The sequence below is a fragment of the Telmatherina bonti genome (assembly GCF_933228915.1).
Source record: "Telmatherina bonti genome assembly, chromosome: 3".
NCBI lineage: Eukaryota > Metazoa > Chordata > Actinopteri > Atheriniformes > Telmatherinidae > Telmatherina > Telmatherina bonti.
Window position 1 is genome coordinate 44,746,498 of NC_136621.1, and position 144,179 is coordinate 44,890,676.

The window sequence follows — 144,179 nt, forward strand, 5'->3', positions numbered from 1 at the left end:
AGCCGGAGGTCCAGCCACCATTCAGGTGGAGGTTGAGGGACGAGATGATACCGGAATCAGAACCGGTTCCGCTTCAGTTGAACATGAACAACGTGGTACCCCTCTGGAGGCGGAACCTCCAGGGATCCTGGTCTTTTAAAAACCGAACCCTGTCTGGACCCCGTTTCAGTCGAACCAGAACCAAATGGAACCAGGGGTCAGATCAAAGAAATAAACCCACGTGCATTAATCCAAAGTACATGACGTCACGTCTCAGCGACCTTCATGTAGAGGGAATGACGTCACTGGTTTATCTGACAAACACACACAGCGTGATGTAATGCTGCGCGTGCGTGTCTCCACCTGCTAATTACCATTTAACCCGCTACGACCTGACAGCGATGACGCCATCGGACCGATCCGAACCGACGGGACTGGATGGGACTCACCAGGTCGGTTCCGCTCCGGGGTCCGGTACAGTTCTGCTCCGGGTTCTGTTTGGTTCTGCAGCGGCTCCTCCGTCACAGAACGGCGCGTGTCGGATGCTGGAGGAGGGGGGTTCGGATTATTTCGCCGCTTGTCGGTAAATTCCGGCAGATTTCCTGCAGAAGTCCTCAGCTTCCTGGTTGTTTCCATGGAGACGGGTTCGCTTCCAGGACCGAGCAGCAGAGTTATGGTCTGGATGCTTTATAGACAGAATGTTCCCCTTCATGTTCTGGATTCTTCTTCTATTTTTCTATTTATTTTATTGTTTATTTTACAGAGTTTCTACTGCTGGACTGGACCGGATCGAGGAGGATAGAAGAGGGACAGAAAGAGAAGACAACAAACAGAGCAGAGAAAGGAGAAAACACCTTGTACGCACACACACACACACACACACACAAGCCAAACCAGGATCCATGCTCCCCTGCATGAGGATGAAACTATCAACTATCAGGAGAACCAGAAACTAACCAGTTAAACCAGAAAGAGAATGAAAAAGCTGTCGTTAGTAAATAAACCTGCAGACGACTCAGTGACTGTGTCACATGCAGAACATTCAGAGTGGAACGTGTTCAGAGAAGAGAGATCATACCGCCCACACGATGTAACCCCACCCAAATAGTCTGGTCTCTGCCTAGTCTCCGTCTAGTCTCCGTCTGGTTTCTGTCCAGTCTCCGTCTTGTTTCAGTCTAGTCTCCATCTAGTCATCGTCCAGTTTCTGTCTAGTCTAGTCTCCCATTGTCTCTGCATAGTCTCCGTCTAGTCTCCTTCTGCTTTCCTTCTAGTCACCATCTAGTCACCATCTAGTCACCATCTAGTCACCATCTAGTCTCCATCTAGTCACCATCTAGTCTCCATCTAGTCTCCATCTAGTCACCATCTAGTCTTCATCTGGTTTCAGTCTAGTGTCTGCAGAGTCTCTGTTTAGTCTCCAAATAGTCTCTGCATAGTTTCCGTCGAGTCTCCGTCTAGTCTCTGTCCAGTCTCGTCTAGTCTTTGTCTAGTCTCTGTCCAGTCCCCATCTGGTTTCCATCCAGTCTCCATCTAGACTCTGTCTAGTGTCCGTCTAGTCTCCGTCCAGTCTCGTCTAGTCTTTGTCTAGTCTCTGTCCAGTCTCGTCTAGTCTTTGTCTAGTCTCTGTCCAGTCTCCGTCCAGTCCCCATCTGGTTTCCATCCAGTCTCCATCTAGACTCTGTCTAGTGTCCGTCCAGTCTCGTCTAGTCTTTGTCTAGTCTCTGTCCAGTCTCCGTCCAGTCCCCGTCCGGTCTCCATCTGCTTTCTGTCCAGTCTCTATCTAGTCTAGTCTCCCATAGTCTCTGCATAGTCTCTGTGTAGTCTCTGTCTGCTTTCTGTCTAGTCTCCATCTAGTCACCATCTAGTCACCGTCTAGTCTTCATCTGGTTTCCATCTAGTGTCTGCCGAGTCTCCGTCTGGTCTTCACATAGTCTCTGCATAGTTTCCGTCTAGTCTCGGTCTAGTCTAGTCTCCCATAGTCTCCGTCTGGTCTCCGTCTGGTCTCTGTCTAGTCTCTGTCTAGTCTCTGTCTCGTCTCGGTGTAGTCTTTGTCTCATGTCCCTTTAGTCTCTGTCTCGTCTCGGTCTAGTCTCTGTCACATGTCCGTTTAGTCTCGTCTCGGACTAGTCTCTGTCTCATGTCCCTTTAGTCTCTGTCTCGTCTCGGTCTAGTCTCTGTCACATGTCCGTTTAGTCTCTGTCTCGTCTCGGTCTAGTCTCTGTCACATGTCCGTTTAGTCTCGTCTCGGTCTAGTCTCTGTCACATGTCCGTTTAGTCTCTGTCTCGTCTCGGTCTAGTCTCTGTCTCATGTCCCTTTAGTCTCTGTCACATGTCCGTTTAGTCTCTGTCTCGTCTCGGTCTAGTCTCTGTCTCGTCTCGGTCTAGTCTCTGTCACATGTCCGTTTAGTCTCTGTCTCGTCTCGGTCTAGTCTCTGTCACATGTCCGTTTAGTCTCTGTCTCGTCTCGGTCTAGTCTCTGTCACATGTCCGTTTAGTCTCTGTCTCGTCTCGGTCTAGTCTCTGTCACATGTCCGTTTAGTCTCTGTCTCGTCTCGGTCTAGTCTCTGTCTCATGTCCGTTTAGTCTCTGTCTCGTCTCGGTCTAGTCTCTGTCACATGTCCGTTTAGTCTCTGTCTCGTCTCGGTCTAGTCTGTCTCATGTCCGTTTAGTCTCTGTCTCGTCTCGGTCTAGTCTCTGTCTCATGTCCGTTTAGTCTCTGTCTCGTCTCGGTCTAGTCTCTGTCTCATGTCCGTTTAGTCTCTGTCTCGTCTCGGACTAGTCTCTGTCACATGTCCGTTTAGTCTCTGTCTCGTCTCGGTCTAGTCTGTCTCATGTCCGTTTAGTCTCTGTCTCGTCTCGGTCTAGTCTGTCTCATGTCCGTTTAGTCTCTGTCTCGTCTCGGTCTAGTCTCTGTCTCATGTCCGTTTAGTCTCTGTCTCGTCTCGGTCTAGTCTCTGTCACATGTCCGTTTAGTCTCTGTCTCGTCTCGGTCTAGTCTCTGTCTCATGTCCGTTTAGTCTCGTCTCGGTCTAGTCTCTGTCACATGTCCGTTTAGTCTCTGTCTCGTCTCGGTCTAGTCTGTCTCGTCTCGGTCTAGTCTCTGTCACATGTCCGTTTAGTCTCGTCTCGGTCTAGTCTCTGTCACATGTCCGTTTAGTCTCTGTCTCGTCTCGGACTAGTCTCTGTCTCATGTCCGTTTAGTCTCTGTCTCGTCTCGGTCTAGTCTCTGTCTCGTCTCGGACTAGTCTCTGTCTCATGTCCGTTTAGTCTCTGTCTCGTCTCGGTCTAGTCTCTGTCTCATGTCCGTTTAGTCTCTGTCTCGTCTCGGTCTAGTCTCTGTCTCATGTCCGTTTAGTCTCTGTCTCGTCTCGGTCTAGTCTCTGTCTCATGTCCGTTTAGTCTCGTCTCGGTCTAGTCTCTGTCACATGTCCGTTTAGTCTCGTCTCGGTCTAGTCTCTGTCACATGTCCGTTTAGTCTCTGTCTCGTCTCGGTCTAGTCTCTGTCTCATGTCCGTTTAGTCTCGTCTCGGTCTAGTCTCTGTCACATGTCCGTTTAGTCTCTGTCTCGTCTCGGTCTAGTCTCTGTCTCATGTCCGTTTAGTCTCTGTCTCGTCTCGGTCTAGTCTCTGTCTCATGTCCGTTTAGTCTCTGTCTCGTCTCGGTCTAGTCTCTGTCTCGTCTCGGACTAGTCTCTGTCTCATGTCCGTTTAGTCTCTGTCTCGTCTCGGTCTAGTCTCTGTCTCATGTCCGTTTAGTCTCTGTCTCGTCTCGGTCTAGTCTCTGTCTCATGTCCGTTTAGTCTCTGTCTCGTCTCGGTCTAGTCTCTGTCTCATGTCCGTTTAGTCTCTGTCTCGTCTCGGTCTAGTCTCATGTCCGTTTAGTCTCTGTCTCGTCTCGGTCTAGTCTCTGTCACATGTCCGTTTAGTCTCTGTCTCGTCTCGGACTAGTCTCTGTCTCATGTCCGTTTAGTCTCTGTCTCGTCTCGGACTAGTCTCTGTCTCATGTCCGTTTAGTCTCTGTCTCGTCTCGGTCTAGTCTCTGTCTCATGTCCGTTTAGTCTCTGTCTCGTCTCGGTCTAGTCTCTGTCTCATGTCCGTTTAGTCTCTGTCTCGTCTCGGTCTAGTCTCTGTCTCATGTCCGTTTAGTCTCTGTCTCGTCTCGGTCTAGTCTCTGTCTCATGTCCGTTTAGTCTCGTCTCGGTCTAGTCTCTGTCACATGTCCGTTTAGTCTCGTCTCGGTCTAGTCTCTGTCACATGTCCGTTTAGTCTCTGTCTCGTCTCGGTCTAGTCTCTGTCTCATGTCCGTTTAGTCTCGTCTCGGTCTAGTCTCTGTCACATGTCCGTTTAGTCTCTGTCTCGTCTCGGTCTAGTCTGTCTCGTCTCGGTCTAGTCTCTGTCACATGTCCGTTTAGTCTCGTCTCGGTCTAGTCTCTGTCACATGTCCGTTTAGTCTCTGTCTCGTCTCGGACTAGTCTCTGTCTCATGTCCGTTTAGTCTCTGTCTCGTCTCGGTCTAGTCTCTGTCTCGTCTCGGACTAGTCTCTGTCTCATGTCCGTTTAGTCTCTGTCTCGTCTCGGTCTAGTCTCTGTCTCATGTCCGTTTAGTCTCTGTCTCGTCTCGGTCTAGTCTCTGTCTCATGTCCGTTTAGTCTCTGTCTCGTCTCGGTCTAGTCTCTGTCTCGTCTCGGACTAGTCTCTGTCTCATGTCCGTTTAGTCTCTGTCTCGTCTCGGTCTAGTCTCTGTCTCATGTCCGTTTAGTCTCTGTCTCGTCTCGGTCTAGTCTCTGTCTCATGTCCGTTTAGTCTCTGTCTCGTCTCGGTCTAGTCTCTGTCACATGTCCGTTTAGTCTCGTCTCGGTCTAGTCTCTGTCACATGTCCGTTTAGTCTCGTCTCGGTCTAGTCTCTGTCACATGTCCGTTTAGTCTCTGTCTCGTCTCGGTCTAGTCTCTGTCTCATGTCCGTTTAGTCTCGTCTCGGTCTAGTCTCTGTCACATGTCCGTTTAGTCTCTGTCTCGTCTCGGTCTAGTCTCTGTCTCATGTCCGTTTAGTCTCGTCTCGGTCTAGTCTCTGTCTCATGTCCGTTTAGTCTCTGTCTCGTCTCGGTCTAGTCTCTGTCTCATGTCCGTTTAGTCTCTGTCTCGTCTCGGTCTAGTCTCTGTCTCATGTCCGTTTAGTCTCTGTCTCGTCTCGGTCTAGTCTCTGTCTCATGTCCGTTTAGTCTCTGTCTCGTCTCGGTCTAGTCTCTGTCTCATGTCCGTTTAGTCTCTGTCTCGTCTCGGTCTAGTCTCTGTCTCATGTCCGTTTAGTCTCTGTCTCGGTCTAGTCTCTGTCTCATGTCCGTTTAGTCTCTGTCTCGTCTCGGTCTAGTCTCTGTCTCATGTCCGTTTAGTCTCTGTCTCGTCTCGGTCTAGTCTCTGTCACATGTCCGTTTAGTCTCTGTCTCGTCTCGGACTAGTCTCTGTCTCATGTCCGTTTAGTCTCTGTCTCGTCTCGGACTAGTCTCTGTCTCATGTCCGTTTAGTCTCTGTCTCGTCTCGGTCTAGTCTCTGTCTCATGTCCGTTTAGTCTCTGTCTCGTCTCGGTCTAGTCTCTGTCTCATGTCCGTTTAGTCTCTGTCTCGTCTCGGTCTAGTCTCTGTCTCATGTCCGTTTAGTCTCTGTCTTGTCTCGGTCTAGTCTCTGTCTCATGTCCGTTTAGTCTCTGTCTCGTCTCGGTCTAGTCTCTGTCACATGTCCGTTTAGTCTCTGTCTTGTCTCGGTCTAGTCTCTGTCTCATGTCCGTTTAGTCTCTGTCTCGTCTCGGTCTAGTCTCTGTCACATGTCCGTTTAGTCTCTGTCTTGTCTCGGTCTAGTCTCTGTCTCATGTCCGTTTAGTCTCTGTCTCGTCTCGGTCTAGTCTCTGTCACATGTCCGTTTAGTCTCTGTCTCGTCTCGGACTAGTCTCTGTCTCATGTCCGTTTAGTCTCTGTCTCGTCTCGGACTAGTCTCTGTCTCATGTCCGTTTAGTCTCTGTCTCGTCTCGGACTAGTCTCTGTCTCATGTCCGTTTAGTCTCTGTCTCGTCTCGGTCTAGTCTCTGTCTCGTCTCGGTCTAGTCTCTGTCTCATGTCCGTTTAGTCTCTGTCTCGTCTCGGTCTAGTCTCTGTCACATGTCCGTTTAGTCTCTGTCTTGTCTCGGTCTAGTCTCTGTCTCATGTCCGTTTAGTCTCTGTCTCGTCTCGGACTAGTCTCTGTCTCATGTCCGTTTAGTCTCTGTCTCGTCTCGGACTAGTCTCTGTCTCATGTCCGTTTAGTCTCTGTCTCGTCTCGGTCTAGTCTCTGTCTCGTCTCGGTCTAGTCTCTGTCTCATGTCCGTTTAGTCTCTGTCTCGTCTCGGTCTAGTCTCTGTCTCATGTCCGTTTAGTCTCTGTCTCGTCTCGGACTAGTCTCTGTCTCATGTCCGTTTAGTCTCTGTCTCGTCTCGGACTAGTCTCTGTCTCATGTCCGTTTAGTCTCTGTCTCGTCTCGGACTAGTCTCTGTCTCATGTCCGTTTAGTCTCTGTCTCGTCTCGGACTAGTCTCTGTCTCATGTCCGTTTAGTCTCTGTCTCGTCTCGGTCTAGTCTCTGTCTCGTCTCGGACTAGTCTCTGTCTCATGTCCGTTTAGTCTCTGTCTCGTCTCGGACTAGTCTGTCTCATGTCCGTTTAGTCTCAGTCTCGTCTCGGTCTAGTCTCTGTCTCATGTCCGTTTAGTCTCTGTCTCGTCTCGGACTAGTCTGTCTCATGTCCGTTTAGTCTCTGTCTCGTCTCGGACTAGTCTCTGTCTCATGTCCGTTTAGTCTCTGTCTCGTCTCGGTCTAGTCTCTGTCTCGTCTCGGACTAGTCTCTGTCTCGTCTCGGACTAGTCTCTGTCTCGTCTCGGTCTAGTCTCTGTCTCGTCTCGGACTAGTCTCTGTCTCATGTCCGTTTAGTCTCAGTCTCGTCTCGGTCTAGTCTCTGTCTCATGTCCGTTTAGTCTCTGTCTCGTCTCGGACTAGTCTGTCTCATGTCCGTTTAGTCTCTGTCTCGTCTCGGACTAGTCTCTGTCTCATGTCCGTTTAGTCTCTGTCTCGTCTCGGACTAGTCTCTGTCTCATGTCCGTTTAGTCTCTGTCTCGTCTCGGTCTAGTCTCTGTCTCATGTCCGTTTAGTCTCTGTCTCGTCTCGGACTAGTCTCTGTCTCATGTCCGTTTAGTCTCTGTCTCGTCTCGGACTAGTCTGTCTCATGTCCGTTTAGTCTCTGTCTCGTCTCGGACTAGTCTCTGTCTCATGTCCGTTTAGTCTCTGTCTCGTCTCGGTCTAGTCTCTGTCTCATGTCCGTTTAGTCTCTGTCTCGTCTCGGACTAGTCTCTGTCTCATGTCCGTTTAGTCTCTGTCTCGTCTCGGTCTAGTCTCTGTCTCATGTCCGTTTAGTTTCTGTCTCGTCTCGGTCTAGTCTCTGTCTCATGTCCGTTTAGTCTCTGTCTCGTCTCGGTCTAGTCTCTGTCTCATGTCCGTTTAGTCTCTGTCTCATCTCGGTCTAGTCTCTGTCTCATCTCGGACTAGTCTCTGTCTCGTCTCGGTCTAGTCTCTGTCTCATGTCCGTTTAGTCTCTGTCTCGTCTCGGTCTAGTCTCTGTCTCATGTCCGTTTAGTCTCTGTCTCGTCTCGGTCTAGTCTCTGTCTCATGTCCGTTTAGTCTCTGTCTCGTCTCGGTCTAGTCTCTGTCTCATGTCCGTTTAGTCTCTGTCTCGTCTCGGTCTTGTCTCTGTCTCATGTCCGTTTAGTCTCTGTCTCGTCTCGGTCTAGTCTCTGTCTCATGTCCGTTTAGTCTCTGTCTCGTCTCGGACTAGTCTCTGTCTCATGTCCGTTTAGTCTCTGTCTCGTCTCGGTCTAGTCTCTGTCTCGTCTCGGACTAGTCTCTGTCTCATGTCCGTTTAGTCTCTGTCTCGTCTCGGTCTAGTCTCTGTCACATGTCCGTTTAGTCTCTGTCTTGTCTCGGTCTAGTCTCTGTCTCATGTCCGTTTAGTCTCTGTCTCGTCTCGGACTAGTCTCTGTCTCATGTCCGTTTAGTCTCTGTCTCGTCTCGGACTAGTCTCTGTCTCATGTCCGTTTAGTCTCTGTCTCGTCTCGGTCTAGTCTCTGTCTCATGTCCGTTTAGTCTCTGTCTCGTCTCGGTCTAGTCTGTCACATGTCCGTTTAGTCTCTGTCTCGTCTCGGTCTAGTCTCTGTCTCATGTCCGTTTAGTCTCTGTCTCGTCTCGGTCTAGTCTCTGTCTCATGTCCGTTTAGTTTCTGTCTCGTCTCGGTCTAGTCTCTGTCTCATGTCCGTTTAGTCTCTGTCTCATCTCGGTCTAGTCTCTGTCTCATCTCGGTCTAGTCTCTGTCACATGTCCGTTTAATCTCTGTCTCGTCTCGGACTAGTCTCTGTCACATGTCCGTTTAGTCTCTGTCTCATGTCCGTTTAGTCTCAGTCTCGTCTCGGACTAGTCTCTGTCTCATGTCCGTTTAGTCTCTGTCTCGTCTCGGTCTAGTCTCTGTCTCGTCTCGGACTAGTCTCTGTCTCGTCTCGGACTAGTCTCTGTCTCGTCTCGGACTAGTCTCTGTCTCGTCTCGGTCTAGTCTCTGTCTCGTCTCGGACTAGTCTCTGTCTCATGTCCGTTTAGTCTCTGTCTCGTCTCGGTCTAGTCTCTGTCTCATGTCCGTTTAGTCTCTGTCTCGTCTCGGTCTAGTCTCTGTCTCATGTCCGTTTAGTCTCTGTCTCGTCTCGGTCTAGTCTCTGTCTCGTCTCGGTCTAGTCTCTGTCTCGTCTCGGTCTAGTCTGTCACATGTCCGTTTTGTCTCGTCTCGGACTAGTCTCTGTCTCATGTCCGTTTAGTCTCTGTCTCGTCTCGGTCTAGTCTCTGTCTCATGTCCGTTTAGTCTCTGTCTCGTCTCGGTCTAGTCTCTGTCTCATGTCCGTTTAGTCTCAGTCTCGTCTCGGACTAGTCTCTGTCTCATGTCCGTTTAGTCTCTGTCTCGTCTCGGACTAGTCTCTGTCTCATGTCCGTTTAGTCTCTGTCTCGTCTCGGACTAGTCTCTGTCTCATGTCCGTTTAGTCTCTGTCTCGTCTCGGTCTAGTCTCTGTCTCATGTCCGTTTAGTCTCTGTCTCGTCTCGGACTAGTCTCTGTCTCATGTCCGTTTAGTCTCTGTCTCGTCTCGGACTAGTCTCTGTCTCATGTCCGTTTAGTCTCTGTCTCGTCTCGGACTAGTCTCTGTCTCATGTCCGTTTAGTCTCTGTCTCGTCTCGGACTAGTCTCTGTCTCATGTCCGTTTAGTCTCTGTCTCGTCTCGGACTAGTCTCTGTCTCATGTCCGTTTAGTCTCTGTCTCATGTCCGTTTAGTCTCTGTCTCGTCTCGGACTAGTCTCTGTCTCATGTCCGTTTAGTCTCTGTCTCGTCTCGGACTAGTCTCTGTCTCATGTCCGTTTAGTCTCTGTCTCGTCTCGGACTAGTCTCTGTCTCATGTCCGTTTAGTCTCTGTCTCGTCTCGGACTAGTCTCTGTCTCATGTCCGTTTAGTCTCTGTCTCGTCTCGGTCTAGTCTCTGTCTCATGTCCGTTTAGTCTCTGTCTCGTCTCGGACTAGTCTCTGTCTCATGTCCGTTTAGTCTCTGTCTCGTCTCGGACTAGTCTCTGTCTCATGTCCGTTTAGTCTCAGTCTCGTCTCGGACTAGTCTCTGTCTCATGTCCGTTTAGTCTCTGTCTCGTCTCGGACTAGTCTCTGTCTCATGTCCGTTTAGTCTCTGTCTCGTCTCGGACTAGTCTCTGTCTCATGTCCGTTTAGTCTCTGTCTCGTCTCGGTCTAGTCTGTCTCATGTCCGTTTAGTCTCTGTCTCGTCTCGGACTAGTCTCTGTCTCATGTCCGTTTAGTCTCTGTCTCGTCTCGGACTAGTCTCTGTCTCATGTCCGTTTAGTCTCTGTCTCGTCTCGGACTAGTCTCTGTCTCATGTCCGTTTAGTCTCTGTCTCGTCTCGGACTAGTCTCTGTCTCATGTCCGTTTAGTCTCTGTCTCGTCTCGGACTAGTCTCTGTCTCATGTCCGTTTAGTCTCTGTCTCATGTCCGTTTAGTCTCTGTCTCGTCTCGGTCTAGTCTCTGTCTCATGTCCGTTTAGTCTCTGTCTCGTCTCGGTCTAGTCTCTGTCTCATGTCCGTTTAGTCTCTGTCTCATCTCGGTCTAGTCTCTGTCTCGTCTCGGTCTAGTCTCTGTCTCATGTCGGTCTAGTCTCTGTCTCGTCTCGGTCTAGTCTGTCTCGTCTCGGTCTAGTCTCTGTCTCATGTCCGTTTAGTCTCTGTCTCGTCTCGGACTAGTCTGTCTCATGTCCGTTTAGTCTCTGTCTCGTCTCGGACTAGTCTCTGTCTCATGTCCGTTTAGTCTCTGTCTCGTCTCGGACTAGTCTCTGTCTCATGTCCGTTTAGTCTCTGTCTCGTCTCGGACTAGTCTCTGTCTCATGTCCGTTTAGTCTCTGTCTCATGTCCGTTTAGTCTCTGTCTCATGTCCGTTTAGTCTCTGTCTCATGTCCGTTTAGTCTCTGTCTCATGTCCGTTTAGTCTCTGTCTCATGTCCGTTTAGTCTCTGTCTCGTCTCGGTCTAGTCTCTGTCTCATGTCCGTTTAGTCTCTGTCTCGTCTCGGTCTAGTCTCTGTCTCATGTCCGTTTAGTCTCTGTCTCGTCTCGGTCTAGTCTGTCTCATGTCCGTTTAGTCTCTGTCTCGTCTCGGACTAGTCTCTGTCTCATGTCCGTTTAGTCTCTGTCTCGTCTCGGACTAGTCTCTGTCTCATGTCCGTTTAGTCTCTGTCTCGTCTCGGACTAGTCTCTGTCTCATGTCCGTTTAGTCTCTGTCTCGTCTCGGTCTAGTCTGTCTCATGTCCGTTTAGTCTCTGTCTCGTCTCGGACTAGTCTCTGTCTCATGTCCGTTTAGTCTCTGTCTCGTCTCGGACTAGTCTCTGTCTCATGTCCGTTTAGTCTCTGTCTCGTCTCGGACTAGTCTCTGTCTCATGTCCGTTTAGTCTCTGTCTCGTCTCGGACTAGTCTCTGTCTCATGTCCGTTTAGTCTCTGTCTCGTCTCGGACTAGTCTCTGTCTCATGTCCGTTTAGTCTCTGTCTCATGTCCGTTTAGTCTCTGTCTCGTCTCGGTCTAGTCTCTGTCTCATGTCCGTTTAGTCTCTGTCTCGTCTCGGTCTAGTCTCTGTCTCATGTCCGTTTAGTCTCTGTCTCATCTCGGTCTAGTCTCTGTCTCGTCTCGGTCTAGTCTCTGTCTCATGTCGGTCTAGTCTCTGTCTCGTCTCGGTCTAGTCTGTCTCGTCTCGGTCTAGTCTCTGTCTCATGTCCGTTTAGTCTCTGTCTCGTCTCGGACTAGTCTGTCTCATGTCCGTTTAGTCTCTGTCTCGTCTCGGACTAGTCTCTGTCTCATGTCCGTTTAGTCTCTGTCTCGTCTCGGACTAGTCTCTGTCTCATGTCCGTTTAGTCTCTGTCTCGTCTCGGACTAGTCTCTGTCTCATGTCCGTTTAGTCTCTGTCTCATGTCCGTTTAGTCTCTGTCTCATGTCCGTTTAGTCTCTGTCTCATGTCCGTTTAGTCTCTGTCTCATGTCCGTTTAGTCTCTGTCTCATGTCCGTTTAGTCTCTGTCTCATGTCCGTTTAGTCTCTGTCTCGTCTCGGTCTAGTCTCTGTCTCATGTCCGTTTAGTCTCTGTCTCGTCTCGGACTAGTCTCTGTCTCATGTCCGTTTAGTCTCTGTCTCGTCTCGGTCTAGTCTCTGTCTCATGTCCGTTTAGTCTCTGTCTCGTCTCGGTCTAGTCTGTCACATGTCCGTTTAGTCTCTGTCTCGTCTCGGTCTAGTCTCTGTCTCATGTCCGTTTAGTCTCTGTCTCGTCTCGGTCTAGTCTCTGTCTCATGTCCGTTTAGTTTCTGTCTCGTCTCGGTCTAGTCTCTGTCTCATGTCCGTTTAGTCTCTGTCTCATCTCGGTCTAGTCTCTGTCTCATCTCGGTCTAGTCTCTGTCACATGTCCGTTTAGTCTCTGTCTCGTCTCGGACTAGTCTCTGTCTCATGTCCGTTTAGTCTCTGTCTCATGTCCGTTTAGTCTCTGTCTCATGTCCGTTTAGTCTCTGTCACATGTCCGTTTAGTCTCTGTCTCATGTCCGTTTAGTCTCAGTCTCGTCTCGGACTAGTCTCTGTCTCATGTCCGTTTAGTCTCTGTCTCATGTCCGTTTAGTCTCTGTCTCATCTCGGTCTAGTCTCTGTCTCATCTCGGTCTAGTCTCTGTCTCGTCTCGGTCTAGTCTCTGTCACATGTCCGTTTAGTCTCTGTCTCATGTCCGTTTAGTCTCAGTCTCGTCTCGGTCTAGTCTCTGTCTCATGTCCGTTTAGTCTCTGTCTCATGTCCGTTTAGTCTCTGTCTCATGTCCGTTTAGTCTCTGTCTCGTCTCGGTCTAGTCTCTGTCACATGTCCGTTTAGTCTCTGTCTCGTCTCGGACTAGTCTCTGTCTCATGTCCGTTTAGTCTCAGTCTCGTCTCGGTCTAGTCTCTGTCTCATGTCCGTTTAGTCTCTGTCTCATCTCGGTCTAGTCTCTGTCTCATGTCCGTTTAGTCTCTGTCTCATGTCCGTTTAGTCTCTGTCTCATGTCCGTTTAGTCTCTGTCTCGTCTCGGACTAGTCTCTGTCTCATGTCCGTTTAGTCTCAGTCTCGTCTCGGACTAGTCTCTGTCTCATGTCCGTTTAGTCTCAGTCTCGTCTCGGTCTAGTCTCTGTCTCATGTCCGTTTAGTCTCTGTCTCGTCTCGGACTAGTCTCTGTCTCATGTCCGTTTAGTCTCTGTCTCATCTCGGTCTAGTCTCTGTCTCATGTCCGTTTAGTCTCTGTCTCGTCTCGGTCTAGTCTCTGTCTCATGTCCGTTTAGTCTCTGTCTCGTCTCGGTCTAGTCTCTGTCTCATCTCGGTCTAGTCTCTGTCTCATGTCCGTTTAGTCTCAGTCTCGTCTCGGACTAGTCTCTGTCTCATGTCCGTTTAGTCTCTGTCTCGTCTCGGACTAGTCTCTGTCTCATGTCCGTTTAGTCTCTGTCTCGTCTCGGACTAGTCTCTGTCTCATGTCCGTTTAGTCTCTGTCTCGTCTCGGTCTAGTCTCTGTCTCATGTCCGTTTAGTCTCTGTCTCGTCTCGGACTAGTCTCTGTCTCATGTCCGTTTAGTCTCTGTCTCGTCTCGGACTAGTCTCTGTCTCATGTCCGTTTAGTCTCTGTCTCGTCTCGGACTAGTCTCTGTCTCATGTCCGTTTAGTCTCAGTCTCGTCTCGGACTAGTCTCTGTCTCATGTCCGTTTAGTCTCTGTCTCGTCTCGGACTAGTCTCTGTCTCATGTCCGTTTAGTCTCTGTCTCGTCTCGGTCTAGTCTGTCTCATGTCCGTTTAGTCTCTGTCTCGTCTCGGACTAGTCTCTGTCTCATGTCCGTTTAGTCTCTGTCTCGTCTCGGACTAGTCTCTGTCTCATGTCCGTTTAGTCTCTGTCTCGTCTCGGACTAGTCTCTGTCTCATGTCCGTTTAGTCTCTGTCTCGTCTCGGACTAGTCTCTGTCTCATGTCCGTTTAGTCTCTGTCTCATGTCCGTTTAGTCTCTGTCTCGTCTCGGTCTAGTCTCTGTCTCATGTCCGTTTAGTCTCTGTCTCGTCTCGGTCTAGTCTCTGTCTCATGTCGGTCTAGTCTCTGTCTCGTCTCGGTCTAGTCTCTGTCTCGTCTCGGTCTAGTCTCTGTCTCATATCCGTTTAGTCTCTGTCTCGTCTCGGACTAGTCTCTGTCTCATGTCCGTTTAGTCTCTGTCTCGTCTCGGACTAGTCTCTGTCTCATGTCCGTTTAGTCTCTGTCTCGTCTCGGACTAGTCTCTGTCTCATGTCCGTTTAGTCTCTGTCTCGTCTCGGACTAGTCTCTGTCTCATGTCCGTTTAGTCTCTGTCTCATGTCCGTTTAGTCTCTGTCTCATGTCCGTTTAGTCTCTGTCTCATGTCCGTTTAGTCTCTGTCTCGTCTCGGACTAGTCTCTGTCTCATGTCCGTTTAGTCTCTGTCTCATGTCCGTTTAGTCTCTGTCTCGTCTCGGTCTAGTCTCTGTCTCATGTCCGTTTAGTCTCTGTCTCATCTCGGTCTAGTCTCTGTCTCGTCTCGGTCTAGTCTCTGTCTCATGTCCGTTTAGTCTCTGTCTCGTCTCGGTCTAGTCTCTGTCTCGTCTCGGTCTAGTCTCTGTCTCATGTCCGTTTAGTCTCTGTCTCGTCTCGGTCTAGTCTCTGTCTCGTCTCGGTCTAGTCTGTCACATGTCCGTTTTGTCTCGTCTCGGACTAGTCTCTGTCTCATGTCCGTTTAGTCTCTGTCTCGTCTCGGCTTTATCTCCAACCATCACTTCATGTTCTGTATCTGCAGGTGGAGGAAACACCTGAGCAGCCTGATGAAAATTGTGTGAAATTTGTTACATTTGTTCAAAATCAAATATAAACTTTCAAGCAGAATGTTGTACTCCATGTAAAACATCAACCACTGAAATCTGTTCTGAAACCAGCAGTTCTACATGTTAGAAAAGCCACATCACACAGTTAATAAGTCGTACAGAAGCTGCCGTACTAATAAAGCTCTACATGAAGACCTGCAGGTAAAAGGAGGCGGTCGCCATGACAACAGCCCATCATCAGGCTGCTCAGGTGTTCTGGGAAACCGGTCTGGCTCCAGGAACTAGAACCAGGTCCCAGTCTGACTTAAGGAAGCAGACCTCCTGTCTACCTTCAGATTATCTTCAAACTTACCTCCCTGATTCTGGTTCTAATGTTGGGTCTAGTGGTCCATGCTATGGATCAGCTGGTGACGAGGTAACATATAACAACACAGAACCTGCACACCCGGTCCCCTTCAGACACCCAATGCTTCATATCAGAGTCATGATGAAACCAGTCCAGGTTTAATTTCAGTCTGGGTTAGGAACTGGTCTGGGTTTAGAAATAGGTTTAAACCTGGTCCAGAGATTTAATCATCTGAGGTTGTTGAAATGAAGAATAATTTTTTTTTAAATTGTCAAGAATGAAAGAAACTTTCTCCAGTTTTACATCAGAACCTGGTCTACTGGGTCCACTACAGTCTCACACCACGCTCCTCCCCTGCTCCATGTTCCCGAGGGGGTCCCAGGACGGGACGCTCCTCCCCTGCTCCATGTTCCCGAGGGGGTCCCAGGACGGGACGCTCCTCCCCTGCTCCATGTTCCCGAGGGGGTCCCAGGACGGGACGCTCCTCCCCTTCTCCATGTTCCCGAGGGGGTCCCAGGACGGGACGCTCCTCCCCTGCTCCATGTTCCCGAGGGGGTCCCAGGACGGGACGCTCCTCCCCTGCTCCATGTTCCCGAGGGGGTCCCAGGACGGGACGCTCCTCCCCTGCTCCATGTTCCCGAGGGGGTCCCAGGACGGGACGCTCCTCCCCTGCTCCATGTTCCCGAGGGGGTCCCAGGACGGGACGCTCCTCCCCTGCTCCATGTTCCCGAGGGGGTCCCAGGACGGGACGCTCCTCCCCTGCTCCATGTTCCCGAGGGGGTCCCAGGACGGGACGCTCCTCCCCTGCTCCATGTTCCCGAGGGGGTCCCAGGACGGGACGCTCCTCCCCTGCTCCATGTTCCCGAGGGGGTCCCAGGACGGGACGCTCCTCCCCTGCTCCATGTTCCCGAGGGGGTCCCAGGTCGGGACGCTCCTCCCTTGCTCCATGTTCCCGAGGGGGTCCCGGGTCGGGACGCTCCTCCCTTGCTCCATGTTCCCGAGGGGGTCCCGGGTCGGGACGCTCCTCCTCCGTCTCCAGTGTGCGGCGAGGAGGTCGCTCCTTCTCCCCCGTCTCCAGTGTCCGGCGGGAGGTCCGGCGAGAGGTCCAGCCGGAGGTCCAGCCACCATTCAGGTGGAGGTTGAGGGACGAGATGATACCGGAATCAGAACCGGTTCCGCTTCAGTTGAACATGAACAACGTGGTACCCCTCTGGAGGCGGAACCTCCAGGGATCCTGGTCTTTTAAAAACCGAACCCTGTCTGGACCCCGTTTCAGTCGAACCAGAACCAAATGGAACCAGGGGTCAGATCAAAGAAATAAACCCACGTGCATTAATCCAAAGTACATGACGTCACGTCTCAGCGACCTTCATGTAGAGGGAATGACGTCACTGGTTTATCTGACAAACACACACAGCGTGATGTAATGCTGCGCGTGCGTGTCTCCACCTGCTAATTACCATTTAACCCGCTACGACCTGACAGCGATGACGCCATCGGACCGATCCGAACCGACGGGACTGGATGGGACTCACCAGGTCGGTTCCGCTCCGGGGTCCGGTACAGTTCTGCTCCGGGTTCTGTTTGGTTCTGCAGCGGCTCCTCCGTCACAGAACGGCGCGTGTCGGATGCTGGAGGAGGGGGGTTCGGATTATTTCGCCGCTTGTCGGTAAATTCCGGCAGATTTCCTGCAGAAGTCCTCAGCTTCCTGGTTGTTTCCATGGAGACGGGTTCGCTTCCAGGACCGAGCAGCAGAGTTATGGTCTGGATGCTTTATAGACAGAATGTTCCCCTTCATGTTCTGGATTCTTCTTCTATTTTTCTATTTATTTTATTGTTTATTTTACAGAGTTTCTACTGCTGGACTGGACCGGATCGAGGAGGATAGAAGAGGGACAGAAAGAGAAGACAACAAACAGAGCAGAGAAAGGAGAAAACACCTTGTACGCACACACACACACACACACACACACACACACAAGCCAAACCAGGATCCATGCTCCCCTGCATGAGGATGAAACTATCAACTATCAGGAGAACCAGAAACTAACCAGTTAAACCAGAAAGAGAATGAAAAAGCTGTCGTTAGTAAATAAACCTGCAGACGACTCAGTGACTGTGTCACATGCAGAACATTCAGAGTGGAACGTGTTCAGAGAAGAGAGATCATACCGCCCACACGATGTAACCCCACCCAAATAGTCTGGTCTCTGCCTAGTCTCCGTCTAGTCTCCGTCTGGTTTCTGTCCAGTCTCCGTCTTGTTTCAGTCTAGTCTCCATCTAGTCATCGTCCAGTTTCTGTCTAGTCTAGTCTCCCATTGTCTCTGCATAGTCTCCGTCTAGTCTCCTTCTGCTTTCCTTCTAGTCACCATCTAGTCACCATCTAGTCACCATCTAGTCACCATCTAGTCTCCATCTAGTCTCCATCTAGTCTCCATCTAGTCTCCATCTAGTCTCCATCTAGTCTCCATCTAGTCACCATCTAGTCTTCATCTGGTTTCAGTCTAGTGTCTGCAGAGTCTCTGTTTAGTCTCCAAATAGTCTCTGCATAGTTTCCGTCGAGTCTCCGTCTAGTCTCTGTCCAGTCTCGTCTAGTCTTTGTCTAGTCTCTGTCCAGTCCCCATCTGGTTTCCATCCAGTCTCCATCTAGACTCTGTCTAGTGTCCGTCTAGTCTCCATCTAGACTCTGTCTAGTCTTTGTCTAGTCTCTGTCCAGTCTCGTCTAGTCTTTGTCTAGTCTCTGTCCAGTCTCGTCTAGTCTTTGTCTAGTCTCTGTCCAGTCTCCGTCCAGTCCCCATCTGGTTTCCATCCAGTCTCCATCTAGACTCTGTCTAGTGTCCGTCTAGTCTCCGTCCAGTCTCGTCTAGTCTTTGTCTAGTCTCTGTCCAGTCTCCGTCCAGTCCCCGTCCGGTCTCCATCTGCTTTCTGTCCAGTCTCTATCTAGTCTAGTCTCCCATAGTCTCTGCATAGTCTCTGTGTAGTCTGTCTGGTTTCTGTCTAGTCTCCATCTAGTCACCATCTAGTCACCGTCTAGTCTTCATCTGGTTTCCATCTAGTGTCTGCCGAGTCTCCGTCTGGTCTTCACATAGTCTCTGCATAGTTTCCGTCTAGTCTCCGTCTAGTCTAGTCTCCCATAGTCTCCGTCTGGTCTCCGTCTGGTCTCTGTCTAGTCTCTGTCTAGTCTCTGTCTCGTCTCGGTGTAGTCTTTGTCTCATGTCCCTTTAGTCTCTGTCTCGTCTCGGTCTAGTCTCTGTCACATGTCCGTTTAGTCTCGTCTCGGTCTAGTCTTTGTCTCATGTCCCTTTAGTCTCTGTCTCGTCTCGGTCTAGTCTCTGTCTCATGTCCCTTTAGTCTCTGTCTCGTCTCGGTCTAGTCTCTGTCACATGTCCGTTTAGTCTCTGTCTCGTCTCGGTCTAGTCTCTGTCACATGTCCGTTTAGTCTCGTCTCGGTCTAGTCTTTGTCTCATGTCCCTTTAGTCTCTGTCTCGTCTCGGTCTAGTCTCTGTCACATGTCCGTTTAGTCTCTGTCTCGTCTCGGTCTAGTCTCTGTCTCATGTCCCTTTAGTCTCTGTCACATGTCTGTTTAGTCTCTGTCTCGTCTCGGTCTAGTCTCTGTCACATGTCCGTTTAGTCTCTGTCTCGTCTCGGTCTAGTCTCTGTCACATGTCCGTTTAGTCTCTGTCTCGTCTCGGTCTAGTCTTTGTCTCATGTCCCTTTAGTCTCTGTCTCGTCTCGGTCTAGTCTCTGTCTCATGTCCCTTTAGTCTCTGTCTCGTCTCGGTCTAGTCTCTGTCACATGTCCGTTTAGTCTCTGTCTCGTCTCGGTCTAGTCTCTGTCACATGTCCGTTTAGTCTCGTCTCGGTCTAGTCTTTGTCTCATGTCCCTTTAGTCTCTGTCTCGTCTCGGTCTAGTCTCTGTCACATGTCCGTTTAGTCTCTGTCTCGTCTCGGTCTAGTCTCTGTCTCATGTCCCTTTAGTCTCTGTCACATGTCCGTTTAGTCTCTGTCTCGTCTCGGTCTAGTCTTTGTCTCATGTCCGTTTAGTCTCTGTCTCGTCTCGGTCTAGTCTCTGTCACATGTCCGTTTAGTCTCTGTCTCGTCTTGGTCTAGTCTCTGTCACATGTCCGTTTAGTCTCTGTCTCGTCTCGGTCTAGTCTCTGTCTCATGTCCGTTTAGTCTCTGTCTCGTCTCGGTCTAGTCTCTGTCACATGTCCGTTTAGTCTCTGTCTCGTCTCGGTCTAGTCTCTGTCACATGTCCGTTTAGTCTCTGTCTCGTCTCGGTCTAGTCTCTGTCTCATGTCCGTTTAGTCTCTGTCTCGTCTCGGTCTAGTCTCTGTCACATGTCCGTTTAGTCTCTGTCTCGTCTCGGTCTAGTCTCTGTCTCATGTCCGTTTAGTCTCTGTCTCGTCTCGGACTAGTCTCTGTCTCATGTCCGTTTAGTCTCTGTCTCGTCTCGGTCTAGTCTCTGTCTCATGTCCGTTTAGTCTCTGTCTCGTCTCGGTCTAGTCTCTGTCTCATGTCCGTTTAGTCTCTGTCTCGTCTCGGACTAGTCTCTGTCACATGTCCGTTTAGTCTCGTCTCGGTCTAGTCTCTGTCACATGTCCGTTTAGTCTCTGTCTCGTCTCGGTCTAGTCTGTCTCGTCTCGGTCTAGTCTCTGTCACATGTCCGTTTAGTCTCGTCTCGGTCTAGTCTCTGTCACATGTCCGTTTAGTCTCTGTCTCGTCTCGGACTAGTCTCTGTCTCATGTCCGTTTAGTCTCTGTCTCGTCTCGGTCTAGTCTCTGTCTCATGTCCGTTTAGTCTCTGTCTCGTCTCGGTCTAGTCTCTGTCTCATGTCCGTTTAGTCTCGTCTCGGTCTAGTCTCTGTCACATGTCCGTTTAGTCTCGTCTCGGTCTAGTCTCTGTCACATGTCCGTTTAGTCTCTGTCTCGTCTCGGTCTAGTCTCTGTCTCATGTCCGTTTAGTCTCGTCTCGGTCTAGTCTCTGTCACATGTCCGTTTAGTCTCTGTCTCGTCTCGGTCTAGTCTCTGTCTCATGTCCGTTTAGTCTCGTCTCGGTCTAGTCTCTGTCACATGTCCGTTTAGTCTCTGTCTCGTCTCGGTCTAGTCTCTGTCTCATGTCCGTTTAGTCTCTGTCTCGTCTCGGACTAGTCTCTGTCACATGTCCGTTTAGTCTCTGTCTCGTCTCGGACTAGTCTCTGTCACATGTCCGTTTAGTCTCTGTCTCGTCTCGGTCTAGTCTCTGTCTCATGTCCGTTTAGTCTCTGTCTCGTCTCGGTCTAGTCTCTGTCTCATGTCCGTTTAGTCTCTGTCTCGTCTCGGACTAGTCTCTGTCTCATGTCCGTTTAGTCTCTGTCTCGTCTCGGTCTAGTCTCTGTCACATGTCCGTTTAGTCTCTGTCTCGTCTCGGACTAGTCTCTGTCTCATGTCCGTTTAGTCTCTGTCTCGTCTCGGACTAGTCTCTGTCTCATGTCCGTTTAGTCTCTGTCTCGTCTCGGTCTAGTCTCTGTCTCATGTCCGTTTAGTCTCTGTCTCGTCTCGGTCTAGTCTCTGTCACATGTCCGTTTAGTCTCTGTCTTGTCTCGGTCTAGTCTCTGTCTCATGTCCGTTTAGTCTCTGTCTCGTCTCGGTCTAGTCTCTGTCACATGTCCGTTTAGTCTCTGTCTCGTCTCGGACTAGTCTCTGTCTCATGTCCGTTTAGTCTCTGTCTCATCTCGGTCTAGTCTCTGTCTCATGTCCGTTTAGTCTCTGTCTCGTCTCGGACTAGTCTCTGTCTCATGTCCGTTTAGTCTCTGTCTCGTCTCGGACTAGTCTCTGTCTCATGTCCGTTTAGTCTCTGTCTCGTCTCGGACTAGTCTCTGTCTCATGTCCGTTTAGTCTCTGTCTCGTCTCGGACTAGTCTCTGTCTCATGTCCGTTTAGTCTCTGTCTCGTCTCGGTCTAGTCTCTGTCTCGTCTCGGTTTAGTCTCTGTCTCATGTCCGTTTAGTCTCTGTCTCGTCTCGGTCTAGTCTCTGTCACATGTCCGTTTAGTCTCTGTCTCGTCTCGGTCTAGTCTCTGTCACATGTCCGTTTAGTCTCTGTCTCGTCTCGGACTAGTCTCTGTCTCATGTCCGTTTAGTCTCTGTCTCGTCTCGGACTAGTCTCTGTCTCATGTCCGTTTAGTCTCTGTCTCGTCTCGGACTAGTCTCTGTCTCATGTCCGTTTAGTCTCTGTCTCATCTCGGTCTAGTCTCTGTCTCATGTCCGTTTAGTCTCTGTCTCGTCTCGGACTAGTCTCTGTCTCATGTCCGTTTAGTCTCTGTCTCGTCTCGGACTAGTCTCTGTCTCATGTCCGTTTAGTCTCTGTCTCGTCTCGGACTAGTCTCTGTCTCATGTCCGTTTAGTCTCTGTCTCGTCTCGGACTAGTCTCTGTCTCATGTCCGTTTAGTCTCTGTCTCGTCTCGGTCTAGTCTCTGTCTCGTCTCGGTCTAGTCTCTGTCTCATGTCCGTTTAGTCTCTGTCTCGTCTCGGTCTAGTCTCTGTCACATGTCCGTTTAGTCTCTGTCTTGTCTCGGTCTAGTCTCTGTCTCATGTCCGTTTAGTCTCTGTCTCGTCTCGGACTAGTCTCTGTCTCATGTCCGTTTAGTCTCTGTCTCGTCTCGGACTAGTCTCTGTCTCATGTCCGTTTAGTCTCTGTCTCGTCTCGGACTAGTCTCTGTCTCGTCTCGGTCTAGTCTCTGTCTCATGTCCGTTTAGTCTCTGTCTCGTCTCGGTCTAGTCTCTGTCTCGTCTCGGTCTAGTCTCTGTCTCATGTCCGTTTAGTCTCTGTCTCGTCTCGGACTAGTCTCTGTCTCATGTCCGTTTAGTCTGTCTCGTCTCGGACTAGTCTGTCTCATGTCCGTTTAGTCTCTGTCTCGTCTCGGACTAGTCTCTGTCTCATGTCCGTTTAGTCTCTGTCTCGTCTCGGTCTAGTCTCTGTCTTTTCTCGGACTAGTCTCTGTCTCATGTCCGTTTAGTCTCTGTCTCGTCTCGGACTAGTCTCTGTCTCATGTCCGTTTAGTCTCAGTCTCGTCTCGGTCTAGTCTCTGTCTCATGTCCGTTTAGTCTCTGTCTCGTCTCGGACTAGTCTGTCTCATGTCCGTTTAGTCTCTGTCTCGTCTCGGACTAGTCTCTGTCTCATGTCCGTTTAGTCTCTGTCTCGTCTCGGTCTAGTCTCTGTCTCGTCTCGGACTAGTCTCTGTCTCGTCTCGGTCTAGTCTCTGTCTCGTCTCGGACTAGTCTCTGTCTCATGTCCGTTTAGTCTCAGTCTCGTCTCGGTCTAGTCTCTGTCTCATGTCCGTTTAGTCCCTGTCTCGTCTCGGACTAGTCTGTCTCATGTCCGTTTAGTCTCTGTCTCGTCTCGGACTAGTCTCTGTCTCATGTCCGTTTAGTCTCTGTCTCGTCTCGGTCTAGTCTCTGTCTCGTCTCGGTCTAGTCTCTGTCTCATGTCCGTTTAGTCTCTGTCTCGTCTCGGTCTAGTCTCTGTCTCGTCTCGGACTAGTCTCTGTCTCATGTCCGTTTAGTCTCTGTCTCGTCTCGGTCTAGTCTCTGTCTCATGTCCGTTTAGTCTCTGTCTCGTCTCGGTCTAGTCTCTGTCTCATGTCCGTTTAGTCTCTGTCTCGTCTCGGACTAGTCTCTGTCTCATGTCCGTTTAGTCTCTGTCTCGTCTCGGTCTAGTCTCTGTCTCGTCTCGGTCTAGTCTCTGTCTCATGTCCGTTTAGTCTCTGTCTCGTCTCGGACTAGTCTCTGTCTCATGTCCGTTTAGTCTCTGTCTCGTCTCGGTTTAGTCTCTGTCTCATGTCCGTTTAGTCTCTGTCTCGTCTCGGACTAGTCTGTCTCATGTCCGTTTAGTCTCTGTCTCGTCTCGGACTAGTCTCTGTCTCATGTCCGTTTAGTCTCTGTCTCGTCTCGGTCTAGTCTCTGTCTCATGTCCGTTTAGTCTCTCTCGTCTCGGACTAGTCTCTGTCTCATGTCCGTTTAGTCTCTGTCTCATGTCCGTTTAGTCTCTGTCTCATCTCGGTCTAGTCTCTGTCTCGTCTCGGTCTAGTCTCTGTCACATGTCCGTTTAGTCTCTGTCTCGTCTCGGACTAGTCTCTGTCTCATGTCCGTTTAGTCTCAGTCTCGTCTCGGTCTAGTCTCTGTCTCATGTCCGTTTAGTCTCTGTCTCATGTCCGTTTAGTCTCTGTCTCATGTCCGTTTAGTCTCTGTCTCATCTCGGTCTAGTCTCTGTCTCGTCTCGGTCTAGTCTCTGTCACATGTCCGTTTAGTCTCTGTCTCGTCTCGGACTAGTCTCTGTCTCATGTCCGTTTAGTCTCAGTCTCGTCTCGGTCTAGTCTCTGTCTCATGTCCGTTTAGTCTCAGTCTCGTCTCGGACTAGTCTCTGTCTCATGTCCGTTTAGTCTCAGTCTCGTCTCGGTCTAGTCTCTGTCACATGTCCGTTTAGTCTCTGTCTCGTCTCGGTCTAGTCTCTGTCTCATGTCCGTTTAGTCTCTGTCTCATCTCGGTCTAGTCTCTGTCTCATGTCCGTTTAGTCTCTGTCTCGTCTCGGACTAGTCTCTGTCTCATGTCCGTTTAGTCTCAGTCTCGTCTCGGTCTAGTCTCTGTCTCATGTCCGTTTAGTCTCTGTCTCGTCTCGGTCTAGTCTCTGTCTCATGTCCGTTTAGTCTCTGTCTCATCTCGGTCTAGTCTCTGTCTCATGTCCGTTTAGTCTCAGTCTCGTCTCGGACTAGTCTCTGTCTCATGTCCGTTTAGTCTCTGTCTCGTCTCGGACTAGTCTCTGTCTCATGTCCGTTTAGTCTCTGTCTCGTCTCGGACTAGTCTCTGTCTCATGTCCGTTTAGTCTCAGTCTCGTCTCGGACTAGTCTCTGTCTCATGTCCGTTTAGTCTCTGTCTCGTCTCGGACTAGTCTCTGTCTCATGTCCGTTTAGTCTCTGTCTCGTCTCGGTCTAGTCTCTGTCTCATGTCCGTTTAGTCTCTGTCTCGTCTCGGACTAGTCTCTGTCTCATGTCCGTTTAGTCTCTGTCTCGTCTCGGACTAGTCTCTGTCTCATGTCCGTTTAGTCTCTGTCTCGTCTCGGACTAGTCTCTGTCTCATGTCCGTTTAGTCTCTGTCTCATGTCCGTTTAGTCTCTGTCTCATCTCGGTCTAGTCTCTGTCTCGTCTCGGTCTAGTCTCTGTCACATGTCCGTTTAGTCTCTGTCTCGTCTCGGACTAGTCTCTGTCTCATGTCCGTTTAGTCTCAGTCTCGTCTCGGTCTAGTCTCTGTCTCATGTCCGTTTAGTCTCTGTCTCATGTCCGTTTAGTCTCTGTCTCATGTCCGTTTAGTCTCTGTCTCATCTCGGTCTAGTCTCTGTCTCGTCTCGGTCTAGTCTCTGTCACATGTCCGTTTAGTCTCTGTCTCGTCTCGGACTAGTCTCTGTCTCATGTCCGTTTAGTCTCAGTCTCGTCTCGGTCTAGTCTCTGTCTCATGTCCGTTTAGTCTCTGTCTCATCTCGGTCTAGTCTCTGTCTCATGTCCGTTTAGTCTCAGTCTCGTCTCGGACTAGTCTCTGTCTCATGTCCGTTTAGTCTCAGTCTCGTCTCGGTCTAGTCTCTGTCACATGTCCGTTTAGTCTCTGTCTCGTCTCGGTCTAGTCTCTGTCTCATGTCCGTTTAGTCTCTGTCTCATCTCGGTCTAGTCTCTGTCTCATGTCCGTTTAGTCTCTGTCTCGTCTCGGACTAGTCTCTGTCTCATGTCCGTTTAGTCTCAGTCTCGTCTCGGTCTAGTCTCTGTCTCATGTCCGTTTAGTCTCTGTCTCGTCTCGGTCTAGTCTCTGTCTCATGTCCGTTTAGTCTCTGTCTCGTCTCGGTCTAGTCTCTGTCTCGTCTCGGTCTAGTCTGTCTCGTCTCGGTCTAGTCTGTCACATGTCCGTTTTGTCTCTGTCTCGTCTCGGTCTAGTCTCTGTCTCATGTCCGTTTAGTCTCTGTCTCATCTCGGTCTAGTCTCTGTCTCATGTCCGTTTAGTCTCAGTCTCGTCTCGGACTAGTCTCTGTCTCATGTCCGTTTAGTCTCTGTCTCGTCTCGGACTAGTCTCTGTCTCATGTCCGTTTAGTCTCTGTCTCGTCTCGGACTAGTCTCTGTCTCATGTCCGTTTAGTCTCAGTCTCGTCTCGGACTAGTCTCTGTCTCATGTCCGTTTAGTCTCTGTCTCGTCTCGGACTAGTCTCTGTCACATGTCCGTTTAGTCTCTGTCTCGTCTCGGACTAGTCTCTGTCTCATGTCCGTTTAGTCTCTGTCTCGTCTCGGTCTAGTCTCTGTCTCATGTCCGTTTAGTCTCTGTCTCGTCTCGGACTAGTCTCTGTCTCATGTCCGTTTAGTCTCTGTCTCGTCTCGGACTAGTCTCTGTCTCATGTCCGTTTAGTCTCAGTCTCGTCTCGGACTAGTCTCTGTCTCATGTCCGTTTAGTCTCTGTCTCGTCTCGGACTAGTCTCTGTCTCATGTCCGTTTAGTCTCTGTCTCATGTCCGTTTAGTCTCTGTCTCATGTCCGTTTAGTCTCTGTCTCGTCTCGGACTAGTCTCTGTCTCATGTCCGTTTAGTCTCAGTCTCGTCTCGGACTAGTCTCTGTCTCATGTCCGTTTAGTCTCTGTCTCGTCTCGGTCTAGTCTCTGTCACATGTCCGTTTAGTCTCTGTCTCGTCTCGGTCTAGTCTCTGTCACATGTCCGTTTAGTCTCTGTCTCGTCTCGGACTAGTCTCTGTCTCATGTCCGTTTAGTCTCTGTCTCGTCTCGGACTAGTCTCTGTCTCATGTCCGTTTAGTCTCTGTCTCGTCTCGGACTAGTCTCTGTCTCATGTCCGTTTAGTCTCTGTCTCGTCTCGGTCTAGTCTCTGTCTCATGTCCGTTTAGTCTCTGTCTCGTCTCGGTCTAGTCTCTGTCTCATGTCCGTTTAGTCTCTGTCTCGTCTCGGACTAGTCTCTGTCTCATGTCCGTTTAGTCTCTGTCTCGTCTCGGTCTAGTCTCTGTCTCATGTCCGTTTAGTCTCTGTCTCGTCTCGGACTAGTCTCTGTCTCATGTCCGTTTAGTCTCTGTCTCATGTCCGTTTAGTCTCTGTCTCATGTCCGTTTAGTCTCTGTCTCATCTCGGTCTAGTCTCTGTCTCGTCTCGGTCTAGTCTGTCACATGTCCGTTTTGTCTCTGTCTCGTCTCGGTCTAGTCTCTGTCTCATGTCCGTTTAGTCTCTGTCTCGTCTCGGTCTAGTCTCTGTCTCGTCTCGGTCTAGTCTGTCACATGTCCGTTTTGTCTCGTCTCGGACTAGTCTCTGTCTCATGTCCGTTTAGTCTCTGTCTCGTCTCGGCTTTATCTCCAACCATCACTTCATGTTCTGTATCTGCAGGTGGAGGAAACACCTGAGCAGCCTGATGAAAATTGTGTGAAATTTGTTACATTTGTTCAAAATCAAATATAAACTTTCAAGCAGAATGTTGTACTCCATGTAAAACATCAACCACTGAAATCTGTTCTGAAACCAAGCAGTTCTACATGTTAGAAAAGCCACATCACACAGTTAATAAGTCGTACAGAAGCTGCCGTACTAATAAAGCTCTACATGAAGACCTGCAGGTAAAAGGAGGCGGTCGCCATGACAACAGCCCATCATCAGGCTGCTCAGGTGTTCTGGGAAACCGGTCTGGCTCCAGGAACTAGAACCAGGTCCCAGTCTGACTTAAGGAAGCAGACCTCCTGTCTACCTTCAGATTATCTTCAAACTTACCTCCCTGATTCTGGTTCTAATGTTGGGTCTAGTGGTCCATGCTATGGATCAGCTGGTGACGAGGTAACATATAACAACACAGAACCTGCACACCCGGTCCCCTTCAGACACCCAATGCTTCATATCAGAGTCATGATGAAACCAGTCCAGGTTTAATTTCAGTCTGGGTTAGGAACTGGTCTGGGTTTAGAAATAGGTTTAAACCTGGTCCAGAGATTTAATCATCTGAGGTTGTTGAAATGAAGAATAATTTTTTTTTAAATTGTCAAGAATGAAAGAAACTTTCTCCAGTTTTACATCAGAACCTGGTCTACTGGGTCCACTACAGTCTCACACATTCAAACTCAGAGGTGGTCTCTGATTGGCCGGGCACATTAATATAGAACACCTCTTTGTTGATGTGCGGCGGCGTGTTGGGCGGACTCCCCATGCCCGAGTCTGGCGTTGTGGCCAAGGGGGGCCGACAGATGGGGGAGTACTTCTTCTCGGGCCGCTTCAGAGACACTTTGAGTCTGGCTCCGCCTCCTGTGGCAAGCCGGCCGTCAGCCTTTGGCTTGAACCGCCTCAGTCTAACAGAGTCTCTGGCGTCACCGGCACAGGGCAGCAGGATCGCCACGTCCTTCCTGAACTTTGAGCTGAGACCAAAGTAGATCAGTGGGTTGTAGAAGCTGGCAGACTTGGCAAAAAGGCGGGTGAAGATGCTCGTGAGGTTGGGAACGTGGAACCCCCAGGCAGACCACATGGAAACCACAGCATACGGAGACCAGGCCAGGATGAAGGCCGTGCAGATCACTATGGAGACCTGAATGACACACAGGGACAAAGACAGTTCTGATTACAACTGTAAAAGATGGAGAGCCTTGAGAACCTGCGCCTGCAGAGCCCTAACTTGGAGAAATTAAACCCATTGAATCTGAACCTGTAGAACTCATGGAACTTATAGAACCTAAAGAACATAGGAACTTCAGTATAAAACCTGTGGAATTTATAGAACACATAGAACCCTGGGAGTTATAAAATCTGTAGAAAAGTGGAAGTCATAGAACCTGTAGAACACTGGAACTTATAAAACACACAAAAAAAGTGCAAGGTCCAAACGTGTTGTGAGGGTCTGCTGGGAACGTCTGGCTGAGTCCCCCGTCAGAGCGAGCTTCAACTCCCACCTTCAGCAGAGCTTCAACCATGTCCCGAGTGAGGCGGGGGACGTTGAGTCTGAATGGGCTGTGTTCCGTGCCTCTATTGCTGAGGCGGCCGGCCGGAGCTGTGGCTGTAAGGTCGTTGGTGCCTGTCGTGGCGGTAATCCCAGGACTCGTTGGTGGACACCAGCAGTGAGGGATGCCATCAAGCTGAAGAAGGAGTCCTATCGGGCCTTCTTGGCCTGTGGGACTCTGGAGGCAGCTGATGGGTACCGACAGGCTAAGCGGCATGCGGCTTCGGCTGTCGCCAAGGCAAAAACTTGGGCATGGGAGGAGTTCGGCGAGGCCATGGAGAAAGACTTCCGGACGGCTTCGAGGAGATTCTGGTCCACTATCCGGCGTCTCAGGAGGGGGAAGCAGTGCTCCATCAACACTGTGTACAGTGGAGGTGGGGAGCTGCTGACCTCAACTCGGGACGTTGTGGGTCGGTGAAAGGAATACTTCGAAGACCTCCTCAATCCTACCAACACGTCTTCCGATGAGGAAGCAGAGCTGGTGGACTCAGGGGTGGACTCTCCTATCTCTGGGGCTGAAGTCGCTGAGGTGGTCAAAAAGCTCCTTGGCGGCAAGGCCCCGGGGGTGGATGAGATCCGCCCGGAGTTCCTTAAGGCTCTGGATGCTGTGGGGCTGTCCTGGCTGACACGCCTCTGCAGCATCGCGTGGACATCGGGGACAGTACCGCTGGATTGGCAGACTGGGGTGGTGGTCCCCCTTTTCAAGAAGGGGGACCGGAGGGTGTGTTCCAATTACAGGGGAATCACACTCCTCAGCCTCCCTGGTAAGGTCTATTCAGGGGTCCTGGAGAGGAGGGTTCGCCGGATAGTCGAATCCCGGATTGAGGAGGAGCAGTGTGGTTTTTGTCCTGGTCGTGGAACAGTGGACCAGCTCTATACCCTCTCTGGGGTCCTGGGGGGGGCATGGGAGTTTGCCCAACCAGTCTACATGTGCTTTGTGGACCTGGAGAAGGCATTCGACCGTGTCTAACCTCAGGAGTAGTTCCTGCTAATTTTAAGCATGCTGTAGTGGAGCCCCTTATGAAAAAACCCGGTCTAGATGCCAGTAACCTTAATAACTTCAGACCAATCTCCAAGCTGCTGTTATTATCTAAAAATTTAGAGAAAATTATTCTCACACAGTTGACCACATTTTTAAATAAGAACAATCTGCTGGAGGTCTTCCAATCTGGTTTTAAAGCTATGCACAGCACAGAATCTGCACTTTTAAAAGTTTTTAATGACATTTTCTTAGCTTGTGATGCTGGTGATTGTGTGGCCCTTGTATAGCTGGACCTAACCGCTGCATTCGATACAGTGGAACACAATATTTTAATCTCCCGGTTAGAGCACCTTGTGGGCATTAAGGGCGTAGCCCTTGAGTGGTTTAGGTCCTACTTAAAGGGTAGAACTTTCTCTGTCCGTCTGGGAGACTGTGAGTCGTCCTCTGCCCCCTTGTCCTATGGGGGTTCCACAGGGTTCAATTTTGGCCCCCACCCTTTTTTCTTTATATCTGCTTCCCCTGGGCTTTATTTTAAGGAAACATGGCATTGCTTTTCATTGTTATGCAGATGATTGTCAAAGTTGTGTCCCACTTAAAAAGAAAGGCAATTTCTCTGTCAGTACACTACAAAAATGCCTGCGTGACATTAAAGATTGGATGGCGTTAAACTTCCTCCATTTCAATAATTCAAAGACTGAGGTTTTGGTTGTTGGTCCCAGTAATGGAGTTGCGACTGTGGGCCTAGAAACACTAACTAAATATTCAAAAACTGAAATCAGGAACCTTGGTTTTAAAATGGACAGTGACTTTAAGTTGGACAGTCAGATTCGCTTTGTGGTCAAGTCCAGTTTCTACCACCTAAGGCAGCTAGCCAAAGTAAAGCACTTTTTATCACGACAGCACCTTGAAACAGTGATCCACGCCTTTGTCACCACACGGCTGGATTACTGCAATGCACTTTACTTTGGTGGAAGCCAGTCCGCACTTACTCGCCTGCAGCTTGTACAAAATGCTGCTGCACGTCTTTTAACTGGCACTCGTAAATATGAGCACATCACCCCAGTTTTATCGTCTCTTCACTGGCTGTCCGTGCATTTTAGGATCCATTTTAAACTTCTTTTATTTGTTTTTAAATGTTTGAATGATGTTGCCCCCCTCTACCTCTCTGAGTTGTTGTGCCCTTACTCTCCGATGCGGTCACTCAGGTCGGCTGACCAGCACCTCCTGAGTGTACCAAACGCCCACCGTAAACTCAGAGGGGACAGAGCCGTCTCAGTTGCAGCTCCAAAACTATGGAACAAGCTGCCTTTGCACATCCGACAGGCCTCTTCTGTACCTGTTTTTAAATCACGTCTTAAAACCCACCTGTTCTCACTGGCTTTTAACACCACCTGAGATGTTGACATTATTAATCTGACTGTTTTTATCATGATTCTACCAGTTTTAGAAATTTTATATGTTTTTGCACTCTGTATTATGATCATTATCTCTGTTTTATTCTGTACAGCACTTTGGTCGACTGTGGTTGTGTTAAAAGTGCTATATAAATAAAGTTGTAGTTGCAGTGTCCCCCGGGGGCTCCTGTGGGGGGTACTCCGGGAGTATGGGGTACTGGACCCCCTTGTACGAGCTGTCCGGTCCCTGTACGACAGGTGTCAGAGCTTGGTCCACATTGCCGGTAGTAAGTCGGATTCGTTTCCGGTGAGGGTTGGACTCCGCCAAGGCTGCCCTTTATCACCGATTCTGTTCATAACTTATATGGACAGAATTTCTAGGTGCAGCCGAGGTGTTGAGGGGATCCGACTTGGTGGCCTCAGGATTGGGTCCCTGCTTTTTGCGGATAACGTGGTCCTGTTGGCTTCATCTGGTCGTGATCTCCAGCTCTCGTTTGAGCGATTCGCGGCCGAGTGTGAAGCGGCTGGGATGAGAATCAGCATCGAGAGGAACCAGTTGAGGTGGCTCGGGCATCTGGTCAGGATGCCTCCTGGACCTCCCTGGTGAGGTGTTCCAGGCACGTCCCTCTGGGAGGAGACCCCGGGGAAGACCCAGGACACGCTGGAGGGATTATATCTCTCGGCTGGCCTGGGAACGCCTCGAGATCCCCCCCGCAGAGTTGGCAAATGTGGCTGGGGAGAGGGAAGTCTGGGCTTCCCTGCTTACGCTGCTGCCCTCGCAGCTAAATTTTGGAAGAGCAGCATAAAATAGTTTGGATGGAGAGCATGTGGAACCTATAGAACCTTTAGAAACGCATAAAATCTTATGTCTACATATGATAGAAACCTTTAAATTCTGTCAAACACTGGAACCTGCAAAGACTTACAATGGTGACATCTCTCTCAATCTTCCTCTGGCGGTCGGTCAGGTCACCCTCCGCCGTCAGGGCGTTACCCCTCTTCACCGTGTTGATGATGGACACATAGCAGAACAGCATGATGAGGACGGGGACGAAGAAGCAAAAGATGAAGATGGAGACGATGTAGGACCGGTACAGACTGGAGTAGTTGGCTTTGGCCCAGTCAATCTCACAGGTACCATACCCCCGATCTGTAGGAGAACCACAAAGATTGACAGGGTAAGGGTGGGTGGGACTGAATAAGACCAGAATATGGAGTGAGAGTGGGAGGGGGAGGCACCTGCCTGTGTAGCTTCCCCAGCCCAGCAGCGGTGCTCCAGACCAGAATCCGGCTGTGACCCAGATGAAGAGCAGACACACAAACACACCAGTTCTGGTGATACGGTGAGCTGAAACCAAAAGACAAGACCCAGTTCAGGTTCACACAAGTGGAGGGGGGGTGAGGGGTAGACATCATGTCACATGACAACACTGAGACGTTTTAATATCTGATGGAAAATAAGACCCATGAAGGACCTTTTTCTGGTTTGACTTCTTTGGGATGACTAAATATAAACAAAGCATTTAAGTGTCTCAGATTGACAGAAGGACAGAAGGGTTGATGGATAGAAGGACTGATGAGCTGATAGACAGATGGACAGATGGACTCATGGACAGATGGACAGATGAACTGATGGAAAGATGGACTCATGGACTGATGGACTAATGGACAGATGGATTGATGGACAGATGGACTCATGGACAGATGGATTGATGGACAGATGGACTCATGGACAGATGGACAGTCTAACAGATGGACTGATGGACTCATGGACAGTCTAACAGATGGACTGATGGACTAATGGACAGATGGATTGATGGACAGATGGACTCATGGACAGATGGATTGATGGACAGATGGACTCATGGACAGATGGACAGATAGACTGATGGACAGATGGACTCATGGACAGATGAACAGATGGACTGATGGACTCATGGACAGTCTAACAGATGGACTGATGGACTCATGGACAGTCTAACAGATGGACTGATGGACTCATGGGCAGACGGACAGATGGACTGATGGACTCATGGACAGATGGACAGATGGACTCATGGTTTGATAGACAGATGAACTGATGGACAGATAGACCGATGGACAGATGAACTCATAGAATGATGGACAGTTGGACCGATAGACTGATGGACAGATGGACTCATGGACAGATGGACCGATGGACAGATGGACAGATGGACAGATGGACTCATGGTTTGATAGACAGATGAACTGATGGACAGATAGACCGAGGGAGAGATGGACTCATAGACTGATGGACAGATGAACTGATAGACTGAGTGACAGATGGACTCATGGACTGATGGACTCATGGACTGATGGACAGATGGACAGATGGAATGATGGACAGATGGAATGATGGACTCATGGACTGATGGACAGATGGACAGATGGAATGATGGACAGATGGAATGATGGACTCATGGACAGTCTAACAGATGGACTGATGGACTCATGGGCAGACGGACAGATGGACTGATGGACTCATGGGCAGACGGACAGATGGACTGATGGACTCATGGGCAGACGGACAGATGGACAGATGGACAGATGGACTGATGGACAGATGGACTGATGGGATTTATTGTGTCCAATGAATGAAGCTGCTGGACGTCCAGCAGTCCACCCAGGCATCGCAGCACGATGACATGCTGTACTCGGTGACCCGACTGATACCCGGCTGTAAGGATACAGTTGCCATGGAAACGCTCCAGAATCAGGAATAACAACCAAGCCATCGTGACTCGAACCTGCTGGTGGAAACAAGGTTCTAAAGATCCACAATCATGGAGGTTTCAGAGCACCTTCTGTTTGAAAGACCATGCTGACTCACATCCTGCATCCATCACTCCATCCACAGCATGGTGGAGCAGGAGGGATGCTAAACATCTATTTGGACCAGCTTTTGGACTTGGTTCTGATTCTGGTGATAAGGATAGGGTGTGTGGGGTTCTGTTGGACCTTGGCCTGGGTGACATCCTTTGAAGTAGCGGGTGATGCTGATCACTGTCAGCGTGTAGATGCTGCTCAGGCCAAACAGCAGTGTAAAGAACCCGTCCACCTGCAGAACAGAACCCGTCAGAACCACAGAGACTCTGGACACCGACCCACAACAGAACAGAACCTTGCCATACCTGGCAGGTCCAGATGGAGGAGATAAAGAAGCTGCTGTCCTGAAAGACGTTGAAGATCTCAATTATTCCTCTGGAGTAGCCAAAGACGGAGATGCTGGCATCAGAGACGGCCAGGTTGAAGGTCAGGTAGTCGCTGGGCTGCAGGGACGTCCTCTGTCTGTAGAGGACAAAGAGGACTATGCTGTTCCCGAACCAGGACATCCAGCCTGGATGGGGACAGAGAGGACGCACAGGACCGAGAGGAGAGGGAAGACGAAGAAGACAGAGAGGACAGAAGACGGAGAAGACAGAGAGGACAGAAGACGGAGAGGACGGAGAGGACAGGAGACAGAGAGGACAGAAGACGGAGAGGACGGAGAGGACAGGAGACAGAGAGGACAGAAGACGGAGAAGACGGAGAGGACAGAAGACGGAGAAGACGGAGAGGAAAGAAGACGGAGAGGACAGAAGACGGAGAGGACGGAGAGGACAGAAGACGGAGAGGACAGAAGACGGAGAGGACGGAGAGGACAGAAGACGGAGAGGACGGAGAGGACAGAAGACGGAGAGGACAGAAGACGGAGAGGACGGAGAGGACAGAAGACGGAGAAGACAGAGAGGACAGGAGACAGAGAGGACAGAAGACGGAGAGGACGGAGAGGACAGGAGACAGAGAGGACAGAAGACGGAGAAGACAGAGAGGACAGGAGACAGAGAGGACAGAAGACGGAGAAGACAGAGAGGACAGAAGACGGAGAAGACAGAGAGGACAGGAGACAGAGAGGACAGAAGACGGAGAGGACGGAGAGGACAGGAGACAGAGAGGACAGAAGACGGAGAAGACAGAGAGGACAGAAGACGGAGAGGACGGAGAGGACAGGAGACAGAGAGGAAAGAAGACGGAGAAGACGGAGAGGACAGAAGACGGAGAAGACGGAGAGGAAAGAAGACGGAGAGGACAGAAGACGGAGAGGACGGAGAGGACAGAAGACGGAGAGGACAGAAGACGGAGAGGACGGAGAGGACAGAAGACGGAGAGGACGGAGAGGACAGAAGACGGAGAGGACAGAAGACGGAGAGGACAGAAGACGGAGAGGACAGAAGACGGAGAGGACAGAAGACGGAGAGGATGGAGAGGACAGAAGACGGAGAGGACAGAAGACGGAGAGGATGGAGAGGACAGAAGACGGAGAGGACAGAAGACGGAGAGGATGGAGAGGACAGAAGATGGAGAGGACAGAAGACGGAGAGGACGGAGAGGACGGAGAGGACAGGAGACAGAGAGGACAGAAGACGGAGAAGACAGAGAGGACAGAAGACGGAGAGGACGGAGAGGACAGGAGACAGAGAGGAAAGAAGACGGAGAAGACGGAGAGGACAGAAGACGGAGAGGAAAGAAGACGGAGAGGACAGAAGACGGAGAAGACGGAGAGGAAAGAAGACGGAGAGGACAGAAGACGGAGAGGATGGAGAGGACAGAAGACGGAGAGGACAGAAGACGGAGAGGACGGAGAGGACAGAAGACGGAGAGGACGGAGAGGACAGAAGACAGAGAGGACAGAAGACGGAGAAGACGGAGAGGACAGAAGACGGAGAGGATGGAGAGGACAGAAGATGGAGAGGACAGAAGACGGAGAGGACGGAGAGGACAGAAGACGGAGAAGACGGAGAGGACAGAAGACGGAGAGGACGGAGAGGACAGAAGACGGAGAGGACGGAGAGGACAGAAGACGGAGAAGACAGAGAGGACAGAAGACAGAGAGGAAAGAAGACGGAGAAGACGGAGAGGACAGAAGACGGAGAAGACGGAGAGGAAAGAAGACGGAGAGGACAGAAGACGGAGAAGACGGAGAGGAAAGAAGACGGAGAGGACAGAAGACGGAGAGGATGGAGAGGACAGAAGACGGAGAGGACAGAAGACGGAGAGGACGGAGAGGACAGAAGACGGAGAGGACGGAGAGGACAGAAGACGGAGAGGACAGAAGACAGAGAGGACAGAAGACGGAGAGGACGGAGAGGACAGAAGACGGAGAGGACAGAAGACGGAGAGGATGGAGAGGACAGAAGATGGAGAGGACAGAAGACGGAGAGGACGGAGAGGACAGAAGACGGAGAAGACGGAGAGGACAGAAGATGGAGAGGACAGAAGACGGAGAGGACGGAGAGGACAGAAGACGGAGAAGACGGAGAGGACAGAAGATGGAGAGGACAGAAGACGGAGAGGACGGAGAGGACGGAGAGGACAGAAGACGGAGAGGACGGAGAGGACAGAAGACGGAGAGGACGGAGAGGACAGAAGATGGAGAGGACGGAGAGGACGGAGAGGACAGAAGACGAAGAGGACAGAAGACGGAGAGGACGGAGAGGACAGAAGACGGAGAAGACGGAGAGGACAGAAGATGGAGAGGACAGAAGACGGAGAGGACGGAGAGGACAGAAGACGGAGAGGACAGAAGACGGAGAGGATGGAGAGGACAGAAGACGGAGAGGACGGAGAGGACAGAAGACGGAGAGGACAGAAGACGGAGAGGACAGAAGATGGAGAGGACAGAAGATGGAGAGGACGGAGAGGACAGAAGATGGAGAGGACGGAGAGGACAGAAGACGGAGAGGACGGAGAGGACAGAAGACGGAGAGGACAGAAGACGGAGAGGACAGAAGATGGAGAGGACGGAGAGGACAGAAGACGGAGAGGACAGAAGACGGAGAAGACGGAGAGGACAGAAGACGGAGAGGACAGAAGACGGAGAAGACGGAGAGGACAGAAGACGGAGAAGACGGAGAGGAAAGAAGACGGAGAGGACAGAAGACGGAGAAGACGGAGAGGACAGAAGACGGAGAGGACAGAAGACGGAGAAGACGGAGAGGAAAGAAGACGGAGAGGACAGAAGACGGAGAAGACGGAGAGGACAGAAGACGGAGAGGACGGAGAGGACAGAAGATGGAGAGGACAGAAGACGGAGAGGATGGAGAGGACAGAAGACGGAGAGGACAGAAGACGGAGAGGATGGAGAGGACAGAAGACGGAGAGGACAGAAGATGGAGAGGACAGAAGACGGAGAGGACGGAGAGGACAGAAGACGGAGAAGACGGAGAGGACAGAAGATGGAGAGGACAGAAGACGGAGAGGATGGAGAGGACAGAAGATGGAGAGGACAGAAGACGGAGAGGATGGAGAGGACAGAAGACGGAGAAGACGGAGAGGACAGAAGATGGAGAGGACAGAAGACGGAGAGGACGGAGAGGACAGAAGATGGAGAGGACGGAGAGGACAGAAGACGGAGAGGACAGAAGATGGAGAGGACGGAGAGGACAGAAGACGGAGAAGACGGAGAGGACAGAAGACGGAGAAGACGGAGAGGACAAAAGACGGAGAGGACAGAAGACGGCGAGGACGGAGAGGACAGAAGACGGAGAGGACAGAAGACGGAGAGGACAGAAGACGGAGAAGACGGAGAGGACGGAGAGGACAGAAGACGGAGAAGACAGAGAGGAAAGAAGACGGAGAGGAAAGAAGACGGAGAGGACAGAAGACGGAGAGGACAGAAGATGGAGAGGACAGAAGACGGACAGGACAGAAGACGGCGAGGACGGAGAGGACAGAAGATGGAGAAGACGAAGAGGACAGAAGTCGGAGAGGACAGAAGACGGAGAGGACAGAAGACGGAGAGGACAGAAGACGGAGAAGACGGAGAGGAAAGAAGACGGAGAGGACAGAAGACGGAGAAGACGGAGAGGACAGAAGACGGAGAAGACGGAGAGGACAGAAGACGGAGAGGACAGAAGACGGAGAGGACAGAAGACGGAGAGGACAGAAGATGGAGAGGACGGAGAGGACAGAAGACGAAGAGGACAGAAGACGAAGAGGACAGAAGACGGAGAGGACAGAAGACGGAGAGGACGGAGAGGACAGAAGACGGAGAGGACGGAGAGGACAGAAGACGAAGAGGACAGAAGACGAAGAGGAAAGAAAACGAAGAGGACAGAAGACGGAGAGGACGAAGAGGACAGAAGACGGAGAGGACGGAGAGGACAGAAGATGGAGAGGACGGAGAGGACGGAGAGGACAGAAGACGGAGAGGACGGAGAGGACAGAAGACGGAGAGGACGGAGAGGACAGAAGATGGAGAGGACGGAGAGGACGGAGAGGACAGAAGACGAAGAGGACAGAAGACGGAGAGGACAGAAGACGGAGAGGACAGAAGATGGAGAGGACGGAGAGGACAGAAAACGAAGAGGACAGAAGACGGAGAGGACGAAGAGGACAGAGGACGGAGAGGACAGAAGACGGAGAGGACAGAAGACGGAGAGGACAGAAGATGGAGAGGACAGAAGATGGAGAGGACAGAAGACGGAGAGGACAGAAGATGGAGAGGACGAAGAGGACAGAAGACGGAGAGGACAGAAGACGGAGAGGACAGAAGACGGAGAGGACAGAAGATGGAGAGGACAGAGAGGACAGAAGATGGAGAGGACAGAGAGGACAGAAGATGGAGAAGACGGAGAGGACAGAAGACGGAGAGGACAGAAGACGGAGAGGACAGAAGACGGCGAAGACAGAAGATGGAGAAGACGGAGAGGACGGAGAGGACAGAAGACGGAGAGGACGGAGAGGACGGCGAAGACAGAAGATGGAGAGGACAGAAAACGAAGAGGACAGAAGACGGAGAGGACGGAGAGGACAGAAGACGGAGAGGACGGAGAGGACAGAAGATGGAGAGGACAGAAGACGGAGAGGACGGAGAGGATGGAGAGGACAGAAGACGGAGAGGACAGAAGATGGAGAGGACAGAAGATGGAGAGGACGGAGAGGACAGAAGACGGAGAGGACAGAAGATGGAGAGGACGGAGAGGACAGAAGATGGAGAGGATGGAGAGGACAGAAGACGGAGAGGACAGAAGATGGAGAGGACGGAGAGGACAGAGGACGGAGAGGACAGAAGATGGAGAGGACAGAAGACGGAGAGGACGGAGAGGACAGAAGATGGAGAGGACAGAAGATGGAGAGGACGGAGAGGACAGAAGATGGAGAGGACGGAGAGGACAGAAGACGGAGAGGACAGAAGATGGAGAGGACGGAGAGGACAGAAGACGGAGAGGACAGAAGATGGAGAGGACAGAAGACGGAGAGGACAGAAGATGGAGAGGACGGAGAGGACAGAAGATGGAGAGGACGGAGAGGACAGAAGATGGAGAGGATGGAGAGGACGGAGAGGACAGAAGATGGAGAGGACAGAAGACGGAGAGGACAGAAGATGGAGAGGACGGAGAGGACAGAGGACGGAGGGGACAGAAGATGGAGAGGACGGAGAGGACAGAAGATGGAGAGGACGGAGAGGACAGAAGACGGAGAGGACAGAAGACGGAGAGGACAGAAGATGGAGAGGACGGAGAGGACAGAAGACGGAGAGGACAGAAGACGGAGAGGACAGAAGATGGAGAGGACAGGAGAGGACAGAAGACGGAGAGGACAGAAGATGGAGAGGACAGAAGATGGAGAGGACGGAGAGGACAGAAGATGGAGAGGACAGAAGACGGAGAGGACAGAAGATGGAGAGGACGGAGAGGACAGAGGACGGAGAGGACAGAAGATGGAGAGGACAGAGGACGGAGAGGACAGAAGATGGAGAGGATGGAGAGGACAGAAGACGGAGAGGACAGAAGATGGAGAGGACGGAGAGGACAGAAGATGGAGAGGACAGAAGACGGAGAGGACGGAGAGGACAGAAGATGGAGAGGACGGAGAGGACAGAAGACGGAGAGGACAGAAGATGGAGAGGACAGAAGACGGAGAGGACAGAAGATGGAGAGGACGGAGAGGACAGAAGATGGAGAGGACAGAAGATGGAGAGGACGGAGAGGACAGAAGACGGAGAGGACAGAAGATGGAGAGGACGGAGAGGACAGAGGACGGAGAGGACGGAGAGGACAGAAGATGGAGAGGAAAGAAGATGGAGAGGACAGAAGATGGAGAGGACGGAGAGGACAGAAGATGGAGAGGACAGAAGATGGAGAGGACGGAGAGGACAGAAGATGGAGAGGACGGAGAGGACAGAAGACGGAGAGGACAGAAGATGGAGAGGACGGAGAGGACAGAAGATGGAGAGGACAGAAGACGGAGAGGACAGAAGATGGAGAGGACGGAGAGGACAGAAGATGGAGAGGACAGAAGATGGAGAGGACAGAAGATGGAGAGGATGGAGAGGACAGAAGATGGAGAGGACGGAGAGGACAGAAGACGGAGAGGACAGAAGATGGAGAGGACGGAGAGGACAGAAGATGGAGAGGACAGAAGACGGAGAGGACAGAAGACGGAGAGGACAGAAGATGGAGAGGACGGAGAGGACAGAAGATGGAGAGGACAGAAGACGGAGAGGACAGAAGATGGAGAGGACGGAGAGGACAGAAGATGGAGAGGACGGAGAGGACAGAAGACGGAGAGGACAGAAGATGGAGAGGACGGAGAGGACAGAAGATGGAGAGGACAGAAGACGGAGAGGACAGAAGACGGAGAGGACAGAAGATGGAGAGGACGGAGAGGACAGAAGATGGAGAGGACAGAAGATGGAGAGGACGGAGAGGACAGAAGATGGAGAGGACAGAAGATGGAGAGGACAGAAGACGGAGAGGACAGAAGATGGAGAGGACAGAAGACGGAGAGGACAGAAGATGGAGAGGACGGAGAGGACAGAAGATGGAGAGGACAGAAAACGGAGAGGACAGAAGACAGAGAGGACAGAAGATGGAGAGGACGGAGAGGACAGAAGACGGAGAGGACAGAAGATGGAGAGGACGGAGAGGACAGAAGATGGAGAGGACAGAAGATGGAGAGGACAGAAGACGGAGAGGACAGAAGACGGAGAGGACGGAGAGGACAGAAGATGGAGAGGACGGAGAGGACAGAAGACGGAGAGGACAGAAGATGGAGAGGACGGAGAGGACAGAAGATGGAGAGGACGGAGAGGACAGAAGATGGAGAGGATGGAGAGGACGGAGAGGACAGAAGATGGAGAGGACAGAAGATGGAGAGGACAGAAGATGGAGAGGACGGAGAGGACAGAAGATGGAGAGGACGGAGAGGACAGAAGATGGAGAGGACAGAAGATGGAGAGGACGGAGAGGACAGACGATGGAGAGGACGGAGAGGACAGAAGACGGAGAGGACAGAAGACGGAGAGGACAGAAGATGGAGAGGACGGAGAGGACAGAAGACGGAGAGGACAGAAGATGGAGAGGACGGAGAGGACAGAAGACGGAGAGGACAGAAGACGGAGAGGACAGAAGACGGAGAGGACAGGAGAGGACAGAAGACGGAGAGGACAGAAGATGGAGAGGACAGAAGACGGAGAGGACAGAAGATGGAGAGGACAGGAGAGGACAGAAGACGGAGAGGACAGAAGATGGAGAGGACGGAGAGGACAGAAGACGGAGAGGACAGAAGATGGAGAGGACAGGAGAGGACAGAAGACGGAGAGGACAGAAGATGGAGAGGACGGAGAGGACAGAAGACGGAGAGGACAGAAGATGGAGAGGACAGAAGACGGAGAGGACAGAAGATGGAGAGGACGGAGAGGACAGAAGACGGAGAGGACAGAAGATGGAGAGGACGGAGAGGACAGAAGACGGAGAGGACAGAAGATGGAGAGGACGGAGAGGACAGAAGACGGAGAGGACAGAAGATGGAGAGGACAGAAGACGGAGAGGACAGAAGATGGAGAGGACGGAGAGGACAGAAGACGGAGAGGACAGAAGACGGAGAGGACGGAGAGGACAGAAGACGGAGAGGACAGAAGACGGAGAGGACGGAGAGGACAGAAGATGGAGAGGACGGAGAGGACAGAAGATGGAGAGGACGGAGAGGACAGAAGATGGAGAGGACAGAAGACGGAGAGGACAGAAGATGGAGAGGACGGAGAGGACAGAAGACGGAGAGGACAGAAGATGGAGAGGACGGAGAGGACAGAAGATGGAGAGGACGGAGAGGACAGAAGATGGAGAGGACAGAAGATGGAGAGGACAGAAGACGGAGAGGACAGAAGATGGAGAGGACAGAAGACGGAGAGGACAGAAGATGGAGAGGACGGAGAGGACAGAAGACGGAGAGGACAGAAGATGGAGAGGACGGAGAGGACAGAAGATGGAGAGGACAGAAGATGGAGAGGACGGAGAGGACAGAAGATGGAGAGGACAGAAGATGGAGAGGACGGAGAGGACAGAAGATGGAGAGGACAGAAGACGGAGAGGACAGAAGATGGAGAGGACAGAAGACGGAGAAGACGGAGAGGACAGAAGACGGAGAGGACAGAAGATGGAGAGGACAGAAGACGGAGAGGACAGAAGACGGAGAAGACGGAGAGGACAGAAGATGGAGAGGACAGAAGATGGAGAGGACGGAGAGGACAGAAGACGGAGAGGACAGAAGATGGAGAGGACGGAGAGGACAGAAGATGGAGAGGACAGAAGATGGAGAGGACGGAGAGGACAGAAGACGGAGAGGACAGAAAATGGAGAGGACGGAGAGGACAGAAGATGGAGAGGACAGAAGACGGAGAGGACAGAAGACGGAGAGGACAGAAGATGGAGAGGACGGAGAGGACAGAAGACGGAGAAGACGGAGAGGACAGAAGATGGAGAGGACAGAAGACGGAGAGGACAGAAGATGGAGAGGACAGAAGACGGAGAGGACAGAAGATGGAGAGGACAGAAGACGGAGAGGACAGAAGACGGAGAAGACGGAGAGGACAGAAGACGGCGAGGACAGAAGATGGAGAGGACAGAAGACGGAGAGGACAGAAGATGGAGAGGACAGAAGACGGAGAAGACGGAGAGGACAGAAGATGGAGAGGACAGAAGACGGAGAAGACGGAGAGGACAGAAGACGGAGAGGACAGAAGACGGAGAGGACGGAGAGGACAGAAGATGGAGAGGACAGAAGACGGAGAGGACAGAAGATGGAGAGGACGGAGAGGACATAAAATAAAATCACCTTTAGTAAAATTCAAAGATCAAAAAGAAGAAAAAACATGAATAAAGAAAAAGATCAGAACCTTGTCCAAACCCGACACGGTTCTGATCCAAAACGACTTTGATGATGACAATGATGAAGATGCAGCATGCACCTTCGTGTGTGTGTGTGTGTGTTCTCACCCAGCAGCAGCAGGTAAACCCCGATGATGGTTTCTCCCTGGTCAGACAGGGGGGGGTCTCGTCCCCCCAGGCTGAAGTTGTGGTTTTTCCAAGATGGTCCACTTGGACCGGCACCGATCAGAGACATGTCCTGGTGCTGGATGCTGTGTCGTACAGGTCTGGCTCTAGTCCTGGTCCTGGTCCAGGTGACACGCTGTCTGAGGCGTCTCTTGTTGATCTGAGATAAATTTAGCAGCTGATCCAGGTTCAGATTCTCTGCAGGAAGTCTGGCCCCAGCAGCTCAGGTCTCCATGGAAACGGCTCTCTGATTGGCCGAGTGATTATCAGGTGAACAGATTGGGACTTGCTCATCTGACTGATCACGCCTGAGTTCTGCTTCTGGCAACGTTCCGGATCTTTCTGCATGCAGTTTCTGTCACCGACATTCTGATCCTGGTTCCGCTTGGACTTGGATCTGGTTCTGAAGCAGGTCGGCTCTGGTAATGGTCTGGTTCTAAAATATGAGCCAATCAGATTATTATGATTATGATAGTTTGAACTAGATTTGACTGTGGTACCAATGTATAAAGAACCAGTACAAACTAGTCTTAAGTACCCATGTTGAAGGTCAGACCCCTGATCAGCTGATCCGTGATCACACTGAATATCCTCTATAACTGAGTGACCTTTGACCCCTCAGATTATTGGGCCTCTTTAGGGGGCGTGGCTTCTTTTCACGGTTTACAGCTTTCATTTAATTATCGTCTTAAATAAGACTCAGACAAGACCGGATGAAACAAGTAAAAACAGAGAAGACCAGGTGAAACCAGATTAAACCAGTTTTTTTTTTTTTTTTTTTTTTTTTTTTTTTTTTTTTTGTCTTGTCCAGCATTTAGGCAGCAGAATGATGGTCTGGATGTTCTGCTGAGCAAATTTTCTCTGCCAAGGGAAGCTTTATAGATATAATGATCCCCTTGACTTTCTGAATTTTTATTTTATTTCTATGTTTATTTTGTATTGTTGTTTGAATTGTAGAGTTTGTACTGCTGGACCAGAGAGGACAGACAAAAGACAGAAAGAGAAAGGAGAAGAAACACCTCATAAGAAAAGTGAAAGAGATAAAGGGAGAGAAAAGGGAGAGAAAAAAACAACTAAAAAATAACCCAAAAACAAAAAGAAAGAAAACAACCTACAGATGTATACATACACACATACATATACACACACATACACACGCATACATACACATACATATACACACACGTATACACACATAATATATATATATATACACAAATATATACATATGTACACATATACATATACACACACACCTCTATGCACACACATACACACACATACATACGTACAAACATATACGCCCTCGCCAGTATTAACACATATACATACACATACAAGCCAACTTTAGATCATAGTAACTAAACTATGAATGTAAAAAGTTAAATATAAATGAGAAACAAAGAGAAATGAGAAAACCAGCTGCTGTTAGTGAATAAACCTGCAGACGACTCGGTGACTGTGTCACATGCAGAACATGCAGAGTGGAACGTGTTCAGAGAAGATCATGCCAGTGTGACCCCTCCCACACAAAGGCAAGAGGCACGCCAGGAGGACCCCCGAGACCCGGGCCATCGGCAGCCACCCCCAGGTGCAGACCCCAACCGCCCCCCCCCCCCCCGGAGCCAGCCATGCGCCGACCCAGGAGGAGGCAGAGGGGGGTCCCAGCCAGAGTCCCCCGCAGTCAGGGGGAACAGGCCCCAGCAGGCCCGGACCAGCGAGGACCGGCCCCGCCGGGCACCGGCCACCCAGGGCAGACAGAGCGCGGGCCCCACGGCCCCAAGAGCCCAGAAGCAACCCCCCACCCCCGCAGGCAGAGGGCCCAGCCCACACCGACGGAGGGCCGGGATCCCCAGACCGCCACCGAGCGGCAGCCAGGCCGCACCCCAGTGGACCAGCAGCGCTCCCCGAGCACCAAGACCCTCCACGCACCCACACACACACACACACACATACGCACACACGCACACACATGTGCACACACACACACATACACACACACACACACACACACACACACAAACACACACACACACATTTGCACACACACACACACACACACACACACACACACACACACACACACACATACGCACACACACACACACACACACACATTTGCACACACACACACACACACACACACACCCCACTCTACACACACACACACACCTCCCTACACCCCTCTATCCACATTCACACTCCTCATTGTACACCCACCCCATCACTCCCCCCTACCACCAACATAACCCCACATACACACCCCCACCCATCTGCATACACCCCCCCTTCCTCCTATCCCAGCGGCCATCCACTTTCCTAAATTCTTTCACCCTGATCCCCCCCCCCCCCCCCCCCCCCCCCCTCTACCCTAACATTCAGTCACCACTTCATCCATCGGCTCCTGCACGCCCTCACCTTTCTTTCCCAACGTGTCCCCTGTGAGATACCCCCGGGGGAGCAGGGGATAGGAGGGCCCCGATCAGGGCCCCACAACTACCCCCCACCCCTGTCAACGCCCCCCCACCACTCCACACATGCAGCCGATCCAGCACCACCCAGGGCCAGCAGCAGTCCCACCCCCGCCAGGCCAGCCCAGACCCAGGCCCCCTGAACAGCACCACTCCCCCGCCCAACCCCCCCCGGCACAGCCCCGGAAATAGGGGCGTGGCAGGACCCCATTGTCACCCCCTCCCTCCCAGCTTATGAATGATTGTGAAGTGTGTGTTGTTTGCAATTAAAATTGGGAAGAAGTAACCACATCATGTTGGGAGCGGGACCACCAAAGCAGCCCCGCCCACCGCACACTGCATGCCCCCCCCCCAAAACATGTCCATGTGTTGTCAGTGTGTGTTTTTTGTGTTATGTTGACTAAGTGTAATTAAAACTGGGAGGTGAACCGATGCTGGGTGCAGCGATGGAGACCACCTTGATGGCCTCTCTCACCATCCAGATCAACGTGTCCACCTCCCAACGCCCTGCCTGTGTGGTGGAAGAAGGGAAGGAGGGGGGTCCGGGGATTTAGGTCCCGAGGGAAGCGCCCCTCCCTCAAGAAGATGAGCCACCTGCGGCACGAGGCACGTCCCCCATTCCCGGGGCCCCCGAAGGCCAGGACAGGCCAAGGGCAGCTGCCCCAACAACCAGGGCCCTCAGCAACCCCAATAAAGGAGCCGCCACCGGCCCCAGAAGGCACCAACGAACCACATGCAGAAGTGGGGGGGGGCAAAGAAGAGGAGGGGCAGGAGAAGGAGAGACAGACCAAGGGCCCACCGCCCCCACACCCCTAGGAGACGCCCCCACCCAGAGACACGTTGCATTCCCTTCTCCTTTACACACCAACACATTCACACCCCCTCACCATCAGCCTGGTATACACACACATCTACACACACACACACCTACACACACACACACACCTACACACACACACACACCTACAGACCCACACATCTACACACACACACACACCTACAGACCCACACATCTACACACACACACACACACACACACATCTACACACACACACACACCTACACACACACGCACACACACACACACACACACAGACACACACACGCACACACACACGCAGACAGACACACAGACACACACACACATCAGTACAGGATATGTACCACAATCATTTAAAACTGTTGTAATCAAGCCTTTACTTAAAAAGCAATCTCTGGATCCAGAGGTGATAGCAAATTATAGACCTATATCTAACCTCCCGTTTATGTCCAAAATTCTGGAGAAAATAGTTTCAGCTCAGCTACATGCCCACCTGAGCAGAAATAATTTATGCGAGGAGTTTCAGTCAGGATTTAGAGCTCATCATAGTACTGAGACAGCATTGGTGAAAGTTACTAATGACCTTCTTATGGCCTCAGACAAAGGACTTGTGTCCGTACTTATCTTGCTTGATCTTAGTGCTGCATTTGATACAGTCGATCATAACATTCTGTTACAAAGACTAGAACAGGTGGTTGGAATTACAGGTACAGCGTTAAGCTGGTTTAAATCATATTTATCTGATAGACTTCAGTTTGTTCATGTAAATGACAAGTCCTCCTCCCAAACTACAGTAAGTCATGGAGTTCCTCAAGGTTCTGTACTTGGACCAATACTCTTCACGCTATATATGCTCCCTTTAGGCAAAATTATTAGACAGCATGGAATAAACTTTCATTGTTATGCAGATGATACTCAGATATACTTATCCTTTAAACCAGATGAAACAAATCAGCCCAATAGGCTACAAAATTGTCTCAGACATAAAGACTTGGATATCTAGAAATTTTCTCCTCTTAAACTCAGATAAGACTGAAGTAATTCTCGTTGGATCTGAAAAACTCAGAGCTAAATTTTCCGGTTTTGTAATGAACCTGGATGGCATTACTTTAGCTTCCAGTGCTACAGTGAGAAACCTTGGAGTAATATTTGACCCTGACCTGTCCTTTGGCCCACATATTAAGCAGGTTACTAAAACAGCCTTCTTTCATTTACGTAATATAGCCAAAATTAGGGACATTCTGTCTCAGAGTGATGCAGAAAAACTGGTTCACGCTTTTGTTACTTCGAGACTAGATTACTGTAACTCTCTATTACTGGGCTGTCCTAAATATGCCCTGAAAAGCCTTCAGCTGATCCAGAATTCTGCAGCCAGAGTCCTGACCAGAACCAGCAGGAGAGATCATATTTCTCCAGTTTTAGCCTCTCTTCACTGGCTGCCTGTTGAATCTAGAATAGAATTTAAAATCCTTCTCCTTACATATAAAGCCCTCCACAACCAGGCACCACTATATATCAAAGACCTCATAGTTCCTTATATACCAAGCAGAGTACTTCGTTCGCAGACTGCAGGCTTACTTGTGGTTCCTAGAGTCTCAAAGAGCCGAGCAGGAGGCAGAGCCTTTGGTTATCAGGCCCCTCTCTTATGGAATAAGCTCCCAGTTAGTGTTAGGGAAGCAGACACCCTCCCCACCTTTAAGACTAGGCTGAAGACTTATCTTTTTGATAAGTCCTATAGCTAGGGATGGTTAGCATCCCTTAGTTATGCTGCTATAGGTTTAGACTGCTGAGGGACATTTCCTGATACACTGAGCTTCTTTCTTTCTCTCTTTATCTCTTTCTTTTACCCCCCCCCCCCCATAACAGTGTAGCATCATTAACATGTATGTCTCCTGTCTCAGCAGGTCTCCCTGGCCGGGAGTAGCAGTTCCTGTTGTCTGTTGTCTTTCTGTCCTCTTCCCCCCACACAGCAGAGGCAGATGGCTGCCTGTCCTGAGCCGGGTTCTGCCGGAGGTTTCCTTCCTGTTAAAAGGGAGTTTTTTCCTTCCCACTGTCGCCAGTGTGCTTGTTCAGGATGGGAGATTGAGTTGGACTCAACTCAATCTGTTGGTTTCCATATATAGGCTGTTATGAATTGGCCTTCATTATGTTTTCCCCTCTGTCTGTAAAGCGTCTTGAGATGGCATTGCCGTGATTTGACGCGATATAAATAAAGTTGAATTGAATTTAATTGAACAAGACCAGGTAAAACCAGTTTAAACAGACAAGACAAGGTGAAACCAGTTTAAACCAGACAAAACCAGGTTAAACCAGTTTAAACCAGACGAGAACAGGTGAAACCCCTTTAAACCAGACAAGACCGGATTAAACCAGTAAAAACAGACAAGACCAGGATGAACCCAGTTTAAACTACACAAGACCGGATGAAGAAGTTTATACCAGACAAGACCAGGTGAAACCAGTTTAAACCAGACAAAACCAGATGAAACCAGTAAAAACAGACAAGACCGGATGAAACCAGTTTATACCAGACAAGACAAGGTGAAACCAGTTTAAACCAGGCAAGACCAGGTGAAACCAGTTTAAACCAGACAAGACCAGGTGAAACCAGTTTAGACCAGACAAGACCAGGTGAAACCAGTTTAAACCAGACAAGACCAGGTGAAACCAGATTAAACCAGTTTAAAACAGACAAAACTGGATAAAACCAGTTTAAACCAGTCAAGACCAGGTGGAAACAGTAAAAACCGACATGACCAGGATGAACCCAGTTGAAACTAGACAAGACCGGATGAAACCAGTTTATACCAGACAAGACCGGATGCAACCAGTAAAAACAGACAAGATCAGGATGAACCCAGATTAAACTAGACAAGACCGGATGAAACCAGTTTAAACCAGACAAGACCATTTGATACCAGTGTAAACCAGAAAAGACCGGATGAAACCAGTTTAAACCAGATCAAACTAGACAAGACCGGATGAAACCAGTTTAAACCAGAAAAAACTAGGTTAGACCAGTTCAGTCAGACAAGACCAGGTTAACCAATTTAAACCAGACAAGACCAGGTGAAACCAGTTTAAACCAGACAAGACCAGGTGAAACCAGTTTAAACCAGACAAAACCAGGTTAAACCAGTTAAATCAGACAAGACCAGGTTAACCAGTTTAAACCAGATAAGACCAGGTGAAACCAGTTTAAACTAGACAAGACCAGGTGAAACATGTTTAAACTAGTTTAGACCAGAGAAGACCAGGTCAAACCAGTTTAAACCAGACAAGACCAGGTGAAACCAGTTTAAACCAGTTTAAATCAGACAAGACCAGGTAAAACCAGTTTAAACTAGACAAGACAAGGTGAAACCAGTTTAAACCAGACAAAACCAGGTTAAACCAGTTTAAACCATACGAGAACAGGTGAAACCCCTTTAAACCAGACAAGACCGGATTAAACCAGTAAAAACAGACAAGACCAGGATGAACCCAGTTTAAACTAGACAAGACTGGATGAAGAAGTTTATACCAGACAAGACCAGGTGAAACCAGTTTAGACCAGACAAGACCAGGTGAAACCAGTTTAAACCAGACAAGACCAGGTGAAACCAGATTAAACCAGTTTAAAACAGACAAAACTGGATAAAACCAGTTTAAACCAGTCAAGACCAGGTGGAAACAGTAAAAACCGACATGACCAGGATGAACCCAGATTAAACTAGACAAGACCGGATGAAACCAGTTTAAACCAGACAAGACCATTTGATACCAGTGTAAACCAGAAAAGACCGGATGAAACCAGTTTAAACCAGATCAAACTAGACAAGACCGGATGAAACCAGTTTAAACCAGAAAAAACTAGGTTAGACCAGTTCAGTCAGACAAGACCAGGTTAACCAGTTTAAACCAGACAAGACCAGGTGAAACCAGTTTAAACCAGACAAGACCAGGTGAAACCAGTTAAAACCAGACAAAACCAGGTTAAACCAGTTAAATCAGACAAGACCAGGTTAACCAGTTTAAACCAGATAAGACCAGGTGAAACCAGTTTAAACTAGACAAGACCAGGTGAAACATGTTTAAACTAGTTTAGACCAGAGAAGACCAGGTCAAACCAGTTTAAACCAGACAAGACCAGGTGAAACCAGTTTAAACCAGTTTAAATCAGACAAGACCAGGTAAAACCAGTTTAAACTAGACAAGACAAGGTGAAACCAGTTTAAACCAGACAAAACCAGGTTAAACCAGTTTAAACCATACGAGAACAGGTGAAACCCCTTTAAACCAGACAAGACCGGATTAAACCAGTAAAAACAGACAAGACCAGGATTAAACCAGTAAAAACAGACAAGACCAGGATGAACCCAGTTTAAACTAGACAAGACTGGATGAAGAAGTTTATACCAGACAAGACCAGGTGAAACCAGTTTAAACCAGACAAGACCAGATGAAACCAGTAAAAACAGACAAGACCAGAATGAACCCAGTTTAAACTAGACAAGACCGGATGAAACCAGTTTATACCAGACAAGACAAGGTGAAACCAGTTTAAACCAGGCAGGACCAGGTGAAACCAGTTTAAACTAGACAAGACCATTTGATACCAGTGTAAACCAGAAAAGACCGGATGAAACCAGTTTAAACCAGATCAAACTAGACAAGACCGGATGAAACCAGTTTAAACCAGAAAAAACTAGGTTAGACCAGTTCAGTCAGACAAGACCAGGTTAACCAGTTTAAACCAGACAAGACCAGGTGAAACCAGTTTAAACCAGACAAGACCAGGTGAAACCAGTTTAAACCAGACAAAACCAGGTTAAACCAGTTAAATCAGACAAGACCAGGTTAACCAGTTTAAACCAGATAAGACCAGGTGAAACCAGTTTAAACTAGACAAGACCAGGTGAAACATGTTTAAACTAGTTTAGACCAGAGAAGACCAGGTCAAACCAGTTTAAACCAGACAAGACCAGGTGAAACCAGTTTAAACCAGTTTAAATCAGACAAGACCAGGTAAAACCAGTTTAAACTAGACAAGACAAGGTGAAACCAGTTTAAACCAGACAAAACCAGGTTAAACCAGTTTAAACCAGAACAGGTGAAACCCCTTTAAACCAGACAAGACCGGATTAAACCAGTAAAAACAGACAAGACCAGGATGAACCCAGTTTAAACTAGACAAGACCGGATGAAGAAGTTTATACCAGACAAGACCAGGTGAAACCAGTTTAAACCAGACAAGACCGGATTAAACCAGTAAAAACAGACAAGACCAGGATGAACCCAGTTTAAACTACACAAGACCGGATGAAGAAGTTTATACCAGACAAGACCAGGTGAAACCAGTTTAAACCAGACAAAACCAGATGAAACCAGTAAAAACAGACAAGACCGGATGAAACCAGTTTATACCAGACAAGACAAGGTGAAACCAGTTTAAACCAGGCAAGACCAGGTGAAACCAGTTTAAACCAGACAAGACCAGGTGAAACCAGTTTAGACCAGACAAGACCAGGTGAAACCAGTTTAAACCAGACAAGACCAGGTGAAACCAGATTAAACCAGTTTAAAACAGACAAAACTGGATAAAACCAGTTTAAACCAGTCAAGACCAGGTGGAAACAGTAAAAACCGACATGACCAGGATGAACCCAGTTGAAACTAGACAAGACCGGATGAAACCAGTTTATACCAGACAAGACCGGATGCAACCAGTAAAAACAGACAAGATCAGGATGAACCCAGATTAAACTAGACAAGACCGGATGAAACCAGTTTAAACCAGACAAGACCATTTGATACCAGTGTAAACCAGAAAAGACCGGATGAAACCAGTTTAAACCAGATCAAACTAGACAAGACCGGATGAAACCAGTTTAAACCAGAAAAAACTAGGTTAGACCAGTTCAGTCAGACAAGACCAGGTTAACCAGTTTAAACCAGACAAGACCAGGTGAAACCAGTTTAAACCAGACAAGACCAGGTGAAACCAGTTTAAACCAGACAAAACCAGGTTAAACCAGTTAAATCAGACAAGACCAGGTTAACCAGTTTAAACCAGATAAGACCAGGTGAAACCAGTTTAAACTAGACAAGACCAGGTGAAACATGTTTAAACTAGTTTAGACCAGAGAAGACCAGGTCAAACCAGTTTAAACCAGACAAGACCAGGTGAAACCAGTTTAAACCAGTTTAAATCAGACAAGACCAGGTAAAACCAGTTTAAACAGACAAGACAAGGTGAAACCAGTTTAAACCAGACAAAACCAGGTTAAACCAGTTTAAACCATACGAGAACAGGTGAAACCCCTTTCAACCAGACAAGACCGGATTAAACCAGTAAAAACAGACAAGACCAGGATGAACCCAGTTTAAACTAGACAAGACTGGATGAAGAAGTTTATACCAGACAAGACCAGGTGAAACCAGTTTAGACCAGACAAGACCAGGTGAAACCAGTTTAAACCAGACAAGACCAGGTGAAACCAGATTAAACCAGTTTAAAACAGACAAAACTGGATAAAACCAGTTTAAACCAGTCAAGACCAGGTGGAAACAGTAAAAACCGACATGACCAGGATGAACCCAGATTAAACTAGACAAGACCGGATGAAACCAGTTTAAACCAGACAAGACCATTTGATACCAGTGTAAACCAGAAAAGACCGGATGAAACCAGTTTAAACCAGAAAAAACTAGGTTAGACCAGTTCAGTCAGACAAGACCAGGTTAAACAGTTTAAACCAGACAAGACCAGGTGAAACCAGTTTAAACCAGACAAGACCAGGTGAAACCAGTTTAAACCAGACAAAACCAGGTTAAACCAGTTAAATCAGACAAGACCAGGTTAACCAGTTTAAACCAGATAAGACCAGGTGAAACCAGTTTAAACTAGACAAGACCAGGTGAAACATGTTTAAACTAGTTTAGACCAGAGAAGACCAGGTCAAACCAGTTTAAACCAGACAAGACCAGGTGAAACCAGTTTAAACCAGTTTAAATCAGACAAGACCAGGTAAAACCAGTTTAAACTAGACAAGACAAGGTGAAACCAGTTTAAACCAGACAAAACCAGGTTAAACCAGTTTAAACCATACGAGAACAGGTGAAACCCCTTTAAACCAGACAAGACCAGGATTAAACCAGTAAAAACAGACAAGACCAGGATGAACCCAGTTTAAACTAGACAAGACTGGATGAAGAAGTTTATACCAGACAAGACCAGGTGAAACCAGTTTAAACCAGACAAGACCAGATGAAACCAGTAAAAACAGACAAGACCAGAATGAACCCAGTTTAAACTAGACAAGACCGGATGAAACCAGTTTATACCAGACAAGACCAGGTGAAACCAGTTTAAACCAGGCAGGACCAGGTGAAACCAGTTTAAACTAGACAAGACCATTTGATACCAGTGTAAACCAGAAAAGACCGGATGAAACCAGTTTAAACCAGATCAAACTAGACAAGACCGGATGAAACCAGTTTAAACCAGAAAAAACTAGGTTAGACCAGTTCAGTCAGACAAGACCAGGTTAACCAGTTTAAACCAGACAAGACCAGGTGAAACCAGTTTAAACCAGACAAGACCAGGTGAAACCAGTTTAAACCAGACAAAACCAGGTTAAACCAGTTAAATCAGACAAGACCAGGTTAACCAGTTTAAACCAGATAAGACCAGGTGAAACCAGTTTAAACTAGACAAGACCAGGTGAAACATGTTTAAACTAGTTTAGACCAGAGAAGACCAGGTCAAACCAGTTTAAACCTGACAAGACCAGGTGAAACCAGTTTAAACCAGTTTAAATCAGACAAGACCAGGTAAAACCAGTTTAAACTAGACAAGACAAGGTGAAACCAGTTTAAACCAGACAAAACCAGGTTAAACCAGTTTAAACCAGAACAGGTGAAACCCCTTTATACCAGACAAGACCGGATTAAACCAGTAAAAACAGACAAGACCAGGATGAACCCAGTTTAAACTAGACAAGACCGGATGAAGAAGTTTATACCAGACAAGACCAGGTGAAACATGTTTAAACTAGTTTAGACCAGAGAAGACCAGGTCAAACCAGTTTAAACCAGTTTAAATCAGACAAGACCAGGTAAAACCAGTTTAAACTAGACAAGACAAGGTGAAACCAGTTTAAACCAGACAAAACCAGGTTAAACCAGTTTAAACCAGAACAGGTGAAACCCCTTTAAACCAGACAAGACCGGATTAAACCAGTAAAAACAGACAAGACCAGGATGAACCCAGTTTAAACTAGACAAGACCGGATGAAGAAGTTTATACCAGACAAGACCAGGTGAAACCAGTTTAAACCAGACAAGACCAGATGAAACCAGTAAAAACAGACAAGACCAGGATGAACCCAGTTTAAACTAGACAAGACCGGATGAAACCAGTTTATACCAGACAAGACAAGGTGAAACCAGTTTAAACCAGGCAGGACCAGGTGAAACCAGTTTAAACTAGACAAGACCAGGTGAAACCAGATTAAACCAGTTTAAAACAGACAAAACCGGATAAAACCAGTTTAAACCAGTCAAGACCAGGTGGAAACAGTAAAAACCGACAAGACCAGGATGAACCCAGTTGAAACTAGACAAGACCGGATGAAACCAGTTTATACCAGACAAGACCGGATGCAACCAGTAAAAAGAGACAAGATCAGGATGAACCCAGATTGAACTAGACAAGACCGGATGAAACCAGTTTAAACCAGACAAGACCGGATGAAACCAGTTTATACCAGACAAGACAAGGTGAAACCAGTTTAAACCAGGCAGGACCAGGTGAAACCAGTTTAAACTAGACAAGACCATTTGATACCAGTGTAAACCAGAAAAGACCAGATGAAACCAGTTTAAACCAGAAAAAACTAGGTTAGACCAGTTCAGTCAGACAAGACCAGGTTAACCAGTTTAAACCAGACAAGACCAGGTGAAACCAGTTTAAACCAGACAAGACCAGGTGAAACCAGTTTAAACCAGACAAAACCAGGTTAAACCAGTTAAATCAGACAAGACCAGGTTAACCAGTTTAAACCAGATAAGACCAGGTGAAACCAGTTTAAACTAGACAAGACCAGGTGAAACATGTTTAAACTAGTTTAGACCAGAGAAGACCAGGTCAAACCAGTTTAAACCAGACAAGACCAGGTGAAACCAGTTTAAACCAGTTTAAATCAGACAAGACCAGGTAAAACCAGTTTAAACTAGACAAGACAAGGTGAAACCAGTTTAAACCAGACAAAACCAGGTTAAACCAGTTTAAACCATACGAGAACAGGTGAAACCCCTTTAAACCAGACAAGACCGGATTAAACCAGTAAAAACAGACAAGACCAGGATGAACCCAGTTTAAACTAGACAAGACTGGATGAAGAAGTTTATACCAGACAAGACCAGGTGAAACCAGTTTAGACCAGACAAGACCAGGTGAAACCAGTTTAAACCAGACAAGACCAGGTGAAACCAGATTAAACCAGTTTAAAACAGACAAAACTGGATAAAACCAGTTTAAACCAGTCAAGACCAGGTGGAAACAGTAAAAACCGACATGACCAGGATGAACCCAGATTAAACTAGACAAGACCGGATGAAACCAGTTTAAACCAGACAAGACCATTTGATACCAGTGTAAACCAGAAAAGACCGGATGAAACCAGTTTAAACCAGAAAAAACTAGGTTAGACCAGTTCAGTCAGACAAGACCAGGTTAAACAGTTTAAACCAGACAAGACCAGGTGAAACCAGTTTAAACCAGACAAGACCAGGTGAAACCAGTTTAAACCAGACAAAACCAGGTTAAACCAGTTAAATCAGACAAGACCAGGTTAACCAGTTTAAACCAGACAAGACCAGGTGAAACCAGTTTAGACCAGACAAGACCAGGTGAAACCAGTTTAAACCAGACAAGACCAGGTGAAACCAGATTAAACCAGTTTAAAACAGACAAAACTGGATAAAACCAGTTTAAACCAGTCAAGACCAGGTGGAAACAGTAAAAACCGACATGACCAGGATGAACCCAGATTAAACTAGACAAGACCGGATGAAACCAGTTTAAACCAGACAAGACCATTTGATACCAGTGTAAACCAGAAAAGACCGGATGAAACCAGTTTAAACCAGAAAAAACTAGGTTAGACCAGTTCAGTCAGACAAGACCAGGTTAAACAGTTTAAACCAGACAAGACCAGGTGAAACCAGTTTAAACCAGACAAGACCAGGTGAAACCAGTTTAAACCAGACAAAACCAGGTTAAACCAGTTAAATCAGACAAGACCAGGTTAACCAGTTTAAACCAGATAAGACCAGGTGAAACCAGTTTAAACTAGACAAGACCAGGTGAAACATGTTTAAACTAGTTTAGACCAGAGAAGACCAGGTCAAACCAGTTTAAACCAGACAAGACCAGGTGAAACCAGTTTAAACCAGTTTAAATCAGACAAGACCAGGTAAAACCAGTTTAAACTAGACAAGACAAGGTGAAACCAGTTTAAACCAGACAAAACCAGGTTAAACCAGTTTAAACCATACGAGAACAGGTGAAACCCCTTTAAACCAGACAAGACCAGGATTAAACCAGTAAAAACAGACAAGACCAGGATGAACCCAGTTTAAACTAGACAAGACTGGATGAAGAAGTTTATACCAGACAAGACCAGGTGAAACCAGTTTAAACCAGACAAGACCAGATGAAACCAGTAAAAACAGACAAGACCAGAATGAACCCAGTTTAAACTAGACAAGACCGGATGAAACCAGTTTATACCAGACAAGACCAGGTGAAACCAGTTTAAACCAGGCAGGACCAGGTGAAACCAGTTTAAACTAGACAAGACCATTTGATACCAGTGTAAACCAGAAAAGACCGGATGAAACCAGTTTAAACCAGATCAAACTAGACAAGACCGGATGAAACCAGTTTAAACCAGAAAAAACTAGGTTAGACCAGTTCAGTCAGACAAGACCAGGTTAACCAGTTTAAACCAGACAAGACCAGGTGAAACCAGTTTAAACCAGACAAGACCAGGTGAAACCAGTTTAAACCAGACAAAACCAGGTTAAACCAGTTAAATCAGACAAGACCAGGTTAACCAGTTTAAACCAGATAAGACCAGGTGAAACCAGTTTAAACTAGACAAGACCAGGTGAAACATGTTTAAACTAGTTTAGACCAGAGAAGACCAGGTCAAACCAGTTTAAACCAGACAAGACCAGGTGAAACCAGTTTAAACCAGTTTAAATCAGACAAGACCAGGTAAAACCAGTTTAAACTAGACAAGACAAGGTGAAACCAGTTTAAACCAGACAAAACCAGGTTAAACCAGTTTAAACCAGAACAGGTGAAACCCCTTTAAACCAGACAAGACCGGATTAAACCAGTAAAAACAGACAAGACCAGGATGAACCCAGTTTAAACTAGACAAGACCGGATGAAGAAGTTTATACCAGACAAGACCAGGTGAAACCAGTTTAAACCAGACAAGACCAGATGAAACCAGTAAAAACAGACAAGACCAGGATGAACCCAGTTTAAACTAGACAAGACCGGATGAAACCAGTTTATACCAGACAAGACAAGGTGAAACCAGTTTAAACCAGGCAGGACCAGGTGAAACCAGTTTAAACTAGACAAGACCAGGTGAAACCAGATTAAACCAGTTTAAAACAGACAAAACCGGATAAAACCAGTTTAAACCAGTCAAGACCAGGTGGAAACAGTAAAAACCGACAAGACCAGGATGAACCCAGTTGAAACTAGACAAGACCGGATGAAACCAGTTTATACCAGACAAGACCGGATGCAACCAGTAAAAAGAGACAAGATCAGGATGAACCCAGATTGAACTAGACAAGACCGGATGAAACCAGTTTAAACCAGACAAGACCATTTGATACCATTGTAAACCAGAAAAGACCGGATGAAACCAGTTTAAACCAGATCAAACTAGACAAGACCGGATGAAACCAGTTTAAACCAGAAAAAACTAGGTTAGACCAGTTCAGTCAGACAAGACCAGGTTAACCAGTTTAAACCAGACAAGACCAGGTGAAACCAGTTTAAACCAGACAAGACCAGGTGAAACCAGTTTAAACCAGACAAAACCAGGTTAAACCAGTTAAATCAGACAAGACCAGGTTAACCAGTTTAAACCAGATAAGACCAGGTGAAACCAGTTTAAACTAGACAAGACCAGGTGAAACATGTTTAAACTAGTTTAGACCAGAGAAGACCAGGTCAAACCAGTTTAAACCAGACAAGACCAGGTGAAACCAGTTTAAACCAGTTTAAATCAGACAAGACCAGGTAAAACCAGTTTAAACTAGACAAGACAAGGTGAAACCAGTTTAAACCAGACAAAACCAGGTTAAACCAGTTTAAACCAGACGAGAACAGGTGAAACCCCTTTAAACCAGACAAGACCGGATTAAACCAGTAAAAACAGACAAGACCAGGATGAACCCAGTTTAAACTAGACAAGACCGGATGAATAAGTTTATATCAGACAAGACCAGGAGAAACCAGTTTAAACCAGACAAGACCAGATGAAACCAGTAAAAACAGACAAGACCAGGATGAACCCAGTTTAAACTAGACAAGACCGGATGAAACCAGTTTATACCAGACAAGACAAGGTGAAACCAGTTTAAACCAGGCAGGACCAGGTGAAACCAGTTTAAACTAGACAAGACCAGGATGAACCCAGTTTATACCAGACAAGACCATTTGATACCAGTGTAAACCAGAAAAGACCGGATGAAACCTGTTTACACCAGTTTAAACCAGACAAGATCGGATGAAACCACATTAAACCAATTTAAACCAGACAAGACCCGGTGAAACCAGTTTAAACCAGACAAGACCATTTGATACCAGTGTAAACCAGAAAAGACCGGATGAACCCAGTTTAAACCATACAAGACGAGGTGAAACCAGTTTAAACCAGACAAGACTAGGTGACACCAGTTTAAACCAGACAAGATCGGATGAAACCACATTAAACCAATTTAAACCAGACAAGACCCGGTGAAACCAGTTTAAACCAGACAAGACCAGGTGAAACCAGATTAAACCAGTTTAAAACAGACAATACCAGGTGAAACCAGTTTAAACCAGACAAGACCAGGTGAAACCTGTTTAAACCAGACAAGAGTAGGTGAAACCAGATGAAACCAGTTTAAAACAGACAATACCAGGTGAAACCAGTTTAAACTAGACAAGACCAGGTGAAACCAGGTTAAACCAGACAAGACCGGGTGAAACCAGTTTAAACCATAAAAGACCAGGTGAAACCAGTTTAAACCAGTTTAAACCAGAAAAGACCGTATAAAACCAGTTTCAACCAGACAAGACCAGGTGAAACCAGTTTAAACCAGACAAGACTAGGTGAAACCAGTTTAAACTAGACAAGACCAGGTGAAACCAGTTCAAACTAGTTTAGACCAGAGAAGACCAGGTGAAACCAGTAAAAAAAAAGACAAGACCAGGATGAACCCAGTTTAAACTAGACAAGACCGGATGAAACCAGATTAAACCAGTTTAAAACAGACAAGACCAGGTGAAACCAGTTTAAACCAGACAAGAACAGGTGAAACCAGTTTATACCAGACAAGACCAGGTGAAATCAGTTTAAACCAGACAAGAACAGGTGAAACCAGTTTATACCAGACAAGACCAGGTGAAACCAGTTTAAACCAGACAAGACCGGATGAAACCAGTAAAAACAGACAAGATCAGGATGAACCCAGGTTAAACTAGGCAAGAACGGATGAAACCAGTTTAAACCAGACAAGACCATTTGAAACCAGTGTAAACCAGATAAGACTGGATGAAACCAGTTTAAACCAATTTAAACCAGACAAGACCCGATGAAACCAGTTTAAGCCAGACAAGACCAGGTGAAACCAGTTTAAACCAGTTTAAAGCTAGACAAGACCGGATGAAACCAGTTTAAATAAGACAAGACCAGGTTAACCAGTTTAAACCAGACAAGACCAGGTGAAACCAGTTTAAACCATAAAAGACCAGATGAAACCAGTTTAAAGTAGTTTAAACCAGACAAGATCGGATGAAACCACATTAAACCAATTTAAACCAGACAAGACCCGATGAAACCAGTTTAAGCCACACAAGACCAGGTGAAACCAGTTTAAACCAGACAAGACCAGGTGAAACCAGTTTAAACCAGTTTAAATCAGACAAGACCAGGTAAAACCAGTTTAAACTAGACAAGACAAGGTGAAACCAGTTTAAACCAGACAAAACCAGGTTAAACCAGTTTAAACCAGAACAGGTGAAACCCCTTTAAACCAGACAAGACCGGATTAAACCAGTAAAAACAGACAAGACCAGGATGAACCCAGTTTAAACTAGACAAGACCGGATGAAGAAGTTTATACCAGACAAGACCAGGTGAAACCAGTTTAAACCAGACAAGACCAGATGAAACCAGTAAAAACAGACAAGACCAGGATGAACCCAGTTTAAACTAGACAAGACCGGATGAAACCAGTTTATACCAGACAAGACAAGGTGAAACCAGTTTAAACCAGGCAGGACCAGGTGAAACCAGTTTAAACTAGACAAGACCAGGTGAAACCAGATTAAACCAGTTTAAAACAGACAAAACCGGATAAAACCAGTTTAAACCAGTCAAGACCAGGTGGAAACAGTAAAAACCGACAAGACCAGGATGAACCCAGTTGAAACTAGACAAGACCGGATGAAACCAGTTTATACCAGACAAGACCGGATGCAACCAGTAAAAAGAGACAAGATCAGGATGAACCCAGATTGAACTAGACAAGACCGGATGAAACCAGTTTAAACCAGACAAGACCGGATGAAACCAGTTTATACCAGACAAGACAAGGTGAAACCAGTTTAAACCAGGCAGGACCAGGTGAAACCAGTTTAAACTAGACAAGACCATTTGATACCAGTGTAAACCAGAAAAGACCGGATGAAACCAGTTTAAACCAGATCAAACTAGACAAGACCGGATGAAACCAGTTTAAACCAGAAAAAACTAGGTTAGACCAGTTCAGTCAGACAAGACCAGGTTAACCAGTTTAAACCAGACAAGACCAGGTGAAACCAGTTTAAACCAGACAAGACCAGGTGAAACCAGTTTAAACCAGACAAAACCAGGTTAAACCAGTTAAATCAGACAAGACCAGGTTAACCAGTTTAAACCAGATAAGACCAGGTGAAACCAGTTTAAACTAGACAAGACCAGGTGAAACATGTTTAAACTAGTTTAGACCAGAGAAGACCAGGTCAAACCAGTTTAAACCAGACAAGACCAGGTGAAACCAGTTTAAACCAGTTTAAATCAGACAAGACCAGGTAAAACCAGTTTAAACTAGACAAGACAAGGTGAAACCAGTTTAAACCAGACAAAACCAGGTTAAACCAGTTTAAACCATACGAGAACAGGTGAAACCCCTTTAAACCAGACAAGACCGGATTAAACCAGTAAAAACAGACAAGACCAGGATGAACCCAGTTTAAACTAGACAAGACTGGATGAAGAAGTTTATACCAGACAAGACCAGGTGAAACCAGTTTAGACCAGACAAGACCAGGTGAAACCAGTTTAAACCAGACAAGACCAGGTGAAACCAGATTAAACCAGTTTAAAACAGACAAAACTGGATAAAACCAGTTTAAACCAGTCAAGACCAGGTGGAAACAGTAAAAACCGACATGACCAGGATGAACCCAGATTAAACTAGACAAGACCGGATGAAACCAGTTTAAACCAGACAAGACCATTTGATACCAGTGTAAACCAGAAAAGACCGGATGAAACCAGTTTAAACCAGAAAAAACTAGGTTAGACCAGTTCAGTCAGACAAGACCAGGTTAAACAGTTTAAACCAGACAAGACCAGGTGAAACCAGTTTAAACCAGACAAGACCAGGTGAAACCAGTTTAAACCAGACAAAACCAGGTTAAACCAGTTAAATCAGACAAGACCAGGTTAACCAGTTTAAACCAGACAAGACCAGGTGAAACCAGTTTAGACCAGACAAGACCAGGTGAAACCAGTTTAAACCAGACAAGACCAGGTGAAACCAGATTAAACCAGTTTAAAACAGACAAAACTGGATAAAACCAGTTTAAACCAGTCAAGACCAGGTGGAAACAGTAAAAACCGACATGACCAGGATGAACCCAGATTAAACTAGACAAGACCGGATGAAACCAGTTTAAACCAGACAAGACCATTTGATACCAGTGTAAACCAGAAAAGACCGGATGAAACCAGTTTAAACCAGAAAAAACTAGGTTAGACCAGTTCAGTCAGACAAGACCAGGTTAAACAGTTTAAACCAGACAAGACCAGGTGAAACCAGTTTAAACCAGACAAGACCAGGTGAAACCAGTTTAAACCAGACAAAACCAGGTTAAACCAGTTAAATCAGACAAGACCAGGTTAACCAGTTTAAACCAGATAAGACCAGGTGAAACCAGTTTAAACTAGACAAGACCAGGTGAAACATGTTTAAACTAGTTTAGACCAGAGAAGACCAGGTCAAACCAGTTTAAACCAGACAAGACCAGGTGAAACCAGTTTAAACCAGTTTAAATCAGACAAGACCAGGTAAAACCAGTTTAAACTAGACAAGACAAGGTGAAACCAGTTTAAACCAGACAAAACCAGGTTAAACCAGTTTAAACCATACGAGAACAGGTGAAACCCCTTTAAACCAGACAAGACCAGGATTAAACCAGTAAAAACAGACAAGACCAGGATGAACCCAGTTTAAACTAGACAAGACTGGATGAAGAAGTTTATACCAGACAAGACCAGGTGAAACCAGTTTAAACCAGACAAGACCAGATGAAACCAGTAAAAACAGACAAGACCAGAATGAACCCAGTTGAAACTAGACAAGACCGGATGAAACCAGTTTATACCAGACAAGACCGGATGCAACCAGTAAAAAGAGACAAGATCAGGATGAACCCAGATTGAACTAGACAAGACCGGATGAAACCAGTTTAAACCAGACAAGACCGGATGAAACCAGTTTATACCAGACAAGACAAGGTGAAACCAGTTTAAACCAGGCAGGACCAGGTGAAACCAGTTTAAACTAGACAAGACCATTTGATACCAGTGTAAACCAGAAAAGACCGGATGAAACCAGTTTAAACCAGAAAAAACTAGGTTAGACCAGTTCAGTCAGACAAGACCAGGTTAACCAGTTTAAACCAGACAAGACCAGGTGAAACCAGTTTAAACCAGACAAGACCAGGTGAAACCAGTTTAAACCAGACAAAACCAGGTTAAACCAGTTAAATCAGACAAGACCAGGTTAACCAGTTTAAACCAGATAAGACCAGGTGAAACCAGTTTAAACTAGACAAGACCAGGTGAAACATGTTTAAACTAGTTTAGACCAGAGAAGACCAGGTCAAACCAGTTTAAACCAGACAAGACCAGGTGAAACCAGTTTAAACCAGTTTAAATCAGACAAGACCAGGTAAAACCAGTTTAAACTAGACAAGACAAGGTGAAACCAGTTTAAACCAGACAAAACCAGGTTAAACCAGTTTAAACCATACGAGAACAGGTGAAACCCCTTTAAACCAGACAAGACCGGATTAAACCAGTAAAAACAGACAAGACCAGGATGAACCCAGTTTAAACTAGACAAGACTGGATGAAGAAGTTTATACCAGACAAGACCAGGTGAAACCAGTTTAGACCAGACAAGACCAGGTGAAACCAGTTTAAACCAGACAAGACCAGGTGAAACCAGATTAAACCAGTTTAAAACAGACAAAACTGGATAAAACCAGTTTAAACCAGTCAAGACCAGGTGGAAACAGTAAAAACCGACATGACCAGGATGAACCCAGATTAAACTAGACAAGACCGGATGAAACCAGTTTAAACCAGACAAGACCATTTGATACCAGTGTAAACCAGAAAAGACCGGATGAAACCAGTTTAAACCAGAAAAAACTAGGTTAGACCAGTTCAGTCAGACAAGACCAGGTTAAACAGTTTAAACCAGACAAGACCAGGTGAAACCAGTTTAAACCAGACAAGACCAGGTGAAACCAGTTTAAACCAGACAAAACCAGGTTAAACCAGTTAAATCAGACAAGACCAGGTTAACCAGTTTAAACCAGACAAGACCAGGTGAAACCAGTTTAGACCAGACAAGACCAGGTGAAACCAGTTTAAACCAGACAAGACCAGGTGAAACCAGATTAAACCAGTTTAAAACAGACAAAACTGGATAAAACCAGTTTAAACCAGTCAAGACCAGGTGGAAACAGTAAAAACCGACATGACCAGGATGAACCCAGATTAAACTAGACAAGACCGGATGAAACCAGTTTAAACCAGACAAGACCATTTGATACCAGTGTAAACCAGAAAAGACCGGATGAAACCAGTTTAAACCAGAAAAAACTAGGTTAGACCAGTTCAGTCAGACAAGACCAGGTTAAACAGTTTAAACCAGACAAGACCAGGTGAAACCAGTTTAAACCAGACAAGACCAGGTGAAACCAGTTTAAACCAGACAAAACCAGGTTAAACCAGTTAAATCAGACAAGACCAGGTTAACCAGTTTAAACCAGATAAGACCAGGTGAAACCAGTTTAAACTAGACAAGACCAGGTGAAACATGTTTAAACTAGTTTAGACCAGAGAAGACCAGGTCAAACCAGTTTAAACCAGACAAGACCAGGTGAAACCAGTTTAAACCAGTTTAAATCAGACAAGACCAGGTAAAACCAGTTTAAACTAGACAAGACAAGGTGAAACCAGTTTAAACCAGACAAAACCAGGTTAAACCAGTTTAAACCATACGAGAACAGGTGAAACCCCTTTAAACCAGACAAGACCAGGATTAAACCAGTAAAAACAGACAAGACCAGGATGAACCCAGTTTAAACTAGACAAGACTGGATGAAGAAGTTTATACCAGACAAGACCAGGTGAAACCAGTTTAAACCAGACAAGACCAGATGAAACCAGTAAAAACAGACAAGACCAGAATGAACCCAGTTTAAACTAGACAAGACTGGATGAAGAAGTTTATACCAGACAAGACCAGGTGAAACCAGTTTAGACCAGACAAGACCAGGTGAAACCAGTTTAAACCAGACAAGACCAGGTGAAACCAGATTAAACCAGTTTAAAACAGACAAAACTGGATAAAACCAGTTTAAACCAGTCAAGACCAGGTGGAAACAGTAAAAACCGACATGACCAGGATGAACCCAGATTAAACTAGACAAGACCGGATGAAACCAGTTTAAACCAGACAAGACCATTTGATACCAGTGTAAACCAGAAAAGACCGGATGAAACCAGTTTAAACCAGAAAAAACTAGGTTAGACCAGTTCAGTCAGACAAGACCAGGTTAAACAGTTTAAACCAGACAAGACCAGGTGAAACCAGTTTAAACCAGACAAGACCAGGTGAAACCAGTTTAAACCAGACAAAACCAGGTTAAACCAGTTAAATCAGACAAGACCAGGTTAACCAGTTTAAACCAGACAAGACCAGGTGAAACCAGTTTAGACCAGACAAGACCAGGTGAAACCAGTTTAAACCAGACAAGACCAGGTGAAACCAGATTAAACCAGTTTAAAACAGACAAAACTGGATAAAACCAGTTTAAACCAGTCAAGACCAGGTGGAAACAGTAAAAACCGACATGACCAGGATGAACCCAGATTAAACTAGACAAGACCGGATGAAACCAGTTTAAACCAGACAAGACCATTTGATACCAGTGTAAACCAGAAAAGACCGGATGAAACCAGTTTAAACCAGAAAAAACTAGGTTAGACCAGTTCAGTCAGACAAGACCAGGTTAAACAGTTTAAACCAGACAAGACCAGGTGAAACCAGTTTAAACCAGACAAGACCAGGTGAAACCAGTTTAAACCAGACAAAACCAGGTTAAACCAGTTAAATCAGACAAGACCAGGTTAACCAGTTTAAACCAGATAAGACCAGGTGAAACCAGTTTAAACTAGACAAGACCAGGTGAAACATGTTTAAACTAGTTTAGACCAGAGAAGACCAGGTCAAACCAGTTTAAACCAGACAAGACCAGGTGAAACCAGTTTAAACCAGTTTAAATCAGACAAGACCAGGTAAAACCAGTTTAAACTAGACAAGACAAGGTGAAACCAGTTTAAACCAGACAAAACCAGGTTAAACCAGTTTAAACCATACGAGAACAGGTGAAACCCCTTTAAACCAGACAAGACCAGGATTAAACCAGTAAAAACAGACAAGACCAGGATGAACCCAGTTTAAACTAGACAAGACTGGATGAAGAAGTTTATACCAGACAAGACCAGGTGAAACCAGTTTAAACCAGACAAGACCAGATGAAACCAGTAAAAACAGACAAGACCAGAATGAACCCAGTTTAAACTAGACAAGACCGGATGAAACCAGTTTATACCAGACAAGACCAGGTGAAACCAGTTTAAACCAGGCAGGACCAGGTGAAACCAGTTTAAACTAGACAAGACCATTTGATACCAGTGTAAACCAGAAAAGACCGGATGAAACCAGTTTAAACCAGATCAAACTAGACAAGACCGGATGAAACCAGTTTAAACCAGAAAAAACTAGGTTAGACCAGTTCAGTCAGACAAGACCAGGTTAACCAGTTTAAACCAGACAAGACCAGGTGAAACCAGTTTAAACCAGACAAGACCAGGTGAAACCAGTTTAAACCAGACAAAACCAGGTTAAACCAGTTAAATCAGACAAGACCAGGTTAACCAGTTTAAACCAGATAAGACCAGGTGAAACCAGTTTAAACTAGACAAGACCAGGTGAAACATGTTTAAACTAGTTTAGACCAGAGAAGACCAGGTCAAACCAGTTTAAACCTGACAAGACCAGGTGAAACCAGTTTAAACCAGTTTAAATCAGACAAGACCAGGTAAAACCAGTTTAAACTAGACAAGACAAGGTGAAACCAGTTTAAACCAGACAAAACCAGGTTAAACCAGTTTAAACCAGAACAGGTGAAACCCCTTTATACCAGACAAGACCGGATTAAACCAGTAAAAACAGACAAGACCAGGATGAACCCAGTTTAAACTAGACAAGACCGGATGAAGAAGTTTATACCAGACAAGACCAGGTGAAACATGTTTAAACTAGTTTAGACCAGAGAAGACCAGGTCAAACCAGTTTAAACCAGTTTAAATCAGACAAGACCAGGTAAAACCAGTTTAAACTAGACAAGACAAGGTGAAACCAGTTTAAACCAGACAAAACCAGGTTAAACCAGTTTAAACCAGAACAGGTGAAACCCCTTTAAACCAGACAAGACCGGATTAAACCAGTAAAAACAGACAAGACCAGGATGAACCCAGTTTAAACTAGACAAGACCGGATGAAGAAGTTTATACCAGACAAGACCAGGTGAAACCAGTTTAAACCAGACAAGACCAGATGAAACCAGTAAAAACAGACAAGACCAGGATGAACCCAGTTTAAACTAGACAAGACCGGATGAAACCAGTTTATACCAGACAAGACAAGGTGAAACCAGTTTAAACCAGGCAGGACCAGGTGAAACCAGTTTAAACTAGACAAGACCAGGTGAAACCAGATTAAACCAGTTTAAAACAGACAAAACCGGATAAAACCAGTTTAAACCAGTCAAGACCAGGTGGAAACAGTAAAAACCGACAAGACCAGGATGAACCCAGTTGAAACTAGACAAGACCGGATGAAACCAGTTTATACCAGACAAGACCGGATGCAACCAGTAAAAAGAGACAAGATCAGGATGAACCCAGATTGAACTAGACAAGACCGGATGAAACCAGTTTAAACCAGACAAGACCGGATGAAACCAGTTTATACCAGACAAGACAAGGTGAAACCAGTTTAAACCAGGCAGGACCAGGTGAAACCAGTTTAAACTAGACAAGACCATTTGATACCAGTGTAAACCAGAAAAGACCGGATGAAACCAGTTTAAACCAGAAAAAACTAGGTTAGACCAGTTCAGTCAGACAAGACCAGGTTAACCAGTTTAAACCAGACAAGACCAGGTGAAACCAGTTTAAACCAGACAAGACCAGGTGAAACCAGTTTAAACCAGACAAAACCAGGTTAAACCAGTTAAATCAGACAAGACCAGGTTAACCAGTTTAAACCAGATAAGACCAGGTGAAACCAGTTTAAACTAGACAAGACCAGGTGAAACATGTTTAAACTAGTTTAGACCAGAGAAGACCAGGTCAAACCAGTTTAAACCAGACAAGACCAGGTGAAACCAGTTTAAACCAGTTTAAATCAGACAAGACCAGGTAAAACCAGTTTAAACTAGACAAGACAAGGTGAAACCAGTTTAAACCAGACAAAACCAGGTTAAACCAGTTTAAACCATACGAGAACAGGTGAAACCCCTTTAAACCAGACAAGACCGGATTAAACCAGTAAAAACAGACAAGACCAGGATGAACCCAGTTTAAACTAGACAAGACTGGATGAAGAAGTTTATACCAGACAAGACCAGGTGAAACCAGTTTAGACCAGACAAGACCAGGTGAAACCAGTTTAAACCAGACAAGACCAGGTGAAACCAGATTAAACCAGTTTAAAACAGACAAAACTGGATAAAACCAGTTTAAACCAGTCAAGACCAGGTGGAAACAGTAAAAACCGACATGACCAGGATGAACCCAGATTAAACTAGACAAGACCGGATGAAACCAGTTTAAACCAGACAAGACCATTTGATACCAGTGTAAACCAGAAAAGACCGGATGAAACCAGTTTAAACCAGAAAAAACTAGGTTAGACCAGTTCAGTCAGACAAGACCAGGTTAAACAGTTTAAACCAGACAAGACCAGGTGAAACCAGTTTAAACCAGACAAGACCAGGTGAAACCAGTTTAAACCAGACAAAACCAGGTTAAACCAGTTAAATCAGACAAGACCAGGTTAACCAGTTTAAACCAGACAAGACCAGGTGAAACCAGTTTAGACCAGACAAGACCAGGTGAAACCAGTTTAAACCAGACAAGACCAGGTGAAACCAGATTAAACCAGTTTAAAACAGACAAAACTGGATAAAACCAGTTTAAACCAGTCAAGACCAGGTGGAAACAGTAAAAACCGACATGACCAGGATGAACCCAGATTAAACTAGACAAGACCGGATGAAACCAGTTTAAACCAGACAAGACCATTTGATACCAGTGTAAACCAGAAAAGACCGGATGAAACCAGTTTAAACCAGAAAAAACTAGGTTAGACCAGTTCAGTCAGACAAGACCAGGTTAAACAGTTTAAACCAGACAAGACCAGGTGAAACCAGTTTAAACCAGACAAGACCAGGTGAAACCAGTTTAAACCAGACAAAACCAGGTTAAACCAGTTAAATCAGACAAGACCAGGTTAACCAGTTTAAACCAGATAAGACCAGGTGAAACCAGTTTAAACTAGACAAGACCAGGTGAAACATGTTTAAACTAGTTTAGACCAGAGAAGACCAGGTCAAACCAGTTTAAACCAGACAAGACCAGGTGAAACCAGTTTAAACCAGTTTAAATCAGACAAGACCAGGTAAAACCAGTTTAAACTAGACAAGACAAGGTGAAACCAGTTTAAACCAGACAAAACCAGGTTAAACCAGTTTAAACCATACGAGAACAGGTGAAACCCCTTTAAACCAGACAAGACCAGGATTAAACCAGTAAAAACAGACAAGACCAGGATGAACCCAGTTTAAACTAGACAAGACTGGATGAAGAAGTTTATACCAGACAAGACCAGGTGAAACCAGTTTAAACCAGACAAGACCAGATGAAACCAGTAAAAACAGACAAGACCAGAATGAACCCAGTTTAAACTAGACAAGACCGGATGAAACCAGTTTATACCAGACAAGACCAGGTGAAACCAGTTTAAACCAGGCAGGACCAGGTGAAACCAGTTTAAACTAGACAAGACCATTTGATACCAGTGTAAACCAGAAAAGACCGGATGAAACCAGTTTAAACCAGATCAAACTAGACAAGACCGGATGAAACCAGTTTAAACCAGAAAAAACTAGGTTAGACCAGTTCAGTCAGACAAGACCAGGTTAACCAGTTTAAACCAGACAAGACCAGGTGAAACCAGTTTAAACCAGACAAGACCAGGTGAAACCAGTTTAAACCAGACAAAACCAGGTTAAACCAGTTAAATCAGACAAGACCAGGTTAACCAGTTTAAACCAGATAAGACCAGGTGAAACCAGTTTAAACTAGACAAGACCAGGTGAAACATGTTTAAACTAGTTTAGACCAGAGAAGACCAGGTCAAACCAGTTTAAACCAGACAAGACCAGGTGAAACCAGTTTAAACCAGTTTAAATCAGACAAGACCAGGTAAAACCAGTTTAAACTAGACAAGACAAGGTGAAACCAGTTTAAACCAGACAAAACCAGGTTAAACCAGTTTAAACCAGAACAGGTGAAACCCCTTTAAACCAGACAAGACCGGATTAAACCAGTAAAAACAGACAAGACCAGGATGAACCCAGTTTAAACTAGACAAGACCGGATGAAGAAGTTTATACCAGACAAGACCAGGTGAAACCAGTTTAAACCAGACAAGACCAGATGAAACCAGTAAAAACAGACAAGACCAGGATGAACCCAGTTTAAACTAGACAAGACCGGATGAAACCAGTTTATACCAGACAAGACAAGGTGAAACCAGTTTAAACCAGGCAGGACCAGGTGAAACCAGTTTAAACTAGACAAGACCAGGTGAAACCAGATTAAACCAGTTTAAAACAGACAAAACCGGATAAAACCAGTTTAAACCAGTCAAGACCAGGTGGAAACAGTAAAAACCGACAAGACCAGGATGAACCCAGTTGAAACTAGACAAGACCGGATGAAACCAGTTTATACCAGACAAGACCGGATGCAACCAGTAAAAAGAGACAAGATCAGGATGAACCCAGATTGAACTAGACAAGACCGGATGAAACCAGTTTAAACCAGACAAGACCATTTGATACCATTGTAAACCAGAAAAGACCGGATGAAACCAGTTTAAACCAGATCAAACTAGACAAGACCGGATGAAACCAGTTTAAACCAGAAAAAACTAGGTTAGACCAGTTCAGTCAGACAAGACCAGGTTAACCAGTTTAAACCAGACAAGACCAGGTGAAACCAGTTTAAACCAGACAAGACCAGGTGAAACCAGTTTAAACCAGACAAAACCAGGTTAAACCAGTTAAATCAGACAAGACCAGGTTAACCAGTTTAAACCAGATAAGACCAGGTGAAACCAGTTTAAACTAGACAAGACCAGGTGAAACATGTTTAAACTAGTTTAGACCAGAGAAGACCAGGTCAAACCAGTTTAAACCAGACAAGACCAGGTGAAACCAGTTTAAACCAGTTTAAATCAGACAAGACCAGGTAAAACCAGTTTAAACTAGACAAGACAAGGTGAAACCAGTTTAAACCAGACAAAACCAGGTTAAACCAGTTTAAACCAGACGAGAACAGGTGAAACCCCTTTAAACCAGACAAGACCGGATTAAACCAGTAAAAACAGACAAGACCAGGATGAACCCAGTTTAAACTAGACAAGACCGGATGAATAAGTTTATATCAGACAAGACCAGGAGAAACCAGTTTAAACCAGACAAGACCAGATGAAACCAGTAAAAACAGACAAGACCAGGATGAACCCAGTTTAAACTAGACAAGACCGGATGAAACCAGTTTATACCAGACAAGACAAGGTGAAACCAGTTTAAACCAGGCAGGACCAGGTGAAACCAGTTTAAACTAGACAAGACCAGGATGAACCCAGTTTATACCAGACAAGACCATTTGATACCAGTGTAAACCAGAAAAGACCGGATGAAACCTGTTTACACCAGTTTAAACCAGACAAGATCGGATGAAACCACATTAAACCAATTTAAACCAGACAAGACCCGGTGAAACCAGTTTAAACCAGACAAGACCATTTGATACCAGTGTAAACCAGAAAAGACCGGATGAACCCAGTTTAAACCATACAAGACGAGGTGAAACCAGTTTAAACCAGACAAGACTAGGTGACACCAGTTTAAACCAGACAAGATCGGATGAAACCACATTAAACCAATTTAAACCAGACAAGACCCGGTGAAACCAGTTTAAACCAGACAAGACCAGGTGAAACCAGATTAAACCAGTTTAAAACAGACAATACCAGGTGAAACCAGTTTAAACCAGACAAGACCAGGTGAAACCTGTTTAAACCAGACAAGAGTAGGTGAAACCAGATGAAACCAGTTTAAAACAGACAATACCAGGTGAAACCAGTTTAAACTAGACAAGACCAGGTGAAACCAGGTTAAACCAGACAAGACCGGGTGAAACCAGTTTAAACCATAAAAGACCAGGTGAAACCAGTTTAAACCAGTTTAAACCAGAAAAGACCGTATAAAACCAGTTTCAACCAGACAAGACCAGGTGAAACCAGTTTAAACCAGACAAGACTAGGTGAAACCAGTTTAAACTAGACAAGACCAGGTGAAACCAGTTCAAACTAGTTTAGACCAGAGAAGACCAGGTGAAACCAGTAAAAAAAAAGACAAGACCAGGATGAACCCAGTTTAAACTAGACAAGACCGGATGAAACCAGATTAAACCAGTTTAAAACAGACAAGACCAGGTGAAACCAGTTTAAACCAGACAAGAACAGGTGAAACCAGTTTATACCAGACAAGACCAGGTGAAATCAGTTTAAACCAGACAAGAACAGGTGAAACCAGTTTATACCAGACAAGACCAGGTGAAACCAGTTTAAACCAGACAAGACCGGATGAAACCAGTAAAAACAGACAAGATCAGGATGAACCCAGGTTAAACTAGGCAAGAACGGATGAAACCAGTTTAAACCAGACAAGACCATTTGAAACCAGTGTAAACCAGATAAGACTGGATGAAACCAGTTTAAACCAATTTAAACCAGACAAGACCCGATGAAACCAGTTTAAGCCAGACAAGACCAGGTGAAACCAGTTTAAACCAGTTTAAAGCTAGACAAGACCGGATGAAACCAGTTTAAATAAGACAAGACCAGGTTAACCAGTTTAAACCAGACAAGACCAGGTGAAACCAGTTTAAACCATAAAAGACCAGATGAAACCAGTTTAAAGTAGTTTAAACCAGACAAGATCGGATGAAACCACATTAAACCAATTTAAACCAGACAAGACCCGATGAAACCAGTTTAAGCCACACAAGACCAGGTGAAACCAGTTTAAACCAGTTTAAAGCTAGACAAGACCGGATGAAACCAGTTTAAATAAGACAAGACCAGGTTAACCAGTTTAAACCAGACAAGACCAGGTGAAACCAGTTTAAACCATAAAAGACCAGATGAAACCAGTTTAAACCATACAAGACGAGGTGAAACCAGTTTAAACCAGACAAGACTAGGTGACACCAGTTTAAACCAGTTTAGACGAGAGAAGACCAGGTGAAGCCAGTTTAAACCTGACAAGACCAGGTGAAACCAGTTTAAACCATACAAGACGAGGTGAAACCAGTTTAAACCAGACAAGAACAGGTGAAACCAGTTTAAACCAGTTTAGACGAGAGAAGACCAGGTGAAGCCAGTTTAAACCTGACAAGACCAGGTGAAACCAGTTTAAACCAGACAAGACCAGGTGAAACCAGTTTAAACCAGACAAGACCAGTTAAACCAGATTAAACCAGTTTGAAACAGACGATACCAGGTGAAACCAGTTTAAACCAGACAAGACCAGTTTAACCAGATTAAACCAGTTTGAAACAGACAATACCAGGTGAAACCAGTTTAAACCAGACAAGACCAGTTTAAACCAGACAAGAGTAGGTGACACCAGATTAAAACAGTTTAAAACAAAAAAAACCGGATGAAACCAGTTTAAACCAGACAAGACCAGGTGAAACCAGTTTAAACCAGACAAGACCAGTTAAACCAGATTAAACCAGTTTGAAACAGATGATACCAGGTGAAACCAGTTTAAACCAGACAAGACCAGTTTAACCAGATTAAACCAGTTTGAAACAGACGATACCAGGTGAAACCAGTTTAAACCAGACAAGACCAGTTTAAACCAGACAAGAGTAGGTGACACCAGTTTAAACCAGACAAGACCAGTTAAACCAGATTAAACCAGTTTGAAACAGATGATACCAGGTGAAACCAGTTTAAACCAGACAAGACCAGTTTAAACCAGACAAGAGTAGGTGAAACCAGATTAAACCAGTTTAAAACAGAGAAAACTGGATGAAACCAGTTTTTTTTTTTTTTTTTTGTCTTGTCCAGCATTTAAGCAGCAGACTGATGTTCTGGATGCTGTGTTCTGCTGAGCACATTTATTTTGCCAAGGGGAACTTTTATAGATGTAATGATCCCCTTGTATTTCTTGATTCTTATTTTATTTTTCTATTTGCTTTGGATAATAGTTAACTATTATTAACTATTATTATTAACTAACTATTAAATAGTTAATAGTTAGTTACAGAGTTTATGCTGCTGGACCTGACCGGAAAGGACAGGAAAGGGGCAAAAAGAGAACAGAAAAGAGAACATAAAAAACAAAAAGAGATCATACCCACCTACATATATATGTATATACACTCGCACATACAGTATATACATACATACATATATATAGATAGATATACATACATACATACATATATATACACACAAACATACATACATATACATACATATACACATACATATCCATGCACATACATACAGACATATACATACATACATATGTACACACACATACCCACCCACACACATAAATATATACACCCACACAAGCCAACTCTAGATTCGTGGAGAACAGAACCATGACAATCATGAGGACCAGAAACTAGCAAGTTAAGTCAGAAAGACAGAAAGAGAGCTTCCTGCTGTTAATGAATAAACTTGCTGGATGACTCAGTGACTGTGACACATGCAGAACATTCATGCAGAACATTCAGAGTGGAACGTGTTTAGAGAAGAGTGATCATGCCAATGTGACCCCGCCCGCCTACAGCTAGAGGAAGGCCAGGAGAACCCAGAGACCCGGGTAACCGACAGTCACCCCCAGGTACAGATCCCAACCCCCCCCACTCCAGAGCCAGCCATGCATCCGCCCAGGAGGTGGCGAAGGAGGTGCCCAACCAGAGTCCCCCGCAGTCAGGGGGAACAGGCCCCAGCAGGCCCAGGCCGGCAAGGGCCGATCCCGCCGGGCACCGGCCACCTAGGGCAGACAGAGCGCAGGCCCCAGGGCCCCAAGAGCCCGAGAGCAGCCCCCCACCCCCGCAGGCAGAGGGCCCAGCCCACACCGACGGAGGACCAGGATCCCCAGACCGCCACCTAGTGGCAGCCAGGTCGCACCCCAGTGCACCAGCTGCGCCCCCGGGTACAGGACACCCCCCCCCCCCCCCCCCCCACCAAACCACACACACATATACATGCATACCCTCCCTCCCCCAACACGCACTCCCCTCTCAGCCCCCATCCACACACCCCTCCGCAATCCACACACATCTCCCATCACATACACAACCCCACCCCACCTCTACTCACTCACCCATACCAAGTCACACAAACCCCAACCCACCCCTCCCCCCCTCCCCACCCCCACACACGCTCACCCCCCCCCCACACACGCTCACACCCCGCCACCCCATCCCTCTACTTCTACCCAACCACACATGCCCCACCAAACACCCCTCCACCACCCACAGCCCCCCCACAGACACCCTCACCCCCTCCAACACAGGCACACCCCATTACATACAACCCACCCACCAACATACCCCTCCACACACACACACACACACACACACACACACACACCTACTCATCCGCACACATCCCTATCCCCTCACCCCCCTACCCACCTATATCCCCAACCCTAATCCCCCCCCAGCCATCCCACCATCCATCTGTAACCCCATACACCCACTCCCACACATCCTCACCTCACCCCTCCATCATGTCCCATGTGAGATACCTAAGAGGGGGCAGAGGACAGGATGGCCCCGATCAGGGCCCCCATAATTACCGCCCACCACTCCCAGCGTCCCCCCCACCACTCCACAGATGCAGCCGACCCAGCACCCCCCCAGTAAAGCCCTGAGAATAGGGGCATGAGAGGACCCCTGCCTCCCCCCCCCCCGCTTATGACTGATTGTGAAGTATGTATTAGTTGCAATTAAAATTGAGGGAAGTGCCACGCGGTGTTGGGAGAGGGACCACCTAAGCAGCCCCGCCCACCATACACCGCATGCCCCCCCCCCTAATCATGTGAGTCGTCAGTGTTTTGGTGTTTGGTGTCTAAGTGTAATTAAAACTGGGGGTGAGTCGAGGCTGGGTGCAGCGATCAAGACCACCTTGATGGCCTTTCTCACCACCCAGCGCCACGTGCACACCTCCCAATACCCTGCCTGTGTGTGATGGGGGGCGGGGAGGAAGAGGGGTTGAGGGATTTAAGTCTGGAGGAAAGTGAGCTGCCAGCAGCACTAGGCATGCCCCCCCTCCCAGGGCCCCCCAAGGACCAGGACAAGCCGGGGACAGCCATCCCCGTAACCAGAGCCTTCGGCGACTCTAACCAGAGAGTCATCACCGACCCAAGAGGGGACCAACTCACCACATGCAGAAGGGGGGCATGAGGGCAGAGAAGAGGAGGGGCGGCAGAAGGGGGGCATGAGGACAGAGAAGAGGAGGGGCGGCAGAAGGGGGGCACGAGGACAGAGAAGAGGAGGGGCGGCAGAAGGGGGGCACGAGGACAGAGAAGAGGAGGGGCGGCAGAAGGGGGGCACGAGGACAGAGAAGAGGAGGGGCGACAGAAGGGGGGCATGAGGACAGAGAAGAGGAGGGGCGGCAGAAGGGGGGGGCATGAGGACAGAGAAGAGGAGGGGCGGCAGAAGGGGGGCATGAGGACAGAGAAGAGGAGGGGCGGCAGAAGGGGGGCATGAGGACAGAGAAGAGGAGGGGCGGCAGAAGGGGGGCATGAGGACAGAGAAGAGGAGGGGCGGCAGAAGGGGGGCATGAGGACAGAGAAGAGGAGGGGCGGCAGAAGGGGAATCGGCACTTTCACACACATCCGCCACTGTCTCAGCACACACACCTACACCCACACACACACACACACACACACTTCCCGACACATTCAGGTCCACCCAGCCACACATTCAGCCCACCCTTAAAACCCTCCTCCTGACCCCCACGTCACATCCAAATCTCCCCCCCCATCCATCACATCTACACTTATCCACCAACCCATCACACACATGCACCACCCACTCCCCCATACATACACCCCTGCCCATCGCCCCCCCACACCCACACACACACACAGACCCCCCCCCCACACCCACACACCTGTATACATGCACCACCGCCACTCCCCCCCACACACGCATCATCACACTTCCCCACCCACACACATCCACACACCTATGTACCGCCACCAGTCCTCAACACACACCCCTCCACACACACACATCCCATCCATACTATCAAACACCCCCCCCTCCCCAAGTCCCAGGGTCGCAACCAGGCACCAGAGCACGTACCTGCCCGCCGCCGCAGCGGCAGGTCCAGGTCAGCCCAGCCCCCCCCCCGGCACAAGCCGACCCCCCACCCCCAAGAGACAGGGGACAACCCCGGGCACCGGAGCCCGGGACCCCGCCCAGCCCACCCCGCGGCGGCACAGGCGCCCGTTACGGAGTCACGCCCGCCAACCCATCCCCCGCCAGCGACCTCGCCCCACCGCCGCGCGGCAACTCCAGCCGCTGGCCCATCCAGGTCCACCGTAGGGCTAGAAACCTAGCAACCCCAGCAGTGGAGCAGTCAAAATCCCCCCCCAGGAGCCCACCACAGACCCACAGCCCCCAGAGAACCCCAACCGGCCACCAACCCCGAGCAATAAGGTCACATTCTCCCCCCATACTAAGTGATGGAGCTGATCACAGGGGACCAGAGAGAGTGAAATCCAGCTGACTGATCCCTTGAGGAGGCAGACATCATCTCGACACTGATGTGATCTAATAAGAGATTTCTAAACTGCTGGATACACAGATTCTGTTTGCTTTTCCAGTTCACAAGGATAGTTTTCTTTGCAATGCACAGGCTGCTGAGGATTGGTTTTGCTAAATTAAACCCTGTAATTTTCACCTAAGTGACTCAAGAGGCCCAGTTTGGGGTTTGCAGGGATATTACATATAAACCAGTCTGACAGATCTTTACATACCTGGAGCCAGAATCTCTGGACAGGTGGACAAGACCATAAGGCATGGTAGTAGCTGTCAATCATGTTGTCAGTACAGTGTGAACAGATATGTGAGTGTAACAGACCCATCTTGAACATCCTGTGTCCCGTATAATGAGTTCTGTGTAGAATTTTGAATTGTATTAATTGCATGTTGGAATTCTTAGTCATTCTGAATGTGTTTGAGCAGATTTGTGACCATTCATTTTGATTGAAGTTACTGGATAAGTCTGCTTCCCATTTAGAAGTTGGGAGAGAGATGGAATCTTCTAGCTTCAATAGTAATCTGTATATTTTGGATAGAAGCTTCGGGGCCTTAAGATTTAAGAATTCTGCAACCCTGATAGGTAACTGTAAGTTTAGTTGATCAGTGGTGTATTTCTTACTTATAATAGATTTAAGTTGGTGGTATTCTAAGAATTTGGTGCTGCTGAATTCATACCGTGAAGAAATTGCATCAAATGGCAGAAAGTTTCCATTTTCTACTATATGTTCTAACTGCTTTACTCAGCTGATGGAGGCTGCAGTCAGATAATGAGGTGCTGTTTGGAAAGGCCAGCAGTATTCTGTTGGTTTTTCACTCCCGCCCCTTCATGTACCCCGCCCCTTCATGTACCCCGCCCCTTCATGTACCCCGCCCCTTCATGTACCCCACCCCTTCATGTACCCCGCCCCTTCATGTACCCACCCCTTCATGTACCCACCCCTTCATGTACCCGCCCCTTCATGTACCCCGCCCCTTCATGTACCCCGCCCCTTCATGTACCCCACCCCTTCATGTACCCACCCCTTCATGTACCCCGCCCCTTCATGTACCCACCCCTTCATGTACCCACCCCTTCATGTACCCCGCCCCTTCATGTACCCACCCCTTCATGTACCCCACCCCTTCATGTACCCACCCCTTCATGTACCCACCCCTTCATGTACCCCACCCCTTCATGTACCCACCCCTTCATGTACCCACCCCTTCATGTACCCACCCCTTCATGTACCCCGCCCCTTCATGTACCCCGCCCCTTCATGTACCCACCCCTTCATGTACCCCGCCCCTTCATGTACCCACCCCTTCATGTACCCCACCCCTTCATGTACCCACCCCTTCATGTACCCCACCCCTTCATGTACCCACCCCTTCATGTACCCCACCCCTTCATGTACCCACCCCTTCATGTACCCCACCCCTTCATGTACCCACCCCTTCATGTACCCACCCCTTCATGTACCCACCCCTTCATGTACCCACCCCTTCATGTACCCGTCCCTTCATGTACCCCACCCCTTCATGTACCCACCCCTTCATGTACCCCACCCCTTCATGTACCCCACCCCTTCATGTACCCACCCCTTCATGTACCCCGCCTCTTCATGTACCCCGCCCCTTCATGTACCCCGCCCCTTCATGTACCCCGCCCCTTCATGTACCCCGCCCCTTCATGTACCCACCCCTTCATGTACCCCGCCCCTTCATGTACCCACCCCTTCATGTACCCACCCCTTCATGTACCCCACCCCTTCATGTACCCACCCCTTCATGTACCCCACCCCTTCATGTACCCCACCCCTTCATGTACCCCGCCTCTTCATGTACCCCACCCCTTCATGTACCCCGCCCCTTCATGTACCCCGCCCCTTCATGTACCCACCCCTTCATGTACCCCGCCCCTTCATGTACCCACCCCTTCATGTACCCACCCCTTCATGTACCCCGCCCTTTTAATACACTGCTCAAAAGTAAAGGGAACACTAAAGTAACATGTTGTAGATCTAAATAAATGAAATATTTTAATTAAATACTTTTTTTTTTTTTTTTGCAACTTGGCGTTGGTGGATGGAGTGAGACATGATGTCCCAGATGTCCTCAGAAGTGACCAAAACATCAGCCAGAAAGCATCGGAACTGAGAAGTGGTCTGTGGTCACCACCTGCAGAACCACTCCTTTATTGGGTGTGTCTTGCCAGTTGTCTATAATTTCCACCTGTTGTCTATTAGATTTGCACAACAGCATGTGGAACTGATTGTCAATCAGTGTTGCTTCCAAAGTGGACAGTTCCATTTCACAGAAGTCTGGTTGACTTGGAGTTACATCGTGTTGTTTAAGTGTTCCCTTTATTTATTTTTTTTTAACCCTTCCCTTAATGTGTCCAGCCTCTAGTATATCCACCTTTTCATATGCTCCGCCCCTAAAGATGCCACGCCCGTTTAATATGATTACATGTTCAGATGCCCGCCCCTTTAATATAACTGCCCCTTGACATGCACCGCCTTTTCAACATGCCCCGCCCCCAGTACCTTACTCCCCTCCACCTAGGGCCTCTGTGTTTGCTGTTTGGTGACTGTCGAGTTCATCCCGCTGTAGGAAACAACCAATTACAATCAAGATCAGCTGACCGGTTTAACATGGTTATTTAGTATTACCAGTTCTACCAGTTACATGGGTTCCACCATTATCTATATATGTATAATAGTTAGGAATAGATATTTAGACAGAACCTGACCGCATATGCAGTCATGAACTGGTTTGGATTGAACATTTATGCCAGTTGAAAGACAAATGTGGACCTGATTTATTTAGACCAGTTTGGACCAGATATATTTAGACCAGTTTGGAACAGATATAGTTAGACCAGTTTGGAACAGATATAGTTAGACCAGTTTGGAACAGATATAGTTAGACCAGTTTGGAACAGATATAGTTAGACCAGTATGGACCTGATTTATTTAGACCACTTTGGACCTGATTTTAGACCAGTTTGGACCACATATATTTAGACCAGTTTGGAACCGATATATTTAGACCAGTTTGGACCAGATATATTTAGACCAGTTTGGAACAGATATAGTTAGACCAGTATGGACCTGATTTATTTAGACCACTTTGGAACCGATATATTTAGACCAGTTTGGACCAGATATATTTAGACCAGTTTGGAACAGATATATTTAGACCAGTTTGGAACAGATATAGTTAGACCAGTTTGGAACAGATATAGTTAGACCAGTTTGGAACAGATATAGTTAGACCAGTATGGACCTGATTTATTTAGACCACTTTGGAACCGATATATTTAGACCAGTTTGGACCAGATATATTTAGACCAGTTTGGAACAGATATATTTAGACCAGTTTGGAACAGATATAGTTAGACCAGTATGGACCTGATTTATTTAGACCACTTTGGACCTGATTTTAGACCAGTTTGGACCACATATATTTAGACCAGTTTGGACCTGATTTATTTAGACCACTTTGGACCTGATTTATTTAGACCAGTTCGGACCTGATTTTAGACCAGTTTAGGCCAGATTTATTTAGAACAGTTTGGACCAGATATGTTTAGACCAATTTGGACCAGCTATATTTAGACCAGTTTAGACTGGAAATATTTAGACCACTTTGGACCAGATATATTTAGACCACTTTGGAACCGATATATTTGGACCAGTTTGGACCAGATATATTTAGGACACTTTGGACCAGATATATTTAGACCAGTTTGGCACAGACATGTTTAGACCAGTTTGGACCTGATTAATTCAGACCAGTTTGGACCTGATTTATTCAGACCAGTTTGGACCTGATTTATTTAGACCAGTTTGGACCTGATTTATTTAGACCAGTTTGGACCAGATATATTTAGACCAGTTTGGCACAGACATGTTTAGACCAGTTTGGACCTGATTAATTCAGACCAGTTTGGACCTGATTTATTTAGACCAGTTTGGACCAGATATATTTAGACCAGTTTGGACCAGATATATTTAGACCAGTTTGGACCAGATATATTTAGACCAGTTTGGACCAGATATATTTAGACCAGTTTGGACCAGATATATTTAGACCAGTTTGGACCAGATATATTTAGACCAGTTTGGACCAGATATATTTAGGACACTTTGGACCAGATATATTTAGGACACTTTGGACCAGATATATTTAGACCAGTTTGGCACTGGACATGTTTAGACCAGTTTGGACCTGATTAATTCAGACCAGTTTGGACCTGATTAATTCAGACCAATTTGGACCTGATTTATTTAGACCAGTTTGGAACAGATATAGTTAGACCAGTATGGACCTGATTTATTTAGACCAGTTCGGACCTGATTTTAGACCAGTTCAGGCCAGATTTATTTAGAACAGTTTGGACCAGATATGTTTAGACCAATTTGGACCAGCTATATTTAGACCAGTTTAGACTGGATATATTTAGACCACTTTGGACCTGATTTATTTAGACCAGTTTGGACCAGATATATTTAGACCAGTTTGGACCTGATTTATTTAGACCACTTTGGACCTGATTTATTTAGACCAGTTCGGACGTGATTTTAGACCAGTTTTGGCCAGATTTATTTAGAACAGTTTGGACCAGATATATTTAGACCAGTTTAGACTGGATATATTTAGACCACTTTGGACCTGATTTATTTAGACCACTTTGGAACCGATATTTTTAGACCAGTTTGGACTGGATATATTTAGACCACTTTGGACCTGATTTATTTAGACCAGTTTGGACCAGATATATTTAGACTAGTTTGGACCTGATTTCTTTAGACCAGTTCGGAGGTGATTTTAGACCAGTTTTGGCCAGATTTATTTAGAACAGTTTGGACCAGATATATTTAGACCAGTTTAGACTGGATATATTTAGACCACTTTGGACCTGATTTATTTAGACCACTTTGGAACCGATATTTTTAGACCAGTTTGGACTGGATTTATTTAGACCACTTTGGAACCGATTTATTTAGACCAGTTTCGACCTGATTTATTTAGACCAGTTTGGACCTGATTTATTTAGACCAGTTTGGAACATATATTTAGACCAGTTTGGACCTGTTTGGAACAGATATGTGGACTAGTTTGGATTGGATGTTAAGACCAGTTGTGACTGGGAATCTTTCCCAGTTGGACCCAGTTTTTTCTGTGTCCTTCAGGAACGGGTCCAAAAGAGTTTTCCTCATCCGATTGATAAGTGGGCGATCTCCGATGCTCAGGGCGCCATTGAAAAGAGGAAGAGGAGGAACCCGCTGGCTTTGCCAGTGGACAAGATCCACCCCCTGCTGAAGGTAGTCAGCTGTTGATCTTCATCCTTCCTCCTCATCATCAGGACTTTGACTCTGTTTTCCTATCATGCTTTGTGTTCAGGAGGTTCTAGGCTACAAGATTGACCACCAGGTGTCGGTGTACATGGTCGCCGTGTTGGAGTACATTGCTGCCGACATCCTGAAACTGGCGGGAAACTACGTCAGGAACATCCGACACTATGACATCACCAAGCAGGACATCACTGTAGCCATGTGTGCTGACAAGGTGGGAAGCGATACTCAGCAAGACCATTCGCAAGTTCTGCCAATGGTCACATGACTTGCATGTCAACACGGTTTGTGGATGGCAAGAAATAAACAATGCATTGTGGGAATAGCTTTGTTGCCACAATTTGCTGTTGATAAGTAAAGTTAGCTACACTAAGCTACACATGCTATCTGGCTAACTGGCCGTAGATAACAGTAACTAGCCGAAGCTGGTCGTAGATAACAGTAACTAGCTGTAGATGGCCGTAGATAACGGTAACTAGCTTTAGCTGGCCGTAGATAACAGTAACTAGCCGAAGCTGGTCATAGATAACAGTAACTAGCTGTAGATGGCCGTAGATAACGGTAACTAGCTTTAGCTGGCCGTAGATAACAGTAACTAGCCGAAGCTGGTCGTAGATAACAGTAACTAGCCGAAGCTGGTCGTAGATAACAGTAACTAGCTGTAGATGGCCGTAGATAACGGTAACTAGCTGTAGCTGGTCGTAGATAACGGTAACTAGCTGTAGCTGGTCGTAGATAACAGTAACTAGGTGTAGCTGGTCGTAGATAACAGTAACTAGCTGTAGCTGGCCGTAGATAACAGTAACTAGCTGTAACTGGCCGTAGATAACAGTAACTAGCTGTAGTTGGGCGTAGATAACAGTAACTAGCTGTAACTGGTCGTAGATAACAGTAACTTGCTGTAACTGGCCGTAGATAACAGTAACTAGCTTTAGCTGGCCGTAGATAACAGTAACTAGCTTTAGCTGGCCGTAGATAACAGTAACTAGCTATAGCTGGCCGTAGATAACAGTAACTAGCTGTAGATGGCCGTAGATAACGGTAACTAGCTTTAGCTGGCCGTAGATAACAGTAACTAGCCGAAGCTGGTCATAGATAACAGTAACTAGCTGTAGATGGCCGTAGATAACGGTAACTAGCTTTAGCTGGCCGTAGATAACAGTAACTAGCCGAAGCTGGTCATAGATAACAGTAACTAGCTGTAGAAGGCCGTAGATAACGGTAACTAGCTTTAGCTGGCCGTAGATAACAGTAACTAGCCGAAGCTGGTCATAGATAACAGTAACTAGCTGTAGATGGCCGTAGATAACAGTAACTAGCTGTAGCTGGCCGTAGATAACAGTAACTAGCTGTAACTGGCCGTAGATAACAGTAACTAGCTGTAGTTTGGCGTAGATAACAGTAACTAGCTGTAACTGGTCGTAGATAACAGTAACTTGCTGTAACTGGCCGTAGATAACAGTAACTAGCTGTAGCTGGCCGTAGATAACAGTAACTAGCTGTAACTGGCCGTAGATAACAGTAACTAGCTTTAGCTGGCCGTAGATAACAGTAACTAGCTGTAACTGGCCGTAGATAACAGTAACTAGCTGTAACTGGCCGTAGATAACAGTAACTAGCTTTAGCTGGCCGTAGATAACAGTAACTATCTGTAGCTGGCCGTAGATAACAGTAACTAGCTGTAACTGGCAGTAGATAACAGTAACTAGCTGTAACTGGCCGTAGATAACAGTAACTAGCTGTAGCTGGCCGTAGATAACAGTAACTAGCTTTAGCTGGCCGTAGATAACAGTAATTAGCTGTAGCTGGCCGTAGATAACGGTAACTAGCTGTAGTTGGGCGTAGATAACAGTAACTAGCTGTAACTGGCCGTAGATAACAGTAACTAGCTTTAGCTGGCCGTAGATAACAGTAACTAGCTGTAGCTGGCCGTAGATAACGGTAACTAGCTGTAACTGGCCGTAGATAACAGTAACTAGCTGTAGCTGGCCGTAGATAACAGTAACTAGCTGTAACTGGCCGTAGATAACAGTAACTAGCTTTAGCTGGCCGTAGATAACAGTAACTAGCTGTAGCTGGCCGTAGATAACAGTAATTAGCTGTAACTGGCCGTAGATAACAGTAACTAGCTGTAGCTGGCCGGAGATAACAGTAACTAGCTTTAGCTGGTCGTAGATAACAGTAACTAGCTTTAGCTGGCCGTAGATAACAGTAACTAGCTTTAGCTGGCCGTAGATAACAGTAACTAGCTGTAGCTGGCCGTAGATAACAGTAGCTAGCTTTAGCTGTTTGTAGATAACGGTAACTAGCTGTAACTGGCCGTAGATAACAGTAACTAGCTTTAGCTGTTTGTAGATAACGGTAACTAGCTGTAACTGGCTGTAGATAACGGTAACTAGCTGTAGCTGGTCGTAGATAACGGTAACTAGCTTTAGCTGGTCATAGATAATGTTAACTAGCTATATATATATCATATATTTTCACTTGTGGTGCCAGCGAGGTCTCTTTCCCGACACGTGATATATATGATTTTATTGTTAGACCACCAAAACACACACAAAGGATGAGAGAAATAAAACACTGAAACACCCTCCTGTTTCTCTGTTTACCTGTGCGCTGTGGGTGTTTACCTGTGCGCTGTGGGTGTGTACCTGTGCGCTGTGGGTGTGTACCTGTGCGCTGTGGGTGTGTACCTGTGCGCTGTGGGTGTTTACCTGTGCGCTGTGGGTGTGTACCTGTGCGCTGTGGGTGTGTACCTGTGCGCTGTGGGTGTGTACCTGTGCGCTGTGGGTGTTTACCTGTGCGCTGTGGGTGTGTACCTGTGCGCTGTGGGTGTGTACCTGTGCGCTGTGGGTGTTTACCTGTGCGCTGTGGGTGTTTACTTGTGCGCTGTGGGTGTTTACCTGTGCGCTGTGTGTGTACCTGTGCGCTGTGGGTGTGTACCTGTGCGCTGTGGGTGTTTACCTGTGCGCTGTGGGTGTTTACCTGTGCGCTGTGTGTGTACCTGTGCGCTGTGGGTGTGTACCTGTGCGCTGTGGGTGTGTACCTGTGCGCTGTGGGTGTTTACCTGTGCGCTGTGTGTGTTTACCTGTGCGCTGTGTGTGTACCTGTGCGCTGTGGGTGTGTACCTGTGCGCTGTGGGTGTGTACCTGTGCGCTGTGGGTGTGTACCTGTGCGCTGTGGGTGTTTACCTGTGCGCTGTGTGTGTACCTGTGCGCTGTGGGTGTGTACCTGTGCGCTGTGGGTGTGTACCTGTGCGCTGTGGGTGTTTACCTGTGCGCTGTGGGTGTTTACCTGTGCGCTGTGGGTGTTTACCTGTGCGCTGTGGGTGTTTACCTGTGCGCTGTGGGTGTTTACCTGTGCAGGTGCTGATGGATATGTTCCATCAGGAGGAGGATGACATCAGCAGCTTCCCTCTCATGGACGAGGAGCCGTCGGCCAATGAGGAGCAGAGTTACTACGAGCTGGTGAGGAGCTTCATGGCCGATGGCCGGCTGTACCTGAGGCAGCTCTACCTGCTCATCAAGGTGTTCAGGGAGCCCTTCACCTCCAACGACATGCTCTTCTCCCAGCACGTAGGTATAATCAGGCTGCCTGTGTGTGATCAGGCGATTGATCCCCTGATGGTGTGATTGACGGGTGTCCTGCAGGACGTGGACAGTGTCTTCAGCCGGATCTTGGACATCCACGAGGTGACGGTGAAGCTGCTGGGTCTGATCGAGGACACGGTGGAGATGACGGATGAAGGAAGTCCTCATCCTCTGGTGGGGAGCTGCTTTGAGGACCTGGCTGAGGTTTGTACATCTGTTGGTGGATTGATTGATTATTGGTTATTGGGTTTTATGTGAGGTGTGTTCTGATTGGCAGGAGTTGGCCTTTGACCCCTACGAGACGTATGCCCAGGACATCCTGCGTTCTGGCTTCCACGAGAACTTCCTGGTTCAGGTATCCAAACCAAGAGCGTCTTTCCACCTTCAGGTAGGTCCCGCCCACCGCCGTCCAGCATCAGACCTGATTGGTTGTTAGATATTTACAATGCTGTCCTGACCGTAGTTAACAAACTGCCGCTGATCTTTGTTGAGTAAACGTTGGGTAAAAGCACGGCAATGAACTGGACTTGTCTCTGTCTGCAGTCCATCTGTGAAGGTTTTGAAGAAGCTGTGAAGTATGTCCTGCCCAAACTGCTGCTGTCCCCCGTTTACCACTGCCTGCACCTGTTTGACATCCTCAAGGTGAGACATACACCTGTCCTGTAGCTACACACCTGTCCTACACCTGAACACCTGACACCTTTTCTGTCCCGTACCCATCTCATCATCAGACACATGATTGATCAGACAAATATGTTTCTGTCATTTCAAGGTGATTCTTTCCACCACCAGGTGGCAAACACCAGGTCGTGAGCAAAACCACAAAACTGCTCCGTCCACAAACGACCACAGGTTGGCAGTAATGAGTAAAACTCACCCCTCCTCCTTCCAGCTCCAATGAGGGCAGGAATCGCTTGTGATCTGCAGCTCAGAGCCGCTCTGCAATAAATGGGCTTATACTCCCCCTACTGGTGGAAAGATGTACTTTTTTTTTACTGGTCAGAAAACATTCAAGAAGGGTCTTTGTCATTAATTAAACTTGTAATTTAATAACACATCAAATATGGACAGACTGGAACCTACATGTTTAAAAAAACTATCTAATTATGATTGTAGTTATTTTTTTAGTTAATTTATTATGAAAATCTTACATACTCCACCTTTAAAGAGTGTACTGGCTCGTTTCGTGGCGTCTGAACACCAACCGTACTGTCTACGGGTCTGCTTGCTTTAAAGTGATGCAGATTATTGTCTCAGAGAAGCCAACAGGATGTTTTCGGACAACTTTTGTTGGATTAAGGACCCAAATATCAGCGGCTGAGCGGGACACCACAACTTCCTGGCATGAAGCGCAAGGTTTCCAAATACTTGGCAGAACTTCACAATAAAAGCGTCTGATCAGTGTTGAAAAACTCTTGTCCACAAAAATAGGAAAAAAAAGAGGAATTTTTTTAAAAATGCAAAACCCAGCTGCACTGAATAAATGATATGATAAACTTCTTCTGTTGGAGCGTCGTCGCATTGCGAGGTTCGGTCCGCTTCAGTTAAGTTCAGGTTGTACACAAACCAAACCAAACTTTTCCAAAACACCCCCTCTAACTGCACCGAGATCTCCGGACTGTTCGGGGGGGGAATACCCCCTCATTGATCTGTTTTTTCAAGACCAAAACCCTGCTTTTCTGGACCAGAACGACCAGAACCGTGTTGGACTGCTCCTGGTTTGGGACTTTTCAGTCAGGTGGTTTAAGCCTCTTTGTCCTGGCTGAGTTAAATCTCTGAAATTCCTCCAGTCATGTTCTGCAGATTATTTCACAGCTCAGGGGGTTGGGTCGGGGTTCAGTTTTATTCTGATCCAGTTTTCATCTTGGACTCTTAAAACAACACTGACAGTCAGAGCTGCTGTTCTCAGGTCCTGGTTCAGGTCTTGGACAGGGGTGTCCAGTTCTGCTCCTGCAATCTGGTTCAGGAAACATCCAGGACAGATTCTGGACTTTCCTGGTCTAGAATAACATAGATACCTGCACAGCACCTACAGATGTTCTTTTATGTTTCCGTAGCAACTGGAGGAGAAGAGTGAGGATGAGGAGGACAAAGATTGTCTAAAGCAGGCCATCACAGCTCTACTGAACCTGCAGAGCAGCATGGAGAGGATCTGCTCCAGGAGCCTTGCCAAGAGGAGGCTCAGGTACGTAGCACACCTGTAAACACCGTCATGTCAACACCTGGATATAAACATCCATCCATCTTCATGCTGCTTACCCGGGGTCGGGTCGCGGGAGCAGCAGCCTAAGCAGGGAAGCCCAGACTTCCCTCTCCCCACCCACATTTACCAACTCTGCGGGGGGATCCCGAGGCGTTCCCAGGCCAGCCGAGAGATATAATCCCTCCAGCGTGTCCTGGGTCTTCCCCGGGGTCTCCTCCCAGAGGGACGTGCCTGGAACACCTCACCAGGGAGGTCCAGGAGGCATCCTGACCAGATGCCCGAGCCACCTCAACTGGTTCCTCTCGATGCGGAGGAGCAGCGGCTCTACTCTGATCTCCTCCTGGATGACCGAGCTCCTCACCCTATCTCTAAGGGAGAGCCCGGCCACCCTGCGGAGGAAACCCATTTCAGCCGCCTGTATACGAGATCTCCTTCTTTCGGTCACGACCCACAGCTCATGACCATAGGTGAGGGTAGGAACGTAGATCGACTGATAAATGGAGAGCTTCGCCTTCTGGCTCAGCTCCTTCTTCACCACGACAGACCGGCGCAGAGTCCGCATTACTGCAGACGCCGCACCGATCCGTCTGTCGATCTCGCGCTCCATCATTCCCTCACTCGTGAACAAGACCCCGAGATATTTAAACTCCTCCACTTGAGGCAGGACCTGACTCCCGACCCGGAGAGGGCAATCCACCCTATTCCGGCTGAGGACCATGGTCTCAGATCTGGAGGTGCTGATTCTCATCCCAGCCGCTTCACACTCGGCCGCGAATCGCTCAAGTGAGAGCTGGAGATCACGACCAGATGAAGCCAACAGGACCACGTCATCCGCAAAAAGCAGGGACCCAATCCTGAGGCCACCAAGTCGGATCCCCTCAACACCTCGGCTGCACCTAGAAATTATGTCCATATAAGTTATGAACAGAATCGGTGATAAAGGGCGGCCTTGGCGGAGTCCAACCCTCACCGGAAACTAATCCAACTTACTACCGGCAATGTGGACCAAGCTCTGACACCTGTCGTACAGGGACCGGACAGCCCTTACAAGGGGGTCCGGTATCCCATACTCCTGTAGTAACCCACACAGGAGCCCCCGGGGGACACGGTCGAATGCCTTCTCTAGGTCCACAAAGCACATGTAGACTGGTTGGGCAAACTCCCATGCCCCCTCCAGGACCCCAGAGAGGGTATAGCGCAGAGGTCGACCGATTATCGGCGCCAATATTTGGCACATTTCCGTATATCGGTATCGGCCTTTTTTTTTTAAAAATCCAACCGGCCAATATGAAGAAATCAATTTAAAACTGGGGTTTTTCAGCTCAGATGCAGCCGCGCCTCTCTCTCCTGCCGACTGCTTCCTGCGCTATTTACCCCGTCCTCTGATTGGTTACGCGGCAGAGACCGAGCCTCCGAAGAAGAAGCTATCCTCACACTGGAGAGTGAGAGGAAAGGTTTTCCAGTGTGAGAAGATCCGGACAGAAAACATGTGTCAAAGGTAAATGCAGAAAGCTCTTCCGAAATTGTAATAAACATACCAGTACTCTGCGTCTCCCAACTACTACTAACGTTACAGTGAGCAGCAGAATAACGTAAGAGCAGAGTAAACCTTAGCGGTAGCTCTGCTAATTTATGTCCCAACATATAGCTCTGCTGAAGGTGGGAGTTGAAGCTCGCTCTGACGGGGGACTCAGCCAGACGTTCCCAGCAGTTTGGGCCTGCCACATCTGACCGGCTTCCTCCCCCACCATCTGAGCCAACTCACCACCAGGTGGTGATCAGTTGAAGCTCCGCCCCCCTCTTCACCCGAGTGTCCAAGGCATGTGGCCGCAGGTCCGACGATACAACTACAAAATCCATCATGGAACTGCGGCCCAGGGAATCCTGATGCCAGGTGTACATATGGACACTCTTATGCTGGAACATGGTGTTCGTTATGGACAATCCATGATGAGCACAGAAGTCCAATAACAAAACACCATTTGGGTTCAGAGGGGGGGGACCATGCCTCCCAATCACTCCCCTCCAGGTCTCACTGTCATTGGCCACGTGAGCATTGAAGTCCCCCAGCAGAACAATGGAGTCCCCAGAAGGAGCACCCTCCAGCACTCCCTCCAAGGACTCCAGAAAGGGTGGGTACTCTGAACTGCTGTTCGGTGCATAAGCACAGACAACAGTCAGGACCCGTCCCCCCACCCGGAGGCGGAGGGAAACTACCCTTTCATCCACCGGGGTAAACCCCAACGTGCAGGCACCAAGCTGGGGGCTGATGAGAATACCCACACCTGCTCGGCGCCTCTCACCATGAGCAACTCCAGAGTGGAAGAAGGTCCAGCCCCTCTCGAGGGTTCTGGTTCCAGAGCCCAAGCCATGCGTCGAGGTGAGTCGTTTCGGGTAAAACCGAACAAGGCCGTGAACATATTTGAACCCAAAGCTTGGAGGCAGGAGGCGATAAAAGAAAACCGGTCCGTTTACCAGGAGGTGATGAAGGAGAACCGAACGCTGGAAAGCTTGACATACAGCAGAACAACAATTTTGAAAGGAACGAGTGCGCTGGACTCTGTGGAACCCGGTTTCTGCGGAACCTGGTTTCTAATACGTGAAAGTAAAAACAAATGTTTGTGAATAAAAAAAGATTTATTGATCACCAGGGGAAACAGCTGATGACATCATCAAACAGAAAGCAGTTCAGCGTGTTGGAAACTTCTTTCATAGATCGGACCGGAACAGATCAGACTGGAACATGTGATCCAGAACATGTGATCTGGGTTCGCCAGACTGGGAGCAGGTCAGAGTCCAGTTTTGGTTCGTCTCGGCGGTCCTTGCAGTCTCCAGACGACCGACCGTCCTTGAACACAACATGCAGCCAAACCCGTTTGATCCAAGCCAAACCAGTCCAGGGTTCTGGTAGAACCCGAACCAGCTCCAAGTGGACCGGATGAGAGTGACGCTGTGCCAAAAAAGTTCTTTTAATCAGCTCATCTGATTATTGATTATGGATCTGAATAGGAACTTCCTGTCATGTGATCATTTGGCACAGCATCCCGACGCTTCACCTGAGTGTGCACGTTCACCTGAGCGTGCACGCTGCTGCTCCACGTGGCCGTTCCCGTGATGAACAGCTGATGTCCGTCACATGACCCTCAGTCCTCCTTGGATTGGTGGACGTCCAGGCTGACGACCTGCAGCTCCGTCAGGCTGCTGCTGCTCTGCTGGCTGATGACCATCTAAACAACAGACAGCGTCAGTTCCTCTGTGCACGTGCGCGTGCGTGTGTGTGTGTGTGTGTGTGTGTGTGTGTGTGTGTGTGCGTGCGCACCGGGTGCAGCTGCACCGCCGATACCGGGATCTGCGTGGCGACCGGAGGAAGAGACGTGAGGAAGACCTGCTGGACGGCGGCTGTAAACAACAAGAAGCAGTTAATCAGCTGATCCGGCCGGTTCCGACCCAACAGTCTGACGTCGCCGTACCCGGGTCATGTGACTGCCCCGTCTGGGGGAAGGCGTTCAGCACGGCGAGGCTGCTGTCGCTCGGTGTCGGGGCGGCATACATCACCGTGTGACCGCCGGGGTACATCATGTGACCCGTCACGGAGGAAGAGGAGGAGGAGGAAGACACGATGGAGACAGGAAGGCTAGTGGCTGGAGGACAAACGGGTCAGCTGATCAATCAGTCAGCTGATCGATCAGTCAGTCAGCTGATCATCAGAAGGGGGCAGGGCACTCACCTGTGGAAGAGGCAGGACTGTGGACGTCAGAGCTGCTCTGATTGGCCGGCTGACTGCTGGGCTGCACCTGGATGGTCTGAAGCGACTGAGAGACTCCAGGACCTGCAGACAGACACACCTGAGTTGACACGGTTCTGGTCCCAGACCGCCGACCGGGCCAGGTAGGGGCGTGGCTGCATGCTGACCTGACAGTGACACGGCGGCAGGGAGGCGGAGCAAGGCAGTTTGCTGAGTAGGCGGAGCCTGCAGTGTGGTGGCGGGAGCGGCTGGGCCCTGCAGCTGGCTGAGGGGGATGGTGTGGGTACCAGGGGGCAGAGATGCACCTTTGGACAGGTGGGGGGCACATACAAGTTAAGAAATAAGTGCAGAAGCAACAGGTTCTTTTTGTGAAGCCCCGCCCACCTACCTGACATCAAGGTTATTCCTCCTGGGAGCACGACGCCCGCTGATGTCTTCAGGACTGTCCCATTGGTGGAGGATGGAGGCTGCCAGGAGGAAGTGCTGGTCGAAGGGGGGGCCTGGGGGGTCCCGGTCAGACCGAAGGAGGGCTTGATCGGCTCCTGCAGGGACACAAGCGGACGTTACCTGTAGAACTGGGGAACCAGGCGGTAGAAGGGGGGAACCAGGCGGTAGAACGGGAGAACCAGGCGGTAGAACGGGAGAACCAGGCGGTAGAAGGGGGGAACCAGGCGGTAGAACGGGAGAACCAGGCGGTAGAAGGGGGGAACCAGGCGGTAGAAGGGGAGAACCAGGCGGTAGAAGGGGGGAACCAGGCGGTAGAAGGGGGGAACCAGGCGGTAGAAGGGGAGAACCAGGCGGTAGAACGGGAGAACCAGGCGGTAGAAGGGGGGAACCAGGCGGTAGAAGGGGGGAACCAGGCGGTAGAACGGGAGAACCAGGCGGTAGAACGGGAGAACCAGGCGGTAGAAGGGGAGAACCAGGCGGTAGAAGGGGAGAACCAGGCGGTAGAAGGGGAGAACCAGGCGGTAGAAGGGGGGAACCAGGCGGTAGAAGGGGAGAACCAGGCGGTAGAAGGGGGGAACCAGGCGGTAGAAGGGGGGAACCAGGCGGTAGAAGGGGAGAACCAGGCGGTAGAAGGGGAGAACCAGGCGGTAGAACGGGGGAACCAGGCGGTAGAAGGGGAGAACCAGGCGGTAGAAGGGGGGAACCAGGCGGTAGAAGGGGAGAACCAGGCGGTAGAACGGGAGAACCAGGCGGTAGAAGGGGGGAACCAGGCGGTAGAAGGGGGGAACCAGGCGGTAGAAGGGGAGAACCAGGCGGTAGAAGGGGGGAACCAGGCGGTAGAAGGGGGGAACCAGGCGGTAGAACGGGGGAACCAGGCGGTAGAACGGGAGAACCAGGCGGTAGAAGGGGGGAACCAGGCGGTAGAACGGGGGAACCAGGCGGTAGAACGGGAGAACCAGGCGGTAGAAGGGGGGAACCAGGCGGTAGAAGGGGAGAACCAGGCGGTAGAAGGGGGGAACCAGGCGGTAGAACGGGGGAACCAGGCGGTAGAACGGGAGAACCAGGCGGTAGAAGGGGGGAACCAGGCGGTAGAAGGGGAGAACCAGGCGGTAGAAGGGGGGAACCAGGCGGTAGAAGGGGAGAACCAGGCGGTAGAACGGGGGAACCAGGCGGTAGAACGGGAGAACCAGGCGGTAGAAGGGGGGAACCAGGCGGTAGAACGGGAGAACCAGGCGGTAGAACGGGAGAACCAGGCGGTAGAACGGGAGAACCAGGCGGTAGAAGGGGGGAACCAGGCGGTAGAACGGGAGAACCAGGCGGTAGAAGGGGAGAACCAGGCGGTAGAAGGGGGGAACCAGGCGGTAGAAGGGGAGAACCAGGCGGTAGAACGGGAGAACCAGGCGGTAGAACGGGAGAACCAGGCGGTAGAAGGGGGGAACCAGGCGGTAGAACGGGGGAACCAGGCGGTAGAACGGGAGAACCAGGCGGTAGAACGGGAGAACCAGGCGGTAGAAGGGGGGAACCAGGCGGTAGAACGGGAGAACCAGGCGGTAGAACGGGAGAACCAGGCGGTAGAAGGGGGGAACCAGGCGGTAGAAGGGGGGAACCAGGCGGTAGAAGGGGAGAACCAGGCGGTAGAACGGGAGAACCAGGCGGTAGAAGGGGGGAACCAGGCGGTAGAAGGGGAGAACCAGGCGGTAGAAGGGGAGAACCAGGCGGTAGAAGGGGAGAACCAGGCGGTAGAAGGGGGGAACCAGGCGGTAGAACGGGAGAACCAGGCGGTAGAAGGGGGGAACCAGGCGGTAGAAGGGGGGAACCAGGCGGTAGAACGGGGGAACCAGGCGGTAGAACGGGGGAACCAGGCGGTAGAACGGGAGAACCAGGCGGTAGAAGGGGAGAACCAGGCGGTAGAAGGGGGGAACCAGGCGGTAGAAGGGGAGAACCAGGCGAGAACCAGGCGGTAGAAGGGGGGAACCAGGCGGTAGAACGGGAGAACCAGGCGAGAACCAGGCGGTAGAAGGGGAGAACCAGGCGGTAGAACGGGAGAACCAGGCGAGAACCAGGCGGTAGAAGGGGAGAACCAGGCGGTAGAACGGGAGAACCAGGCGAGAACCAGGCGGTAGAAGGGGAGAACCAGGCGGTAGAACGGGAGAACCAGGCGGTAGAAGGGGAGAACCAGGCGGTAGAAGGGGAGAACCAGGCGAGAACCAGGCGGTAGAAGGGGGGAACCAGGCGGTAGAAGGGGAGAACCAGGCGGTAGAAGGGGGGAACCAGGCGGTAGAACGGGAGAACCAGGCGGTAGAAGGGGAAAACCAGGCGGTAGAACGGGAGAACCAGGCGGTAGAAGGGGGGAACCAGGCGGTAGAACGGGAGAACCAGGCGGTAGAACGGGAGAACCAGGCGGTAGAACGGGAGAACCAGGCGGTAGAACGGGAGAACCAGGCGGTAGAAGGGGAGAACCAGGCGGTAGAACGGGGGAACCAGGCGGTAGAACGGGAGAACAAGGCGGTAGAACGGGAGAACCAGGCGGTAGAACGGGAGAACCAGGCGGTAGAAGGGGGGAACCAGGCGGTAGAACGGGGGAACCAGGCGGTAGAAGGGGAGAACCAGGCGGTAGAACGGGAGAACCAGGCGGTAGAACGGGAGAACCAGGCGGTAGAACGGGAGAACCAGGCGGTAGAAGGGGAGAACCAGGCGGTAGAACGGGGGAACCAGGCGGTAGAACGGGAGAACCAGGCGGTAGAAGGGGGGAACCAGGCGGTAGAAGGGGAGAACCAGGCGGTAGAAGGGGAGAACCAGGCGGTAGAACGGGAGAACCAGGCGGTAGAACGGGAGAACCAGGCGGTAGAAGGGGGGAACCAGGCGGTAGAAGGGGAGAACCAGGCGGTAGAAGGGGGGAACCAGGCGGTAGAAGGGGAGAACCAGGCGGTAGAACGGGGGAACCAGGCGGTAGAAGGGGAGAACCAGGCGGTAGAAGGGGGGAACCAGGCGGTAGAAGGGGAGAACCAGGCGGTAGAAGGGGGGAACCAGGCGGTAGAACGGGGGAACCAGGCGGTAGAAGGGGAGAACCAGGCGGTAGAAGGGGGGAACCAGGCGGTAGAAGGGGAGAACCAGGCGGTAGAACGGGAGAACCAGGCGGTAGAACGGGAGAACCAGGCGGTAGAAGGGGGGAACCAGGCGGTAGAAGGGGGGAACCAGGCGGTAGAAGGGGAGAACCAGGCGGTAGAACGGGAGAACCAGGCGGTAGAACGGGGGAACCAGGCGGTAGAAGGGGGGAACCAGGCGGTAGAACGGGAGAACCAGGCGGTAGAAGGGGAGAACCAGGCGGTAGAACGGGGGAACCAGGCGGTAGAAGGGGAGAACCAGGCGGTAGAAGGGGAGAACCAGGCGGTAGAACGGGGGAACCAGGCGGTAGAACGGGGGAACCAGGCGGTAGAACGGGAGAACCAGGCGGTAGAACGGGGGAACCAGGCGGTAGAACGGGAGAACCAGGCGGTAGAAGGGGAGAACCAGGCGGTAGAAGGGGAGAACCAGGCGGTAGAAGGGGGGAACCAGGCGGTAGAACGGGAGAACCAGGCGGTAGAAGGGGAGAACCAGGCGGTAGAACGGGAGAACCAGGCGGTAGAACGGGAGAACCAGGCGGTAGAACGGGAGAACCAGGCGGTAGAACGGGAGAACCAGGCGGTAGAACGGGAGAACCAGGCGGTAGAACGGGGGAACCAGGCGGTAGAACGGGAGAACCAGGCGGTAGAACGGGGGAACCAGGCGGTAGAAGGGGAGAACCAGGCGGTAGAACGGGAGAACCAGGCGGTAGAACGGGAGAACCAGGCGGTAGAAGGGGGGAACCAGGCGGTAGAAGGGGAGAACCAGGCGGTAGAACGGGGGAACCAGGCGGTAGAAGGGGAGAACCAGGCGGTAGAAGGGGGGAACCAGGCGGTAGAAGGGGAGAACCAGGCGGTAGAAGGGGGGAACCAGGCGGTAGAACGGGAGAACCAGGCGGTAGAAGGGGGGAACCAGGCGGTAGAACGGGAGAACCAGGCGGTAGAAGGGGAGAACCAGGCGGTAGAAGGGGGGAACCAGGCGGTAGAAGGGGGGAACCAGGCGGTAGAAGGGGAGAACCAGGCGGTAGAAGGGGGGAACCAGGCGGTAGAAGGGGAGAACCAGGCGGTAGAAGGGGAGAACCAGGCGGTAGAACGGGAGAACCAGGCGGTAGAAGGGGAGAACCAGGCGGTAGAACGGGGGAACCAGGCGGTAGAACGGGGGAACCAGGCGGTAGAACGGGGGAACCAGGCGGTAGAAGGGGGGAACCAGGCGGTAGAACGGGGGAACCAGGCGGTAGAAGGGGGGAACCAGGCGGTAGAAGGGGGGAACCAGGCGGTAGAAGGGGGGAACCAGGCGGTAGAAGGGGAGAACAAGGCGGTAGAACGGGGGAACCAGGCGGTAGAACGGGAGAACCAGGCGGTAGAAGGGGAGAACCAGGCGGTAGAAGGGGAGAACCAGGCGGTAGAACGGGGGAACCAGGCGGTAGAAGGGGAGAACCAGGCGGTAGAAGGGGAGAACCAGGCGGTAGAAGGGGGGAACCAGGCGGTAGAACGGGGGAACCAGGCGGTAGAAGGGGGGAACCAGGCGGTAGAACGGGAGAACCAGGCGGTAGAACGGGAGAACCAGGCGGTAGAACGGGGGAACCAGGCGGTAGAAGGGGAGAACCAGGCGGTAGAAGGGGGGAACCAGGCGGTAGAAGGGGGGAACCAGGCGGTAGAAGGGGAGAACCAGGCGGTAGAACGGGAGAACCAGGCGGTAGAACGGGAGAACCAGGCGGTAGAAGGGGGGAACCAGGCGGTAGAAGGGGAGAACCAGGCGGTAGAAGGGGGGAACCAGGCGGTAGAACGGGAGAACCAGGCGGTAGAACGGGAGAACCAGGCGGTAGAACGGGAGAACCAGGCGGTAGAACGGGAGAACCAGGCGGTAGAAGGGGAGAACCAGGCGGTAGAACGGGGGAACCAGGCGGTAGAACGGGAGAACCAGGCGGTAGAAGGGGAGAACCAGGCGGTAGAACGGGAGAACCAGGCGGTAGAACGGGAGAACCAGGCGGTAGAACGGGAGAACCAGACGGTAGAACGGGAGAACCAGGCGGTAGAACGGGGGAACCAGGCGGTAGAACGGGAGAACCAGGCGGTAGAACGGGAGAACCAGGCGGTAGAAGGGGAGAACCAGGCGGTAGAAGGGGAGAACCAGGCGGTAGAACGGGAGAACCAGGCGGTAGAACGGGAGAACCAGGCGGTAGAACGGGGGAACCAGGCGGTAGAACGGGAGAACCAGGCGGTAGAAGGGGGGAACCAGGCGGTAGAAGGGGGGAACCAGGCGGTAGAAGGGGAGAACCAGGCGGTAGAACGGGGGAACCAGGCGGTAGAACGGGAGAACCAGGCGGTAGAAGGGGGGAACCAGGCGGTAGAAGGGGGGAACCAGGCGGTAGAACGGGGGAACCAGGCGGTAGAACGGGAGAACCAGGCGGTAGAACGGGAGAACCAGGCGGTAGAAGGGGGGAACCAGGCGGTAGAAGGGGGGAACCAGGCGGTAGAAGGGGGGAACCAGGCGGTAGAAGGGGAGAACCAGGCGGTAGAAGGGGGGAACCAGGCGGTAGAAGGGGAGAACCAGGCGGTAGAAGGGGAGAACCAGGCGAGAACCAGGCGGTAGAAGGGGAGAACCAGGCGGTAGAACGGGAGAACCAGGCGGTAGAACGGGAGAACCAGGCGGTAGAAGGGGAGAACCAGGCGGTAGAAGGGGAGAACCAGGCGGTAGAAGGGGGGAACCAGGCGGTAGAAGGGGAGAACCAGGCGGTAGAACGGGAGAACCAGGCGGTAGAAGGGGAGAACCAGGCGGTAGAACGGGAGAACCAGGCGGTAGAAGGGGAGAACCAGGCGAGAACCAGGCGGTAGAACGGGAGAACCAGGCGGTAGAAGGGGAGAACCAGGCGGTAGAAGGGGAGAACCAGGCGGTAGAAGGGGAGAACCAGGCGGTAGAACGGGGGAACCAGGCGGTAGAACGGGAGAACCAGGCGGTAGAAGGGGGGAACCAGGCGGTAGAACGGGAGAACCAGGCGGTAGAAGGGGGGAACCAGGCGGTAGAACGGGAGAACCAGGCGGTAGAAGGGGAGAACCAGGCGGTAGAAGGGGGGAACCAGGCGGTAGAAGGGGGGAACCAGGCGGTAGAAGGGGAGAACCAGGCGGTAGAAGGGGAGAACCAGGCGGTAGAAGGGGGGAACCAGGCGGTAGAAGGGGAGAACCAGGCGGTAGAAGGGGGGAACCAGGCGGTAGAAGGGGAGAACCAGGCGGTAGAACGGGAGAACCAGGCGGTAGAAGGGGAGAACCAGGCGGTAGAACGGGAGAACCAGGCGGTAGAAGGGGGGAACCAGGCGGTAGAAGGGGAGAACCAGGCGGTAGAAGGGGGGAACCAGGAGGTAGAAGGGGAGAACCAGGCGGTAGAAGGGGGGAACCAGGCGGTAGAACGGGAGAACCAGGCAGTAGAACGGGAGAACCAGGCGGTAGAAGGGGAGAACCAGGCGAGAACCAGGCGGAAGAACGGGAGAACCAGGCGGTAGAAGGGGGGAACCAGGCAGTAGAACGGGAGAACCAGGCGGTAGAACGGGAGAACCAGGCGGTAGAACGGGAGAACCAGTCGGTAGAACGGGAGAACCAGGCGGTAGAAGGGGGGAACCAGGCGGTAGAACGGGAGAACCAGGCGGTAGAACGGGAGAACCAGGCGGTAGAACGGGAGAACCAGGCGGTAGAACGGGAGAACCAGGCGGTAGAACGGGAGAACCAGGCGGTAGAACGGGAGAACCAGGCGGTAGAACGGGGGAACCAGGCGGTAGAACGGGAGAACCAGGCGGTAGAAGGGGGGAACCAGGCGGTAGAAGGGGAGAACCAGGCGGTAGAACGGGAGAACCAGGCGGTAGAAGGGGGGAACCAGGCGGTAGAAGGGGAGAACCAGGCGGTAGAAGGGGGGAACCAGGCGGTAGAAGGGGAGAACCAGGCGGTAGAACGGGGGAACCAGGCGGTAGAAGGGGAGAACCAGGCGGTAGAAGGGGGGAACCAGGCGGTAGAAGGGGAGAACCAGGCGGTAGAAGGGGGGAACCAGGCGGTAGAACGGGGGAACCAGGCGGTAGAAGGGGAGAACCAGGCGGTAGAAGGGGGGAACCAGGCGGTAGAAGGGGAGAACCAGGCGGTAGAACGGGAGAACCAGGCGGTAGAACGGGGGAACCAGGCGGTAGAAGGGGGGAACCAGGCGGTAGAACGGGAGAACCAGGCGGTAGAAGGGGAGAACCAGGCGGTAGAACGGGGGAACCAGGCGGTAGAAGGGGAGAACCAGGCGGTAGAACGGGAGAACCAGGCGGTAGAAGGGGAGAACCAGGCGGTAGAACGGGGGAACCAGGCGGTAGAACGGGGGAACCAGGCGGTAGAACGGGAGAACCAGGCGGTAGAACGGGGGAACCAGGCGGTAGAACGGGAGAACCAGGCGGTAGAAGGGGAGAACCAGGCGGTAGAAGGGGAGAACCAGGCGGTAGAAGGGGGGAACCAGGCGGTAGAACGGGAGAACCAGGCGGTAGAAGGGGAGAACCAGGCGGTAGAACGGGGGAACCAGGCGGTAGAACGGGAGAACCAGGCGGTAGAACGGGAGAACCAGGCGGTAGAAGGGGGGAACCAGGCGGTAGAAGGGGAGAACCAGGCGGTAGAACGGGGGAACCAGGCGGTAGAAGGGGAGAACCAGGCGGTAGAAGGGGGGAACCAGGCGGTAGAAGGGGAGAACCAGGCGGTAGAAGGGGGGAACCAGGCGGTAGAACGGGAGAACCAGGCGGTAGAAGGGGGGAACCAGGCGGTAGAACGGGAGAACCAGGCGGTAGAAGGGGAGAACCAGGCGGTAGAAGGGGGGAACCAGGCGGTAGAAGGGGAGAACCAGGCGGTAGAAGGGGGGAACCAGGCGGTAGAAGGGGAGAACCAGGCGGTAGAAGGGGAGAACCAGGCGGTAGAACGGGAGAACCAGGCGGTAGAAGGGGAGAACCAGGCGGTAGAACGGGGGAACCAGGCGGTAGAACGGGAGAACCAGGCGGTAGAAGGGGGGAACCAGGCGGTAGAACGGGAGAACCAGGCGGTAGAAGGGGGGAACCAGGCGGTAGAAGGGGGGAACCAGGCGGTAGAAGGGGAGAACCAGGCGGTAGAAGGGGGGAACCAGGCGGTAGAAGGGGAGAACCAGGCGGTAGAAGGGGAGAACCAGGCGAGAACCAGGCGGTAGAAGGGGAGAACCAGGCGGTAGAACGGGAGAACCAGGCGGTAGAACGGGAGAACCAGGCGGTAGAAGGGGAGAACCAGGCGGTAGAAGGGGAGAACCAGGCGGTAGAAGGGGGGAACCAGGCGGTAGAAGGGGAGAACCAGGCGGTAGAACGGGAGAACCAGGCGGTAGAAGGGGAGAACCAGGCGGTAGAACGGGAGAACCAGGCGGTAGAAGGGGAGAACCAGGCGAGAACCAGGCGGTAGAACGGGAGAACCAGGCGGTAGAAGGGGAGAACCAGGCGGTAGAAGGGGAGAACCAGGCGGTAGAAGGGGAGAACCAGGCGGTAGAACGGGGGAACCAGGCGGTAGAACGGGAGAACCAGGCGGTAGAAGGGGGGAACCAGGCGGTAGAACGGGAGAACCAGGCGGTAGAAGGGGGGAACCAGGCGGTAGAACGGGAGAACCAGGCGGTAGAAGGGGAGAACCAGGCGGTAGAAGGGGGGAACCAGGCGGTAGAAGGGGGGAACCAGGCGGTAGAAGGGGGGAACCAGGCGGTAGAAGGGGAGAACCAGGCGGTAGAAGGGGAGAACCAGGCGGTAGAAGGGGGGAACCAGGCGGTAGAAGGGGAGAACCAGGCGGTAGAAGGGGGGAACCAGGCGGTAGAAGGGGAGAACCAGGCGGTAGAAGGGGAGAACCAGGCGGTAGAAGGGGAGAACCAGGCGGTAGAACGGGAGAACCAGGCGGTAGAAGGGGGGAACCAGGCGGTAGAAGGGGAGAACCAGGCGGTAGAAGGGGGGAACCAGGCGGTAGAAGGGGAGAACCAGGCGGTAGAAGGGGGGAACCAGGCGGTAGAACGGGAGAACCAGGCAGTAGAACGGGAGAACCAGGCGGTAGAAGGGGAGAACCAGGCGAGAACCAGGCGGAAGAACGGGAGAACCAGGCGGTAGAAGGGGGGAACCAGGCAGTAGAACGGGAGAACCAGGCGGTAGAACGGGAGAACCAGGCGGTAGAACGGGAGAACCAGTCGGTAGAACGGGAGAACCAGGCGGTAGAACGGGAGAACCAGGCGGTAGAAGGGGAGAACCAGTCGGTAGAACGGGAGAACCAGGCGGTAGAACGGGAGAACCAGGCGGTAGAAGGGGGGAACCAGGCGGTAGAAGGGGGGAACCAGGCGGTAGAACGGGAGAACCAGGCGGTAGAAGGGGAGAACCAGGCGGTAGAAGGGGAGAACCAGGCGGTAGAACGGGAGAACCAGGCGGTAGAAGGGGGGAACCAGGCGGTAGAACGGGAGAACCAGGCGGTAGAAGGGGGGAACCAGGCGGTAGAACGGGAGAACCAGGCGGTAGAACGGGAGAACCAGGCGGTAGAAGGGGAGAACCAGGCGGTAGAACGGGAGAACCAGGCGGTAGAACGGGAGAACCAGGCGGTAGAACGGGAGAACCAGGCGGTAGAAGGGGAGAACCAGGCGGTAGAAGGGGAGAACCAGGCGGTAGAACGGGAGAACCAGGCGGTAGAAGGGGGGAACCAGGCGGTAGAACGGGAGAACCAGGCGGTAGAAGGGGGGAACCAGGCGGTAGAACGGGAGAACCAGGCGGTAGAAGGGGGGAACCAGGCGGTAGAACGGGAGAACCAGGCGGTAGAAGGGGGGAACCAGGCGGTAGAAGGGGGGAACCAGGCGGTAGAAGGGGAGAACCAGGCGGTAGAAGGGGGGAACCAGGCGGTAGAAGGGGGGAACCAGGCGGTAGAAGGGGGGAACCAGGCGGTAGAAGGGGAGAACCAGGCGGTAGAAGGGGAGAACCAGGCGGTAGAAGGGGAGAACCAGGCGGTAGAAGGGGGGAACCAGGCGGTAGAAGGGGAGAACCAGGCGGTAGAAGGGGGGAACCAGGCGGTAGAAGGGGGGAACCAGGCGGTAGAAGGGGAGAACCAGGCGGTAGAAGGGGAGAACCAGGCGGTAGAAGGGGAGAACCAGGGGAGAACCAGGCGGAAGAACGGGAGAACCAGGCGGTAGAACGGGAGAACCAGGCGAGAACCAGGCGGTAGAACGGGAGAACCAGGCGGTAGAACGGGAGAACACGTCCTGACCGGAACCCCCAACACGTCCTGACCTGAACCCCCAACAGGTCCCGACCGGAACCCCCAACAGGTCCTGAACTGAACCCCCAACAGGTCCAGAACTGAACCAAATGCCTCAGAACCCGACACGTCCACAGCAGTTACCTTGGTTCCATCAGAACCGTCCGCCTCCGCCACCTGGTAGGAGAGGTCCGTCTCCTCGAAGCCCGTGGCGCTCATCCTCTGGTCACAAGACGGGTCTGACCGCGGCGGCGAGTCGGGAGAGTTGAGGCATGTCTGGATCAGAGCCTTCCCCGTCTCCGATGTGATCATTGGCTGCAGCTTCCTGGTGGCGAAGGTGTACACGTGGCCCGTCTCGCTGGCGACCAGCAGCAACACCTGGGTACCTGTCAGCGTGGACAGCTCATAGGCCTGCAGGAGAGGGCGGGGCCAACAGAGGATCAATTGTTTAATCAGTGTTGCCATGGTGACTCGGCTGTGGTTCTATGTTGGTTCCGCCAGTCCCAGGTGTGTCCACCTGGCCCAGTGTACCCTACCTTGCGGTTACCTTCAGGTGTTTCTGCCTCACCTTCTTCATGATGCCAGTCTTCCTCTTGCTGAACGTCGTGTACCGCCGAAGTTTGTTATCAATAAACTCCATCTTGATCTTCACCCGTCCCCTGGTCTTCTTCCCGGGCTTGGCTCCGGCCACCGCGGGGCTCATCCCGCTAAAGCCCCGGATAAGGCCTCCGGAGGTCTGCGGTGCCGGTTCGCTCCTCTCCCGCTTCACGCCCCTCCTGTCGCCCCCAGAACCCTCATCGTCCCCGGAGTCGGAGTCCTGGTCGGTACCGCTGTAAACCACCTCGGTGCTGTACTCCCGGTCCTCGAACCGGCCTCCATCGGTCTCGGAACCAGGATTGGGTCGGGGTCCGGATGAATTCACCGGGAGGTTACCCAACGGGACTCCGTTACCCGCCTGCCCGGAACCGGTTCTTGTGCCCATGGCGCCCCGTTGATGTCAAGTATTTCCCGCTGCTGACCTCCTGGAGCGGCGGCCTCCTCCTCTCGGCCGACCCGAACTCCTGTGGCGGCGTTAAGAGCAGGCAGTCCTCGCCGGGGCTCGACGCTCTTAGGTCGGGCACAGAGGGCTAACAGCTGTGATGCTAACGGAGCGGAGCGGCTAACAGCACGGCTAGCTGTGATGCTAACGGAGCGGAGCGGCTAACAGCACGGCTAGCTGTGATGCTAACGGAGCGAAGCGGCTAACAGCACGGCTAGCTGTGGTGCTAACGGAGCGGAGCGGCTAACAGCACGGCTAGCTGTGGTGCTAACGAAGCGGAGCGGCTAACAGCCCGGCTAGCTGTGATGCTAACGGAGCGGAGCGGCTAAGAGCCCGACTAGCTGTGATGCTAACGGAGCGGAGCGGCTTAGAGCCCGACTAGCTGTGATGCTAACGGAGCGGAGCGGCTAAGAGCCCGACTAGCTGTGATGCTAACGGAGCGGAGCGGCTAAGAGCCCGACTAGCTGTGATGCTAACGGAGTGGAGCGGCTAACAGCACGGCTAGCGGCTGAACCGTCAAGTTTAGCAACAAAAAGGCCCCCGAGCGATCAGGAAACTCCGAAAATCAGCAGCGGGTCGCACACACTGGCCCCAGCGTTCCGAAGGCGACATTGTGCGCGTTGATTTAATACAGTTTAATCAGAGAATAAAGTTATAAAGTTGTTTTTCCATAACGAGGCCCGGCCCCTAGATTATTCCGCTACACATAAGAAAATGACAGGCAGCAGCCGGACATACCCGTCCGCAAGGACATATAGTTCTGGTTTTAAACATACTAGGTTAACACACACGCTGATCAAGAATTGTGATTTTAATCATATACGTAATGTTAATAATTTTCACGTAGTTTGACCTGGAAGGATGTGAGCTTAATTAAGACTGTGCGCACTGATGCGCGAGGACAGTGGTTGTGAAACGTGCAAAGGGACTACTTTTTTCTCCATATGAAGAAAGGCACTTCCTTTTATGGAGCAACTCCTCCATATATGGTTAAAAGCTTGGTTCCGCCAGACCTTTAGACTAACACATGGAAGAAATGTGTATTATAAGAACCAGAACCAGAGCAACTAAAACGGAAGGAAGATCTCTCCACCCTCACGTCCACAAACCAAATGAAGTCCAACGTCACTGTCCTCATCACCTGCAACCATTTATTTATAATCTCTGTGATTACGGCACATATAAAACGAGTTTGTCTGTTCCATTTGGGGCGTATAAAACTAGTTGGCCTTTCCTGTGTGGGATGTTTAATACTGGTTTTATATGTCCCAAGGGAACAGACCAACTGGTTTTATATGTCCCAAACAGGACAGGCCAACTGGTTTTATATGTCCCAAATGGGACAGGCCAACTGGTTTTATCAGTCCCAAACGGGACATGCTAACTGGCTTTATAAGTCCCAAACATCACAGGCCAACTGGTTTTATACGTCCCTAACAGGACTGGCCAACTGGTTTCATACGTCCCAAACAGAACAGCTCCACTGGTTCTATCCTTCCCAAATGGAACAGACCAACTAGTTTTTTAAGTCCCGTAGAGGAAATGCCAACTGGTTTTATACATTCCAAACCGGACAGGCCAACTGGTTTTATATGTTCCAAACAGGACAGGCCAACTGGTTTTATATGTTCCAATGGGGACAGCCCAACTGGTATTAAACATACCAAATGGAACAGGCGAACTTGTTTTATAAGTCCCAAACCGGACAGGCCAACTGGTTTTATACATCCCAAACCGGAAAGGCCAACTGGTTATATATGGTCCAATGGGGACAGCCCAACTGGTAATAAACGGACCAAATGGAACAGGCCAACTGGTTTTATAAGTCCCAAACCAGATAGGCCAACTGGTTTTATACATCCCAAACGGGAAAAGGCCAACTGGTTTTATTTGTCCGAAACAGGACAGGCCAACTGCTTTTATAAGTCCCAAAGGGACAGGCCAACTGGTTTTATACATCCCAAACCGGAAAGGCCAACTGGTTTTATATGTCCGAAACAGGGCAGTCCAACTGGCTTTAAATGTCCCAAACAGGACAGGCCAACTGGTTTTATATGTCCCAATCAGTACTGGCCAACTGGTTTTTATACGTCCATACTGGGACAGGCCAACTGGCTTTATAAGTCCCAAACAGCACAGGCCAACTGGTTTTATACGTCCCAAATGGACAAGGCCAACTGATTTTATGCATCACCAACAGGACAGGCTAACTGGTTTTATTTGTCCGAAACAGGACAGTCCAACTGGCTTTAAATGTCCCAAACAGGACAGGCCAACTGGTTTTATATGTCCCAAAGGGACAGGCCAACTGGTTTTATATGTCCCAATCAGTACTGGCCAACTGGTTTTTATACGTCCATAATGGGACAGGCCAACTGGTTTTATAGATCCCAAACGGGACATGCCAACTGGTTTTATACGTCCCAAATGGACAAGACCAACTGATTTTATGCATCACCAACGGGACAGGCCAACTGGTTTTATTTGTCCGAAACAGGACAGGCCAACTGGTTTTATATGTCCGAAACAGGACAGGTCAACTGGCTTTATATGTCTGAAACAGGACAGGCCAACTGGTTTTCTAAGTCCCAATAGGGACAGGCCCAATGATTTTATACGTCCCAAACAGGACAGGCCCACTGGTTCTATCCTTCCCAAATGGAACAGACCAACGAGTTTTTTAAGTCTCGTAGGGGAAATGCCAACTGGTTTTAGATATCCCAAAAAGGACCGGCCAACTGGTTTTATATGTTCCAATGTGGACAGCCCAACTGGTGTTAAACATACCAAATGGAACAGGCCAACTGGTTTTATAAGTCCCAAACCGGACAGGCCAACTGGTTTTATACATCCCAAACCGGATAGGCCAACTGGTTTTATATGTTCCAATGGGGACAGCCCAACTGGTATTCAATGGACCAAATGGAACAGGCCAACTGGTTTTATAAGTCTCAAACCGGACAGGCCAACTGGTTTTATACATCCCAAACGGGAAAAGGCCAACTGGTTTTATAAGTCCCAAACAGGACAGGCCAACTGGTTTTATACATCCCAACCCGGACAGGCCAACTGGTTTTATATGTTCCAATGGGGACAGCCCAACTGGTTTTATATGTCCCAAAGGGACAGGCCAACTGGTTTTATATGTCCCAAACGGGAAATGCCAACTGGCTTTATAAGTCCCAAACAGCACAGGCCAACTGGTTTTATACGTCCCAAATGGAAAAGGCCAACTGATTTTATGCATCACCAACAGGACAGGCCCACTGGTTTTATGCATCCCAAATGGAACAGACCTACTAGTTTTATAAGTCCCAAAGAGGACAGGCCAACTGGTTTTATAGATCCCAAACGAGACAGGCCAACTGGTTTTATAAGTCCCAAATGGGACAGGCCAACTGGTTTTATGCATCCCAAATGGAACAGGCCAACTGGTTTAATACGTCCGAAACAGGACAGGTCAACTGGTTTTATAAGTCCCAAACAGGACAGGCCAACTGGTTTTATACATCCCAACCCAGACAGGCCAACTGGTTTTATATGTTCCAATGGGGACAGCCCAACTGGTTTTATATGTCCCAAAGGGACAGGCCAACTGGTTTTATATGTCCCAAACAGGACAGGCCAACTGGTTTTATACATCCCAACCCGGACAGGCCAACTGGTTTTATAAATCCCAAAGGGACAGGCCAACTGGTTTTATACATCCCAAACCGGAAAGGCCAACTGGTTTTATTTGTCCGAAACAGGACAGGCCAACTGGCTTTATAAGTCCCAAACAGCACAGGCCAACTGGTTTTATACGTCCCAAATGGACAAGGCCAACTGATTTTATGCATCGCCAACAGGACAGGCCAACTGGTTTTATATGTCCCAAACAGGACAGGCCAACTGGCTTTATATGTCCGAAACAGGACATGCCAACTGGTTTTCTAAGTCCCAATAGGGACAGGCCCAATGATTTTATACATCCCAAACAGGACAGGCCCACTGGTTCTATCCTTCCCAAATGAAACAGACCAACGAGTTTTTTAAGTCTCGTAGATGAAATGCCAACTGGTTTTATATATCCGAAACAGGACCGGCCAACTGGTTTTATATGTTCCAATGGGGACAGCCCAACTGGTGTTAAACATACCAAATGGAACAGGCCAACTGGTTTTATAAGTCCCAAACCGGACAGGCCAACTGGTTTTATACATCCCAAACCGGATAGGCCAACTGGTTTTATATGTTCCAATGGGGACAGCCCAACTGGTATTCAACGGACCAAATGGAACAGGCCAACTGGTTTTATAAGTCTCAAACCGGACAGGCCAACTGGTTTTATACATCCCAAACGGGAAAAGGCCAACTGGTTTTATAAGTCCCAAACAGGACAGGCCAACTGGTTTTATATGTCCCAAAGGGACAGGTCAACTGGTTTTATAAGTCCCAAAGGGACAGGCCAACTGGTTTTATACATCCCAAACCGGAAAGGCCAACTGGTTTTATTTGTCCGAAACAGGACAGGCCAACTGGCGTTATAAGTCCCAAACAGCACAGGCCAACTGGTTTTATACGTCCCAAATGGACAAGGCCAACTGATTTTATGCATCACCAACAGGACAGACCACATGGTTTTATATGTCCCAAACAGGACAGGCCAACTGGCTTTATATGTCCGAAACAGGACATGCCAACTGGTTTTCTAAGTCCCAATAGGGACAGGCCCAATGATTTTATACATCCCAAACAGGACAGGCCCACTGGTTCTATCCTTCCCAAATGAAACAGACCAACAAGTTTTTTAAGTCTCGTAGATGAAATGCCAACTGGTTTTATATATCCGAAAAAGGACCGGCCAACTGGTTTTATATGTTCCAATGGGGACAGCCCAACTGGTGTTAAACATACCAAATGGAACAGGCCAACTGGTTTTATAAGTCCCAAACCGGACAGGCCAACTGGTTTTATACATCCCAAACGGGAAAAGGCCAACTGGTTTTATAAGTCCCAAACAGGACAGGCCAACTGGTTTTATACATCCCAACCCGGACAGGCCAACTGGTTTTATAAGTCCCAAACAGGACAGGCCAACTGGTTTTATATGTTCCAATGGGGACAGCCCAACTGGTTTTATATGTCCCAAAGGGACAGGCCAACTGGTTTTATATGTCCCAAACAGGACAGGCCAACTGGTTTTATACATCCCAACCCGGAAAGGCCAACTGGTTTTATAAGTCCCAAAGGGACAGGCCAACTGGTTTTATACATCCCAAACCGGAAAGGCCAACTGGTTTTATTTGTCCGAAACAGGACAGGCCAACTGGCTTTATAAGTCCCAAACAGCACAGGCCAACTGGTTTTATACGTCCCAAATGGACAAGGCCAACTGATTTTATGCATCACCAAAAGGACAGGCCAACTGGTTTTATATGTCCCAAACAGGACAGGCCAACTGGCTTTATATGTCCGAAACAGGACATGCCAACTGGTTTTCTAAGTCCCAATAGGGACAGGCCCAATGATTTTATACATCCCAAACAGGACAGGCCCACTGGTTCTATCCTTCCCAAATGAAAAAGACCAACGAGTTTTTTAAGTCTCGTAGATGAAATGCCAACTGGTTTTATATATCTGAAACAGGACCGGCCAACTGGTTTTATATGTTCCAATGGGGAAAGCCCAACTGGTGTTAAACATACCAAATGGAACAGGCCAACTGGTTTTATAAGTCCCAAACCGGACAGGCCAACTGGTTTTATACATCCCAAACCTGATAGGCCAACTGGTTTTATATGTCCCAATGGGGACAGCCCAACTGGTATTCAACGGACCAAATGGAACAGGCCAACTGGTTTTATAAGTCTCAAACCGGACAGGCCAACTGGTTTTATAAGTCCCAAACAGGACAGGCCAACTGGTTTTATATGTCCCAAAGGGACAGGCCAACTGGTTTTATAAGTCCCAAACAGGACAGGCCAACTGGTTTTATACATCCCAAACGGGAAAAGGCCAACTGGTTTTATAAGTCCCAAACAGGACAGGCCAACTGGTTTTATACATCCCAACCCGGACAGGCCAACTGGTTTTATATGTTCCAATGGGGACAGCCCAACTGGTTTTATATGTCCCAAAGGGACAGGCCAACTGGTTTTATACATCCCAACCCGGTCAGGCCAACTGGTTTTTTATACGTCCAAAATGGGACAGGCCAACTGGTTTTATACGTCCCAAACGGGAAATGCCAACTGGCTTTATAAGTCCCAAACAGCACAGGCCAACTGGTTTTATACATCCCAAATGGACAAGGCCAACTGATTTTATGCATCACCAACAGGACAGGCCCACTGGTTTTATGCATCCCAAATGGAAATGACCTACTAGTTTTATAAGTCCCAAAGAGGACAGGCCAACTGGTTTTATAGATCCCAAACGAGACAGGCCAACTGGTTTTATAAGTCCCAAATGGGACAGTCCAACTGGTTTTATGCATCCCAAATGGAACAGGCCAACTGGTTTAATACGTCCGAAACAGGACAGGTCAACTGGTTTTATAAGTCCAAAACCGGACAGGCCAACTTGTTTTATACATCCCAAAGGGACAGGTCAATTGGTTTTATATGTCCGAAACAGGACAGGCCAACTGGTTTTATATGTCCCAAAGGGACAGGCCAACTGGTTTTATATGTCCCAATCAGTACTGGCCAACTGGTTTTTATACGTCCATAATGGGACAGGCCAACTGGTTTTATAGGTCCCAAACGGGACATGCCAACTGGCTTTATAAGTCCCAAACAGCACAGGCCAACTGGTTTTATACGTCCCAAATGGACAAGACCAACTGATTTTATGCATCACCAACGGGACAGGCCAACTGGTTTTATATGTCCCAAACAGGACAGGCCAACTGGTTTTATATGTCCGAAACAGGACAGGCCAACTGGCTTTATATGTCCGAAACAGGACAGGCCAACTGGTTTTCTAAGTCCCAATAGGGACAGGCCCAATGATTTTATACGTCCCAAACAGGACAGGCCCACTGGTTCTATCCTTCCCAAATGGAACAGACCAACGAGTTTTTTAAGTCTCGTAGAGGAAATGCCAACTGGTTTTAGATATCCCAAACAGGACCGGCCAACTGATTTTATATGTTCCAATGGGGACAGCCCAACTGGTTTCATATGTCCCAAAGGGACAGGCCAACTGGTTTTATATGTCCCAAACAGTACAGGCCAACTGGTTTTTTATACGTCCAAAATGGGACAGGCCAACTGGTTTTATAGGTCCCAAACGGGACATGCCAACTGGCTTTATAAGTCCCAAACAGCACAGGCCAACTGGTTTTATACGTCCCAAATGGACAAGGCCAACTGATTTTATGCATCACCAACAGGACAGGCCAACTGGTTTTATATGTCCCAAACAGGACAGGCCAACTGGCTTTATATGTCCGAAACAGGACATGCCAACTGGTTTTCTAAGTCCCAATAGCGACAGGCCCAATGATTTTATACATCCCAAACAGGACAGGCCCACTGGTTCTATCCTTCCCAAATGAAACAGACCAACGAGTTTTTTAAGTCTCGTAGAGGAAATGCCAACTGGTTTTATATATCCGAAACAGGACGGGCCAACTGGTTTTATATGTTCCAATGGGGACAGCCCAACTGGTGTTAAACATACCAAATGGAACAGGCCAACTGGTTTTATAAGTCCCAAACCGGACAGGCCAACTGGTTTTATACATCCCAAACGGGAAAAGGCCAACTGGTTTTATAAGTCCCAAACAGGACAGGCCAACTGGTTTCATACATCCCAACCCGGACAGGCCAACTGGTTTTATAAGTCCCAAACAGGACAGGCCAACTGGTTTTATACATCCCAACCCGGACAGGCCAACTGGTTTTATATGTTCCAATGGGGACAGCCCAACTGGTTTTATATGTCCCAAAGGGACAGGCCAACTGGTTTTATACGTCCCAAACGGGAAATGCCAACTGGCTTTATAAGTCCCAAATAGCACAGGCCAACTGGTTTTATACATCCCAAATGGAAAAGGCCAACTGATTTTATGCATCACCATCAGGACAGGCCCACTGGTTTTATGCATCCCAAATGGAACAGACCTACTAGTTTTATAAGTCCCAAACGGGAAATGCCAACTGGCTTTATAGATCCCAAACGAGACAGGCCAACTGGTTTTATACATCCCAAATGGACAAGGCCAACTGATTTTATGCATCACCAACAGGACAGGCCCACTGGTTTTATGCATCCCAAATGGAACAGGCCAACTGGTTTAATACGTCCGAAACAGGACAGGTCAACTGGTTTTATAAGTCCAAAACCGGACAGGCCAACTTGTTTTATACATCCCAAAGGGACAGGTCAACTGGTTTTATATGTCCCAAAGGGACAGGCCAACTGGTTTTATACATCCCAAACCGGATAGGCCAACTGGTTTTATTTGTCCGAAACAGGACAGGCCAACTGGTTTTATATGTCCGAAACAGGACAGGCCAACTGGCTTTATATGTCCGAAACAGGACAGGCCAGCTGGTTTTATATGTCCCAAAGGGACAGGCCCACTGGTTTTATACGTCCCGAACAGGACAGGTCAACTGGTTTTATCCTTCCCAAATGGAAAAGACCGACTAGTTTTATAAGTCCCAAAGAGGACAGGCCAACTGGTTTTATAAATCCCAAACGAGACAGGCCAACTGGTTTTATAAATCCAAAATGGGACAGGCCAACTGGTGTTATATGTTCGATTGGGGACAGCCCAACTGGTTTTATACATCCCAAATGGGACAGGCCAACTGGTTTTTTACATCCCAAAAAGTACAGGCCAACTGGTTTTATACGTCGCAAAGGGACAGGCCAACTGGTTTTATACGCGCAGATGGACAAGGCCAACTGGTTTTATGCATCACCAGCAGGACAGGCCAACTGGTTTTCTAAGTCCCAATAGGGACAGGCCCAATGATTTTATACGTCCCAAACAGGACAGGCCCACTGGTTCTATCCTTCCCAAATGGAACAGACCAACTAGTTTTTTAAGTCTCGTAGAGGAAATGCCAACTGGTTTTATACATCCCAAACCGGACAGGCCAACTGGTTTTATATGTTCCAATGGGGACAGCCCAACTGGTATTCAACAGACCAAATGGAACAGGCCAACTGGTTTTATAAGTCCCAAACCGGATAGGCCAACTGGTTTTATATATCCCAAACGGGAAAAGGCCAACTGGTTTTATAAGTCCCAAACAGGACAGGCCAACTGGTTTTATACATCCCAACCCGGACAGGCCAACTGGTTTTATATATCCCAAAGGGACAGGCCAACTGGTTTTATACATCCCAAACCGGAAAGGCCAACTGGTTTTATTTGTTCGAAACAGGACAGGCCAACTGGTTTTATACATCCCAAAGGGACAGGTCAACTGGTTTTATACATCCCAAACCGGAAAGGCCAACTGGTTTTATTTGTCCGAAACAGGACAGGCCAACTGGCTTTAAATGTCCCAAACAGGACAGGCCAACTGGTTTTAAATGTCCGAAACAGGGCAGTCCAACTGGCTTTAAATGTCCCAAACAGGACAGGCCAACTGGTTTTATATGTCCCAATCAGTACTGGCCAACTGGTTTTTATACGTCCATAATGGGACAGGCCAACTGGTTTTATACGTCCCAAATGGACAAGACCAACTGATTTTATGCATCACCAACGGGACAGGCCAACTGGTTTTATTTGTCGGAAACAGGACAGGCCAACTGGTTTTATATGTCTGAAACAGGACAGGCCAACTGGCTTTATATGTCCGAAACAGGACAGGCCAACTGGTTTTCTAAGTCCCAATAGGGACAGGCCCAATGATTTTATACGTCCCAAACAGGACAGGCCCACTGGTTCTATCCTTCCCAAATGGAACAGACCAACGAGTTTTTTAAGTCTCGTAGAGGAAATGCCAACTGGTTTTATATATCCGAAACAGGACCGGCCAACTGGTTTTATATGTTCCAATGGGGACAGCCCAACTGGTTTTATATGTCCCAAAGGGACAGGCCAACTGGTTTTATAAGTCCCAAACAGTACAGGCCAACTGGTTTTTTATACGTCCATAATGGGACAGGCCAACTGGTTTTATAGGTCCCAAACGGGACATGCCAACTGGCTTTATGAGTCCCAAACAGCACAGGCCAACTGGTTTTATACGTCCCAAATGGACAAGGCCAACTGATTTTATGCATCACCAACAGGACAGGCCAACTGGTTTTATTTGTCCGAAACAGGACAGGCCAACTGGTTTTATACGTCCCAAAGGGACAGGCCAACTGGTTTTATACGCGCAGATGGACAAGGCCAACTGGTTTTATGCATCACCAGCAGGACAGGCCAACTGGTTTTATAAGTCCCAAATGGGACAGGCCAACTGGTTGTATACGTCCCAAATGGAACAGGCAAACTGGTATTATACATCCCAAACAGGACAGGTCAACTGGTTTTATAAGTTAAAAAAAACCGGATGGGCCAACTGGTTTTATACGTCCCAAAGGGACAGATCAACTGTTTTGATACATCCCAACGGGACAGGCCAACTGGTTTTATACGTCCCAAAGGCACAGGCAAACTGGTTTTATTTGTCCGAAACAGGACAGGCCAACTGGTTTTATATGTCCGAAACAGGACAGGCCAACTGGCTTTTTATGTCCGAAACAGGACAGGCCAACTGGTTTTCTAAGTCCCAATAGGGACAGGCCCAATGATTTTATACGTCCCAAACAGGACAGGCCCACTGGTTCTATCCTTCCCAAATGGAACAGACCAACTAGTTTTTTAAGTCTCGTAGAGGAAATGCCAACTGGTTTTATACATCCCAAACCGGACAGGCCAACTGGTTTTATATGTTCCAATGGGGACAGCCCAACTGGTATTCAACAGACCAAATGGAACAGGCCAACTGGTTTTATAAGTCCCAAACCGGATAGGCCAACTGGTTTTATATATCCCAAACGGGAAAAGGCCAACTGGTTTTATAAGTCCCAAACAGGACAGGCCAACTGGTTTTATACATCCCAACCTGGACAGGCCAACTGGTTTTATATATCCCAAACGAGACAGGCCAACTGGTTTTATAAATCCAAAATGGGACAGGCCAACTGGTTTTATATGTTCGAATGGGGACAGCCCAACTGGTTTTATACATCCCAAATGGGACAGGCCAACTGGTTTTATACATCCCAAAAAGTACAGGCCAACTGGTTTTATACGTCCCAAACAAGACAGGCCAACTGGTTTTATACGCGCAGATGGACAAGGCCAACTGGTTTTATGCATCACCAGCAGGACAGGCCAACTGGTTTTATAAGTCCCAAATGGGACAGGAAAACTGGTTGTATACGTCCCAAATGGAACAGGCAAACTGGTATTATACATCCCAAACAGGACAGGTCAACTGGTTTTATAAGTTAAAAAAAACCGGATGGGCCAACTACTTTTATACGTCCCAAAGGGACAGATCAACTGTTTTGATACATCCCAACGGGACAGCCCAACTGGTTTTATACGTCCCAAAGGCACAGGCAAACTGGTTTTATTTGTCCGAAACAGGACAGGCCAACTGGTTTTATATGTCCGAAACAGGACAGGCCAACTGGCTTTATATGTCCGAAACAGGACAGGCCAACTGGTTTTCTAAGTCCCAATAGGGACAGGCCCAATGATTTTATACACCCCAAACAGGACAGGCCCACTGGTTCTATCCTTCCCAAATGGAACAGACCAACTAGTTTTTTAAGTCTCGTAGAGGAAATGCCAACTGGTTTTATACATCCCAAACCGGACAGGCCAACTGGTTTTATATGTTCCAATGGGGACAGCCCAACTGGTATTCAACAGACCAAATGGAACAGGCCAACTGGTTTTATAAGTCCCAAACCGGATAGGCCAACTGGTTTTATATATCCCAAACGGGAAAAGGCCAACTGGTTTTATAAGTCCCAAACAGGACAGGCCAACTGGTTTTATACATCCCAACCCGGACAGGCCAACTGGTTTTATATATCCCAAAGGGACAGGCCAACTGGTTTTATACATCCCAAACCGGAAAGGCCAACTGGTTTTATTTGTTCGAAACAGGACAGGCCAACTGGTTTTATACATCCCAAAGGGACAGGTCAACTGGTTTTATAAGTCCCAAAGGGACAGGCCAACTGGTTTTATACATCCCAAACGGGAAAGGCCAACTGGTTTTATTTGTCCGAAACAGGACAGGCCAACTGGCTTTAAATGTCCCAAACAGGACAGGCCAACTGGTTTTAAATGTCCGAAACAGGGCAGTCCAACTGGCTTTAAATGTCCCAAACAGGACAGGCCAACTGGTTTTATATGTCCCAATCAGTACTGGCCAACTGGTTTTTATACGTCCATAATGGGACAGGCCAACTGGTTTTATACGTCCCAAATGGACAAGACCAACTGATTTTATGCATCACCAACGGGACAGGCCAACTGGTTTTATTTGTCGGAAACAGGACAGGCCAACTGGTTTTATATGTCTGAAACAGGACAGGCCAACTGGCTTTATATGTCCGAAACAGGACAGGCCAACTGGTTTTCTAAGTCCCAATAGGGACAGGCCCAATGATTTTATATGTCCCAAACAGGACAGGCCCACTGGTTCTATCCTTCCCAAATGGAACAGACCAACGAGTTTTTTAAGTCTCGTAGAGGAAATGCCAACTGGTTTTATATATCCGAAACAGGACCGGCCAACTGGTTTTATATGTTCCAATGGGGACAGCCCAACTGGTTTTATATGTCCCAAAGGGACAGGCCAACTGGTTTTATATGTCCCAAACAGTACAGGCCAACTGGTTTTTTATACGTCCATAATGGGACAGGCCAACTGGTTTTATAGGTCCCAAACGGGACATGCCAACTGGCTTTATGAGTCCCAAACAGCACAGGCCAACTGGTTTTATACGTCCCAAATGGACAAGGCCAACTGATTTTATGCATCACCAACAGGACAGGCCAACTGGTTTTATTTGTCCGAAACAGGACAGGCCAACTGGTTTTATACGTCCCAAAGGGACAGGCCAACTGGTTTTATACGCGCAGATGGACAAGGCCAACTGGTTTTATGCATCACCAGCAGGACAGGCCAACTGGTTTTATAAGTCCCAAATGGGACAGGCCAACTGGTTGTATACGTCCCAAATGGAACAGGCAAACTGGTATTATACATCCCAAACAGGACAGGTCAACTGGTTTTATAAGTTAAAAAAAACCGGATGGGCCAACTGGTTTTATACGTCCCAAAGGGACAGATCAACTGTTTTGATACATCCCAACGGGACAGGCCAACTGGTTTTATACGTCCCAAAGGCACAGGCAAACTGGTTTTATTTGTCCGAAACAGGACAGGCCAACTGGTTTTATGTGTCCGAAACAGGAAAGGCCAACTGGCTTTTTATGTCCGAAACAGGACAGGCCAACTGGTTTTCTATGTCCCAAAGGGACAGGCCAACTGGTTTTATATGTCCCAAACAGTACAGGCCAACTGGTTTTTTATACGTCCATAATGGGAAAGGCCAACTGGTTTTATAGGTCCCAAACGGGACATGCCAACTGGCTTTATGAGTCCCAAACAGCACAGGCCAACTGGTTTTATACGTCCCAAATGGACAAGGCCAACTGATTTTATGCATCACCAACAGGACAGGCCAACTGGTTTTATTTGTCCGAAACAGGACAGGCCAACTGGTTTTATACGTCCCAAAGGGAAAGGTCAACTGGTTTTATACGCGCAGATGGACAAGGCCAACTGGTTTTATACGTCCCAAACAAGACAGGCCAACTGGTTTTATACGCGCAGATGGACAAGGCCAACTGGTTTTATGCATCACCAGCAGGACAGGCCAACTGGTTTTATAAGTCCCAAATGGGACAGGCCAACTGGTTGTATACGTCCCAAATGGAACAGGCAAACTGGTATTATACATCCCAAACAGGACAGGTCAACTGGTTTTATAAGTTAAAAAAAACCGGATGGGCCAACTGGTTTTATACGTCCCAAAGGGACAGATCAACTGTTTTGATACATCCCAACGGGACAGGCCAACTGGTTTTATACGTCCCAAAGGCACAGGCAAACTGGTTTTATTTGTCCGAAACAGGACAGGCCAACTGGTTTTATATGTCCGAAACAGGACAGGCCAACTGGCTTTTTATGTCCGAAACAGGACAGGCCAACTGGTTTTCTAAGTCCCAATAGGGACAGGCCCAATGATTTTATACGTCCCAAACAGGACAGGCCCACTGGTTCTATCCTTCCCAAATGGAACAGACCAACTAGTTTTTTAAGTCTCGTAGAGGAAATGCCAACTGGTTTTATACATCCCAAACCGGACAGGCCAACTGGTTTTATACGTTCCAATGGGGACAGCCCAACTGGTATTCAACAGACCAAATGGAACAGGCCAACTGGTTTTATAAATCCAAAATGGGACAGGCCAACTGGTTTTATATGTTCGAATGGGGACAGCCCAACTGGTTTTATACATCCCAAATGGGACAGGCCAACTGGTTTTATACATCCCAAAAAGTACAGGCCAACTGGTTTTATACGTCCCAAACAAGACAGGCCAACTGGTTTTATACGCGCAGATGGACAAGGCCAACTGGTTTTATGCATCACCAGCAGGACAGGCCAACTGGTTTTATAAGTCCCAAATGGGACAGGAAAACTGGTTGTATACGTCCCAAATGGAACAGGCAAACTGGTATTATACATCCCAAACAGGACAGGTCAACTGGTTTTATAAGTTAAAAAAAACCGGATGGGCCAACTGCTTTTATACGTCCCAAAGGGACAGGTCAACTGTTTTGATACATCCCAACGGGACAGCCCAACTGGTTTTATACGTCCCAAAGGCACAGGCAAACTGGTTTTATTTGTCCGAAACAGGACAGGCCAACTGGTTTTATATGTCCGAAACAGGACAGGCCAACTGGCTTTATATGTCCGAAACAGGACAGGCCAACTGGTTTTATAAGTCCCAATAGGGACAGGCCCAATGATTTTATACGTCCCAAACAGGACAGGCCCACTGTTCTATCCTTCCCAAATGGAACAGACCAACTAGTTTTTTAAGTCTCGTAGAGGAAATGCCAACTGGTTTTATACATCCCAAACCGGACAGGCCAACTGGTTTTATATGTTCCAATGGGGACAGCCCAACTGGTATTCAACAGACCAAATGGAACAGGCCAACTGGTTTTATAAGTCCCAAACCGGATAGGCCAACTGGTTTTATATATCCCAAACGGGAAAAGGCCAACTGGTTTTATAAGTCCCAAACAGGACAGGCCAACTGGTTTTATACATCCCAACCCGGACAGGCCAACTGGTTTTATATATCCCAAACGAGACAGGCCAACTGGTTTTATAAATCCAAAATGGGACAGGCCAACTGGTTTTATATGTTCGATTGGGGACAGCCCAACTGGTTTTATACATCCCAAATGGGACAGGCCAACTGGTTTTATACATCCCAAAAAGTACAGGCCAACTGGTTTTATACGTCCCAAACAAGACAGGCCAACTGGTTTTATACGCGCAGATGGACAAGGCCAACTGGTTTTATGCATCACCAGCAGGACAGGCCAACTGGTTTTATAAGTCCAGAATGGGACAGGAAAACTGGTTGTATACGTCCCAAATGGAACAGGCAAACTGGTATTATACATCCCAAACAGGACAGGTCAACTGGTTTTATAAGTTAAAAAAACCGGATGGGCCAACTGGTTTTATACGTCCCAAAGGGACAGGTCAAATGTTTTGATACATCCCAACAGGACAGCCCAACTGGTTTTATACGTCCCAAAGGCACAGGCAAACTGGTTTTATTTGTCCGAAACAGGACAGGCCAACTGGTTTTATGTGTCCGAAACAGGACAGGCCAACTGGCTTTATATGTCCGAAACAGGACAGGCCAACTGGTTTTCTAAGTCCCAATAGGGACAGGCCCAAAGATTTTATACGTCCCAAACAGGACAGGCCCACTGGTTCTATCCTTCCCAAATGGAACAGACCAACTAGTTTTTTAAGTCTCGTAGAGGAAATGCCAACTGGTTTTATACATCCCAAACAGGACAGGCCAACTGGTTTTATATGTTCCAATGGGGACAGCACAACTGGTGTTAAACATACCATATGGAACAGGCCAACTGGTTTTATAAGTCCCAAACCGGACAGGCCAACTGGTATTATACATCCCAAACCGGACAGGCCAACTGGTTTTATATGTTCCAATGGGGACAGCCCAACTGGTATTCAACAGACAAAATGGAACAGGCTAACTGGTTTTATAAGTCCCAAACCAGATAGGCCAACTGGTTTTATATATCCCAAACGGGAAAAGGCCAACTGGTTTTATAAGTCCCAAACAGGACAGGCCAACTGGTTTTATACATCCCAACCCGGACAGGCCAACTGGTTTTATATGTTCCAATGGGGACAGGCCAACTGGTTTTATGCATCCCAAATGGAACAGGCCAACTGGTTTAATACGTCCGAAACAGGACAGGTCAACTGGTTTTATAAGTCCAAAACCGGACAGGCCAACTTGTTTTATACATCCCAAAGGGACAGGTCAACTGGTTTTATATGTCCCAAAGGGACAGGCCAACTGGTTTGATACATCCCAAACCGGAAAGGCCAACTGGTTTTATTTGTCCGAAACAGGACAGGCCAACTGGTTTTATATGTCCGAAACAGGACAGGCCAACCGGCTTTATATGTCCGAAACAGGACAGGCCAACTGGTTTTATATGTCCCAAAGGGACAGGCCCACTGGTTTTATACGTCCCGAACAGGACAGGTCAACTGGTTTTATCCTTCCCAAATGGAAAAGACCTACTAGTTTTATAAGTCCCAAAGAGGACAGGCCAACTGGTTTTATAAATCCCAAACGAGACAGGCCAACTGGTTTTATAAATCCAAAATGGGACAGGCCAACTGGTTTTATATGTTCGAATGGGGACAGCCCAACTGGTTTTATACATCCCAAATGGGACAGGCCAACTGGTTTTATACATCCCAAAAAGTACAGGCCAACTGGTTTTATACGTCCCAAAGGGACAGGCCAACTGGTTTTATACGCGCAGATGGACAAGGCCAACTGGTTTTATGCATCACCAGCAGGACAGGCCAACGGGTTTTATAAGTCCCAAATGGGACAGGAAAACTGGTTATATACGTCCCAAATGGAACAGGCAAACTGGTATTATACATCCCAAACAGGACAGGTCAACTGGTTTTATAAGTTAAAAAAAACCGGATGGGCCAACTGGTTTTATACGTCCCAAAGGGACAGATCAACTGTTTTGATACATCCCAACGGGACAGGCCAACTGGTTTTATACGTCCCAAAGGCACAGGCAAACTGGTTTTATTTGTCCGAAACAGGACAGACCAACTGGTTTTATATGTCCGAAAAAGGACAGGCCAACTGGATTTTTATGTCCGAAACAGGACAGGCCAACTGGTTTTCTAAGTCCCAATAGGGACAGGCGCAATGATTTTATACGTCCCAAACAGGACAGGCCCACTGGTTCTATCCTTCCCAAATGGAACAGACCAACTAGTTTTTTAAGTCTCGTAGAGGAAATGCCAACTGGTTTTATACATCCCAAACCGGACAGGCCAACTGGTTTTATATGTTCCAATGGGGACAGCCCAACTGTATTCAACAGACCAAATGGAACAGGCCAACTGGTTTTATAAGTCCCAAACCGGATAGGCCAACTGGTTTTATATGTTCCAATGGGGACAGCCCAACTGGTATTCAACAGACCAAATGGAACAGGCCAACTGGTTTTATAAGTCCCAAACCGGATAGGCCAACTGGTTTTATATATCCCAAACGGGAAAAGGCCAACTGGTTTTATAAGTCCCAAACAGGACAGGCCAACTGGTTTTATACATCCCAACCCGGACAGGCCAACTGGTTTTATATATCCCAAACGAGACAGGCCAACTGGTTTTATAAATCCAAAATGGGACAGGCCAACTGGTTTTATATGTTCGAATGGGGACAGCCCAACTGGTTTTATACATCCCAAATGGGACAGGCCAACTGGTTTTATACATCCCAAAAAGTACAGGCCAACTGGTTTTATACGTCCCAAAGGGACAGGCCAACTGGTTTTATACGCGCAGATGGACAAGGCCAACTGGTTTTATGCATCACCAGCAGGACAGGCCAACTGGTTTTATAAGTCTCAAATGGGACAGGAAAACTGGTTGTATACGTCCCAAATGGAACAGGCAAACTGGTATTATACATCCCAAACAGGACAGGTCAACTGGTTTTATAAGTTAAAAAAAACCGGATGGGCCAACTGGTTTTATACGTCCTAAAGGGACAGATCAACTGTTTTGATACATCCCAACGGGACAGGCCAACTGGTTTTATACGTCCCAAAGGCACAGGCAAACTGGTTTGATTTGTCCGAAACAGGACAGGCCAACTGGTTTTATATGTCCGAAACAGGACAGGCCAACTGGCTTTTTATGTCCAAAACAGGACAGGCCAACTGGTTTTCTAAGTCCCAAAAGGGATAGGCCCAATGATTTTATACGTCCCAAACAGGACAGGCCCACTGGTTCTATCCTTCCCAAATGGAACAGACCAACTAGTTTTTTAAGTCTCGTAGAGGAAATGCCAACTGGTTTTATACATCCCAAACCGGACAGGCCAACTGGTTTTATATGTTCCAATGGGGACAGCCCAACTGGTATTCAACAGACCAAATGGAACAGGCCAACTGGTTTTATAAGTCCCAAACCGGATAGGCCAACTGGTTTTATATATCCCAAACGGGAAAAGGCCAACTGGTTTTATAAGTCCCAAACAGGACAAGCCAACTGGTTTTATACATCCCAACCCGGACAGGCCAACTGGTTTTACATGTTCCAATGGGGACAGCCCAACTGGTTTTATACATCCCAACCCGGACAGGCCAACTGGTTTTATATGTTCCAATGGGGACAGCCCAACTGGTTTTATATGTCCCAAAGGGACAGGCCAACTGGTTTTCTATGTCCCAAACAGTACAGGCCAACTGGTTTTTTTATACGTCCCAAAGGGACAGGCCAACTGGTTTTATAGATCCCAAACGAGACAGGCAAACTGGTTTTATAAGTCCCAAATGGAACAGGCCAACTGGTTTAATACGTCCGAAACAGGACAGGTCAACTGGTTTCTTAAGTCCCAAAGGGACAGGCCAACTGGTTTTATACATCCCAAACTGGAAAGGCCAACTGTTTTTATTTGTTCGAAACAGGACAGGCCAACTGGTTTTATACATCGCAAAGGGACAGGTCAACTGGTTTTATAAGTCCCAAAGGGAAAGGCCAACTGGTTTTATACATCCCAAACTGGAAAGGCCAACTGGTTTTATTTGTCCGAAACAGGACAGGCCAACTGGTTTTATATGTCCGAAACAGGGCAGTCCAACTGGTTTTATATGTCCCAATCAGTACTGGCCAACTGGTTTTTATACGTCCATAATGGGACAGGCCAACTGGTTTTATAGGTCCCAAACAGCACAGGCCAACTGGTTTTATACGTCCCAAATGGACAAGGCCAACTGATTTTATGCATCACCAACAGGACAGGCCAACTGGTTTTATTTGTCCGAAACAGGACAGTCCAACTGGTTTTATATGTCCGAAACAGGACAGTCCAACTGGCTTTAAATGTCCCAAACAGGACAGGCCAACTGGTTTTATATGTCCCAATCAGTACTGGCCAACTGGTTTTTATACGTCCATAATGGGACAGGCCAACTGGTTTTATAGGTCCCAAACGGGACATGCCAACTGGCTTTATAAGTCCCAAACAGCACAGGCCAACTGGTTTTATACGTCCCAAATGGACAAGACCAACTGATTTTATGCATCACCAACGGGACAGGCCAACTGGTTTTATTTGTCCCAAACAGGACAGGCCAACTGGTTTTATATGTCTGAAACAGGACAGGCCAACTGGCTTTATATGTCCGAAACAGGACAGGCCAACTGGTTTTCTAAGTCCCAATAGGCACAGGCCCAATGATTTTTTACGTCCCAAATAGGACAGGCCCACTGGTTCTATCCTTCCCAAATGGAACAGACCAACGAGTTTTTTAAGTCTCGTAGAGGAAATGCCAACTGGTTTTATATATCCGAAACAGGACCGCCCAACTGGTTTTATATGTTCCAATGGGGACAGCCCAACTGGTTTTATATGTCCCAAAGGGACAGGCCAACTGGTTTTATATGTCCCAAACAGTACAGGCCAACTGGTTTATTATACGTCCATAATGGGACAGGCCAACTGGTTTTATAGGTCCCAAACAGCACAGGCCAACTGGTTTTATACGTCCCAAATGGACAAGGCCAACTGATTTTATACATCACCAACAGGACAGGCCAACTGGTTTTATTTGTCCGAAACAGGACAGGCCAACTGGTTTTATATGTCCCAAACAGGACAGGCCAACTGGCTTTATATGTCCGAAACAGGACATGCCAACTGGTTTTCTAAGTCCCAATAGGGACAGGCCCAATGATTTTATACGTCCCAAACAGGACTGGCCCACTGTCCCAAATGCATCCCAAATGGAACAGACCAACGAGTTTTTTAAGTCTCGTAGAGGAAATGCCAACTGGTTTTATATATCCGAAACAGGACCGGCCAACTGGTTTTATATGTTCCAATGGGGACAGCCCAACTGGTGTTAAACATACCAAATGGAACAGACCAACTGGTTTTATAAGTCCCAAACCTGACAGGCCAACTGGTTTTATACATCCCAAACCGGACAGGCCAACTGGTTTTATGTGTTCCAATGGGGACAGCCCAACTGGTATTCAACGGACCAAATGGAACAGGCCAACTGGTTTTATCAGTCTCAAACCGGACAGGCCAACTGGTTTTATACATCCCAAACGGGAAATGCCAACTGGCTTTATAAGTCCCAAACAGCACAGGCCAACTGGTTTTATGCATCCCAAATGGACAAGGCCAACTGATTTTATGCATCACCAACAGGACAGGCCCACTGGTTTTATGCATCCCAAATGGAACAGACCTACTAATTTTATAAGTCCCGAACAGGACAGGCCAACTGGTTTTATAGATCCCAAACGAGACACGCCAACTGGTTTTATAAGTCCCAAATGGGACAGGCCAACTGGTTTTATAAATGCCAAACGAGACAGGCCAACTGGTTTTATAAATCCAAAATGGGACAGGCCAACTGGTTTTATATGTTCCAATGGGGACAGCCCAACTGGTTTTATACATCCCAAATGGGACAGGCCAACTGGTTTTATATGTTCCAATGGGGACAGCCCAACTGGTATTCAAAAGACCAAATGGAACAGGCCAACTGGTTTTATAAGTCCCAAACCGGATAGGCCAACTGGTTTTATATGTTCCAATGGGGACAGCCCAACTGGTATTCAACAGACCAAATGGAACAGGCCAACTGGTTTTATAAGTCCCAAACCGGATAGGCCAACTGGTTTTATATATCCGAAACGGGAAAAGGCCAACTGGTTTTATAAGTCCCAAACAGGACAGGCCAACTGGTTTTATACATCCCAACCCGGACAGGTCAACTGGTTTTATATATCCCAAACGAGACAGGCCAACTGGTTTTATAAATCCAAAATGGGACAGGCCAACTGGTTTTATATGTTCGAATGGGGACAGCCCAACTGGTTTTATACATCCCAAATGGGACAGGCCAACTGGTTTTATACATCCCAAAAAGTACAGGCCAACTGGTTTTATACGTCCCAAAGGGACAGGCCAACTGGTTTTATACGCGCAGATGGACAAGGCCAACTGGTTTTATGCATCACCAGCAGGACAGGCCAACTGGTTTTATAAGTCTCAAATGGGACAGGAAAACTGGTTGTATACGTCCCAAATGGAACAGGCAAACTGGTATTATACATCCCAAACAGGACAGGTTGTTACGGCCACGGCTCAAGACCGCAACAAAGCGAGGGAGACAGAGACTGGGTAAAGTGCACGAAAGGATATTTATTACGGAAAGAAAGAAAGTACCAAAAAATAAGACTAACATAAGATAATTACTTAAATGTGCAAGTAGTTGAAGAGCGGGGACAGCAGCGGGCGGCTGCTTGGGCGACATGGCACAGACACCCACGGGAGCGCCGGAGGAGGAACCGGAGCGCAGGAGAAGCAGAAGAGCCAGCACTCTGGTCCAGGACCACTTTTATAGGTGGAGAAGCAGACGGGTGGAGCCAGGGCAAATTGCGTCCAGGTGGACAATCAGCACCTGCACAGAGGGCAAAGGAGCAGCGGCTGCAGCAGCAAATCAACCCCCCCCAAAGCCCCATATGTCCTGGGGACGTAACACAGGTCAACTGGTTTTATAAGTTAAAAAAAACCGGATGGGCCAACTGGTTTTATACGTCCTAAAGGGACAGGTCAACTGTTTTGATACATCCCAACGGGACAGGCCAACTGGTTTTATACGTCCCAAAGGCACAGGCAAACTGGTTTGATTTGTCCGAAACAGGACAGGCCAACTGGTTTTATATGTCCGAAACAGGACAGGCCAACTGGCTTTATATGTCCGAAACAGGACAAGGCCAACTGGTTTTATGCATCACCAGCAGGACAGGCCAACTGGTTTTATAAGTCCCAAATGGGACAGGAAAACTGGTTGTATACGTCCCAAATGGAACAGACCAACTAGTTTTTTAAGTCTCGTAGAGGAAATGCCAACTGGTTTTATACATCCCAAACCGGACAGGCCAACTGGTTTTATATGTTCCAATGGGGACAGCCCAACTGGTTTTATATGTCCCAAAGGGACAGGCCAACTGGTTTTCTATGTCCCAAACAGTACAGGCCAACTGGTTTTTTTATACGTCCCAAAGGGACAGGCCAACTGGTTTTATAGATCCCAAACGAGACAGGCAAACTGGTTTTATAAGTCCCAAATGGAACAGGCCAACTGGTTTAATACGTCCGAAACAGGACAGGTCAACTGGTTTCTTAAGTCCCAAAGGGACAGGCCAACTGGTTTTATACATCCCAAACTGGAAAGGCCAACTGTTTTTATTTGTTCGAAACAGGACAGGCCAACTGGTTTTATACATCGCAAAGGGACAGGTCAACTGGTTTTATAAGTCCCAAAGGGAAAGGCCAACTGGTTTTATACATCCCAAACTGGAAAGGCCAACTGGTTTTATTTGTCCGAAACAGGACAGGCCAACTGGTTTTATATGTCCGAAACAGGGCAGTCCAACTGGCTTTAAATGTCCCAAACAGGACAGGCCAACTGGTTTTATATGTCCGAAACAGGACAGTCCAACTGGTTTTATATGTCCGAAACAGGACAGTCCAACTGGCTTTAAATGTCCCAAACAGGACAGGCCAACTGGTTTTATATGTCCCAATCAGTACTGGCCAACTGGTTTTTATACGTCCATAATGGGACAGGCCAACTGGTTTTATAGGTCCCAAACAGGGCAGTCCAACTGGTTTTATACGTCCCAAATGGACAAGGCCAACTGATTTTATGCATCACCAACAGGACAGGCCAACTGGTTTTATTTGTCCGAAACAGGACAGTCCAACTGGTTTTATATGTCCGAAACAGGACAGTCCAACTGGCTTTAAATGTCCCAAACAGGACAGGCCAACTGGTTTTATATGTCCCAATCAGTACTGGCCAACTGGTTTTTATACGTCCATAATGGGACAGGCCAACTGGTTTTATAGGTCCCAAACGGGACATGCCAACTGGCTTTATAAGTCCCAAACAGCACAGGCCAACTGGTTTTATACGTCCCAAATGGACAAGACCAACTGATTTTATGCATCACCAACGGGACAGGCCAACTGGTTTTATTTGTCCCAAACAGGACAGGCCAACTGGTTTTATATGTCTGAAACAGGACAGGCCAACTGGCTTTATATGTCCGAAACAGGACAGGCCAACTGGTTTTATAAGTCCCAATAGGCACAGGCCCAATGATTTTTTACGTCCCAAATAGGACAGGCCCACTGGTTCTATCCTTCCCAAATGGAACAGACCAACGAGTTTTTTAAGTCTCGTAGAGGAAATGCCAACTGGTTTTATATATCCGAAACAGGACCGCCCAACTGGTTTTATATGTTCCAATGGGGACAGCCCAACTGGTTTTATATGTCCCAAAGGGACAGGCCAACTGGTTTTATATGTCCCAAACAGTACAGGCCAACTGGTTTATTATACGTCCATAATGGGACAGGCCAACTGGTTTTATAGGTCCCAAACAGCACAGGCCAACTGGTTTTATACGTCCCAAATGGACAAGGCCAACTGATTTTATACATCACCAACAGGACAGGCCAACTGGTTTTATTTGTCCGAAACAGGACAGGCCAACTGGTTTTATATGTCCCAAACAGGACAGGCCAACTGGCTTTATATGTCCGAAACAGGACATGCCAACTGGTTTTCTAAGTCCCAATAGGGACAGGCCCAATGATTTTATACGTCCCAAACAGGACTGGCCCACTGTCCCAAATGCATCCCAAATGGAACAGACCAACGAGTTTTTTAAGTCTCGTAGAGGAAATGCCAACTGGTTTTATATATCCGAAACAGGACCGGCCAACTGGTTTTATATGTTCCAATGGGGACAGCCCAACTGGTGTTAAACATACCAAATGGAACAGACCAACTGGTTTTATAAGTCCCAAACCTGACAGGCCAACTGGTTTTATACATCCCAAACCGGACAGGCCAACTGGTTTTATGTGTTCCAATGGGGACAGCCCAACTGGTATTCAACGGACCAAATGGAACAGGCCAACTGGTTTTATCAGTCTCAAACCGGACAGGCCAACTGGTTTTATACATCCCAAACGGGAAATGCCAACTGGCTTTATAAGTCCCAAACAGCACAGGCCAACTGGTTTTATGCATCCCAAATGGACAAGGCCAACTGATTTTATGCATCACCAACAGGACAGGCCCACTGGTTTTATGCATCCCAAATGGAACAGACCTACTAATTTTATAAGTCCCGAACAGGACAGGCCAACTGGTTTTATAGATCCCAAACGAGACACGCCAACTGGTTTTATAAGTCCCAAATGGGACAGGCCAACTGGTTTTATAAATGCCAAACGAGACAGGCCAACTGGTTTTATAAATCCAAAATGGGACAGGCCAACTGGTTTTATATGTTCCAATGGGGACAGCCCAACTGGTTTTATACATCCCAAATGGGACAGGCCAACTGGTTTTATATGTTCCAATGGGGACAGCCCAACTGGTATTCAAAAGACCAAATGGAACAGGCCAACTGGTTTTATAAGTCCCAAACCGGATAGGCCAACTGGTTTTATATGTTCCAATGGGGACAGCCCAACTGGTATTCAACAGACCAAATGGAACAGGCCAACTGGTTTTATAAGTCCCAAACCGGATAGGCCAACTGGTTTTATATATCCGAAACGGGAAAAGGCCAACTGGTTTTATAAGTCCCAAACAGGACAGGCCAACTGGTTTTATACATCCCAACCCGGACAGGTCAACTGGTTTTATATATCCCAAACGAGACAGGCCAACTGGTTTTATAAATCCAAAATGGGACAGGCCAACTGGTTTTATATGTTCGAATGGGGACAGCCCAACTGGTTTTATACATCCCAAATGGGACAGGCCAACTGGTTTTATACATCCCAAAAAGTACAGGCCAACTGGTTTTATACGTCCCAAAGGGACAGGCCAACTGGTTTTATACGCGCAGATGGACAAGGCCAACTGGTTTTATGCATCACCAGCAGGACAGGCCAACTGGTTTTATAAGTCTCAAATGGGACAGGAAAACTGGTTGTATACGTCCCAAATGGAACAGGCAAACTGGTATTATACATCCCAAACAGGACAGGTTGTTACGGCCACGGCTCAAGACCGCAACAAAGCGAGGGAGACAGAGACTGGGTAAAGTGCACGAAAGGATATTTATTACGGAAAGAAAGAAAGTACCAAAAAATAAGACTAACATAAGATAATTACTTAAATGTGCAAGTAGTTGAAGAGCGGGGACAGCAGCGGGCGGCTGCTTGGGCGACATGGCACAGACACCCACGGGAGCGCCGGAGGAGGAACCGGAGCGCAGGAGAAGCAGAAGAGCCAGCACTCTGGTCCAGGACCACTTTTATAGGTGGAGAAGCAGACGGGTGGAGCCAGGGCAAATTGCGTCCAGGTGGACAATCAGCACCTGCACAGAGGGCAAAGGAGCAGCGGCTGCAGCAGCAAATCAACCCCCCCAAAGCCCCATATGTCCTGGGGACGTAACACAGGTCAACTGGTTTTATAAGTTAAAAAAAACCGGATGGGCCAACTGGTTTTATACGTCCTAAAGGGACAGGTCAACTGTTTTGATACATCCCAACGGGACAGGCCAACTGGTTTTATACGTCCCAAAGGCACAGGCAAACTGGTTTGATTTGTCCGAAACAGGACAGGCCAACTGGTTTTATATGTCCGAAACAGGACAGGCCAACTGGCTTTATATGTCCGAAACAGGACAAGGCCAACTGGTTTTATGCATCACCAGCAGGACAGGCCAACTGGTTTTATAAGTCCCAAATGGGACAGGAAAACTGGTTGTATACGTCCCAAATGGAACAGACCAACTAGTTTTTTAAGTCTCGTAGAGGAAATGCCAACTGGTTTTATACATCCCAAACCGGACAGGCCAACTGGTTTTATATGTTCCAATGGGGACAGCCCAACTGGTTTTATATGTCCCAAAGGGACAGGCCAACTGGTTTTCTATGTCCCAAACAGTACAGGCCAACTGGTTTTTTTATACGTCCCAAAGGGACAGGCCAACTGGTTTTATAGATCCCAAACGAGACAGGCAAACTGGTTTTATAAGTCCCAAATGGAACAGGCCAACTGGTTTAATACGTCCGAAACAGGACAGGTCAACTGGTTTCTTAAGTCCCAAAGGGACAGGCCAACTGGTTTTATACATCCCAAACTGGAAAGGCCAACTGTTTTTATTTGTTCGAAACAGGACAGGCCAACTGGTTTTATACATCGCAAAGGGACAGGTCAACTGGTTTTATAAGTCCCAAAGGGAAAGGCCAACTGGTTTTATACATCCCAAACTGGAAAGGCCAACTGGTTTTATTTGTCCGAAACAGGACAGGCCAACTGGTTTTATATGTCCGAAACAGGGCAGTCCAACTGGCTTTAAATGTCCCAAACAGGACAGGCCAACTGGTTTTATATGTCCGAAACAGGACAGTCCAACTGGTTTTATATGTCCGAAACAGGACAGTCCAACTGGCTTTAAATGTCCCAAACAGGACAGGCCAACTGGTTTTATATGTCCCAATCAGTACTGGCCAACTGGTTTTTATACGTCCATAATGGGACAGGCCAACTGGTTTTATAGGTCCCAAACAGGGCAGTCCAACTGGTTTTATACGTCCCAAATGGACAAGGCCAACTGATTTTATGCATCACCAACAGGACAGGCCAACTGGTTTTATTTGTCCGAAACAGGACAGTCCAACTGGTTTTATATGTCCGAAACAGGACAGTCCAACTGGCTTTAAATGTCCCAAACAGGACAGGCCAACTGGTTTTATATGTCCCAATCAGTACTGGCCAACTGGTTTTTATACGTCCATAATGGGACAGGCCAACTGGTTTTATAGGTCCCAAACGGGACATGCCAACTGGCTTTATAAGTCCCAAACAGCACAGGCCAACTGGTTTTATACGTCCCAAATGGACAAGACCAACTGATTTTATGCATCACCAACGGGACAGGCCAACTGGTTTTATTTGTCCCAAACAGGACAGGCCAACTGGTTTTATATGTCTGAAACAGGACAGGCCAACTGGCTTTATATGTCCGAAACAGGACAGGCCAACTGGTTTTATAAGTCCCAATAGGCACAGGCCCAATGATTTTTTACGTCCCAAATAGGACAGGCCCACTGGTTCTATCCTTCCCAAATGGAACAGACCAACGAGTTTTTTAAGTCTCGTAGAGGAAATGCCAACTGGTTTTATATATCCGAAACAGGACCGCCCAACTGGTTTTATATGTTCCAATGGGGACAGCCCAACTGGTTTTATATGTCCCAAAGGGACAGGCCAACTGGTTTTATATGTCCCAAACAGTACAGGCCAACTGGTTTATTATACGTCCATAATGGGACAGGCCAACTGGTTTTATAGGTCCCAAACAGCACAGGCCAACTGGTTTTATACGTCCCAAATGGACAAGGCCAACTGATTTTATACATCACCAACAGGACAGGCCAACTGGTTTTATTTGTCCGAAACAGGACAGGCCAACTGGTTTTATATGTCCCAAACAGGACAGGCCAACTGGCTTTATATGTCCGAAACAGGACATGCCAACTGGTTTTCTAAGTCCCAATAGGGACAGGCCCAATGATTTTATACGTCCCAAACAGGACAGGCCCACTGTCCCAAATGCATCCCAAATGGAACAGACCAACGAGTTTTTTAAGTCTCGTAGAGGAAATGCCAACTGGTTTTATATATCCGAAACAGGACCGGCCAACTGGTTTTATATGTTCCAATGGGGACAGCCCAACTGGTGTTAAACATACCAAATGGAACAGACCAACTGGTTTTAGAGTCCCAAACCTGACAGGCCAACTGGTTTTATACATCCCAAACCGGATAGGCCAACTGGTTTTATGTGTTCCAATGGGGACAGCCCAACTGGTATTCAACGGACCAAATGGAACAGGCCAACTGGTTTTATCAGTCTCAAACCGGACAGGCCAACTGGTTTTATACATCCCAAACGGGAAATGCCAACTGGCTTTATAAGTCCCAAACAGCACAGGCCAACTGGTTTTATGCATCCCAAATGGACAAGGCCAACTGATTTTATGCATCACCAACAGGACAGGCCCACTGGTTTTATGCATCCCAAATGGAACAGACCTACTAATTTTATAAGTCCCGAACAGGACAGGCCAACTGGTTTTATAGATCCCAAACGAGACACGCCAACTGGTTTTATAAGTCCCAAATGGGACAGGCCAACTGGTTTTATGCATCCCAAATGAACCAGGCCAACTGGTTTAATACGTCCGAAACAGGACAGGTCAACTGGTTTTATAAGTCTAAAACCGGACAGGCCAACTTGTTTTATACATCCCAAAGGGACAGGTCAACTGGTTTTATATGTCCCAAAGGGACAGGCCAACTGGTTTTATACATCCCAAACCGGAAAGGCCAACTGGTTTTATTTGTCCGAAACAGGACAGGCCAACTGGTTTTATATGTCCCAAACGGACAGGCCCACTGGTTTTATACGTCCCGAACAGGACAGGTCAACTGGTTTTATCCTTCCCAAACGAGACAGGCCAACTGGTTTTATATGTTCCAATGGGGAAAGCCCAACTGGTTTTATACATCCCAACCCGGACAGGCCAACTGGTTTTATATGTTCCAATGGGGACAGCCCAACTGGTTTTATATGTCCCAAAGGGACAGGCCAACTGGTTTTATATGTCCCAAACAGTACAGGCCAACTGGTTTTTTTATACGTCCCAAAGAGGACAGGCCAACTGGTTTTTCTAGATCCCAAACGAGACAGGCCAACTGGTTTTATAAGTCCCAAATGGAACAGGCCAACTGGTTTAATACGTCCGAAACAGGACAGGTCAACTGGTTTTATAAGTCCCAAAGGGACAGGCCAACTGGTTTTATACATCCCAAAAAGTACAGGCCAACTGGTTTTATTTGTTCGAAACAGGACAGGCCAACTGGTTTTATACATCCCAAAGGGACAGGTCAACTGGTTTTATTTGTCCGAAACAGGACAGGCCAACTGGTTTTATATGTCCGAAACAGGGCAGTCCAACTGGCTTTAAATGTCCCAAACAGGACAGGCCAACTGGTTTTATAGGTCCCAAACGGGACATGCCAACTGGCTTTATAAGTCCCAAACAGCACAGGCCCACTGGTTTTATATGTCCCAAAGGGACAGGCCCACTGCTTTTATACGTCCCGAACAGGACAGGTCAACTGGTTTTATCCTTCCCAAATGGAACAGACCTATTAGTTTTATAAGTCCCAAAGAGGCAGGGCCAACTGGTTTTATAGATCCCAAACGAGACAGGCCAACTGGTTTTATAAATCCAAAATGGGACAGGCCAACTGGTTTTATATGTTCGTATGGGGACAGCCCAACTGGTTTTATACATCCCAAATGGGACAGGCCAACTGGTTTTATACATCCCAAAAAGTACAGGCCAACTGGTTTTATACGTCCCAAAGGGACAGGCCAACTGGTTTTATACGCGCAGATGGACCAGGCCAACTGGTTTTATATGTCCGAAACAGGACAGGCCAACTGGCTTTATATGTCCGAAACAGGACAGGCCAACTGGTTTTATATGTCCGAAACAGGACAGGCCAACTGGCTTTATATGTCCGAAACAGGACAGGCCAACTGGTTTTATATGTCCCAAACGGACAGGCCCACTGGTTTTATACGTCCCGAACAGGACAGGTCAACTGGTTTTATCCTTCCCAAATGGAAAAGACCTACTAGTTTTATAAGTCCCAAAGAGGACAGGCCAACTGGTTTTATAAATCCCAAACGAGACAGGCCAACTGGTTTTATAAATCCAAAATGGGACAGGCCAACTGGTGTTATATGTTCGATTGGGGACAGCCCAACTGGTTTTATGTGTCCCAAAGGCACAGGCAAACTGGTTTTATTTGTCCGAAACAGGACAGGCCAACTGGTTTTATAAGTCCCAAATGGGACAGGCCAACTGGTTTTATGCATCCCAAATGAGACAGGCCAACTGGTTTTATATGTTCCAATGGGGACAGCCCAACTGGTTTTATACATCCCAAATGGGACAGGCCAACTGGTTTTATACATCCCAAAGAGTACAGGCCAACTGGTTTTATACGTCCCAAAGGGACAGGCCAACTGGTTTTATACGCGCAGATGGACCAGGCCAACTGGTTTTATATGTCCGAAACAGGACAGGCCAACTGGTTTTATATGTCCGAAACAGGACAGGCCAACTGGCTTTATATGTCCGAAACAGGACAGGCCAACTGGTTTTATATGTCCCAAACGGACAGGCCCACTGGTTTTATACGTCCCGAACAGGACAGGTCAACTGGTTTTATCCTTCCCAAATGGAAAAGACCTACTAGTTTTATAAGTCCCAAAGAGGACAGGCCAACTGGTTTTATAAATCCCAAACGAGACAGGCCAACTGGTTTTATAAATCCAAAATGGGACAGGCCAACTGGTTTTATATGTTCGTATGGGGACAGCCCAACTGGTTTTATACATCCCAAATGGGACAGGCCAACTGGTTTTATACATCCCAAATGGGACAGGCCAACTGGTTTTATACATCCCAAAAAGTACAGGCCAACTGGTTTTATACGTCCCAAAAGGACAGGCCAACTTGTTTTATACGTCCCAACGAGACAGGCCAACTGGTTTTATACATCCCAAACAGTACAGGCCAACTGGTGTTATACGTCCCAAACAGCACAGGCCAACTGGCTTTATATGTCCGAAACAGGACAGGCCAACTGGTTTTATATGTTCGAATGGGGACAGCCCAACTGGTTTTATACATCCCAAATGGGACAGGCCAACTGGTTTTATACATCCCAAAAAGTACAGGCCAACGTGTTTTATACGTCCCAAAGGGACAGGCCCACTGGTTTTATACGTCCCAAACCGGACATGCCAACTGGTTTTATATGTTCGAATTGGGACAGCCCAACTGGTTTTATACATCCCAAATGGGACAGGCCAACTGGTTTTATACATCCCAAAAAGTACAGGCCAACTGGTTTTATACGTCCCAAAGGGACAGGCCAACTGGTTTTATACGTCCCAAACGAGACAGGCCCACTGGTTTTATACATCCCAAACAGTGCAGGCCAACTGGTTTAATACGTCCGAAACAGGACAGGTCAACTGGTTTCATAATTCCAAAACCGGAAAGGCCAACTTGTTTTATACATCCCAAAAGGACAGGTCAACTGGTTTTATATGTCCCAAAGGGACAGGCCAACTGGTTTTATACATCCCAAACCGGAAAGGCCAACTGGTTTTATTTGTCCGAAACAGGACAGGCCAACTGGTTTTATATGTCCGAAACAGGACAGGCCAACTGGCTTTATATGTCCGAAACAGGACAGGCCAACTGGTTATTTATGTCCCAAAGGGACAGGCCCACAGGTTTTATACGTCCCGAACAGGACAGGTCAACTGGTTTTATCCTTCCCAAATGGAACAGACCTACTAGTTTTATAAGTCCCACAGAGGACAGGCCAACTGGTTTTATAGATCCCAAACGAGACAGGCCAACTGGTTTTATAAATCCAAAATGGGATAGGCCAACTGGTTTTATATGTTCGAATGGGGACAGCCCAACTGGTTTTATACATCCCAAATGGGACAGGCCAACTGGTTTCATACATCCCAACCCGGACAGGCCAACTGGTTTTATATGTTCCAATGGGGACAGCCCAATTGGTTTTATATGTCCCAAAGGGACAGGCCAACTGGTTTTATATGTCCCAAACAGTACAGGCCAACTGGTTTTTTATACGTCCAAAATGGGACAGGCCAACTGGTTTTATACGTCCCAAACGGGAAATGCCAACTGGTTTTATAAGTCCCAAATGGGACAGGCCAACTGGTTTTATGCATCCCAAATGGAACAGGCCAACTGGTTTAATACGTCCAAAACCGGACAGGCCAACTTGTTTTATACATCCCAAAGGGACAGGTCAACTGGTTTTATATGTCCCAAAGGGACAGGCCAACTGGTTTTATACATCCCAAAGGGACAGGTCAACTGGTTTTATATGTCCCAAAGGGACAGGCCAACTGGTTTTATACATCCCAAACCGGAAAGGCCAACTGGTTTTATTTGTCCGAAACAGGACAGGCCAACTGGTTTTATATGTCCGAAACAGGACAGGCCAACTGTCTTTATATGTCCGAAACAGGACCAGGCCAACTGGTTTTATCCTTCCCAAATGGAAAAGACCTACTAGTTTTATAAGTCCCAAAGAGGACAGGCCAACTGGTTTTATAAATCCCAAACGAGACAGGCCAACTGGTTTTATATGTTCGATTGGGGACAGCCCAACTGGTTTTATACATCCCAAATGGGACAGGCCAACTGGTTTTATACATCCCAAAAAGTACAGGCCAACTGGTTTTATACGTCCCAAAGGGACAGGCCAACTGGTTTTATACGCGCAGATGGACCAGGCCAACTGGTTTTATATGTCCGAAACACGACAGGCCAACTGGCTTTATATGTCCGAAACAGGACAGGCCAACTGGTTTTATATGTCCCAAAGGGACAGGCCCACTGGTTTTATATGTCCCGAACAAGACATGTCAACTGGTTTTATCCTTCCCAAATGGAAAAAACCTACTAGTTTTATAAGTCCCAAAGAGGACAGGCCAACTGGTTTTATAAATCCCAAACGAGACAGGCCAACTGGTTTTATAAATCCAAAATGGGACAGGCCAACTGGTTTTATATGTTCGATTGGGGACAGCCCAACTGGTTTTATACATCCCAAATGGGACAGGCCAACTGGTTTTATACATCCCAAAAAGTACAGGCCAACTGGTTTTATACGTCCCAAAGGGACAGGCCAACTGGTTTTATACGCGCAGATGGACCAGGCCAACTGGTTTTATATGTCCGAAACACGACAGGCCAACTGGCTTTATATGTCCGAAACAGGACAGGCCAACTGGTTTTATATGTCCCAAAGGGACAGGCCCACTGGTTTCATATGTCCCGAACAAGACATGTCAACTGGTTTTATCCTTCCCAAATGGAAAAGACCTACTAGTTTTATAAGTCCCAAAGAGGACAGGCCAACTGGTTTTATACGCGCAGATGGACCAGGCCAACTGGTTTTATATGTCCGAAACAGGACAGTCCAACTGGCTTTATATGTCCGAAACAGGACAGGCCAACTGGTTTTATATGTCCCAAAGGGACAGGCCCACTGGTTTTATATGTCCCGAACAGGACAGGTCAACTGGTTTTATCCTTCCCAAATGGAAAAGACCTACTAGTTTTATAAGTCCCAAAGAGGACAGGCCAACTGGTTTTATATGTCCCAAAGGGACAGGCCCACTGGTTTTATACGTCCCGAACAGGACAGGTCAACTGGTTTTATCCTTCCCAAATGGAAAAGACCTACTAGTTTTATAAGTCCCAAAGAGGACAGGCCAACTGGTTTTATAAATCCCAAACGAGACAGGCCAACTGGTTTTATAAATCCAAAATGGGACAGGCCAACTGGTTTTATATGTTCGATTGGGGACAGCCCAACTGGTTTTATACATCCCAAATGGGACAGGCCAACTGGTTTTATACATCCCAAAAAGTACAGGCCAACTGGTTTTATACGTCCCAAAGGGACAGGCCAACTGGTTTTATACGCGCAGATGGACCAGGCCAACTGGTTTTATGCATCACCAGCAGGACAGGCCAACTGGTTTTATAAGTCGCAAATGGGACAGGAAAACTGGTTGTATACGTCCCAAATGGAACAGGCAAACTGGTATTATACATCCCAAACAGGACAGGTCAACTGGTTTTATAAGTTAAAAAAACCGGATGGGCCAACTGGTTTTATACGTCCCAAAGGGACAGGTCAACTGTTTTGATACATCCCAACGGGACAGGCCCACTGGTTTTATACGTCCCAAAGGCACAGGCAAACTGGTTTTATTTGTCCGTAAAAGGACAGGCCAACTGGTTTTATAAGTCCCAAATGGGACAGGCCAACTGGTTTTATGCATCCCAAATGAGACAGGCCAACTGGTTTTCTATGTTCCAATGGGGACAGGCCAACTGGTTTTATACATCCCAAAAAGTACAGGCCAACTGGTTTTATACGTCCCAAAGGGACAGGCCAACTGGTTTTATACGCGCAGATGGACCAGGCCAACTGGTTTTATATGTCCGAAACAGGACAGGCCAATTGGCTTTATATGTCCGAAACAGGACAGGCCAACTGGTTTTATATGTCCCAAACGGACAGGCCCACTGGTTTTATACGTCCCGAACAGGACAGGTCAACTGGTTTTATCCTTCCCAAATGGAAAAGACCTACTAGTTTTATAAGTCCCAAAGAGGACAGGCCAACTGGTTTTATAAATCCCAAACGAGACAGGCCAACTGGTTTTATAAATCCAAAATGGGACAGGCCAACTGGTTTTATACGTCCCGAACAGGACAGGTCAACTGGTTTTATTCTTCCCAAATGGAAAAGACCTACTAGTTTTATAAGTCCCAAAGAGGACAGGCCAACTGGTTTTATAAATCCCAAACGAGACAGGCCAACTGGTTTTATAAATCCAAAATGGGACAGGCCAAATGGTTTTATATGTTCGATTGGGGACAGCCCAACTGGTTTTATACATCCCAAATGGGACAGGCCAACTGGTTTTATACGTCCCAAAGGGACAGGCCAACTGGTTTTATACGCGCAGATGGACCAGGCCAACTGGTTTTATGCATCACCAGCAGGACAGGCCAACTGGTTTTATAAGTCGCAAATGGGACAGGAAAACTGGTTGTATACGTCCCAAATGGAACAGGCCCACTGGTATTATACATCCCAAACAGGACAGGTCAACTGGTTTTATAAGTTAAAAAAACCGGATGGGCCAACTGGTTTTATACGTCCCAAAGGGACAGGTCAACTGTTTTGATACATCCCAACGGGAAAGGCCCACTGGTTTTATACGTCCCAAAGGCACAGGCAAACTGGTTTTATTTGTCCGAAACAGGACAGGCCAACTGGTTTTATATGTCCGAAACAGGACAGGCCAACTGGCTTTATATGTCCGAAACAGGACAGGCCCACTGGTTTTATGCATCCCAAATGGAACAGACCTACTAATTTTAAAAGTCCCGAACAGGACAGGCCAACTGGTTTTATGCATCCCAAATGAGACAGGCCAACTGGTTTTATATGTTCCAATGGGGACAGCCCAACTGGTTTTATACATCCCAAATGGGACAGGCCAACTGGTTTTATACATCCCAAAGAGTACAGGCCAACTGGTTTTATACGTCCCAAAGGGACAGGCCAACTGGTTTTATACGCGCAGATGGACCAGGCCAACTGGTTTTATATGTCCGAAACAGGACAGGCCAACTGGCTTTATATGTCCGAAACAGGACAGGCCAACTGGTTTTATATGTCCCAAACGGACAGGCCCACTGGTTTTATACGTCCCGAACAGGACAGGTCAACTGGTTTTATCCTTCCCAAATGGAAAAGACCTACTAGTTTTATAAGTCCCAAAGAGGACAGGCCAACTGGTTTTATAAATCCCAAACGAGACAGGCCAACTGGTTTTATAAATCCAAAATGGGACAGGCCAACTGGTTTTATATGTTCGTATGGGGACAGCCCAACTGGTTTTATACATCCCAAATGGGACAGGCCAACTGGTTTTATACATCCCAAAAAGTACAGGCCAACTGGTTTTATACGTCCCAAAAGGACAGGCCAACTTGTTTTATACGTCCCAACGAGACAGGCCAACTGGTTTTATACATCCCAAACAGTACAGGCCAACTGGTGTTATACGTCCCAAACAGCACAGGCCAACTGGCTTTATATGTCCGAAACAGGACAGGCCAACTGGTTTTATATGTTCGAATGGGGACAGCCCAACTGGTTTTATACATCCCAAATGGGACAGGCCAACTGGTTTTATACATCCCAAAAAGTACAGGCCAACTTGTTTTATACGTCCCAAAGGGACAGGCCCACTGGTTTTATACGTCCCAAACCGGACATGCCAACTGGTTTTATATGTTCGAATTGGGACAGCCCAACTGGTTTTATACATCCCAAATGGGACAGGCCAACTGGTTTTATACATCCCAAAAAGTACAGGCCAACTGGTTTTATACGTCCCAAAGGGACAGGCCAACTGGTTTTATACGTCCCAAACGAGACAGGCCCACTGGTTTTATACATCCCAAACAGTACAGGCCAACTGGTTTAATACGTCCGAAACAGGACAGGTCAACTGGTTTCATAATTCCAAAACCGGAAAGGCCAACTTGTTTTATACATCCCAAATGGACAGGTCAACTGGTTTTATATGTCCCAAAGGGACAGGCCAACTGGTTTTATACATCCCAAACCGGAAAGGCCAACTGGTTTTATTTGTCCGAAACAGGACAGGCCAACTGGTTTTATATGTCCGAAACAGGACAGGCCAACTGGCTTTATATGTCCGAAACAGGACAGGCCAACTGGTTATTTATGTCCCAAAGGGACAGGCCCACTGGTTTTATACGTCCCGAACAGGACAGGTCAACTGGTTTTATCCTTCCCAAATGGAACAGACCTACTAGTTTTATAAGTCCCACAGAGGACAGGCCAACTGGTTTTATAGATCCCAAACGAGACAGGCCAACTGGTTTTATAAATCCAAAATGGGACAGGCCAACTGGTTTTATATGTTCGAATGGGGACAGCCCAACTGGTTTTATACATCCCAAATGGGACAGGCCAACTGGTTTCATACATCCCAACCCGGACAGGCCAACTGGTTTTATATGTTCCAATGGGGACAGCCCAATTGGTTTTATATGTCCCAAAGGGACAGGCCAACTGGTTTTATATGTCCCAAACAGTACAGGCCAACTGGTTTTTTATACGTCCAAAATGGGACAGGCCAACTGGTTTTATACGTCCCAAACGGGAAATGCCAACTGGCTTTATAAGTCCCAAACAGGACAGACCAACTGGTTTTATATGTCCGAAAAAGGACAGGCCAACTGGCTTTATATGTCCGAAACAGGACAGGCCAACTGGTTTTATATGTCCCAAACAGGACTGGCCAACTGGCTTTATATGTCCGAAACAGGACAGGCCAACTGGTTTTATCCTTCCCAAATGGAACAGGCCAACTGGTTTTATAAGTCCCAAACCGGACAGGCCAACTGGTTTTATACATCCCAAACCGGACAGGCCAACTGGTTTTATATGTTGCAATGGGGACTGCCCAACTGGTATTCAACGGACCAAATGGAACAGGCCAACTGGTTTTATAAGTCCCAAACCGGACAGGCCAACTGGTTTAATACATCCCAAACGGGAAAAGGCCAACTGGTTTTATAAGTCCCAACCCGGAAAGGCCAACTGGTTTTATATGTTCCAATGGGGACAGCCCAACTGGTTTTATATGTCCCAAAGGGACAGGCCAATTGGTTTTATATGTCCCAAACAGTACAGGCCAACTGGTTTTTTATACGTCCAAAATGGGACAGGCCAACTGGTTTTATACGTCCCAAACGGGACATGCCAACTGGCTTTATAAGTCCCAAACAGCACAGGCCAACTGGTTTTATACGTCCCAAATGGACAAGGCCAACTGATTTTAGGCATCTCAAATGGAACAGACCTACTAGTTTTATAAGTCCCAAAGAGGACAGGCCAACTGGTTTTATAGATCCCAAACGAGACAGGCCAACTGGTTTTATAGATCCCAAACGAGACAGGCCAACTGGTTTTATAAGTCCCAAATGGGACAGGCTACCTGGTTTTATGCATCCCAAATGGAATAGGCCAACTGGTTTAATACGTCCGAAACAGGACAGTTCAACTGGTTATATAAGTCCAAAACCGGACAGGCCAACTTGTTTTATACATCCCAAAGGGACAGGTCAACTGGTTTTATGTGTCCCAAAGGGACAGGCCAACTGGTTTTATACATCCCAAACAGTACAGGCCAACTGGTTTAATACGTCCGAAACAGGACAGGCCAACTGGTTTTATACGTCCCAAACAGCACAGGCCAACTGGCTTTATATGTCCGAAACAGGACAGGCCAACTGGTTTTATATGTTCGAATGGGGACAGCCCAACTGGTTTTATACATCCCAAAAAGTACAGGCCAACTGGTTTTATACGTCCCAAAGGGACAGGCCCACTGGTTTTATACGTCCCGAACAGGATAGGTCAACTGGTTTTATCCTTCCCAAACGGGAAAAGGCCAACTGGTTTTATAAGTCCCAAACCGGACAGGCCAACTGGTTTTATACATCCCAAACCGGACAGGCCAACTGGTTTTATATGTTCCAATGGGGACTGCCCAACTGGTATTCAACGGACCAAATGGAACAGGCCAACTGGTTTTATAAGTCCCAAACCGGACAGGCCAACTGGTTTAATACATCCCAAACGGGAAAAGGCCAACTGGTTTTATAAGTCCCAACCCGGAAAGGCCAACTGGTTTTATATGTTCCAATGGGGACAGCCCAACTGGTTTTATATGTCCCAAAGGGACAGGCCAATTGGTTTTATATGTCCCAAACAGTACAGGCCAACTGGTTTTTTATACGTCCAAAATGGGACAGGCCAACTGGTTTTATACGTCCCAAACGGGACATGCCAACTGGCTTTATAAGTCCGAAACAGCACAGGCCAACTGGTTTTATACGTCCCAAATGGACAAGGCCAACTGATTTTAGGCATCTCAAATGGAACAGACCTACTAGTTTTATAAGT

General features: G+C 48.4%; 3 protein-coding genes across 4 annotated transcripts; 1 reads left to right on the top strand and 2 right to left on the bottom strand.

Moving 5' to 3' along the window:
- Window positions 1–26,853: 26,853 nt before the first annotated feature.
- LOC306774295 (opsin-5-like) lies at window positions 26,854–42,522 on the bottom strand (the record flags this gene model as incomplete). The annotated part of the gene is made up of 6 exons (XM_079264295.1): window positions 26,854–27,333; window positions 31,044–31,267; window positions 31,361–31,465; window positions 33,097–33,196; window positions 33,270–33,475; window positions 42,396–42,522. The coding sequence occupies 6 exons, from the start codon at window positions 42,520–42,522 to the stop codon at window positions 26,854–26,856; spliced, it is 1,242 nt and encodes a 413-aa protein (XP_079120421.1).
- A 470-nt stretch (window positions 42,523–42,992) lies between these two features.
- Window positions 42,993–92,090, top strand: LOC306774296 (son of sevenless homolog 1-like; the record flags this gene model as incomplete). Its single annotated transcript, XM_079264296.1, has 10 exons — window positions 42,993–43,001; window positions 82,996–83,127; window positions 83,207–83,371; window positions 86,523–86,732; window positions 86,808–86,951; window positions 87,025–87,135; window positions 87,291–87,389; window positions 88,805–88,932; window positions 90,272–90,448; window positions 91,991–92,090. 10 exons carry the CDS (start codon window positions 42,993–42,995, stop codon window positions 92,088–92,090), a joined length of 1,275 nt encoding a protein of 424 aa, XP_079120422.1.
- LOC306774690 (serum response factor-like) lies at window positions 91,607–105,219 on the bottom strand. Of its 2 annotated transcripts, XR_013771831.1 has the most exons (9): window positions 104,051–105,219; window positions 103,627–103,893; window positions 93,084–93,237; window positions 92,863–93,000; window positions 92,678–92,779; window positions 92,421–92,591; window positions 92,270–92,349; window positions 92,025–92,177; window positions 91,607–91,900 (listed from the first exon to the last, which is right to left on the bottom strand). XR_013771831.1 is itself a non-coding variant. In XM_079264839.1 (8 exons), exons 1-8 carry the CDS (start codon window positions 104,462–104,464, stop codon window positions 92,094–92,096), a joined length of 1,410 nt encoding a protein of 469 aa, XP_079120965.1. In that variant the 5' UTR covers window positions 104,465–105,219; the 3' UTR covers window positions 91,607–92,093. The 2 variants fall into 2 exon arrangements, 1 of the variants encoding a protein (XP_079120965.1); XM_079264839.1 differs by having other exon boundaries at window positions 91,607–92,177.
- Between the last annotated feature and the right edge of the window lie 38,960 nt (window positions 105,220–144,179).

Bases quoted from the DNA above. Each gene is read 5' to 3' on its own strand.
- LOC306774690 (XM_079264839.1), bottom strand. From the start codon at position 104,464: ATGGGCACAAGAACCGGTTCCGGGCAGGCGGGTAACGGAGTCCCGTTG. The intron at 103,894-104,050 runs GTGAGGCAGAAA...CCTCTCCTGCAG, and splicing joins AGACTGGCATCATGAAGAAG to GCCTATGAGCTGTCCACGCT. The intron at 92,780-92,862 runs GTCAGCATGCAG...GTCTGTCTGCAG, and splicing joins TGCCGCCGTGTCACTGTCAG to GTCCTGGAGTCTCTCAGTCG.